General features: G+C 35.4%; 9 protein-coding genes across 17 annotated transcripts; 3 read left to right on the top strand and 6 right to left on the bottom strand.

The window, feature by feature from the left end:
* Positions 1-42,000: 42,000 nt before the first annotated feature.
* Positions 42,001-43,566, bottom strand: LOC106659049. Its single transcript, XM_014381343.2, has one exon. The coding sequence runs from the start codon at positions 43,552-43,554 to the stop codon at positions 42,361-42,363; it is 1,194 nt and encodes a 397-aa protein (XP_014236829.1). The 5' UTR covers positions 43,555-43,566; the 3' UTR covers positions 42,001-42,360.
* Positions 43,567-54,574: 11,008 nt separating this feature from the next.
* On the bottom strand, positions 54,575-56,241 carry LOC106659316 (ubiquitin-related modifier 1 homolog). Its single transcript, XM_014381789.2, has 5 exons — positions 55,599-56,241; positions 55,330-55,397; positions 55,170-55,257; positions 54,724-54,772; positions 54,575-54,643 (listed from the first exon to the last, which is right to left on the bottom strand). Exons 1-5 carry the CDS (start codon positions 55,634-55,636, stop codon positions 54,575-54,577), a joined length of 312 nt encoding a protein of 103 aa, XP_014237275.1. The 5' UTR covers positions 55,637-56,241.
* A 132-nt stretch (positions 56,242-56,373) lies between these two features.
* LOC106659303 (MATH and LRR domain-containing protein PFE0570w-like) lies at positions 56,374-61,333 on the top strand. Of its 2 annotated transcripts, none has more exons than XM_023463613.1 (7): positions 56,374-56,471; positions 56,747-57,228; positions 57,303-57,708; positions 57,785-58,237; positions 58,322-60,573; positions 60,662-60,867; positions 60,953-61,333. In XM_023463613.1, the coding sequence occupies exons 1-7, from the start codon at positions 56,465-56,467 to the stop codon at positions 61,107-61,109; spliced, it is 3,963 nt and encodes a 1,320-aa protein (XP_023319381.1). In that variant the 5' UTR covers positions 56,374-56,464; the 3' UTR covers positions 61,110-61,333. The 2 variants fall into 2 exon arrangements, with proteins under 2 accessions (XP_023319381.1, XP_014237257.1); XM_014381771.2 differs by having other exon boundaries at positions 56,377-56,471; positions 56,743-57,228.
* Positions 61,334-61,579: 246 nt separating this feature from the next.
* LOC106658444 (outer dense fiber protein 2) lies at positions 61,580-65,608 on the bottom strand. The gene is made up of 14 exons (XM_023463614.1): positions 65,484-65,608; positions 65,082-65,242; positions 64,652-65,001; positions 64,397-64,555; positions 63,996-64,240; positions 63,705-63,913; positions 63,538-63,633; positions 63,136-63,451; positions 62,915-63,063; positions 62,737-62,838; positions 62,451-62,660; positions 62,189-62,371; positions 61,973-62,122; positions 61,580-61,887 (listed from the first exon to the last, which is right to left on the bottom strand). The coding sequence occupies exons 1-14, from the start codon at positions 65,554-65,556 to the stop codon at positions 61,645-61,647; spliced, it is 2,646 nt and encodes an 881-aa protein (XP_023319382.1). The 5' UTR covers positions 65,557-65,608; the 3' UTR covers positions 61,580-61,644.
* Positions 65,609-67,580: 1,972 nt separating this feature from the next.
* LOC106659315 (ribosome production factor 2 homolog) lies at positions 67,581-69,717 on the top strand. Its single transcript, XM_014381788.2, has 5 exons — positions 67,581-67,780; positions 67,871-68,003; positions 68,079-68,518; positions 68,589-68,733; positions 68,867-69,717. Exons 1-5 carry the CDS (start codon positions 67,740-67,742, stop codon positions 69,074-69,076), a joined length of 969 nt encoding a protein of 322 aa, XP_014237274.1. The 5' UTR covers positions 67,581-67,739; the 3' UTR covers positions 69,077-69,717.
* Positions 69,718-69,822: 105 nt separating this feature from the next.
* LOC106659313 (probable serine/threonine-protein kinase DDB_G0282963) lies at positions 69,823-77,074 on the bottom strand. 3 transcript variants are annotated; one of them, XM_014381783.2, is made up of 9 exons: positions 76,776-77,074; positions 75,650-75,775; positions 75,366-75,568; positions 74,839-75,296; positions 74,184-74,752; positions 73,235-73,913; positions 72,407-72,842; positions 72,154-72,322; positions 69,823-72,080 (listed from the first exon to the last, which is right to left on the bottom strand). In XM_014381783.2, exons 3-9 carry the CDS (start codon positions 75,507-75,509, stop codon positions 71,683-71,685), a joined length of 2,853 nt encoding a protein of 950 aa, XP_014237269.1. In that variant the 5' UTR covers positions 75,510-75,568; positions 75,650-75,775; positions 76,776-77,074; the 3' UTR covers positions 69,823-71,682. The 3 variants fall into 3 exon arrangements, with proteins under 3 accessions (XP_014237269.1, XP_014237270.1, XP_014237272.1); XM_014381784.2 differs by lacking the exon at positions 76,776-77,074 and adding an exon at positions 75,969-76,421; XM_014381786.2 differs by lacking the exon at positions 76,776-77,074 and adding an exon at positions 75,871-75,921.
* Positions 77,075-79,467: 2,393 nt separating this feature from the next.
* On the top strand, positions 79,468-80,511 carry LOC106659064 (transmembrane protein 258). 2 transcript variants are annotated; one of them, XM_014381368.2, is made up of 3 exons: positions 79,468-79,642; positions 79,724-79,810; positions 79,963-80,511. In XM_014381368.2, the coding sequence occupies exons 2-3, from the start codon at positions 79,805-79,807 to the stop codon at positions 80,200-80,202; spliced, it is 246 nt and encodes an 81-aa protein (XP_014236854.1). In that variant the 5' UTR covers positions 79,468-79,642; positions 79,724-79,804; the 3' UTR covers positions 80,203-80,511. The 2 variants fall into 2 exon arrangements, with proteins under 2 accessions (XP_014236854.1, XP_023319375.1); XM_023463607.1 differs by lacking the exon at positions 79,468-79,642 and having other exon boundaries at positions 79,649-79,810.
* A 462-nt stretch (positions 80,512-80,973) lies between these two features.
* On the bottom strand, positions 80,974-103,252 carry LOC106658599 (bestrophin homolog 22). 5 transcript variants are annotated; one of them, XM_023463608.1, is made up of 12 exons: positions 102,829-103,252; positions 93,948-94,058; positions 93,699-93,870; positions 93,126-93,255; positions 88,607-88,845; positions 86,136-86,270; positions 85,888-85,995; positions 84,933-85,214; positions 84,377-84,659; positions 84,004-84,288; positions 83,495-83,925; positions 80,974-82,591 (listed from the first exon to the last, which is right to left on the bottom strand). In XM_023463608.1, exons 1-12 carry the CDS (start codon positions 102,897-102,899, stop codon positions 82,163-82,165), a joined length of 2,676 nt encoding a protein of 891 aa, XP_023319376.1. In that variant the 5' UTR covers positions 102,900-103,252; the 3' UTR covers positions 80,974-82,162. The 5 variants fall into 5 exon arrangements, with proteins under 5 accessions (XP_023319376.1, XP_014236102.1, XP_023319378.1 ...); XM_014380616.2 differs by having other exon boundaries at positions 84,942-85,214; XM_023463610.1 differs by lacking the exons at positions 93,699-93,870; positions 93,948-94,058 and having other exon boundaries at positions 102,829-102,898.
* A 9,588-nt stretch (positions 103,253-112,840) lies between these two features.
* Positions 112,841-116,238, bottom strand: LOC106658787 (L-lactate dehydrogenase). Its single transcript, XM_014380909.2, has 6 exons — positions 116,091-116,238; positions 114,304-114,439; positions 113,744-114,209; positions 113,431-113,672; positions 113,290-113,310; positions 112,841-113,177 (listed from the first exon to the last, which is right to left on the bottom strand). The coding sequence occupies exons 2-6, from the start codon at positions 114,427-114,429 to the stop codon at positions 113,013-113,015; spliced, it is 1,020 nt and encodes a 339-aa protein (XP_014236395.1). The 5' UTR covers positions 114,430-114,439; positions 116,091-116,238; the 3' UTR covers positions 112,841-113,012.
* Between the last annotated feature and the right edge of the window lie 4,573 nt (positions 116,239-120,811).

Genomic DNA, 120,811 nt, shown 5'->3' with positions numbered 1-120,811 from the left:
TGTAGGCAGTGCACAGGGACAACGCCGCCCCAAGCACATACACTCCCTCCCAAACTGCTATACTGCACTGCCGTATACCATTACTTTATGGGTGGGAGATGGCCAAATGCATATGCCCGGTGAGACGATGCCGCCCTACACGCTTAGCATATAATTGATTGTATACTCATTTTTACCAACACTTCGTATTTTTGTTTGATTTTGCAATTTTAAATTTTCAAAAAAAATTCTCTCGAGATAACTTTAATCATTGAAAAGGAAGGACAAATTTAACTTTAATAACGTGTGCTCTCTTTTGTTTTTTTTTGTTTAAAAAAAAATAATCTCTGAAAAAAAAATGTTGAGTCTCTACAAAAGAATTAATTAGTCCTACACTCAATAATTTTATACCAAACAAGAGGAATTATAAATTAAATGAATTTAGTTTATCTCAGTGTTGGTTCTTATGCTGTACACACTCACAATTTTAACTTATTTACTATTTCGATTCGATAATTCCTCTCTGTGCTCGGAAATTGTATATAAAAGAAAACATGACTCGTAAAAGGAAAAGAAATTAGTGTGTATTGCGTCTGTTACATGTCACTATTCTGTTCATATGTTCTGCGCGCGCCCTTGTGTCTCTATCTCGTGTTTTGCGTGAACCGTCAGTCTCCTTGTCGCGCGTGTGTTTCCGAGAGGGGAAGAGAAGAGGAGAGGAGCCAATGATGGCGTCGTTCGCGCGCGGTCTTGCCGTGACGTCGCACGAGCTTGTCGAGTCGTGTGGTGTTCAAGATGGCGCGCACCTCGAGCACGCAGCGAGAGAAGGAAAGAGACAGAGAACGTCTCGTCTCCTTCACTTGTTTCACATGCTCGCCGTGTCCACCGTGTGTATATCTATATACGCAACACGTGTGTCGTACCGGATGAGACTTGTCAGAGAGAAAAGAATTTGACTATGTCTCCGTGCAGCTCCGAGCGTATGAATTTTGCACGGCAAAGAAAAACAATGGCCGAAGTTGCACGTACCGAGTACTCAGACACACACAAAATGCGCGCGACTCTGTATATAAAGACGAGCGAGAAGGGACGAACGAAAGGATGCAAAAAAAAATTTTACTCTTAATTTGTATTCGGAAGTAGAGGTTTTGCTCGAAGAAAAAAAAACGAAACAAACGTGACTCGTAAATCTCTTTTTATCGGACGCACTCGCGATTCTATTCAGCACTACCGAATATTACACGCGAGGAAGGGAGAACTCTGTATGCGGACCGATAATAATCTTAATGACTTACCGTCGTTGTTTTTCATCTCTGAATTCTTTTCACCGTCACCGTTGTTTTGCTGGGCCTCCATAACCTGTCGTAATATTGTGTGTTGATGGGCAGTGGTCAAAATAAATTTGTGCACAGCACTAGACACTTGCAATTTTAGGCACAGGAGAATAAACTTTCTTTTTATTGTTAAACTAATGAACACTTTTGGTGCACTGCGCACTCTGAACAAAACAACAAAATAAAACACTTCAGATTGAAGTAAATGAAGAGAAGAAATTATTAAGAGTGAAAAATCTAATCAGTTGAGCTGCAATGGCTGCGTATTAACTCGTTGCCGGCTCGTACAAGAGTGAGGCAGGCGCGGCGCACGCATGATAGAGAGAGTCGACTCGTGCGCCATGGAATTCGCCTCATCCACGCCGAATTCCCTCTGTTCAACGCGCGCTCGGCCTGCCACTAGGTGGTGACACCTAGTTGTTGCTAACAATCCTTCCTATCATTTTTTCAAGTAGTGAAAAATATAATTTTTTTTTAAATTTTTGCGAAGTCGAAAAGTTTAGCAAGATTTTCCATCGTATATATTAAGTGTGTGTTAAGTAATGCTACGAATTTTTGTAGAATCCCACATAGGACAATTTTTGAAAAATTTTTTCTGAAATTGTCTATTTTAGCGAATTTTCCTTATTATATTCATTCAACGAAAAATGAACCATTTTTTTTTGTAAAATTCTAGTTTTTCCCTAAAATTCTACAATTTTTTCCACTATACATAGCATTGAACAATTGTTGAATAACTTTGCTTCATGTTAATGATTTTGCCACTGTTACTAGATGGCTTTGCTGGGACTATGGCTTCTTTTGCTTGATGCAACACTTGTAATTAATTGACTTGCATTGCAAGCCTGGTTCTTGTGCACTGAACAAAATTACATCAACTGCAATAGAGGCAGAGAGACGAAAAACAGTTATGTGTATAATAGGAGGTAACAATTGCGCACAGATTTTATTTGGATTTCATGGGGTAATTCTGAGAATAAACCCGGTTAGCAAAATAATGATATTTTATGTAAATTTTAATAAGGAATTTAAACGTATTTCTAAGAATCATATTAATAACCTTTAAGTCCCATAAGAATGGTAAAATAGCATGTACCTTAAACTAGAGAGATGACTCATGCCATGTGGAGGGCATTCGAGTAAGAGCATTGGTTACGCTTCCATTTGAGCTTTTTCGATCGTTCGATTGATCGCTAAAGCTCGCACACTCTGTAAGCTCGCGATTACTTTTTTTTACGTTACGCTTTTTTGGCTATATATTGTAGTTCTTTAGTAGCTGAGCTTTTTATCTTCACAGCTGCTTGTCGCCTATAGAAAGGATTTAGCGATGTCACTAACACTGTGGCAGCAGCAGTGGTTGTGACGCTTACTGCGGCGGCTTCTATGTCTACAAACAAAAATAGCTTCTATTTCTGGTCCAGAACAGTGACGAAAAAGGTCGACGTGGTGCCTCTTCCGAGTTAAATGGATTCCAATTTTTTCTGTTCCATCTGAGAAAGCTTTCAAGGATATGTCCAAATATATTACGTTGTAAATAATATTTAATTTGATATTAAATTGATTGTTCATCTTGAGCTGTAGAAACAACAAAACTCCACCTATCTTACAAAAGATGCAGAATAAACTTTGATGAGTTAACCCATTAACGCGCAAAAGTGCAATTTTGTGCATGAATTTTCCGTTGTAAAAAAATTATAGATAAAGTTAAAATATTTTCTTGAAAATCCATACCCAGGGGTTTTTGGGTATGCTCTTTCAGTATCCGATGTTATTTTTGCGATAAATAAACATTATCATTGTTTATTTTGCAATTAAAAAAAAACGTGATTTTTTGACTTAAAATTTTTTTTCAAAGTCAATTTTCTACTTTGCCCTGCCATCGGAGGGTTCCCATAACACCAGAAATCGTGCACTTTTTCTCTGAATCTTCAAAAAACGCGCTGCCGCGATTTCTATCTAGACCCTATATTTCTAAAATGGCGAATTTATTTCGTGCAGCGATATAAAAATTCCCTCATTTTGTACTCTGAAATTATTAACTTTATAAAAAAAAGTCATACAATGAAAAATGTTTAAATCTGTTCGAAGAATACATGTGAATTTTTTCAGAATTTTTCGGAACATTTTGGATTTTTTCGGCAGGCCGAGAAATGGTCGTATTTTGCAAAATTTTCAGTGGTCTGAAAAATTCTGAAAAAATTCACACGTATTCTCTGAACGATTTCAAATACATTTTTACACTCCAAATAGTACTTTTTAGTTGATATTTAACGCATGTGAAATAGTTTACAAGTAAAAAATGAGGGAATTTTTATATCGCTGCTCGGTATAAATTCGCCATTTTAGAAATATAGGGGCTAGATAAAAATCGCAGCAGCGCGTTTTTTGAAAGTTCAGAGAAAATGTGCACGATTACTTGGGTTAGGGGAACCCTCCGAAGGCAGGGCAAGGTAGAAAATCGACTTGGAAAAAAAATTTTAAGTCAAAAAATCACGTTTTTTTTAATGCAAAATAAACAATGATAATGTTTATTTATCGCCTAAATAACACCGGATTCTGAAAGAGCACTCAAAAACTCCCGGGTATGGATTTTCAAGAAAATATTTTAACTTCATCTATAATTTTTTACAATGGAAAATTCATGCACAAAATTGCACTTTTGCGCGTTAATGGGTTAAGTAGATATATTTAATGAGCTTGTTCTTTATGGAAAAGAGTTTAATTGGTATAAATTAGTAGATTGAAAGTATGTATACTTGTTTAAATGTAGAATCTATAACTATCACTGCCTATAATTGGAGACACTTGTGTGCAGTGCTCAACAATAGATGATGGATCGGATTTCATGCTATAAACGACGTCTTCCTCCAAAAATCAACTTACTTGTAAATTTGTCATTCTAATTCACTTGTTGGGCTCTTGTAAAAATGTTCGAGCAAACATCTATGTAAGATGACTTCACGCAACAATAAAATTTAGTGCAACACGCATTGAATCTGAGTATCGAAGCTAAATAAAAGTCTTAATTTTCGCAATGTATTACATCGTTTAGAAATCAATATCATGACAGACTGACAACATTTACCATAAGCCTGTATTGGTGATTGTAATCCAAAAGTCAGAGAAACTCTTCCGATGTACGGCAAAAGTATCCGTGACACATGTACAGCATCGGAACTGGACACCTATAGGTACATATCCAAAAAGACGCCAAGAATCGCAAGCTGATGCTTAGTTCTCTTTCCCTTACATCGATCTCTCCCACACTATTTCTATGTCCACACAAAGTTCACCGATAACCGCACAACGAGTTTTAGTGAAATTGGAAACTCTCGCTCTTGCACTCTCAACGATTATCACCCTTCTACCCTACGTGCGTTCTCGTCTACGTGCAGTATCTGTTTTCACTTAAGAGCATACAAAGAGAGAGAGAGAGAGAGAGAGAGATCGCAAACAAAAAACTTATTTATTGATACTACTTTTGTATATGGGCTAAGCCATAGTTGGCGTGATGGTCAAAAAAATTTTTTTTTAAATTATGTGCTTTTGAAGAGTACATTGAAAAATGAAAATCCTGAAAGTTTCAGCCCTTTAGGTCCAACCCTATTGGATTTTCAGGGTCTTAAAGTTGAATTTTCTTTTTCTGCTGATATTCTGCTTACAATTCTGATTTTCTAGGGTATCATCTATGAAAAAATTGTTAAATCATGGTTTTTAATGTAAAATTTGATGTAGAATTCAAATTTGTACTTAAAAATCTTATTAACAAGTTGAATCCCCATATAAATGATATTTTCATGCATTAATCATATAACTGTGCAAAAATAAACATGTGCAAAAATAAAAATAAACATTATATGGGGATTTTTAAGTACAAATTTGAATTCTACATCAAATTTTACATTAAAAACCATGATTTAACAATTTTTTCATAGATGATACCCTAGAAAATCAGAATTGTAAGCAGAATATCAGCAGAAAAAAAAATTCAACTTTAAAACCCTGAAAATCCAATAGGTTTGGACCTAGAGGGCTGAAACTTTCAGGATTTTCATTTTTCAATGTACTCTTCACAAGCACATAATTTAAAAAAAAAATTTTATTGACCATCACGCCAACTATGGCTGAGCCCATATATTAAGCAACTTCTGTACGCGGAAATCTGCACTGCGCCTATATAAATGGCCGATTCTCTGTGAAGTCGAATGGCCAAAAATTTTTTTTTCGTGATACCCCAGTAAAAAAAGTTCATTTCTGCTGGGGGATTCATGAAAAATAGTATACGCACCTATGAAGCAAAAAAAACCCTCAAAGCACATGTAAATATAGTCCGAGGCGAAGCTGAGACTGATAAACATGCACTAAAAATAGTCGAAAATAGGCTCAAAATGCCTAAAAGCACCAAAAACATCCATTTTTTGACCTTTTTTGCACGTTTTTTGACACATATTATTGTCTACTTTGCGTTAAACTTTAAGACCCATTACAAAACTTTATCAGGCAATAGGTGACATCTTTAGGAAGCTTTTTACATGGTTTTGGAAAAAAAATTCTGGTTCGAACTTGATTAGATTTCTTGTTTTTTGTTTTTTCCAAGTTGTTTACGCTCTATAACCTCACAGGTTGCTCCAATCACTTTGGAATGATTTTTTTCTGAAAATTTGGAAAATTTCCAACTAAAAGCTCGTGTCGCTTTTACTTTTGAATCATTCTACTCTAATCTAGAAATTATTTGAATATTTGTGATTTTTCATGAATTTCGAAAAAACGCTAAAACGGCCAACTTTGGGTCTCTGAAAAAGTGTCATAAAAGACAACAATTTTTCTAAAATTTTTCTGGGACAAATCCGACATCGAAAACAAGTTTTTCATATTTGAAGAAAAACAATTCTATATAATAATTCGATGTCACCGAATGAGGGGGAGAGGAGATTAAACTATATTCTCAAGAATATATTTTGAGTAATAATAAGCGTAGATGCGGCAGCTTTCTTTTGCAGCAGACACAGCAAATTTTGTCTTGAATCCATTTCTCGTTATTACTGTCTTTTTTGAATTTGATCGCTTTTGCATACTGAATAAAATAGTGATGTATGTAGGTTTAGGGACTCATTAATAAGAACCGAAGAACCGAACCGAATTTACTAAAGAAGGAGAAGAATTGGAATATAATCTATAACTCTCAAAAAGAAAACCTATCAAAGAACTTATCGTCAAAGAACTTAAGTTTGTTCGTTTACATTTAGCTTCTTCAACAAACATGTGTATAAGGGCTATTCCACAACAGGTGTTGCAGGCCTAAAAAATAAAGTTGAAACTAACCATTTACTTTTCAAGAACACATTTAAAAATGAAAATCCTGAACACCACAGCCCCCTAGGTAGGGCTGTACGAGTACTCGAAAAAACTCGACTCGTCGAGTTCGAGTCGAGTACTCGATTTTTTGAGTACTCCAGTTTTTGCGGGTAATCGAGTTTTTTCGAATACTTGCAATATATTTAAGTTTTAAGTAAATAAATGATGAATCAACAGTCTCTAGACCCCTCTCTTTGTGTGTACATGCTTGCAAATGTGATGAGGTGTGGTACTATTAAATTATTTTCTTTTTCCAGTTCTAGTCGCTGCGAATATCACACTTATAAGCATATAGGGTAGTCAGACCAATCAATGACCGGGTACCAGTGAATGACCACTTTAGAAAATATCATATGAAAAACAATTAAAAATATATTTTTATGGACGTGATTCAATTCTTTAGTGAACGATGCATCTTGTTTTCTATGTTTGATCATAATTTAATAAGGAAAAACGATAATTATTGCACATCCAAAAGTGGTCATTTACTGGTCGGAAGCGGTCAATCACTGGTATAAGCACCCTACACACAAAGATAGGAGTCTAGAGACTGTTGATTCACCATTTATTTACTTAAAATTTAAATAAATTGCGAGTACTCGAAAAAAATCGATTACTCGAAAAAATTTGAGTACCCGAAAAAAATCGAGTATTCGAAAAAACTCGAGTACTCGAATTTTCCCGACTCGACTCGAACTCGGCGAGTCGAATTTAAGTCGAGTAAAACTCGAAAAATCGGATACTCGCACAGCCCTACCCCTAGGTCCAACCCTCATGGATCTACAGGGGCTCAAAGTTGTATTTTCATGTTTTGAGGATATTCTGCTTGTTACTCTGCTTTTTTGGGGTGCACGTGAAAAAATTTTTAAACCATGTTTTTTTCATGTAAAATTTGATGTAGAATTCAAATCTGTACTAAGATGAGACACTTATTACCTCAAAACCCCTTAAAATTGAAAAAATAGTGTATAAGACCATCAAAGTCAAAAAATAAATATGTTCTTATGCCTCAAATCAGCCAATATTATAATATAAGTTTGGTAACTGAGTTTCGATTACAGATCATTTTTTAGCTTTCGAAGGCCCAAAAAACATGGTTTCTTCCTCATTTTCGATGTTTTTTGGCTCTTCGCAAGCTAAAAAATGATCTGTAATCGAAACTCAGTTACCAAACTTATATTATAATATTGGCTGATTTGAGGCATAAGAACATATTTATTTTTTGACTTTGATGGTCTTATATCTTATGGTCTTATGGTCTTATATCTTATTCCTCAAACTCCTTGGCTGGTTGAAGTCTGGATGATGGCTGAATCGCGCAGATGCACTTGATCGTGCGGTTACAATATTTTTATTCGCACATCACTCCCCTTGAATACAACAATATTTTATATCTCATTGCTGACTATCTGCCTGAGCAGAAGTACAGCGTTGGATGGTACTTTTCGTTGAAAGACTATGAACGTTTAATCACATTTTCGAAAGATTCAAAATCTAAGAGTCTACAGCAACGAATGGCGACTGACTTTTCGCCTTATAAGAAATCGGAAATGACAGAGCTTGCGCATAATGGCTCGATGCGCGCCTCACAAAATTGGAGGAACCACAGAGCTCACGATACGCAGTGTGCGATTTCGTAGATATGAAGGAGCTCCTGAGACTCTTTTCTCGTAGCTTGCATACACCTAAATTTGCCCCCGCCTTAGCGGTTGCAGCGTATGTAGTCGGCTCGATATGTGTCAATAATTCACACATATCTTACATGCGCGTGTACATTACAAAACCCCGGGTCTTCCCGAAATCGGTGGAGTCGCGGTCACCGCAGTTTTATAGTTTTTCTCCGATATTCATTCATCTCGCGGCGGAGCGTGTACATCTCTTTGTCGTGCGAATTGTATTTTCGCAAGAGTTCTTACAAGCGTTTAATTAACGGAGGCCTAAGAAATAGGTGATGCTCTTAGGCCGCTCAATTCGACATTGTTCACGCGTGTCCGAAATGATGTTATTTTTTACCTGTCGTGTGTGTCATCGAAATTATGCATAGAAGATGCGCGAGATGCATTAAATTGTAATTCATGTGTAGCTGCTCGCTAGCTGCTTCTCAAAGTTTTATTGGTTTCTTTTATAATTATTTTTTATAGTAAAAGGTTGCATCACAGGCTGTAACACTTATAGCATTGCTTATATTAGATGCATCAAAATAGATGTTCCGAATATAATTTTTCAATGTAACAATTAATTATGATTATATATTTTTAAATTTAATAAATTAAGAATATCGATAATTACATTTAAGGAGGCTGTAGCTAAATTGAAAAAATCTTCAGACCGGAGTGAAATTTTAACCACTGATAGTTGATGAAATTACAAGATTTTTGGTAAAAAAAATTGAGGGTTTCCATGCACATTTGGGAAATAATGAAATTCAAAGTTTTGGCCATTTAACATTGAATCAAATGGGAAGTGGCAGTTGTTAGTGTACTGTGAGCTCAAATCTCTTTACAAGTTAATGAAATTAACATATGTTATAGGAAATTTCATTAGCTTTCGAATGATATAATTATAAATGGGTGTTTCCAGGCAAATAAAAAAGATATTAAGAGTCAAACACTTTTTCTCTATGTTCTGCCATGCTAACGCTGTGCGCTGCGTAACATATATGGCCTTGCGCATGTAGCGCTTTAATACAGAACCACCTTGCATCGCTACAGCCTCCTTAAGTACTTAGAAAAGAATTATCATTTGGTTGATTAATTATCATTATAATTTTTTCACTATATTTTAAAAAACTTTAAAACATTAAAAATTACAGTTCCCAATTTTTATTAAATCCTATTTGAGGTGGTCGCTTTTCAGAGATAGACAGAAAATTAAGATAAAACTAATGATATAAAATTAAAATAGTATATTATGATACGTGTGACTTAAGCAGGTAATTATTGCACGGCACGGTCAGCACCCGAGCGCATTGAGCTAAATTCACATTTAGGCCCCATTTGGCGAGATATAAGGTGCTCATAATAGCGTCGCGGTGCAATAATGCGCAGCTTAAGTCACGGCAAAGCGTGCCTTAAACGTGAACTTTAGCCACGCATCCTATCAATACTATTATTATGCAATTACTTCATAATGAATTACAAATGAGTCTTAATAATCAATAACGTATGAAATTGCGGATATTTTTTTCGTTTTTGATGATTTTATCAAAATTTTTGTTAATTCATCTCAATATTTCATCATGCAGTGTCCTTTATTAAATGGTGGTTGTGTCCGCTTTTAAGAGATGCAAGTCCCATAAGAAACAATGTATTTATGCCGAAATTGCAAATTTTGTCCGCTATTGAGAGGTGGCCGCTTTTAACAGGTCGCCGTTAAGGGAGGTTTCACTGTATATAACTAAATGTCCTGCGTGTGAAAAGCATCTTTCAAATGGAGTTTGAGTATTAATAGACGGCCAATATATGTTTTGTGACCCTAGACATCTCACTCAGAAATCTCGCACCGTTTAAACACCACCACGTGAAGGTACACTCTTCATGTATATTAATAATATATACACATGTATACAGGTAATGTGTGAAAGCTCATGTAGATTGTGGTCGTCGAATGATACAGAGCTCATATTTTCGCTCTTTATCGCTCACGAATCCTAACTAGCTTATGGTCGGGACACTCACGCTTTTTCTGTACATATAAACGCAGACAGAGCTGAAATAATATTTTACCAGGCTTTTCGGTCACTGTGCGTTGTATGTCTACTTCTATATGCTTTGCAATTCGAACTAGAGTAAAAGATATAAAACTGATCTCTAACTTGCTATAACGTTTTGACGCTTAATATGCAGAATTTCTAATAATTAAATTTTAGATTTACCGAATTAAATAAGCTCATATCGTAATTTCTAACTCACTAGAGTCTCGTAATCGTTTTTTTTTATATATATACATAGTGTATGGGCTATTCCACGTCAAGCGTGATATGCTAATAAATGTCTTTCAGACTAAGTATGTATTTTTCAAGAGTACATTGAAAAATGAAAATCCTGAAAATTATAGCCCTCTAGATCCATTCATCATGGATTTACAGGCACTCAAAGTTGGATTTCTGATCATGTTCTGATTTTGTTTTTCTTGTTGTTCTGCTTTTCTGGGTCGATTGTAAAAAAAATATTGAATCATGTTTTTTCAAGTGAAATTTTATGTTAAATTAAAATTCGTACTCAAAAATCATGTATATTACCTTAAAAACCCCTTAAAATGATAAAATAGACAACATTTGACGGCACACAACAATCCAAAAAATATGAATATATTATTATATGAAATATGAAAATATGAAAATATGAAAATATGCTGTCAAATGTGTCCATTGATTTCCTCATTATGTCACTAAATAAAAAGTTGTATTTTGATTTCACAAAGAGCATAATTCAATACTGGTCAGTTTGAAGTATACGAATAAATTTTTTTAGACTTGTATGCTGTTTCATGCTATTTTATTATTTTTAAGAGGGTTTGAGGTAATACATCTGATTTTTGAGTACGAATTTTAATTCTGCATCAAATTTAACTTGAAAAAACATGATTTAAATATTTTTCAATATTTAACCCAGAAAAGCAGAACAATATGAAGAACAACATCAGAAAATGATCAGAAATCCAACTTGGAGCCCCTGTAGTTCCATAAGGAATGGATCGAGAAGGCTAAAATGTTCAGGTTCTTTATATTTTTAATGTACTTTTTAAGAGTACATACTTAGTCTGAAAGACATTTTTTGGCATGTCAAGCTTGTAGTGGAATAGCCCATATATCTGTGGTGGAAAGGGAGAACCGACCAACTCCATTTTTGTCGAAATCGAGTTTATGACGTTAAACATCTACATTTAGTGTCAACTTTGATGTGCAAGTGTCTGTATAGCCGAAAATCGCGTCAATCGCTTGGTACAGAACAATGCCAAACCGACCAAGTCCATTTCGTGAAAAACGGTGACCGGCCAAACCGACCAAGTCCACCTGTGCGAGCCCCAAAACGCGATATCGAGTCTACTTTGGTTTTAAAATTATAAAATATGATGTTCGAACACTGTGTGTATTAAGTCTCGCGTCATTGGATGCTATACTGGCCTATCGCATGCGACCGTTGGCCCACTTAACGGTGGCGTCTTTTGTGGTACGGCGCCAACAGTGATGTGCGGTGTCTCGACTCTCCACTCAACACAATCGTACTACTTCGGAGTTTCGCAACTAAATTTCTATTTAAATGGTAAAAGTGCACCAAATCGAGTAATTAAGTAAGAAAAGTTGAGTCTAGTACGTATTACCTATTGTAAATATGGATTTGATAAAGGCTTACGAATCCTCGTCCGCAGCGTCTTCACAAGGTTTGTTGGGTTATGTTTACTTGTGTATGTGTATCTCTTGTACATCAAACCGAAGCAATACAAGTTGTTTTTAATTCTTTTCAGTAACTAATGATTTGATTAGTGAATCTCAAGAGTCATTGGCCAACTTTCACATCAGCCAACCTTTAGATTGTTCTGAATTTCAATTGTGTGAAGTTGATCAGAGTGGTATGTGAATTAAACTTAAAACTTTACACACAAAATTTTTCAAGTAAAATATTCCATGATTTTATTTTTATTCAGCTGCATCAGGAAATCCAAGTGAATCTCAAAATTCACTCTTTGATCTACCACTTAGTCAACGCTGTGATTCTTCAGCTGCATTGGATCTACAGGAAGCAGAAGTTGAGATTGGTATGTAGTTTATATGATACAGTTTTTTATATACACTGTATGTACTGTATGTACTGTATTTATATAAACTCATAGATAAACTTCTAGATATACTAAAATATACACATATTTTATTTTACAGGTGTGAAAAGCGTTCGAGGGCATACTAGTTTAGCCAGGAACAAGGGTCAAGAATACATCAATAGATATGGGAAAAAAACTGCTGCAAGAAAAATGACTCGATTGACAACATGCAAAATGGGCTGTGCTGATCAAGTAGCGTTGGAGGATCAAACTCGAGTCTTCTCTGCATATTGGGCTTTGGGTTCCTATAATTCAAGAGTGGCTTACATAAAAAAAATGATCCAAGTACAACCAAAGAAGAGAGTTCGATCAACGAATCCTACTGTAATCAGAAAATTTTCAGTGATATATTCTTTGAATGTAGAGGCTAAGATGATTCAAGTGTGTAGGAAGTGTTTTTTGGAAACATTCGGTGAAACAACCAGTTTCATCAAAGAAGTTAGTAATAAACTTTGGAATAATATGAACAATGTGGCAAGTGACTTTCGTGGCAAAAGAGTTCCTAAAAATAAAACTTCTCAGCTCAAACTTGATGAAGTCAATCAACACATCAAAATGTTCCCGGCATATGAATCTCACTACTCAAGATCACACACCTCAAAAAAGTATTTGCCAGTGGGCTTAAATTGCACAATTATGCACCGATTATATTCAAGTAGTGTGGAAAATCCAGTGAGTTATAAAATTTATTCAGCCATTTTCAAAAAAACTGGCATGAAATTTAAGCCTCCTCAACTCGATACCTGTCACAAATGTGACCAACTTGCCTCTACATTGAAATATGAAACTGATCCTGAAAAAAAAAAGAACTTGAACTCTCAAAAGAATCACACCTGCTTTTTGCTAGTCAATCATATGAGCAAAAGAAAATTGATAAGCAATTATGCGCTGAATCAGAAGGCCGCCACAAACTACTTACTTTCGACCTCCAGCAGTGCTTGCCAACGCCCAAGTTGGACACTTCAGTATCATTCTACAAAAGGCCATTGTGGACTTTCAACTTAACAGTCAATAGTCCAGGTTTAAACACCAAATGCTTCATGTGGCACGAGTGCATAGCCAATCGAGGTGGGAACGAGATTGCATCTTCTCTGTACAAATATTTTGAAAATATAGATTCAAAAGTAACCCAAATAACAATGTACTCAGACTGCTGTCCTGGACAGAATAAAAATAAAATTGTCTCAGCAATGGTATTAGCATTTATGGCCAATAACAAGAATCTTGAGTATATTGACCATAAGTTCCTCGAGCCTGGTCATAAGCATATGGAGTGCGACTCTGACCATGCACTCATCGAAAGAGCTAAAAAGAAATATGAAGTTAAAATTGAACACCCGAATGACTGGTACAATTTGGTAAGAAATGTTCGATTAACACGCGACAAAGAATATCAAGTTATAGAAATGAATCAGAGTGATTTTATGGATTTCAATGGATTATTTAAAACAATGTTCACAATGAGAACAGTCAATGAGGCCAAAGAAAAGTTTCTATGGAAAGAAGTGAAGTGGATTAGGTATCATAGAAATCAAATTGGTAAAATATTGTATAAAAAAAATTTTGATTTGGAAAAAGAATTTTCAGTTCTTAATTTAAGAAAAAAAGGAAAAATTTGTTACTCTCTGGAGAGTCTTAGTCGATGCTATACTCAGACATTGCCTATAAGTGTGGAGAAAAAGAATGATTTGATGAGTGTATTAAGCCTCATTCGCCCGGATGTGCGCACATTTTATCAGAATTTACCAACAGACACAAGTGCACCAACAGTAGATTTCGATATTATGGATATGGAAGAACAGTTTTTGCTTCCCAGCGATGATATCATACCTGATCCAAATGATGAGTTAAGTTTGATAGAGGCAGAAAATGATGTTAGTATTAATTCATTAAGTTCGACAGTGGTAGAGGATAATATTACTATTAATACAGATGAAAATAATAATTTAAGATCTAAAAGAAGTTCCCGCACAATTAAAAGAGTCTCTAATCCTGATTTTATTTATGAATGAGTCATAAAAATATAATGTAATCAAATTCAATTATTATAAAAATGTAATTCTAATGTGAGAAAAACTAGAATCAATGTGATTTGAATGTAATTTAAGTAACAAAAAATGAAAATATTTTTTTAAATAGATACACTTTGTGTTATTTCAATAATCCTTTTTCTTGTTTTATTTGAAAATCCAGGCATTAATAGCTATTTTTTCAAGTCAAAAGAATAATAACACGTAATCAAGAAAAAACCATGGAGAAATTTGCAACGAAAAACCATGGAGAAAAAATTTTAAAAATCAGTTCCCGCGAAAGTGGACTTGGTCACAAAACGTTTCCCGGACAAACCGACCAAGTCCACTTTTTTTGCTTCGCATGTACGCAGTCAATTTGATAGATACATGGGTCAAAAGATACCTCATACTATGTTAAAATACCATACATACAGACCTCTAGCCACCCGCGTCTAGCTACGAACTCATACGCAACTTTAAACTCGTTTTTCTCGAAAACTTGAAAAATGGAGTTGGTCGGTTCTCCCTTTCCACCACAGATATATTATGGCATCATAAGATTTCATTCAAAAAATAAATATTTAAGCAGTATTGTGCTCAATAATCTGCTTAAGGTTTTTTCGAAAGCTTTACGTGATCGCCTTGAAAGTATTTGTAAAAAAAAACAAGCCTGTAGGAGCGAGAGAAATCAACTGCTGCGTAGCTTTCCGAGTGAACGGCGGTGCGTTGAGGGAGAAAGAATTGTTTTTCGTCGTGGACACGATGCTTCCCAGTGGAACTATCAACAGGACATTTCGCTCGTTCGTTCACTCGCGCACGCGAAAATAGCAATATTCTCAGTGCTGCAGTAGTTTGAAGAGTAAGAAAAAAATTACAAGCTTCGGGAGCGAACAAAAACTGTGTCAAAGTAAAGCATAGATAGAAACTCGTATAGGTGTCGAAAGCTGTTTTATTGTACAACATACATTGTTCAACTTTTAATCATGATAAAAAAATAAGTTGAGAATCTAGCTGTAAAATAAAATTTTAATAATAGAAACAAAAATAAAATTAAGAATACTGTTATTTTGATAACATTCAGCTTCGATACAATTCATCGAGTAGTGTTATTACCTCGCGTGTAGCTGCGTAGCTGTGTTTCAATTCATTTTACGTTTAGTGCAGTTCAATCCCAGGAAAATCAAAAGGAAGCCAGATACGAATGTTAACTACAATGCCCTAATAATGCAAAAGAAAATAACTTTGGGGCTACGTAATAAGGTCACAGCAGGAATGGTCGCTATTGATATTTCTTGACGACCAGCCTGTGTAGTATAAATTATTCGGATTCACGATGAGTTTTTTAAATAATGATCAAAAGTGAATTGAAGCATTTCAATGCTGTAAAACGCTCATAAAATTTTCTATTTTACACTTTTCTTTGTTTTTAGGGATATTTTCTGTCTTTGCCTGTAGTTAGATCGAATACTGATTTGGGAAATTCAATAAAATCAATTCTTTTTTAACTTTTATTGTTGATTTAGCTGTTCGTTCGTATCGAAACTATGCGCAAGGGTGCGAGGTGGAATTAAGCAAAGGTCCTACACCTTTCTGATGGTAGATGCATCTTGTCAAACTCGTATACGAACTTGCTCAGTGGTAATAATTACCTATTAATCACTAATTACCCATCAACCACATTACTGACTAGATATTTCGATATATAACGTATTGTAAGCGCGTACATTGCAAATTTGCATGTAGTGCCAGCTGAATACGCACACGCATGTACACTGACTCATACACATAGGCAATATGAATATGCAGTACCGATACTGATGCTCGACAGAATTTACAATGAGCAATTACATATACAGACATGCGTAAACGCATAAATATATGCACGATAAGCATCGTACGTATAGCAAGTAAACTTGAGACGCGTCAAATTTAATACTTTAAACAGTTGCTAGATTTAGTGTGTAAATGTTTAGCACAAATCAAAGAAAATTATGTGCTAGCGGTTTTTTCAAACTATTGTAAAATAATTAAAGAAAATCATAAGCAAAGAATTGAACTAAATGGACAGTAAGTTGATCGATCATTGTGGACTATAAGCTATTAAGGGAAAATGAGAGATCAAGCGAGACATGGTCTGGAGTAGTGACAACAGTAGTGCTTAAACTGTATGGATTCGATAAAATTCGACAAAAGAATAACAAAGGCTGCATGCGTGCTCACTTTCTCTCTTTTCTCACTCGGTACTGCATCGAGCGTAGGGCCGGAACCGGCTAAATGGTCATAATTAAACGAACCGCAGCCACGACTGTCAATACAAGAGGACAATCCTTTCTCTCTCGCTCTGTCCCTCTCCTCTCGATCTTCCTCAGCATGTTGTCGTGCATACTCGTGAAGGCAGTAGTATATAAAACTTACACGTTGTAGCTATAAAATCGATAACAGTACGTGAACCACGAACAAAGACCATATGCGCAGCTGCTAATCCTTGCAAGCTATATAACGTCTAGCAGTACGCGTGAAAAAGTTTTCGACGAGTTAATCAAATGCGATGGCTCTCTGTCTATCTTTGTGTCTCTCTCTCTCTCTCTCTCTCTCTCTCTCTCTCTCTCTCTCTTTCCTTTTCCTTTCCATACCTTATTCAAACGATCGTTTAGGGCACAAAAATAAAATCACTTATACATAAAAGGAAATTTACTGTATGTACAGTAGTCGATATTCGATGTCAGAAATGTTTCAAAATCTTATTGAAATTTGTAGGATCATCTATCGTCCTTTTCTAGAGGCCTAAAGTTGGCATTTTTCGGGAATTCATAATTATCGCGAATATTAAAATAATTTCTAGCTTAGTATAAAGTGATTCAAACGAAAAAGTGCAGCAGCGATTTTTTGTAAAAAATGTTCAAATTTTCAGAAAATAATTGCCGCAATGTGATCTGAGCACTCTAGTGGCTTGTGTCGATAGAAATGAACCCAAAACTCCAAATCTAATCAAGTATAATCCGGACTTTCATATCCAAGCAATTCACAGAGCTATTTTAGAATTTCAGTCACTACTTACCAAATTTTTGGCAATTTTATGCTTTTAGAGCCTTTTCCGATGTTTTTTTACACATTTTTTACACTCATAGAAATGTGCACAATTTCCAACAAAAAGAATTCCAAAATTAAAATTTAACCGAAGAAAAGGACTCTGAAGTTTCACTCTGAGAAAAAACTTAATTCACGAGTATTGACTCGTGCGTTTGGATTATACCCACGCCGACAAATACACACACTTACTTTATGCATGAGGTGCACATATATAGGTATCATTTGTATTTCGCATACATAACACAAGGATACATGATCTCAGGTATAGCCATATCAGCGATCAAGCTTAGCCAATTAGGCGCAAGCCTGCACGTTTGCTACGATGTAGTCGGATTTACACTAGTATATAGGAAAACGCGAATGTAAATAAATGTATTTGTATTTAAACGAATAATTAATTTAGTTAGTCAATGTCATTTATTAATTATTGTGATCAATCTACTCATAACTACAGTTTCAGGGTATAATTTGCTTAAGGATATACACCGTTTTTTTTCTATGACAATAATATAAAAATTGCAGAATAAATCATCATTTTTTGATTGTTACTATTCATTATAAATCTATAATATTTTAAACCAAAACTAACTACCCTCCAAATTTCAAAAAAATCGTATGAAAATCACTTTTACCGATGTAATACCTTAAATTCAAAATAATATTTGTAGAAGGCCAATGTACTCGAGTAATTGTGGCAATCATGTTATGTTGTCTCAACACATGGCTTAAAACATGATCTTAGACGTAATTTTACCCCTTTTCGTTTTTCTGGGAGCGAACTAATTGAAATCGCATTAACCTAAGCACAGAAATTGAGTGAACAGAAGAGAAAAGTTTTGCTCTGGAAAGTTCAACTTATTGCTCACGAAGCTGAACATATACCGAGCTTCCATGTGACTTTCCATCTGCCGGTAATAATTACGATCAAAATCTGAAGGCCATTGTTATGAAATATTTTAAATTTCCTGTTAACGTCCAAAGGCTTCTTTATCGAGACCCAAACTAGTTATCATGTTAACGGCCTCGGCAAGTTAAAAGATAATTGTTTTTCCTTTCTTGCTCGTGAAGTAGGGTGTTTAAGTATCGGCTCTTACATTTTATGTGGAATATTATAAACAAAAATTGTGTCTCGTATGTGATGGTTCAAATAATTAACAAGATTTAAAATTTTTTCTCTGGGCAAACAAGCTAGCATGTGCAAAAAACTCGTGACCTCGTCATAATTTTTCCGGCAAAAGACTGAGGTCATTAAATAGAAAAGCTCCTTCAAGCATATAAATTATAATCCACGAACTACATATAAATATAGTATACACGTATAGTGCAAATTAAAAAAATGCAAAAGAATACTTTCATGCAGTGCAGTATAGCCTGCAGCAATACCATAATAAGCCCTCACACTCCACTTTTTCACGCTTTCTTCTGCTACCTCTTCACGTCTTCACCCGTCTTCAACACGCTGAAGAGTCGGTCTCTATTGGCTTAATGCAGTGTAAAGTGCAATAATTTTCATCCGATTTTCGCGTTATGGTAGAAGAAAAACACAAGAGAAAGAAACACAGCATCAGAGCTTTTTCGATCCCTACATTGTTGTTCGGTTCTCTCCGAGATATATACATATACCATAGCTTACAGGAACAGCTAGTGAGAGGCACATGATTCGGGTTCGCGTTATAAATACTTTACTACCGATATTCTACAAGACGCCGGCCGGCACGCGATGTAATTTTTTTTTTTGTTTACGCTTGCTAACTTGACTCACGCGTCGTAACATGTCGGCGCGGTGCACCTTCATCTCACGGCTATGGTGTGTGTATGTATGCTCGCAATGTCGAAAAGACTTTGTTATTCGGCGGCTCTGAGCTGCACACAGTACAGTCTAGCTTTGACTACAGTCACGCACTGGCCACATCGAATTTATTCAATTTTTACAAATCTATTCAAATAAAGGGAGGTTTTTTCACAGTTTTTCTTCTTACAATGCGTGTGTTTTATTTTATCACCCTTTTTACACCATAAGTACGAGAACTCAGATTAATTCTGAATTCTCGATGGAACAGTTGTTTAAAAACGTATATTTAAAAACACACGCATTAAATTGTATTCTAACCTTTTTGAGTTTCACATTTTTTTCTCATCTTTCAAAATGTAATAATAAAAATGTAGTAAGATCGTGAAAATATGGGAAATTCGTTATTAATCATAATGAAATTAATTAATACACTAAACTATTATTGTGAATACGTGGAACTGGGTCAATTTCATTTAGTCCTCAACGCTTTTTTAATGAAGGCTATTATATTTTATGCATGATAAGTATGACGGTAAAAAAACTCATTTTAAGTTTTATAAGGAGAAAATAGTGTTGTATAGTTATCAATCGTACACACAGATTAAAATATAAATTCATTTGCATTCTACGTTCATCTTTGGATTATGATTATAAGGACATCACATATAATAAAGTAGTTGAAGTAAAACCACCAGCAATGGGTGCGAGATAGCGGTAATAATTGAACAAGTTTAATAGGTTGTTAGTAAATTTGGTGCCACACTCTTTGCCATTGAAAACCTACTTTTTTCATGGATACAAATCTACTGCTTCCGCTAACAAATGAAAAGGGGAGAGGTGCAGAACATTTTCGAGATTTATGTTGAATGTCTTTCTAGTTTTTTGGTATGATTTAATTGAACTTGTACATTACTCATGGAACTTTTAAGAGGATTTTATCAAAACTGAAAATAAATTATAGAGTTTGTTAATAAAAACAAGTTTACCATTAAACGTATTGTATCATATATTACCTACAAAAGATACCTGATTATTTATTAAAAGATATAGAAATTTTATGGCCCCTGAAGTATACAAAATATCAAAAGTAAAAAAAAAGTATTTATTTATGAGTAGTCAAAAAGTCAATAAAAAAAGGTCATCATTATTCAAAAAAGTTTTTTGAACCAACATTAACATAAGTACCAATAGCAACAGTACGTGAAAGGACATTTCCGCGGGAAATTCAGAAACATGATGAACTTATGTCCAGATTCCTTAAAAATTTTACAAACTTTGTGTTCTGGATCACATTAGGCACTGCGTAATATATAAAATAAAACGATTGCCGGTCTCAGAATTGTATCTCATTATAAATTACGTATTCACGACTATAACTTAACTGCACCAAAAATCGTAAAAAAGTGAAAAAAACGACGTTTTTGAGGTTACAACAGTAATACGAGAGCTCTACGAGTAACTGTAACAATTAAAATTGGTTATTGATCATATCCTATGAGAGTAGTGAGGTTTTTATCGTGAGCAGTTTATAAGCACTGTGATTGGTCGTTCAGTAGCTTGCTATTGTTCAGTTGCGCGCTAATACGAGTGTTGTAGTACACGAGACCAGTGAGCCCGATCGTGACAGAAACTAGATGGCGCTTTACACTGCTTGTATATCTATATTTATAATACCTATAGATATACACAGTGTATAGCGCCATATTGTTTTCTGTCACGATCGGGCTCACTGCACGAGACCCAATCTAATTCTGTCCGGTCCACAGAGTAGTGGAACGTCTATAAGCATAGAAATTTCGGCGTTCCAGTGGACAAAATTAGATTGGGTCTAGTGTAAGTTGAGAAAGTGGAATATTAACCTATTGATAGCTGAAGACTAATTTTGATTGGTTTTCTCGAGAGGGTGCTGAAGTGAAAAGCCGACCGATTCCGTATTTTTACAGTTTATAATATAATCTTCGTTTATTTCATCTTTCTATTTTAAATATTGAAAAATGGCAAAACAATGAGAAAGTCGGGCTAGTGTATTTTATAAAAGGTAGAATCAATTTATGAGTGTCCGATATTTTTTTTTCGTTTATTAGGCTCAAAGTTCGATTTTGAATGAAGAAAAACGAAAACAAACGAAAAACCGAGGTTTCACATTCAGTAGAAAAAATCATTACACAACGTTTGTTGTTTTATTTGTGTAAAAGATTAACTTTGAATGCATATAATTAAGAAGCTATGTGGTATTTTTATCCATGAAAATTTTTAAAAGTAGTTGACAATATACTTAAAAAGCACTAAAAAATTTGAGTACTTTAACAACTTCCTTCTATAAGAAAAAAATCGCAAAAATCACGCCATTTTTGGGAAGCTACATGAGAACCTCGCCTCAAAGAGAAAAGTAATGTAAAAATACATTATACAATTTACAAAATAATAGAAAAACTAATACAGTGAAACCTCTCTTAACGGACACCTCTTAAAAGCGGCCACCTCTCAATAGCGGACAAATTTTGCGATCTCGGCAGAAATACATTGTTTCTTATGGGACTAGCACCCCTTAAAAGCAACCAAAACCACCTCTTAATAGCGGACACCTCTGTTAACGGACACTTTTTTCGTACATTTCAATCATTTTAACGGACACATTATTTGTAATTCATTATGAAGTAATGAATGCACAATAACAGTAATTTTAATTTTATGTCATTAGTTTTATTTTAATTTTCTGTTTACCTCTGAAAAGCAACCACCTCTCAATAGCTAGTGTCCGCTAAAGAGTAAATTTGTGACTGCTATTATCAAACAGCTTATTTTCTATATGTAATTTATTCCTGAATTCCATAAAACTTTTTCTTTATATCCACAGAAAAAAATAATATAACATATATATTTATCGTCGGTGGAATTGTGTATAACGCGTTCATTACTACGGCAGTGGTGCTTTAGATTATCCAAAGTACTTGTAACATAGAATCCTGGCATCGAGCCTTGCACTTGCTATACATACAAATATATTTTTTATACACACTCGCACGCTAACCAATAGTTTAGCATCACGCAATTTGGTGCTCCCTTAATCACCTGAATTATATTCGATATACACAACCACATACACATAGTAAATGCATACCTGCAAAATATGCCGTTATACGTCTAATCGATCTTGGCCTATTTTCAAATATTGTTTGCTGTTACAAGACTTGCTGCACTATCAAAACTTTATGTTGATCGCGCTCACATTATAGACACGTACACGTAGGAGCAGTACTCTTTGAATTTTTGTGGAAGTCATTAATTTGAAAAAGTGTTGCCCATCTGTGAATCAATGTATAATAATTTAATAAAAGACTTTTATCACGCAGAAAATTTACTTGTTGAGTGCTTGATTTTTGAGTAAAAAAAATTACATTAGAATTCTATTGAAAACATAATTAATTTTTTTACTCGAAAACGAAGCACTTAACGAAAAAATGTTATACGTGATTAAAGTCTTGAAATTGTTCAAAAAACATATTTAAATTTTTTATAAATATTTGCTATTGGCGGCATAGCTCTATAGGAAAGGATCAGGTAAGAAATCAGGTCAAAAATCATGCCAAAACTTCAAGTGAGAATTCACCTGATATCTCACCTGGTTTTTGATAAAATGATTGTATTTTAACTATGAGTAATTTCACGTCAATTCTCCTAGCACTGCGTCCGCGCGGCATTATTAAGCGAAACTGCTCGATTTCTAACTCACCAGAAAAGCATCTAAATGCACCTAGAGAAAAAATAAGCCATATGATTTCGATATGAAACTATTTCAGCTTTCCGATGGTGCGGTCAGATTTTCAAAAAAATTTCATTTTAACCGGAAACACTTGACACAGAAGCATTTAATATGAATATATTGATATACTAAACAAAACATCAAGTGAAAAGTCACCTGATTTTTGATAAAAATGATTGTATTTTTATGCGATTTCAACATGAATATATAAGACACAGATATATTCTACATAAAAATATTTATGTATGAAGAACTGATTGAAATTCGCAGCGATGGTATCGACCTAAAGAGATCAATAATAATTATCCGGGACTAGAGTCAGGTGAAGCGGGCCCCCTTGAAGAAAAGTAGCATGGCAGCTGAGCTAAATTACCCACCTGGGGTAGGCTGCCCGTCGCATATAATATGAATGTGCAATGTAACTTATTTATAGTAATTAAATACCAAATGAAAGGAAGAACACAAAAACTGAGGGAAATAGTACTTTATGAAACGGGTATGGGATATGCTTTTTCTGCAAAACGAGGGGTTGCAGCACGAGCCGAAGGCGAGTACATACAATATTTTATAGCTTAAAAGCCTAAAACTAGCAGAAAAGTTGCGATTTTTAGGTTAGAGTGCTACAAAAAACTTTCAAGTAATGGGTAATGTTGCAAATGGACCCGCCGAGTATAAACAATTATCCAAGATACCGAGAGTCAGCAAATTGTTGCAATAGACCCGCTTCAAGCAACTATTTTAATCACTCAACCCTTCAGTAATGGTGATGTGAAATCTAACTTTCCGACCATCGAACTCTACAAGTCGTCCAGCGACCTAGAAGCCAAGCTCCAGGACCGACAACTCTTTGAGTTCCGTGGTGACCTGTGATATCTCGACGACTTGCTCGCTAGAAGCTGTTGTGCATAGTGACGCTACGGTAGGAGAAGCTTGGTTATATGCTCACTTCTTCGCTATGTCACTTACGAGAGCGACGCTTTTGTGCACCCTTGAATAAATTTCCTGTAGGATCCCACGAAATTCCTACAGGAGTCCTATAGGATTCCAGTAGAAATTTCGCGGATCCTACATGAAATTTTTATAAGGACAGGCACCACCTGGCAGCGTTGAACGCAAACAAGTTGATAGTGCGACATAAATTCTTCTAGTGTTCCTAATTATTGTGAACAATGTGCTAGTGAGGTTGTCGATTGTGCCATAAAAGTTCAAACGTAAGCGCTATGGAATCGCTTAATTCATTTGCAATATTAGATGAAAATTCTATGCCAAATGAAATGTCTTCTAGTAAAAATGTTTCAAAATATATTAGAAATGCTTTTAAATATCATAATTTTTTTAAATATCATCCGAAACAAGTGTCAGGCGATCCAGTAATCAGGAAGGCTTTTAACTTTCCCAATAAAACTAACCAATTATGGCTGACACATGATAGCAAAAAAATTGTTATATTGCTAAGTTTGTTCCTTCAATGATGAGTCTTTTTATTGACTGCTTTGATGACCGTAAACACATTCATACAAAAGTAGAAGATCAAAAATGAAAAAAGTAAGAATCATCAAAATAATGTAGAAGCTTATCTCAGGCAAAAAGATCTTGATTTACCAAATATGATGCAAAAGAATTTAAATTCTAAACACCGTGAAGATGTCTCAAATAATATAAATATTATCGAATGTGTTATAGAATCAATAAAATTAATGGTTAATACTAGTTTAAGGGGACCGACCTGTGTTAAAAGCTTAAATTCAGCTTCAGATAAAATTATAGCTATATAAATCGGAATAGTGGGCATTTTTTTTGTTATGGTAAAATATGTTCATTCTACACCAGATTGACCAAAAAAAACTTCTACCCAAGTTCTGAAATGCCAATTACACCTATTTTTTCATAATACTAAATATTATAATAGGATTCACTTACCACGCGATTCTGACGTGAGCTCTTCATCAATATTGATCTATCTCTTTTCGAGTTCGAGTCGAGTCGGGAAAATTCGAGTACTCGAGTTTTTTGAGTACTCGCATTATATTTAAGTTTTAAGTAAATAAATGATGAATTAACAGTCTTTAGACCCCTCCTTTTGTGTGTACGTGCTTATAAGTGTAATGAAGTTCGGTACTATTAAATTATTGTATGCAACACGTGCCCAGCTTTTTGCGCACAATGTGCGCAAAAAACACCCACTCGTGCCGGCATAGCCGGCACTCGTGTCTTTTTCCGCACACTCATGCCCAAAAATGCCTTTTGGGCACTTGTTACATAAAAAACTATTTTGTCGTACTATTGCATACAAAAGTTATGAGTCTAACATAACCCTTATTATCTGGTCATGAGACAAATAAAAATACAATTAAATAACAATCTTACTTCTGCAAAAGTGAACTTGTTTTAACTACTATCTTATAATTACGTTTGGCGTTTGGGGGAAATAAAAGAGTGATTAAAACAAATTTGCACTAAATCATGGCCGGTAGCAAACGGAGAAGCTAATCGACTGTAGGTTAAAACTGAGCTAAGATCACGCACAATAAAAAGATCCAAGCATGACTCGTGAAAATTGCCATCCCTGTACAAAACACGATGAGTTGGCTTAGTGCTTACGATGTGCATGGGAATCGAGTCCAAAACATCCGTTAAGGTGATGCCTTGGCCACAATTTTTACCGACCGAGCACAGAAAATGTATATTTTCGTAACTTTTTTTCCAGGCTGATTTTCGAAAAACGGCTCAGTGGAGCCTTCCGTATTGTTGCTGCGAACAGCTACGACAAATTTCAGCCAATTTCATCGGATAGTTTTCCCGGAAAACAGGATCAAAATTTTTTATTCTGCAAACAGTAATCGAAATTTTAGTGGAAATTTTTTTTTTGTGATAGTAAAATATGTTCATTCTACACCAGATTGACCAAAAACAACTTCTACCCAAGCTCTGAAATACCAATTACATCACTTTTTTCATAAGACGAAATATTGTGTTATAAATCACTTGCCGCATGATCTTGAAAAGAGTTTTTCATCAATATTGATCTATGGGGTCTCAAAATCTTCAGAAAAGTACTCTCGTCCACCTAAGCGGAGCAGAATTTTGAAAAATTGCGTAGAACTTTATATACACGTCAAAATGTGCCAATTTTTGAGAAAATTAGTATTTTATCAACACTAGAAGCCATGTTAAAGCTCTTGGAAGAAAAACAAACTTTTTTTTTCAAATTCTGCTCCGCTTAAGTGGATGAGGGTACTTTTCTGAAGATTTTGAGACCCCATAGATCAATATTGATGAAAAGCTCACGTCAGAATCGCGTGGCAAGTGAATCCTATTATAATATTTAGTATTATGAAAAAACAAGCGTAATTGGCATTTCAGAGCTTGGATAGAAGTTTTTTTTGGTCAATCAGGTGTCTAATAAACATATTTTACGATCACAAAAAAAAAATTTCCACTATTTCGATTTATATAGCTATTTTTTGAATTTAAGCTTTTAACACAGGTCGGTCCCCTTAATCCTCAGCATCTTGCCTTCCGAGCTAAAAGAGATAAAAAATTGTACACAAACCTGAGAGCGAATGTTGCTATAGGCAGAGACTGCGAAGCGAAATGCGATGTGGCTCTGAAAGTTCGCTCCTTTTATACCGGAGCCCCGGCTGAGCTGCAGGGTACGTAGAGGAGGGAGCGAAAGCGAAGCCGGCAGCTGATCAAACCGCTGGCTGCTACACTGCTCTGGAGAAGGGTGGGGGGAGTCTCACGTCGCAAGTATGACCGTTTTTCACGCGACTAAACTTGCTTGTCGAACCACTGACTCGTCTAAAGTAAAACTACTTATCCTTACATGATAAACGTTCGTCGGAAAAACCCATGACAACTCGGCCTATAAGCCCATCATTTACTCCGATCGAACTGGATCTGCATGAGTTCGCCTAAACTTGGACGCGGACCTCGTCGGAACTCCGACTTTACGGCCAACAAGCCTATCGGTAGTGCGGCCACACTTACTCGTTGGTACGAGTAACAGAGACCCTCGTAGTAGTGCCTTACAGGGTCGTCGGGTGTCGCTGTCGGTGGAGGCTAGACTGCGACCGACGTGGGCCTGCGGCAGACCAGTGGGTAGAGGCTCTGCATTCTGCCCGGGAGGACGGGATTCGATTCTCGATGCTGTCTCCTGTAAAACACTAAATACCTGCAAAAAGGAGCCACGAAATTTTCAAGGCCTAATGAAAAAAGAAATAAGAAGACAATTGCGTTCTGGCTGACGAGCTAATAAATAATACAAAAATGTAACGAAATAATGATTGAATGTATACTAACAAGGAGACCACATGAGATGCGGGTCACCAAATGTCCTGATAATTTTTTTCTGGTCTCCTGGTACCTAATAATAAAGCCCCCTATGCTTAGTTTGATCCAATGGGCCTTAGGGCCCATTTTAAAAATCATTTTCTAGTTTATTGAAAAATCTTTGTGATTTTCTAACTCGTAATAGGACATATTAAACGGAAAATTGCACAATGTACAAGTCTTAGAATTAGTCAAAGAATACATTTGAATTTTTTCAGAATTTTTGAAACCTACTATCACTTATTTTCAAAGGCCCAAATTTAACGAGTTTTTACTTTTTTCTTAAGAATTTCAGAGACCTCTGAAAATAAGTGATAGAAGGTTTCAAAAATTCTGAAAAAATTCAAATTTATTCTTTGAATAATTCTAAGACTTGTACATTGTGCAATTTTCCGTTTAATATGTCCTATTACGAGTTAGAAAATTACAAAGATTTTTCCATAAACTAGAAAATGATTTTTAAAATGGGCCTTAAGGCCCATTGGATCAAACTAAGCATAGGGGGCTTTGTTATTAGATACCAGGAGACCAGAAAAACATTTTCAGGACATTTGGTGACCCGCATCTCATGTGGTCTCCTTGTAAGATTTAATAATGATGTTTAAACACTGTGTAATCTCTATTCTTACTCCGACGCACCTCGTCGCTTACGCCTGTCCCTTTGGGCTGGTGGATCCGTCCTGCACGTCCGGGGTCTACCTGTAAGATTCATGCAAAGCGGAAAAGGAAGATTGTTACACACACATTCACATCTAAATTACAACTCTTGATATATTCTATGGAATAATTAATAGTAATGGTTTATTCATGATCATATAACTACAAAGGTCTCGGAGAGAGAGAGAGACCGGAGCCGTCGACGGCTCTCGCGACAGCATAGCTCATGAGAGCGTATTCGAGCGACAAAACAATAAACTCTATATGTAACGGCTCCGCCGTCCTGCTCACCGTCGATGATGTCTCTCCAAAAGATGGTCTGGTGGTCGCCGTTGTTGGTCGCTGTGGTCGGTCCTTGCTTTCTCTGCTCCCTGCAACAAACGGATGTGGTGGCTCCTTGAGTACGGCGCTGGTCACCTCTGCAGCGGTGATCGGGTCGACTCGTTCGGATACAACACACTCACACATACAAACACGTCCTCGAGCTCGCACTCATTTGCTCTCCTCGGATGTGAGGACTTAGGGCTAATTCCCGCGAACACACTCACACCTGCGGCTCGACGTAGATAGTCTCTTGGACTATCTCGTGCTTGCACTCACCCTGGCACACTCGATCACGTGCACACACAGCGCGACTCGCGAGAAAACAATAGCTCCGATAGCCTGTACTCTTTACCGGTCCAACGGTAACTCACTCATGCTTCTTCGACACACGTGCCTTCTACCTCGCTTCTCTGTTCTCCCTCAGTCGTCCGTCGTATTTACATATAACAGAGAAAGGAAAACATCAAGCAGAACCCCATAGCATATTATAATGATTATTGGTCTCGATCGACAATGATTCGTCGAGCGACCCCTTCAAATAATACCGATTCGGCATTACAACTTTAACAGAAAATTGCGTTCTGGAAAAATTACTAACTATGTAAATGCCAATGAATATGAACTAAATTTTTTGCGACCGGCGCAGAGGCCTAGTTCCTCACAGCTCCTTTCTCATAAAAAATTGCGTAACAACAAATTTTAAAACGATTATTCTTCATTAAAACTACTTATAAGCTAATTACAATGTCGCGCAACGGCGCTTAGGAGCTAATAAAAATAAAAGCGCGTGGGGTACATTCATGAGAAGCAGCGCATAACTTAATAATAACATTTTTGAACAGTCAACAGTCGTTGAGTAAACACGTGTTGTCTACAGCTCCACGCTTGATTTTGTGTGTCGCCGTGAACTTCAAGCATAGTCTGGGCTTTTCAATAGTAGAATCACGTTATCAAGAATCTTCTACTGCACTGGACAGTGGCACATTTTTCAATCTATATTATTGTTTTGTTTTGATACTTTTTTCTTCTAAGTATTCTAAGTGAAAAATTAGAAAGAAGTGATTGACTGCTCCCTTTCACAAAATTGATCTGCTTTCTCATTGTTTACGTTTTTGGCCGTTGGTCTATAAGTGTCAGAACCCTCTGCTGTTGTTGTCGTCTTGTCTCTGGACTAATTTCAAATTCAAATTGAGCTGAGAATAATTGCTGTTGTGGTATCGGCTGCTTTCCCGTACAAGTGAAAAGGTGATCATGACAAGTGAGGCAATGTCCTGCAGACATTGCAGACACCAGACCCCTGATCCAGTGTTAGCGTGCCCTTCTTGCAACAAATCCTACCACGTCAAGTGTTTGCCAAAGCTCAGCGCTAGTTCACCTGCCTGCTGCTTGGCTTTCCGGCGAGGACAGGATAGGGACTCTGTGAGTCTTTAGACAGAGGCGCGCAGGGCTGACACGGCTCAGTTGCGCTTGGCGATTCGTGCGGACTCAAGATCTTTTGCCCTTGACGCTCGACGCCAACTCGACCCAGCTATTGACGGCTCGCAGCAGAAGATGTCGAACAAAGGTACTCTTACGTTTGACTCACCTCCTACTTGGTTCGTTGAGTACACCAGGAAATTCGAAGAGCACACCAAGAAATTCGAAAAGCGCGCCGAGGGTGTCACTGAGCTGAAAGGTGTCATCAAGACGGAATTTGCAGTTCTCAACGAACGAGTTACCAGCATCGAGTCGCGCTTGGACGCCCAGGAGGACGTGTCAGCAAGCAATACAGCTGAGATCGCTGACTTGCGTAAAGTATGCAGTGCGGTCAATGATCGACTGGAGCGCGGTTTGGAGGCGATTGGCTCTGCGTCGACTCGGGCGCCGGTCGTGGACGAATGTGAGGTCCTTGTCACTGGAATTCCGCAGGCCGTCCAGCTGTTGGAGGAGCAGATCTTGGAAAAAATCTTTGTGGCCTTGGGCCTCGTGAGATTCTCAAGATTTGTAGCTTATACTAGGCCCTGGATACGGAGAGGTCCGATCGGCTCTGGATCGAGCGCCCCTCATACGAATAAGGCGTTCATTTTTAAGCTTGCGTCTGCGGAGCTGCATGATACACTCATTCCGAAAGCTCCTAAGCTATCGAAGGTGAACGGATTGTAGCTGCTGGGAGCTGGGGAAGAGATGGTAAAGCTTTTGCAGAGATGGTAGCTCTAGGCCAACGACGACCCTGCTGCTCTGGTATCGTCTGCTACCAAATGAGTTAGCCATTCACCTCGACGATGCCGTCACAAGTTTTAACGCCCCTTCAGCTGTGGAGAAAGCTGACCGCATTCATCAACGCCTCAAATTTCTGGATCAACCGATGATTGCAGATAGAAAAAGCTTGAGGACCAAAAAGTCAACTATAAACGAAGATTTGTATGCGTATTAAATTGAAGCGAAAATGCGTCATTCTTCAAATTATCATATCGTAAATGGATCATCAATGATAAAACTATATTTTTATTTTATTGTTCAAATTGTTAATCATTAAAAAATTTAATAAATTTTATTTTTGCACAAAGAAGATTAGGTATTATTGTAAAGTGTTAAGTTATTCAATTTATTAGTATTTATTATAATTAATCAAAAATCAGTGAGTGTCGTGATATACGAATTTTACTTAAATTATTATGGTTTCTTGCAATTTCGTATTTTCATTTATTTGTATTTGGTTTCTAATTTCTTACCTCAAAAGCTATGATTACCATCTGTATAAAATTTAGTTTAACAATTTTCGGTATGAGTTAAGAAGTAATAGAAAATAGTTCCGATATTTTGTCATCCACCGTTATCAACCTATCTATCTATCTATCTATCTCTCCCATATACATCGAAGAGCATTTAGTTACTGACATCAATACACTGCAGCCATCAAGCAAACACACACGGACAAGCAAGCTTAGCTCTTCCTAGCAATCTTGCTCGCGTGCAAATAAATAACAAAAAGTCCACCTGTGGGCTCATCGGCTCGCACCTCCGAGTGCATTAATCTTTACAAAAAAGCTGCAGCTCTATTTCCCTTCGTTTGCACATTAGATACACTCATGTGTTATATTTCTGCTTGAGGGGGTCGAAGGGTACACGGTGTAAGAAAAAAAAATCGCAAAAGAATAGCGAAAAGAAGAAAACTTCTTGTGCGTTGTATATCTCGTGCATCGAAGCAAACGAACGAACAAGTGAGTAAGTTTCGAAAGTAAAGGTAAATTAAAGTATCTACAGTCTGTACTGAAGAGCGAGAAGCGCGATCTATCCAGTGCCTTTACCTACGGCCTGAAGGGCTCCACGAATGGACTATAGTATTCGGCATGGCACGTTAATTAAACTTTAACTCATTCGTTCGTTTTGATATGTGTGTGAGTATATGTCTGAGCGTGTGTGCTTGCATATACACATACGTATACCAGTGTTCTCGTTCATATTATTACAGAAAGACTGGCTTCGAAAAGAGTTCATAGCAATACAACTTTAAACTCAAGCTTTCTCTATCTCTTTTTTTCCACATAATAACCCCTGATCCTATGAATATACAAACAAATAGGGTCATGCTTGTAGAAAGGAAAGGTAATTGTCAAAAGTATTATACGCTCACTTAAATAGACTTTTTATTATTCAGAATTGCGTTGATTGCTGTAATTATGATGATCAAATATCAATAGAATGCGAGATTGCTCTCGCCTTGACTTTTTGAATGTATCGCACAAATGTTATAATCTTACTTTTCTGAACTTTGCAATGTATGTTGCAAGTGTGTCTGTACTTGTTAAGCTCGACAAAGTCTTTAAGGCTATATTGGCTATACAATCTGTACAAAAAGTTAAAGATTATCTTATAATACTAGTATTTCAAGAAATCCGACTTTTCCCGACTATCAGAGATATGTACTATCATTTTTGAAAGCGTTTTCTATGACCCTGAATAAGATTTTTAATGTTAAATTTGATTTCTAAAGTAATCTTAACATTTTATGATTTAACTTTTTGTCGAAATTGTACCCCTCGATCAACGAGATCCCATAAGAGCACATGTTAATAAGACAGTTAAATATTTTCAAAACTAAGCTCCTAATCGATCTAAAAATTCATGGGAGATATCTTTGTGATATCACAAACATTTGTGCAAAGTTTTACAAAATTCTCACTTTTTTTTAATACCACCATAACAACCTTAATATCGTCGCCCCAGCGCAGGAAGGTATCTATTTCCAAGCTGTAGCAAGAAGGATACTTACTCGCGCGCAGGGGCAAAAAGGTATCTAACTCGAGCGCAGCGGCAAAAAGGTATCTAATTCGAGCGAGAAGCAAAAAAGTAGCTTATTCAAAGGAAGTGGCAAGAAAGTTTTGACGCGCTGAATTTAGGTTGGCAACGCAGCCGTAAATGATAAAATTTTGTTTCAACATTCAACATTCAACATTTAATTCAAAGTTATGTAAAGCCGATAACTTCTACTTTCCTCTCAGAACATAGAAAGTTCTCCATAAGTGGCAAATTGAGTCGAAATCATGGTGAGATTGATTTGTTTGCTCGCATTACAAATGGATGAAAATCATTACACTAGCTCAAATGTTTTTCCTCTTTTTTGCTCTAATACGAAACAAAATTTTATCATTTATGGCTCCGTTGCCAACCTAAATTCAGCGCGTCAAAACTTTCTTGCCACTTCCTTTGAATAAGCTACTTTTTTGCTTCTCGCTCGAATTAGATACCTTTTTGCCGCTGCGCTCGAGTTAGATACCTTTTTGCCTCTGCGCGCGAGTAAGTATCCTTCTTGCTACAGCTTGGAAATAGATACCTTCCTGCGCTGGGGCGACGATATGCAATAGTCTCATTGCAACTGGGAAACTTTTAAATGCTGTCGTTGTTTAGCTGATACATCAGGATATACAAGGAATCTATAGACATTTTTCGTAGTACAGCATCAAAATCATATTATTAAATCGTTCATACTTTTAAAGAAAAAAGAAATTCAAAGTTTTTGTTTGATTGAGAATTAATATTATTTTAACATTTTTATTGTTAAAACAAAATATGACAATGTAGTCATTTGAATGTATATAGGGCATATCCTAAAAGAGTTATTAGTTGAAAAAAATTCAATAGAAACTGATTATGTACTTTTGAAGAGTACATTGAACATTTTTCATGTAAAATTGTACCGGGAATTCAGATTTGTTGTCAAAAATCATATTTGCAATCTAAAAACCCATTCAATATCAAAAATAGCATAAATGTCAAAAAATAAAAATCTTCATCTCCATCGATTAGGCCAAAATTGTAATATGTTCATCGACAAAACAAAATACAACTTTTGTTAAATTTTGATCACAAGTTGACTATCAAAGATAATTTAACAGCTGTCGAAGGATAAAAAACGTGGCTTTTTATGCATTTTACAAATATAAAAGAGATCTGTGAAAAAATAATTCCCCAAAAAAGATCTATGACGCAGAGATGAAAAGCTCTCCTTACGCATATAATGTAGGGGTGATAATTTGTCAAATTCGATATTAGCGAGTACTGAATAATTTATTTATTTTCAACGTTTTGACAAGGAATTTTTTTTGCCTTTTTCTTGACGAAACGTTTATGATAAATGAATTATCCAGTACCAAGTTCGAAATTGGAAAAATTATCACCCTTACAATAACTTTTTGATAAATTTTGGAAAAGCGGCCCCTTAGTATCATTAACGGAGCCCCCATATTTTTACTGTGAATAGTTGTACTAAATTTTGTCTCATTTCATTTAGTAGTTTATTCGGAAAATTGCATTGAAATTTTCGATTACAGTTTCAGGATTAACGAGTTCAATCCCTGTTTTCCAAGAAAACTACCAGATGGAATTGGATGACCGGTTTGGTACCGTTGTTCACAGCAATAATGCAGAGAACCTCACAGAGCCATTTTTGGAAAATCCATCTAAAAAAAAGTTATACACATGTTATACACAATAAAATTATTGAGGAGCGCGCTTCGCGCTCCCTCTGGCAAGTAAGGCAGAGAGAGCTGCAGCTTACGCTTCCTCATATAATCGCAATTTAGTTTTTCGCATCCCACCAAAACTATTTTTCACTCTCATTTAAATTTTACAATAGAATAGATATATCCTAATTCGGCCGCGTAAGTAGAGTCATGAGTAAGATTTTTTCATACAATTAATAATTTTACATGATCACTATTAAATCATTCTACTCAAGCTTAGTGTGTTATCGTTAAAAAAAAAAGTTTCAGTTTGTCTGAATAGTTGTTGGAATATATTTGATTTCATTACTATCATAGCTGAGTAATAATTCAATCGCAAATTGAGATTGAACCTTTCCGAAATGAGAAAAAAAAGTATTTTAGAGGTAAACTCAAATTACAAGACTTACTGTCATACTTGCACTCATCTTATCTTTTTAAAAAAAGTATTACTACGATTTTGAATTCGTCTATATTAAAGTTTTGGTTGTAATTACAGTTTGAAAAAGGAAAATTATATTTTACAGCTCGAGCAATAACATTCGAGGCCGAGGAATCACCTCTGTTGTTATTTTAACATTGGTAATTCTTTTTTATTCTGTCTCGTTCATAAATCGCAAATGCACACAATATACATCGAACATTCGTTGAGAGATAAATGCGGAGCAACTACGTAAATTCCTTATTTGCCAAATTGGATGCGCACGCATTATGTAAACACCGTCCATGCGAATGGCACATTGCAGCATGAAATCAAAGCTTAGAGGTTTAAATCAAAGCGGTGCGCAACAATAATATAAAATCGTATTTATTATAAATTGTGTAAATGAAGGGCATCGTATTATATTTATCAAAGTTCTTTAGGCAAAAAAATGTATGTAAACATAGCGGGTATATGTTATTTCTTGGGATTTTTCGACGCTTATTCTGGTAGTGTCATTTACTAGTTAATTTGTGTTCACAGGGCAAGTATCAATGCAAGTAATTTATTGCTAGCGGCTTATAAGTTTGCGTGTGCTTGAAGTTTATGCATAGGATTGCAATGTATTATTAAGTCCGCTGGAAAAATTATTTTATTCATAAACACTCTTAATATTATACTTACATAAATCTCTCTCTCTTCCAGGTAGTCAACAGCTCTTGTAAGTGCCGGTTGGGTTTACGTGTGCTCTGGTGTAAAGTCTCTAAAAAATCGACTAAATCAGTTTTTATCATTCTTCGTTTCCAACTGTTTGGAAGCTCTCTGTTGCAGGCCAGCTTTGGACCTTTCTGGCTTACGCTATCACGCTAACTCCTGTCGGTGTTTTAGTATAGTGCCACTCCTACACTGAGAGACCTTTTACAACGCATGACTATCCACGTATGAGTACAGCGCCACATCACAAATATTGCGGTGAGCGAACGCAAAAATATTGGGCTCAGGCGCTTTTATTTCGTGAAGGCGCTGAGCCCTAACACGAAGAAGGCGAGTAATCGCATGAAAAAATGTATCGTACATGATGACATATCGTCACAGAGGTTTTTTTCTTCTTGTTCTGATGTATGTCAGAGATAGTAATAGGGCTAAATTTACTACCTACTGGTCTGTTTACCTACCTTTACTGGTTATTTTTATTGATAATTATATCATATTTGAGCATAAATAAAGGAAAAATAGATTTAAATGACATGTAAAATGTTTTAAATTTTATTGAAAATAAATGTTGGTCAAAACGCCAAAATAATTGTTATGTAATTGTACATAAATTATACTATAAGTATAAATTATAGTCCGTAGGGTGCAACAATGTAGTGAATATTTTCCTCTTCCACTGATATAACAGATGAAATATTCGGTAAAAATGTACATAAAATAGTTATATAACCGAGATTCGATTTTTTTCAAGTTGTAAGCTCTAGCTTCTTTGTCGATTGCTATTCGACAAATTTAAGGAGCATTACAAGTTCGCTACAAGGCCCACGAAACGCACGGCGAACTCGGGTCGACTCGATGAGCTGTTCTCGTGAAATAAAGCGCTGCTTCAATTTTTTTCAAGTTGTAAGCTCTAGCTTTTTTGTTGATCATTATTCGACAAATTTTAGGAGCATTACACGATCGCTACGAGGCCCACGATACGAGCTTCGACGTACGGATCAACTATCGGTCTTATTTCGTAGATAAAAGTGTGTTAGATTTTTCTTATTTGATATTTTTCTATTTTCGACTTGTAAACTTTTTGTCTAATTAGATTCGACAAATTCGAGGGGATTCAACTGCTCATCTATAGGCATGCAACGCTGGCAGTTACATGTTTTATTCCTCGGTCAACTTGTCAAGCATAACCTGACTCATTTTGCCTCCATTGCGGCTGTTGATTGTCCTAGGATCTTCGCAATAGCAATCGACAGATTTGCGTATAAAAATTAGATAATTTTATTTGATAAATTAATTAAAATTGATCAAATTGCTTTTTCTTTCGAATTGCGTAGGTTAAAGCGGTTGAAGCATGTTATTTTCGATCATATGAGTTTGGCATAGAAACAATGAATCGAACGTACGTGACGTCATTTCTGAGGACCGAAAGTTGGTATTTTCAATTAATGATAACTTTACAACCATACATTTTTGAGACTTTTGTCATAAGAGTTTTTCTGTCGATTGACCTCCTCTATCTGATCCTCGGAGGGACTACATTCCTTCTGAATCACCCTGCATACCAAGGGCGAGAAGCGGAGTGGATGCGGTCGAGAAGATTGTTTGGCAGTGGCAGTGGCAATCAGCGCCACGACCGTGCAGCGGCCAAGGCAACTTAATTAAGATGATTATCTTAAGTAACTTACTATGGTTTTCTTTCTTACGGTAGTAATTTTCAAAGTGTATAGTTCCGTTGAATAAGCCTTGTTCTGTCATTTTTATTTCATTTTGTTCATATGCATTTTTTTTAAAGATTCAAGTAAGTCTGTGTACGGAGTATTGTGGATCGTTTCCTTGCTCGTTTCCTTCTATACTTATGTAAGATGGTACCCAGAATAGTTTGACCGCTTGATTTTTTGTTAAATGCAGAATACATTTTTTTGATTTTTAGTATGTAAGAGTTTGTTTTAAGACTGATTTTGGTGTATGGTTAGGTTTGAAGTGTGCTAAGACAGACTGAAAAAATATAGATGTTTTGTTCTGGGTAATTTGAGGCTAAGCTTTATGTATCGCCATATGCATTCGGCTGTGTAAACAGAAGCTTCTTTTTCGATAGAGAGCGTTTCGTGAATTTCCACTTCTCGAAATACTGCGCTTCCAAAGCAGTTTGTGTAAGCTATTTTGCTGCCATCAGTGTAGAAGGACAGAGCATTATTTTGAATTTCATAATTTTATTATTCATAATATTCGACGAATTTTGTCGAATATTATGAAAATTATACAGACTCAAAATGAAAAGTTGTACTTTTGTTTTCTCATAGAGTTAGATATTGATGTATGCAATGTACTCTCTGCAACCCTCTTTTTATTATCTTCAACTGAAGATTTATAATTAATTCATCAATAATAAAACTTTAGTTAATTTATATTAAGAATCAATGTAAAAAAAACAACAAAGGAATTGACAGCGGGTTTTGATTGTATCTTTTAGTACTAGTTGCCTGTCGGTCCAAGGAGACTTGAGCATAATTGAACCCGCCCAAATCATACATACTTCTAAATATACTTATATCAAGTAAGAAAGGTGAAGGAAAGCTAAGTTTCTTGCGCATTAAAGCCGGTGAGCACGTTGGGTAATGGGAAAAATACATATACAGTGGTAGTCTCCGCTGAGTTATTGGATTGCTGGTGGAGCTTTGCCAAGATAATATCGAACTTCAAAGCCTTTACTCTTTCCACTACAGAACTCGAGCAGCTCGTGCGCGCGCTAGCACGTATGTATATTCAAAAGCTCGACATTCGACGTTTGCACGTACAATGGTCTTTGCACCGTCACACTTACGCGTGAATTACGACTAAGCGATTTGTAAGAAATCTATGAATTAAGTTAAGTTAAACAAAACAAATTAAATTCTGCATTGATCTATAAATTCAGGCCTTTAAAGAGATTCTTTTACAATATAAGATATAAAATAATTTTATATATTGTTTTATTTATTTATTTATTTTTTTTTTTTATAATATGAAATCTAAAAAATATTACTTTTTCAATGCCCATCCGCACGTGTAAAAGCAATTTGAATTATCCAATTTATATTACTAATTTATATTACCTAAACAAAAACCAGTTTATATTACACAAAAAAAATTTTCAAGGCCAAGATCGTTCGTAAGCAAGAGAATTGATACGGATGTCTACTTCCATTTGATACCCATTCTAAAGTCAACTTTTCGCCATACATTGTTATCTACATTGCGTTAAACTTTAAGACCCATTACAAAACTTCATCAAGCAGTAGTTGACATCTTTGGGAAGCTTTTTACATAGTTTAGGAAATGAAAGTCAGGTTCGAACTCGATTAGATTTCTTGTTTTTTGTTTTTTTTTTTCAAGTCTTTTCCACTCTATACGTCTTCAGGTGGCTCCAATCACTTTGGCATACTTTTTTTCTGAAAATTTGGACAATTTCCAACAAAAAAGTTGCTGGGCACTTTTACTTTTGAATCATTCTACTTTAATGTAGGAATTATTTGAATATTTGTGATTTTTCATGAATTTCGAAAAAACGCTAAAATGGCCAACTTTGGGCCTCTGAAAAAGTGTCATAGAAGGTCCCAATTTTTCTAAAATTTTTTTGGGACATATCTGACATTAAATATAACAAGTTTTTCATATTTGCAGAAAAAAATTTTTTTGGCCATTCGACTTCACAGAGAATCGGCCATAAATATATAGACAAAAGATACAAGTCTCGAGGCTAAATCTGAATTTGGAACAGTGGTTTTCGTTAGTCTTTCACGCGCGTGTATGCGACTTTCCAGCAAGATGTCACACACGCATATTGTAACAGTTGCAAAAGCACAAGAGTTTTCGAATTAACGATCTCGTTCACTTGCTCGCTGCTCACCTGCGTACTACACTGACCTGGTCGTATTAAAACAGTGCAATTTGACTGCAACCTTTTCCACTGCTAAAGGTGTTGTTCTGCATAATGGCCGTCAGATTCACAGGAACTATAGAAATAGATGTGCTTTCACCAACTTTCTAATGGCTCTCTGCGGGCGATGAGCGAATTGCTTCGTTAAATATAATATCCCGAGGACTGCGGAAACAAGGATAGCCTCTAGGTCCATAGTGTTTTTTTCACCTTGTAAAACATCACTGGTCTTTTTTTTTTAATTGATTCTCATCGTTTCTTTTTGTTCATTATTTGCCCACCCTTGAGCTGCTAATAATGTGATATTAATTTTACTCAACGTTTCAGCTTTCATAGGTATTGTCGAAGAATTTGACCGATCATTTCAAACAAGCTAAGGGCGTTAATTTTATTTTAAGAATTACATATATAAATGCTGCACCAAAACGTTTTTTCAAACTTATAATTATAGGTACACACTTAAATTGCACCCACTGATGCATTATTCGCTTTAATCCAGCATTATATTACTTTTGAGATTTTCATAATTTAAGTAAAATTTTCGATAAAAATGTCAATACAGAAAGTCCAATTCCTACAGAAGTAAATTCGATGAAGCCGAAGATTTCCTCGAGGAATTCAAAAATTCAGCTTATTAAATAGCCCACTTTATACATGTACACTGGATTAAGATCAATTCTATGCCGGAATTTCCTATGCTTAAACACGTTCTACCACGATTGTTTTTAGCCATGTTTCCGCTAAGGAATCACGATGTAAACATAATCAGAGGTGATCACGACCATCAAAGTATCTCAGGGAATTTTTATGGAATTTTCGAACCACTTTTCAAATTTTTGTTTAGTGCACTTTTTCTTTAAGCTCAATAGTTTTCGAGGGAAAATCAGCTATTTTTTGTTTGAAGGAGGGGTTCGAAAATTCCATAAAAATTCCCTGAGATACTTTAATGGTCGTGATCACCTTTGATCATGTTTATATCGTGATTCCTTAGCGGTAACATGGCTAAGAAAATTGAGAAATTGATTTTTCGCAAGAACTTTTACGTTTTTTTTTGTTTAAATAGCTGGTTGATTGTCACGGAAAGCTTGTTTTTGATGTCCCGGCCCGTACGCAGTTGAAAATCGTGAATCGACGCTACTGGAATATGCAGAATAGTTAGATATCAATTATTTCTAACTTTTACATATATTATTGGACATATAAAAATCATATTATTATGCAACTTAAAAACAGTCGAAAATGTCTTTGTCGTCATGCGTCCAATTTTAAGAAACAATCAAACATTGTACCATAAAACTGAATTTTTGCATCGGCTTGTCATTATAAGTATGGATATTTACACTTAAATATAAGTACTTTTGATATTTCCATGTCTAGCAGTGATAAAAATTATTTCGCGGTCATTATAGCAGTTTAAATAATGTCCATGGAAAATGTTCGATTTTGAGACCTAATATTAGCATGCGCGTGCGCAACTCGTCCGCTGTCCAAAGTGTATATTTTCAAACTATGGTATGTTGACACCTTTTTGCGTGGTTTTCCGAACTTCGTTAACATCGTGAACCGATTTTTACAGCGTAAGAACGAATTAAAACGACTTTTGTGTAAATAAAATGTCTTAGGTCGTCACGCAGTAAAAAGTGAATAAAAAGTGAAATAAATATTTCATTCGCATCCTAAATTTCAATGAAAAATGTACTTTTTTTACGCGTGAAAAATTAAAAAATTGAAATTCCAAAAAAGACTACGCATGAAAATGAGTAACGGGCCTATTTTAAATTAATATTTTTCACAAATAATAAGAAAAATTCATTTCTAACAGGGTGTACCCAAATCGTTGTGTCAGTTTTTTTAAAGCTCTTATTTTAAAAGTATAGAGGAACTACTCATATACTTGTAAATTAATTTCAAAAGTAAAAGACGGAAAAATATATGAAAGCTATATACGAACTTGAGTACGCTGAAAACGAAGCAAAATAAGATTGAAGAAGGGCGGAAAAGGTTCTCTACCTCTTTTTCATTCTGACTCTTGGATTTTTTGTTATCTTTAAATTAAAGAGTTAACACGCGCAATAGCAGCAGTAGTGCATTAGATCCACGTGCTTTTTGCTCGTTATATAGTAGCGAGTGAGATTCACTTTAAAAAGCTCTGCAAGAGAAGATTATACATACGCACCAATAAGGAGCTCACCTTCCACCGAGAGCGCGAAAAAAAATCAACGTAGATTGTACATTTCAGTTCTTTTACATTGAATTACAAAACTAAATATTATCGTGCATTTTTTTGTTTCCAATGAAATTTTTTATATGCTTCCATCTCCGTCAATTTCGATCAGATCGAGACTAGTGTTTTATTTTTTTTTTTTTTTTGAAATTTTCTCTGGTTTAAATATTTAGAAAAGTTTTAAAGGGACCACCTGGTGCTTCGAGCTAAAATTCAAAAATAGCCATATAATTGGAAATAGTAAAAATTTATTTTTTATCATTGTAAAATTTGTTCATACTACACCGATTGATCAAAAACTCTCACATAAGTTCTGAATTTACTTGTAATTAACTAATTTCAAATAATTAATTGCTATTATATATTCCATACCAGTTGAAAATTCTTATGTTATCAATTAATATTTAAAAAAATTTTAAAGCAAAGGTTGGAATGAATTTGAAATTTTGCTGGAGGTATTTCAATTCAAATATTTCGAATATTTTAAAATTTTCCAGCATCTATACACTTGCAATAAATGAAGTTTTCAAGATTATATTTATAAAAATCTATGTAAAATATTCAATACTCTTTGCTGTTTCAATTATCACAATTTAATCATAAACATTATATGTGGAATTTTAAAATTAGTTATGTTAAAAGTAGTTTATGCATTCTCGATGATTTCTCCAATAAGCTCAAGGACCATATCCTTGTAATGTGGATGCTTATCCATGAGTTTCATCACCAACTTATCTCGTCTACCAAAGATAATGTTCATGCAGCCATCGGAACTATCAACATCATCGGAGTTATTATCAATATCAAGGATTTGAGTAATTGGCCTATCGACCACTGCGTGAACCATACCAATGGTTTTCATATCTTCGTATTCTTCCATTATATACGCAAAGGTCGGTAGCTTCATCGTTCGATCATTTTCTAACAAAGCACTGCACAACTCTTCATGGTAGTGACGTAATAAATCTTTTTCAATTTTTTTCCTTTCATCTTTCCTGGTTGCTAAAAATAGCAAAGTAGCCACATCTGAGGTTGGAGGCGCGTAACGAACCATTTGAAAATCTACAAGTGCGCACCGTGGTTGAGGACTTGCATCATCGAACATGCAATTATAGGCCCAAGTATCACCGTGACAAACGACGTTCGTCCATTTTTTCGACGGAGCTGCCTTTTGGAACACCGCACTGCAAACTTTGGGTATGCAAGTGTAATCCAATCCAAATTTCTTTGCTACTGACACAGCTGCATCGACTCCATATCTGTACCAATCATAAAATTTTGTTTGTTTTGTCCAAACAGCTTCTTGAAAAATTTCCGGGTAAACCTCGAGAAAAGATTGGCCCAATTTTTTTTCAGCGATCATAGCCGAAGCATGCATTAAAGCCAACGTTTTTAAAGCTGATTTCATGTATGTTTCGCACAAACTCATTCCTTTTAATTCGAAATGTTTGTCCTTCATATTATCAAGAATTATAACATTTTCTTTAGACAGATAACACAGAGCACTCCAATATTTGTTTTTGACACTTGTCATCAATTTTGGTAAAATCGATTCATAAAATTTTGACTCCTTAAAAAACAATTTACAATTTTTTATCATGGCCACTTGTACTGGTACATCGTACGGAAAAGTTTTCATAAAAAAACAAAGAGCTAATTTTTTACCATTTTTTATCACTTCTACATTTAAAAATTGATGTGAGCCAGCGAATCCAACTTTATCGCCAGATAAAGATTTAAAATTATAATCGACTAAGTGAGCATCTAATCCAATTGCATTACGCACAGCTTTCTGCACATCTTCAAAAATTAAGACGGTTTTTTCTTCACTTTTACTCATGTTGAAATTAATTTTTCAGATTCTGTCAACCCAAGAGTTTCAAACACACTAAAATTTTTCTCTGTAAATGAATTCTATTTATGACAACAGATAGATAAGATAAGGATAGAAAATTATTATTTATTGGTGCACGAGCACTCAAACATACGAGTCTGTCTCGATGATTTCGTCGAGGAAATACAAACACTTCAAATTATTTATTGTTTACAATTGTAAAAAAATGCAAAGAAATACACTTGAAAAAAATATTCATCTGCTTAATTATATGTAGACTCCATAATAAAAAAGTGAGTTGTATAAGATTATAACTCGTAAAAACTATGCATGCGTATAAATTGTTATGTTTGTTCATTTATGATCACGAGAACAAGATAGACTCTGACTAGAGATTATTGCGCAGTATAATAACATATAGAAACTTATCAGTTCTGTCTTGTTTAGCAGTTCAAATAGAGATGGCGCATTAAACAGTTCTAGCGAGATTTTTTGAATAAATTTAATAAATAATTGAGTAATTGCTGTAACAAGAAGTACACATTTTATTGAAACAATTCTGACATTAACTATTTGCACGTAGGTATGTACAATCATATACCTGTAACAAGAAGAAACGACAATTGAATTCTATTATAGTATGTTATGATACGTATGACTTAAGCAGGCCATTATTGCACGGTACGGTTAGCTAGTGCCACGGTAAGAATGGGCTACTTGAGTCATAAGTATCGTAAACTTTTTTATAGCACTGTGCTAAATTCACGTTTAGGCCCCCTTTGGCGAGATATAAGGTGCTCATAATAGCGTCGTGGTGCAATAATGAGCAGCTTAAGTCACGACAAAGCGTGTCTTAACCCGTCCAATACTAAGAAACCCTAATTTTGACTTATTTTTCAACGCGTTATTTTTCTATGAAACCATTGTCAAGTTAATGTAAAAATACCATACACGATGGGATTTTTATCGCTCTTTTCAAATCTGGTGTCAGATTTTCGATTTATGCAACCGTTTTCAATATATATTTGTTTAAACAAACAAAAATCGTCGTTTTTGAACATTTGTCTTCAAAATGGTCGTATTTTTCACCACGATTACGCACGCATTCGGATCTGATTAAAATCTGAATTCCGATTAAAATCTGAAAAATCTGAATCTGGTGGCATACAAGCCTATACTAAAACTTAGCGGCGTTGGTTCATCCAGATTCAAGATGGCAGCCATCAAAACAGCTGATTGTAGCCGAAAATGTAAAAAAGAGCTTTGGTATTTTTATAAAGCTCTATAACATGTGCCATGTCGTCTTGATAGACGATAATGCTTTGAGATTTTTTACTCGCTAACAATGGACTCTACGAAAAAATTTTATGGAACAAAAAGTGCTTATAATTTATCAAATAACACTCGTAAATTTTTTCAGAATTTTCTGAATGATTTTGGAAATGTTTATAAAATTATTATAAATATATATAAATATTATGAAACACTGAGCCGAAGTAACAAATCGTTCCATAAATATGGATACAGGATTGACCAGTTTTAAACGCGTATAAAAAAATATTTTGATAATCTTTAAACATAAGTAATGCATATAAAGTGTTTTAAAAACTTCATTTAGTTGTGATTCGCTTACAAAGTCAAATAAACAGTTTTTTTACTTTATCTTCAACAAAATTCAACGTATATTCTCTGAGCAGACCATTAAAAAAATGTTTAAAAATGAGACATTTTGTTTTATGACTGTATCTTAAGTAATATTTAGTAACATTTTTTCATTTTTTACATTTGTGTAGGTAGATGTAACTTATAAAATAAAGAGTGCTTGCATTTTTTGGAAATCGTTTATCATTTTATCACCCCTCTCACCTCACTCACCTGGGCCTACGTTGGCCTGTTTTTTTATGAATCACCGACCCCCCGGTTAACCCAGCGCACTTCGTCAGAGGACATTATCGGCGTACAGCAACGTGACCAACACCCTGCCGGCGCACACGCCACACATGTCCGAGTAAAGCAGAGCTCCTCGCTTGACACATCACCCGCAAAATCTCACCAAACAACCACTTGAACGCCTCACGCACCCGACTCGGAAGCCCAAGTTAAATAAAATATAATAATTATACATAATAAGGTACTTCAAAGAAAATTGTATCTCGTTCGAGCCAATTTGAATGTGCAAAGATGCTCAGAAACATATAAATCAACTAGATCATAATTTTCGAATCCAATTTCATTTAAAAGAAAAGTAAAAAATAAATTGAACGCGTTAATGGAAGAAACAACGATCGATCACTGAGTGGCAGGGCACAATCAAGCTAATCGATGGGGACTTGAACGATATCAATTTGTTCTCTCGACAACGGGAACGAACTGATTGCAAATGAGCTTCATCTCTAACTGCAGTTGACGACGCGACCCCATATATTACGCATCCCTATACAGCAGCTATGCCAACAAGTATTCATTCGTATTGGAATATAATAGTACAGAGCAAGCGGTGGAATTGTAGGCGGAGGTAGGTAGGTATACGAGATTCGGACTAGCAGCTGGCGTCGCCGAGGGATCCGCTCATTGGCTCTCTACGCGATTCGCTGAACGGGTAGTGGACGACTACTTAAGATTCGACTCGCAGCGGTGGCAGCAAGCCTCTGGTCCTGCCAGGATCCTTTTTCGTTGGGCACTGGAAGAAAGGCAGCTTGACGCAAGCGAGCTTTTGACTACACTGGTGCCAGCTTTTGGACAAATGATCCCTCTCGTAAATATAGACACGCGCGAGCGTGTGCATAAATATATGTCTATGCTCTGTCTGTATATACATGTATGTACACGGCAGATCGGCCTGGTAATAGCCGCCGTCTACGCGCTCGGTATTCCCGATGGAGGTGATGGCGAAATCTCGCTCCCTCTCTGTCGCGCGCGCACGCGAGAAGAGAGAGAAAGCACCGGCAGAGCCCACCAGGGGCCGTTCTGTAGCGAGCTTGAAGCTCTCGTGCAGTGTACAGCTCGCTTCCAATTTACTAGACTCATGCATCCGGAGAGCGATATTCGAATGAAATTCCCAACTGAGACTTTGCCTCGCGTTGGACTATATACCTATACCAACTGCACGAGCACTGACTCCCATCTCCGACTCGAGCTCTGCCGACCTACGCCACTGATTCTCTTTCAGTAAGTTTGCTTCCTATTTTCATTTTGCATTTTGTTTTATTTCCTTCGTTATTTCTGATATGCCTCGGTTCTTTTTCATTTGCTCAACATTGAGCGACCTTCTATATCCTATTCAGCTACTCTGACGGCAAATACCCTTCCATCTGTATATATCTATTTCTATTATATGTATACGCACTTCCAACTTCAACATTTGCACTCAATATTTCGATTTACAATTTTCATGCGACTTCTCAGTCTTTTTTTTTTCATATCCATTGCAAGTTATACATTTCAGCGTATTTCCCCTTCATTTAGAGTAGGTAAAAGGTTTGCTTTTTATGTAAATCTTTCCTAGTGAATTTTTCCGTGTGTTGTTAAGACGAGGAAAACAAATCAAATTTAAATTGGAAAAAAAAAATTCCAATTTATTTGACGATTACTTATACTTTGACAAATTGATATGTATATTGATAAGATCGACACCACGTACGTCTTGTTTAGGGTGCTCTGTGCATCGCCATCGCGACGACAAAATAAAGCGCACAGTGGAAATCCTACACAGCCTTTATAGGGCATCACGCGCGTCCTATGTGATATACATTTTAGGCGGGAAAAATTCTCAAGCTGAAGATATGAGCAGGCCGTTTCTCAAACTCGTAAATTTTCTCGCTTGTGTGCGAATGAGCTTGCAGCCATCGCAGATAGCAGTTGCTATATGGTAGTGCACGACATGTACACGTCGTTTTTGCTGCAAGAAGGAAGAGAGCACAAAAAGGGCGGAGAAAAGGTAGGCTGTAGCTCTTTTATAGGCGAAATTAAGCGTCTCGGGTTCGAGTGAGCTATACGTCTGTGCCGAGATCTTCCTGTTTATGATGCCAAATTTTATACGTATAATGTGCACAGCACACGAAAAAATTTAGATGCTTTCAAATATTGATCTGCAAATTTTATATTTCGTGTTTTGATGATTCTTTTGGGAGTGTGGATAATTATGAAAATAAAAAAAAAAAAATTTTCACAATTATGAAAATGATTTTTAAGGGCTCAAATTCATCTTCCAAAAGGGAAAACAGTTAAGGGCCATAAAAAAAAGAAACCACACCAGAAAAAATTAAACATTGACTCCAACAACCGAATCTCATTGAGAAATAATTACATTAAAAAAGCAGCAAAAATGTCCGCAGCCAATCTGAACTTTGGAAAGCTATCAATGGAAAACTATTCATGATTTTTTAAAGAGAGGATTGGATATGTATTGAATTGGGACAATGTGCATGTACACCTGTACTATAGGCACCCTATAAGACGCACCGCCTTATTTTTCGAGTTTTATTTTTTTCTTCAGGCGACATCTCAACATCAGAAAACTATGCTCAGATTAGTATAAAATCTTTTAAGAAAAGGTCTAACCCGTGCCACAAGTACAAAATCGTCATTTCGGGATAAAAATCTAATTTTTCGATCAAGCTATAACTTCATCTGTATTGTACTTTTACCGGAATAAAAAGACAATTTTGTATTCATGACGTATACTTCAGTTTTCATCAATCACCGTAACAATCAGAAAAACAATGCAACATATAAGACGTAGCATATAATGAAAAAAATCCGTGGAGCTCCATTTGATTTCTCCTAGCGAGGTTTGCACGCTGCAGTGATATAATAGCTCGCAGTGGCACGATGTATCGCACTAGAGCAAGAAGGGAAGACGCATTCAAAGATGTAATGCAAAGACGTCTCTACATGGCTCATAAAACTCGACGTTTTATGCTGATGGCTTGCTCAGTTCGTCTCTCTATGTGTGTGCATTGATGTACATATAACGTAGATATACATTCTATACATGTACATTCACATAGACGCGATATAAGGTCTGTTCTCTGTGAAATCGAATGACCAAAATATTTTTTTTGATGGCATGAAATATTTATATTTGTTGTCATCGGATTCTCAAATTTTATTTGAATTTTTTGAATCGGTTATCACTCTTTTTTCAGAAGTCCAAACAGACGTTTTCCTCAAATCTATGATTAAAAAAATTACTCCAAAAGGTTCTTTATAATTTCTTAATTAACACCTCTCAAATTTTTCTAATGTTTTGATCATTTTTATGGCCGGGTAAAATCAAAGTGTATAAAAACTGGAAAAAACGTTAAAAAGGTCGAAACAGCAAAAAAATAGCAAAAATATGCTTTTCTCAGATTTTTTGATACTAGGCTGTATAAAAGGGCTATATTTTAAGAGAGACATACACCGCCTTTGTGTACGTATACACGTATTTTGTAATAAATGTTTGCGTCAGTAGCGTGAATATGTGATATTTATGAGTTTTTAAAAAAAAGAGTGACAAATTACTTATGATGCAACAGATCGTGTTCCGCAATAAGTAAATACTTCATATTGGTCAAAGAATGAGGAAAATTTTTTGAAAATTTTCGGATTGAAATTTCCGACTCTTATGGTCAAATTTTTGTCTGTAGACTTTAGAGCCCTGTTTAAAAAAATTTGAAAATTATTTTTGCTAAAAAAGAGGATTTCGGCGGAAGGCTTCAGTTCCCTCTCTAAAAAAATCTGAAAAAATTTGAAGAAATTTATTTCGATGCCAAAAGTAAATGAAACATTTTTCAGGCTTTGTTTTACGTAGTTGCGCCGTAAATTCATTTTTTTATATTTTCAATTATTTCTTCTGAAGTCTTGAAGCATTTAAAAATTCTGAAAAAATTCGAGATGTGTGCATTATAGAAATGTACCTTCATGATTTTTTTTAGATTTTTCAAGTCAAGAACGGCTACAGACTCGATAAAATAAAGAAAAGAGAGGTCTAATCGGAGTATGGAGAATGCAACAACCTATGAATCTAGAATCTCGTATTCAGGTCCCTTTTCAATGAATTAATATAATGTATTTAACATACCCAAAGAGCGTCCAAATCCGAGGACCCTTGGCGCACGATTATGTGAAAGATTCTGAACCTTACTCGTATTAAAAAAGCATTAAAACACATTAAAATAAAGAGAAGGAAGAGAAAGGGTGAGTGGGGAGAAATAAAACCGAATTTCTTGCTATTGCTAGTTGTGTTAGAAAATTTTTGCATTTACAGCATTCGTATATATATACCACTTATTATCAAGAGGTTTTTGAATGTACAATCTAGTCACATTTTACATAGCACACATAGTAGTAGTACAAAAACTACAACAGTTGGGAAGAAAAGAAGGGCAAAAGAGGCAAAAAGAATTGCGTTAAGTGCGCAAAGTGGCCACGTACACCCCTCTTCTCGGCGCTCCTATATGAACGGGTTCCCTTACTTATAAAACTCTTGGGGGTGCTGCTTGCGGAGCAGCTTTCCGAGTCTCAAACCAGTATCAGAGAAACTAGGCCCGTTAAAAGTTGGACGATGACGACGCTGAAAACGACGACGTAGACGACGCGTTAGCGGCGCGCAAAACAATCTGGGCGTAATAGGCAAAGTTCTTCAGCAGCCGCGTGTGCGGTGCAAGCTGCACAATGCCCGTAGCCGTATACACACGCAGCAATAGCAGCAGAAACGGCTATACTCCGCACTTAGACTTCCTTGCTGCACCTTTTATTATTTTATATTTGCACGTGTGTCTCTGGCAGCCATATATACATTTCTATCTATCTCTCTCTCTCTCTCTTTTTCTTTTAAACGACTAGGTGAAGATAAGAGAAATTATACAGAAGTGAAACAGCTACGTTAGAAAAACGTCGCTAGGCAAAACTTTAACTTTTGCAGCTCCCTTATTGCTGTGTAAGACTATACTACTCTGAGGTACGACAATTACACGTACTTATATTTGACATGTATTATATATTAAGCCTTGTAGTCAGTCAAGTAATGGACAAAGCCCAGGCCCTGCATGGAGCAAGTTCTTTGATAGAAACGCCTTACATAAAAAAGTAGAGCAGATTTTTAGTCGAACATATGGATAGGATTATAGAAAAAAAGCTATGATAATAAGAAAAACGATAGAACTCGTTAGGTAGGACAGAATTAGATTCGAAAGTGATACTGGCATAGATAGATTTAAATAAACGAGCAATAACTGACGTTGGGCGCAAGCAGCCATGATTGGACTGTACTTGTTCAGTGTGCAGACTCGTAGCTCGAAGCTGGAAGAGGGAGAGGAGAGGCGGCTAGATTTGTCAAAACGCGAGAGCGAGTCCAGCCCAGTAATTAATTGTATCAGAGTCCATGATTACATGTCGCTTTGCGCGCGTCCGTGCAGCAACAGCAGCGGGATTCGTGGGAGCGCGCATGCATGTGCACATAGGACAAGCGGCTGGTCTCGCACAGGATTATACGGGACGTTCGCGCCGTATCCAGCAGCACATATAGCTGGGCTTGCCGAGGCTCGAGCCCCACTCGGTAGATGCGCGTGTGCGCATCCCACGCACGTTCGCGTTGGTACGCTACGTGACACGCACACGAGTGTGTGCTTATATATAGTCAACGACACAAGCCTTGCCTCCACTTCGCTCAGCTGCAGTCGACAGTTGTAACGGGCGATTCGCTCGGAAAGCTTGCCCGTATATATGTGCATGTATGCGTTCACCTAACTAAATAGATGGACCAACTCTTATGAACAGATGCACTCTGATGGAGCTTTGGGCTCCACTGCTACTACTGCCTGGCTGCAGCCATGTAAAATTCCACGCTCATTCACTCCGATATATAGTTATGTAACAGTGCGAATCGCATGCAACTATTGTCGGGGCGTTCGAATCAACGTTCAAGTCATTTGCAATAAGCCCGTTACGTAAGTGTATATGCAGTGACGTCAACATGGAAAATGGACAAAATAATCAATCTCTTTCGAAATTTAATTAAAATCGCTTGGCTCGCTTCGCGCCTAAGCTGTACCGTATACCTGTAAACTACCGCGGCCGCTGCTTGCGATCTTAGCTCTGGCCCGTAATAAAGCCGTAGATCGTATATATTGCGAGGAAAAAAGCTTATACATAATAAGTTGCAGCCGAGAAAAAGCTAATTAATTTTCACTTAGCAACTTGAGTATACGTACAGCGAAGCGAGCGCGTGGCTCTACCTTCTTACGTCCAGCTCGAACTTGTAAAACATTTCTTGCAACGAAAAAAATCGCACAACCCTATCGACGAGATCAATTCTTGAAGAAGGTATAATAAGAAAAGTTTATGTATTTCACCTTCAAATATTCATTTTATAATATGTAATAGATCGTTCATACATCTTATCGACTATTTTGTTACAAAAAAGTAAAGTGTACGTATGTCATGAATAAGGATAAACAACAGTGTTTATAAGACAAGGTGTTTAAAAACTCGCTTCACTTTGACCGAGTTTTAAAGATCCAAACCTAATAAATCATTTTTACACTACCAGGCACGCGAGAAGTTAACGTTACTTATATACAATAATGATCATCTTCAGCGAATATTTCCAAGTATTGTAAACGAGCTGTCGAATAGTCGACAACAGTCATGGAACTATAAACGCACACAAATGCATTTTTAGCTGATTAGTTTTTTTCCTCGTTGCAGAGCTTTTTTCACCCTTTCAGCTTTATACATTACTGCGCGATTCCGTAAGATTTACCGGTGGAAAGTTTTCTCGTTCGTTGAATCAGCGTGCTGAAGCGCGCGCTTTTAAACAATTCATTCATGCGTACACATAATGCGCGGACTAAATTAAGCAGCGTCCAAAGTGTAAATGTATAAATCGAAATGAGAGCAAGCTTTTTATAAATACGTATACGGCGTGCCAAAGGAATAAAAGTTGAGAAAAGTAGCCGTGGCTGGATTTCGTTCAAGAACTCGAGAGCAAGCACGTAATAAGCTGCTATATATACAAGGGATACTTTAATCGTCGTGGATTTTAGCAATTGTATAATTTATTCATGGACACTTTTGTCAAAGATCGCAGTTCTTCAAGCTGTTGAAAATATTTCGGTGATAGATGATTTCATTGAATCGTAGCCGTGAAATTCAATTAAAGCTCAGGACTTTATTTACAATCCAGTGTGCATAGTAGGGCACGTAGGTGGCAACTTCGCTAATGCCGTAGATAGCGTATTCACCGCATCCGGCTGCCCAGCTGACCACACCAACTTGATAACCCGCGTCGTCGACGTAGGGACCTCCGGAATCACCCTGCGTGCAGACAGAAACGGCCGCATGCCCCCCGCCGTCGATATCGTTAATTATATATACGCCGCATAGGCCAAATTCGCTCTTATCACGAATTTCGAACGGTTAGGCTGCGTTAAAGTACAAGGTATACATAATCCTTACCGTGCAGGTGCCACCGGTCGCTACGTTCAGCGGTCTCAAGCACATCGTGCTCCGGTCCATCCTGGGCGGACTTCGCGAGTCGCTCAGAAACACGTCGGCAATGAGGCGCCGGCATCGATCGAAATCGTCGATCCTCATGCGGATGGCGTTGAGATGCGTTCGATCAGGAATACCCTGACGGCCCCAGCCGCTCAGCGTCAGAGCCAAGCCATTACGGTACGGGTAATCGACGGTGGCTAGTCTGACGGGCTGTATCCTATCGTTGAAAATCATATCCCTTGTTAGCCAAATCAAAGCTATGTCGGCGTAATTGACGTTCTCGATATCCTGCTCGAGTGCGAGTAAAATTAATCATTGGAATATTCTCGAGGAAAAATTACTTCGTCAAAGTAAACACAACTACACGGTGAACCGAGCTTTATTATACCATCTGCATATTTTATTTATCATGCCGTCGCATAACGCGGTACCCGGCAACAACAAAGACTTTGACACAATGAGAATAATCGCGTCCGATATTGTGTTTACAGGTGCTTCGGCAGTAATGGAAATTTCGACAGATTCAATTTTACTCACTGTGAAATTTTCGTGCATGATGAATAATTCCGCTTGATAATAAACGGCATCGATACCACCCAATTTGTTGCTGCCCGCTACGATTTCCACGCTCGATGCTTCCTCTCTTTGGATTAAAAAATTATTTATCGTGAATACGGTGACTGCCGGCTCGCACTTGGAACCAGCAACATATAAGAATATAACATAACTTACGCATTGACGCAGTGGCCCGCTGTGAGAACAAAACGTGGGTGTATTATCGAACCTCCACAGTAAAAACCATCTTCGATATTGTTTAACGCATTTTTGTGTCTGAGATATACTTGGTAAGGATATCTTCCGTTTTCCGCTTCAAATCCATTTTTTATTCTCAGCTTTTCTGTTGCGTTACAATTACGAAATTATTGATTGCACGTGAAATAAAATTGATGCTTCAACTCACCAGCGTAAGTATTTACCAGAATAACAATTAAGAACAGTAAACCCGTTCGAGAAAACATTATGATAAATAAAACAAGTAGTGCCCCGAGGAATTATATTCGACAGCAATTGTTCGACTGCTTACTAGCAAATGCAGAGGTATTTCTTTAGCGTAGTAGAATTGTCACGTTTCGCCGATCAATATTTGACACAAAAATCATAAAGTAAATATGATTCAAATTATCTGGTCATAATAATAAATTTCGAAATTTGGTTTATGATTCGTTTAATTTTGATACGTGGATGTTTTGAGGACAATCGTTTATCATGATAAATGTTAATTTTTACGACCATTTAAAATCGTTAAATGTTATCACAGCTATTAATTTATACTTCTATAATTAAAAAACAATAGCATAGTTTTCTTCAACAGCCTAATAAAATAACTTTCCTACTACATTATTATAGAATTTTTGAAATTTTTAAATTGATATATTGAAAGATTGCTTGGGTAAATCAAACAAACAATTTTTCATTCAATTATATTTAAAAAAAATTGTTTAATATGTACAATAAAAATATTTGAGATATCTACAATTAATTGTGACTATCCGCCATGCAATGTCGATATAAAAAGAACGTTGTCATTTGGTTGCAATTTATAATTGCCTTCATCCTGAAAAAAATACGTGGCCTTATTATCTTACTAAAAAAATTAAAAAGCTCAAAGCTTTTTTCGATTTGCATAATATTTACCAATAATTCCCAATCTGTTTCGTTTACCAATACGAGAATTCCAGGTCGTCTATAAAATAAAATAAAATTTTTTTATAATTCAAAGATTATAAATATGTTTAAATGAAATTTGAAAATTTTTTGGGAGATTTATATGCATAGCTAAAATTAATCAATTTTTTTAAATTCGTTTTATTGGCCTTTGTTTTATACATATCAGCCTAAAAATTAATCAATTCCAAACTGCACTTGTAGCTCTATCTGTATCGAGATTGTCCAACTATCAGCTTCAATCACGAACTAACTGATTTTCTACTTTATCGGTTGAAACGTTTTTCCATTCGCAAAGTGTTAATTATATCAATCATGTATATGCACTTGATTCATATGTAGGTCATTTTTTATTTTCAAAATTTTTTAAGAATTTATTTCTACCGGAGAGACTGAAAAATTAATATAGTACTCACATTGTTTCATCTTGGACAAAGAGATCTTCTCTTTCTTTATCTTGCAGCATATTATCACGCATCCAAAGGATTAATTCACCAAGCGTCCCTATTCAAAAGTTAAAAGTAGATGATTAACACAATAAAAGATTGTTTTAATTCAGTACAGACAAGTACTTACATTGTGGTTTTGCAGGCAAAACAATATTGTGTTTAGTTTTATTGTCAAACAAGTACTCCGCACCACCTCTGTATAAAAAAATATTTTTACTCATCAATGCATAAATACATTAAATAAAAAAAATTAATATGAAAAATGATTAGTTGAGTCGGACTTAAAAATAAATTCGTTTATAAAAGTATTCATATAAAAATGACCAAATTGTGAAAATTATTTTCTATAAGGTTAGATGTACCGACAAGATTAGATATAAAAATAAGAATAATTACCCAAACTCAATAACAATGGGCAAGTCTGTTTGATTCATGATTCTTTTATAACAAAAAACTTTAAAATTTCTCACTGTTTAATTTAAAAATCAAAAACCATCAAACAATTGAATTACAAACACAGAGTATGTGCATGGTGCAGCAATTTGTCTCAGACATTCTGTTTACATTGAAACCTCGTGGCTTTTCAAAAGAACGATCATTCCAATGCCGCATTCGCCGGTCCACACTGTGCACTGTGCAGGTTGTCGCACTGACGTACACAGACACTTATTAGGCGCATGAGTAAACATTCTTTGTGTAATAGGCTTCGGTGTATGTTAAAAAATTTTTTATTGTCTTGGCAGTCATCAAAAGTGACGTAAATTATGTGAAAAAAATTAGACCTATTTGTGAAAATTTGTAGCACGAACACGGAGTTTTACACCAAATATCAATAATAACATGGAGGTCATTCTGACGTTGTCCGTTGAAATATTTTCATACGTTAATGTTATGAATTCGCACTTGTAAATTATGATAAGCTCGACCTAGACGCGAAAACGCGGGGAAAAGCTGCACAAAGAAATAGCCTGACCCACCAATGCGTGAAACGCGCTCATTGCTTATCGCTGTTTCGCTTATTCTCAAATCTCACCTATACACGCGTTCCGCGTTCCCTCTTTGTGTTGGCAATCCTACAAGAAACTCGAGACTGATAAAACGGATTCTACAATACAAGTTTTGCGTTTTACGTTTACCATAATATATCCAGAACGTTCCTACGCCAACATCAACTAGCCCTAAGCCCACTGCTGCGTTCTTGGCTCTTCTTGCGTTAGACGTAGATTATTTTTCCGGCGCGGCCGCCCTTTTCTCGTCAGTGTATGCGTGGTAGGTACTCGCAGAGACATAACAGCTCTCGGTCAGATCGTTGTTTTGGTCAATTATCGAACACAGCTTCTTGGAATTTATCGCTTATCCCGCGTGATTGAACCGGAGTGTTGCTAGTATTTCACCGGTATGGCGTCGCGCCATAGCCGTATACATTTTTCAGCGCATCTTGTGAGATAAAACAGCGTGCATTCAGTATCACCCCAGGCTATTGATATTTCGTTGAACTTGAAAAAAATACCATTGACTATTAGCTGCTTATCTTATCCAGTCAGTTTCAGAATCTCTTATCAATAAGATCGTCATGTCAGGATCTCAAGACTCGGCCGAGACCGTAACCTCGACTGAGGTGCAACAGCCCGAACCAGATCCTGAACCCGAAACTGAACAACCTCCATGCATCGAGTCCGAGGAGCCCAAAGTAGACGAAAGCGAACTTTTGCGCGATATAGCACAACTGGACGAAAAATTAGAGGAAGAGATTGAAGAAAAAGAGCATCATGATGAAGTTGAAGCTTCTGAAAAAACAGAGGATCATAAGGAAGCTGCTGAAGAACATAATGAACAACAAGTACAAGAAAAAGAAGATGAACCTCAACAGGAGTCTCCAATGAGTCCTACTGGCAATACTTCTGATCCTTTGCAAGAATCTGATCCTCTGCATCAAGAAACTAATGATGACAAAGAAGATGAAGAAAAAGAATTGGCTACTACCGACGAGGGCAAACCACTTGAATATGAACCCGAACAATTTGTGGTTAGTTAGCAAATATTTACTTTTTTATTTTATTTTTAATTTAAAACTAACAGCATATTCTATAATACTTTTAGAGTAAAGCACAAATTGAGACAAAACTTCAAGAGGTAGAAATGCCTACTAAATCAATTGAAGAAGAAGAAATGCCTTCTTTGATGGAGACAAATATGTCTAAACTTGATGCATCAGTTGCAAGTTCAAACAATGAAAAATCAACTTTAAATCTCAATAATGACATTCCTGAAAGTACATCTCATAAAGATGCAGATGACGACAGTGATGACAGTGTCTGTGTTATTGATGATGACGATGACGATGATGAAGTACCAGTTAAGCGCACAGCTTCATCTAACGATGATAGAAGTTCTACAATTGATGATGATGATGACGACGATGATGATGAAGAAGAAGAAGAGGAAGAATTTGATGATGATGATCGCAGTGAAGACATTAGATACAATCGTCACAGAGACAAGAGTGGTTAGTCTAGTTTCTTTTTTCATTTGTTTAACTTTTTTACCTATTGAAAAGTATTATTTAATCATTATTTTCACAGTAAACAACAGAGGACCAAGTAATTATAGAAGAGTTGAACGCTATGAGGATGATGAAGATGAAATAGAAGAGGAAGAAGAAGAAGAAGAGGAAGAGGAAGAAGAAGAAGAGGAAGAAGATTTTGAAGCAGAAGAATTTGATGGAGGTCGGTCAGATGATGCAATTTTAAGGCACAGTAATGGATTCACTAAACAAAATATAGAGCGCAGTACATCATTGCAAGACTTGACCCTTATGTCTCCAAAAACGAAACATGTTAACCCGTATAATCAAAGGGAAAGAATTCAACAAGCTATGGGCCCACGATCTCAGCATGGATCAGCAAAACAATTTGCACATGTGCAGAGTAAAGTAAAAAAATATATTATGGAAATGACAGAACAAAGGCGGATGTCTAATGACAAACGAAAAAAAGCCTTAGATGAGGCAAGGTACAAGAATGAAAATATAAGAGGTAACCCCTTGGATCACTGAATATTGAAATTTTTATTCATCTTAAAACTAAATAAGTTGTTAATATTAAATTTTTATTTTGTAGAAAATCCCATGCATGGAAGTGATAAATTTTCTAATGCTAAAAATATCAAACAATATGGCGAGAAAGTTTTACAAGAAGTACAAGAAATTGAGCTAAATGGCGAATCTGAATTCAGATCAGAAATCACAGAAAATGGTGAGATTAATTATGTAAGTTATGACTTAGATAATAGACAACAAATAATTCAAGAAGAAATGGAAGTTGATCCAATGAATACTGAATCTCATCATGACAATATTGGTCACAATGATGCAATAAATGGTGCAGTTAATCAGAATAACTACATGCTAGACAGAAGAAACATCCAAAGACATGATATTCAATCTTACCCTAAACACACTTCTAATGGAGAAGATCCAATGCGTTCAAATTGTGATGTACGTACACTTAGTTATGATGAATATATGAAAGGCCCAAGTAATACTGTACTTAATCAAGATGATAACTCCGTAAGAACAAATAATTTAGATAAACATAGAGGCATGCAGGATTGTGGACTAAAAATAGAAAAAGTATTGACGTATGCCCATCAAGATGAAGATGATATACATGGCCGAGAAACCCCACCCGCTTCAATGGTACATCAGAATAAAGTTTTACACTACGCAACACCAGAAATTCAAAATTTAAAGGAACAACTGAAGGAAAAAACTATGCAATTTGAAAATTTATACGATGCATATCAAAGGTCTATGAATGAAAATGCATCAATGAAAAATGAATTAGATAGTTTGAGGCAAAAGATTTTCTATCTTCAAGATCAGCAACAAAAAAAGAAATCTCAAGAAAAAGGAATGCAAACTGAAAAAACTGTCAACATAAATGCTTCAAACAAAATGGATGATATTAAGTCACAAACTATAATTTCGGGTGCAACTTCAAATTGGTCTGATACTATAGGAAGTGTTGCTATATCTATAAATCAGCCTCCTAATGTTACACATGCTTTAAATTCTGATGAGAGTGCGGAACAAAATAAATCTCCTAAGCAAAAAAGTGCTTTTTCCAAAGCTTTCATGACATCTACGCGAATCTTGCATACTCTTACAAATCTCACTAATTTGAATAGCAAAAAAAGTGATAAATCTAGTAAACGTTCAAAAACACCAGAAAAAACAGAAGCTGAAGCTGTGTTTGTTGAACCAGCAGCACCAGGTGCCTCGAGAAAACGAAAAGCCACAGATACTTTAGAGTTGTCCAGTTCAGCTCAACCTTTCAAAATTCCTCACACCATTAAAAGTGACGTTGATAAAGGTTCTCTTTCAGAATCTCGAACCAATGATGATCATTCAGAAAACGGAAAAAATTCAGAATCTGCTCCGGAACGCACATTCGAATTACACGAAATTGATGATGATGTCAAAGTGTTCATTTACCCAGAAGATGACGGTGATCAAAGTTTCCTTATTCAAGCTAAAGAAACAGGTCTTCAACCAAAACCAGGTGTACGCGAATGTGGTCCTTACGTCTTAGGTAATGTAGAAGTTTACATGACTGAATTGAATGGTACTATAAGTATATGGGGTAAAGAACTCAGTAAAAATTCAAATCAAATTCAAAATGATGAAATGGAAGCCTCTATGAGATCCAAAGATGGGTTCATGCCAGTAAAACCTCTAAACTTCCGTCATCAAAGCACACCTCGTGTATGCAGCAATAATATTCCTTGCTCATCTGGAAAAAAATCCAAAATTGTGTCTCGATTTTCACACAGAGCTCACTCGCATGAGTGCTTAGACTGTAGTAATATTAATCATCGAGTTTCTTGGCAATCTTGCAATCAGAGCCTCCATGATCACAGCCATCATGGTTGCTGTCCACCAACTATAAGAGTTGAGGATTCTCACTGCGGATACTCTTACAAACCACCTGTACCTCCAACTTGTTGCCAACAGAAATACGTTGAAACCAGAAGATGTTCATTGCCAAATGCGTGCATTGATAATTATTGTAGTTCACAACTTCACAATGCACCTATGCATCATCCCGGTCATCATCTTCACTCTCAGCAAGCATACGTAAGGAAGCATTCATTCAAATCTGACGAAGATGAAGATGATGATGATGATGAAGACATGGAAGATGATGAAAGCACATCCAAACACTATCATTCTGCTAGGGAAAACTCACCATATACTTGTAGTTCTAATAAACTAGTCCCCCCTGTATCAAAAAAAAGGTGTTCCGATCCAGATTGTCAAATTGATCATGAACAAATGCATGCACAAAAAACTGTGCAAGAGGAATCTGATGTAAGTGATTATTTTTAATTTAAATATATTGGTATTTTTAATTGAAACATTTTAAAAATTCTCTAAATGTTTACTGATGTGTCAACAGTGTAACCTGAAAAAAAGAAGAATGAGCGGTAGAAAAATCAGAGATATGATGATGGACTTACTAAAAGGTTGCGGCGATTGCCGAAGTACTAATCCTTTGAGTAAAACAAACTTGGATCGTAATGCATCAGTTTATGAACCTACTACTTCAGCTCAACATAATAAGACGGCGTTCAATGAGAAACATAATTCTTATAATTATGAAAAGTAAGTATTTTAATTTATCTAGGTACCTTTGATTTACCGAATTTTTTTGTTTGGTAATAATAAAAATTTGAATTATATTTTCTAGGTGCTCCAGTAATCAAGCTCGAGGCAGTAATGCTAAACAAAGTGAAAAAGAAGAACAGCTAGGACTTTTAAAGAAAAAGTTTGATCAAATACAAGTTGAATCAACGTCCATACGTGATTTATTAACAATGCTCCATAACGCCCATGAAGATAATTGATGAAAAAACTAAAATATTTATTTCTATAACTATACTTTTTTAAATGTCGATATTCTATGTATATAGCTATCACACTAAAGTATTTCTTTTTTATTTATAAAAAATGTGCTACTTCGACTTCTAACATTCGAAGCAATTCTGTAGATTGATATTTAGATTGCTGTTGTACAATGTTCCTTCCTTCTGTTTTGCCTCTTTTTTATAAATTCAATTAAAAATTAAAAGCTGGGCGTTTATTACTTGATTTAAAAGTTTTATCGAGTAATGTATAATGTAGAGTGGGTAGTAATTTAAAATATTCTGGAACACCATGTGTTGCCATGATTAAGTGACATTCATTTTTTAAGTATATCAAAATATAGGTATACCTATCTTATAAAATTATTATTTAAAAATGTAATAAAACAATATTCAAATGAATCTGTTGTATTTTTCTATTTATTGTTAGTAACTGGCTTGCTCATACAATGAATACTTAGTGAAGAATGGCGCACAAGAGATTTTTTTATAATTTTGTCAAGTTTTGTCTCTAATGTTAGTATGAACAATCACAAGTGTCGTAGCCGGCTGATGGGTCATCTGTTGGTCCACAATCTGGTTGCTGCTGTTGATCATTTTGGCCACACCCAGGCTGATCGGATGGATCGTTATCTCCGAAAACATTACTGTACGAGACTTTGAGAAAATCGACGTGGCCTTGCAGAGATCTGATTCTGCCCTGAGCTTGTTGTAAGGCATCATTAAGGTTGCAGATTTGCCCTTGCATCTTCTTGCGTATCTATTTTTTGATTGAAAACATAATTAGATTTAGATTTTTAACAGATAAAGCGATCGGGGGAGATGAGAAAGAATTCGACACGTGCCTCGTCCCTTTCATTTTGAGCCGTTTTTGCAGCAGCTCTGCACTGAGCAAGCTGCACCTCGAAGTCACTTATCTGCCCTTGCATGCTCTTTTTTATGGCTTCGCATCGCTCTTTAGTCCTTGCCACTTGTCTAGCCGAATCCTCACGAACCTAAAAGAAGTATATTTAATTTTTCTGAAATTCAACGACTAAAAAGGTCACGTTAGTTTTCATCACCTGTTCCAACATGGATGTGAGTTGGGTGACTTCGTGGGTTTTTTCGTCGAGTCGCTTTTGCAAAGTTTTGTTTTGCTCCTCCAAGCGACACACATTATTCTTCTGCCTTTCATTTTCCGTCCTCAACTGGCCGTTCTTCACCTCCAATTGCTCAATTATACCACCTCCGTCGTTCTTCTCTTCCTACGTGGATCGTTGTAATTCGATGCTTCGTTCAGTGTTTCAAGTTTTCGGGCATAGTAATAGGTGTTGTCATGCTTACCTGTAATTCTTTGTTGGCTTCTAAGGCACTATTTAGTTTGTTCTGAAGATCGACGATGGTATCTTGGGTTGCGTGAAGATCACGAGACAAATCTTCGCAATTGTGCTCGGCAACTAATCTGTATTGTTGAGTTTCTTGAAGTTTAATCTGAGTTTGCTTGAGTATTTCGGGTAGCGGGGCCAGTTCAGCGAGTTTTTCTTGAAATTGATTCTGAGGGGGTTGCAACGAATGGGATCGATAAATACTGGAGAAAAACGTTGAAGAGTCCACTTGGACGAATACTCACTTTGACCCGATTTATTTCCAGAGTTACGTTTTCGTTCATTCGAGCGTTATCCATCTCCATGAGGTCAAGCTGTCGGCGCTGTTCTTCGACCTGCTGCTGGGCCTGCAAACAAGACGCGCGAAGCGCTTAGGAATTAAATGCTTTTCAGTTGGCTTTATTTTTTCGCGGCATCACTAACGTGCAGATATTTGCTTCTGTAATCGTCGAGTTGCTGCGCTTGATCGCGAATCATCGTCCGCAACTCCTCGAGCTCGTCCTGCGTCTCGCGGAAACGTTGCCTCGCAATTATCAGCGCCTGCTCTTGCTCGATCATTTGCTCGTTGCAGCCTAACGTCATCGTTAACATTAAAAAGGAGTTTCAAAGACGGAGCTCGAAAAGGCTCGCAAGCGTCGACTCACCGAGCAGTCGGTCGCGCTCGGCCTCTATGTTGCGAATGCGCTCGAGAGCGTCGCAGAGCTGAACCTCGAGGCGGTCGCGCTCCTCGCGGGCCTCGCGCGCGTTCCGCTTCAGATCGTCCGTGTTGGATCGCAGCTGCGACACCTCGCACAATTTGCTCTTGTAATCGTCCTGCAGTCTCTTGTATTGCTCCTTTAACTCGCTCAGGTTGCTCTCGCAGCAGTCGGCTTGCGGAGCTTTCGGGCACGGCGGCGGGGGACAAGGCCGGGCCGATTTCTTAGGCGCCGCCGGTGTACACGACTGGTCCTCGCAATTTACCTGTTTAACGAATCGCCGCGCTCACGTTTTACGATTGCTCGACTCGAACGATGCCGAAAACATTATATTGTCAGAGTTGGTCGAACCTTGCAGGGCGTTTGGTCCTGCTGAGAGTTTTGTTTGCACGTAAGCTCGTCCTGCATCATGCGCACTTCGCACTCGATATTCGACAGCTGCTCGCACTATGTATTTTAAAAAAACGAAAATATATGACTGATCTAATGAAATTCCAGAAAAGCTCGGGTTAATTTACCAAATTTTGTACGTGATCTTCGATGTTATTTCCTCGCTCGTGGCCCTTATTACGACCGTGGGATTTGCTTTGTGGACCACATCCTCCGCCGCCGCCGCCGCAACATGCCGACGCACCGCCGTGTAGACGCAGTGCCTCGTACATGTCGTTGCCGCCTCCACAGCAACGAGACTTTTGCTGCGTTGGTTGGCCGCAACCCGACATCGGTGCTTTTCAAAGTACTCGAATTTAGCGAGGAAAGGCTTTTTCAAGGAGCTACGTTTTATTCGCAATATACCGAGAGGCACTAACTTTGAGCGCAGGACTTTTTCGGAGGCAAGCAAGGAGATCTGGAAGGTGGAGCGGCAGGACACGACGGTGCTTTTGGACAAGGCGAAGGGGGTGGAGGTTTGTTTTTCACCAGACAATCAACGGTAGTGCTTAGGTCGGTGTTCATTTTCTGAACCGCTCGCATCTCGGCCTGGAGACTGCAGACTTTTCGCTGTAGTCTTTGTAATTCTTCATCTTTCTCCAATAATTTTCGCTCAAGCTGAAATCTTGACGAAGGAAAAAAGTGCGTGAAAAAATGAGGTTACGAACTGACGCGAAAGTAACAGTTCGTAGTCAACTATGTGAAATTGCCCACAAACGATCACGATCGACCTCGGCGCTTGTCAAATTTTTCCTCATATATATACTACGAGCTAACGCACTTGCTACTCTCGAGCTCGGTATTTTCCTTTGCGAGCTGGCACACGGACTCCTGTGTCTTTTTTACTGGACAAGTTTCACGGCTATGCGGACGACTGTCGGCAACGACGATTTTCGGAAAGTCCTCCTCGGTATTACCGCAAACGATGAGCCTCGGCAGTCTGCGCGAGCGAGAACGATCGATGTTTTTTAGCCGAGTTCTTTATACCGATTATTAGCAAATTCATGGTACGTCGAGAGAAAACGATATATCTTACTTATCTTCCGGATAGTCGATCTCGGGGAAAATGAATCTATCGCAGCCGCCCTTGCGTGGCTCGGTGTCGCAAGACTCCTTGTCGCACTGGAGCAAATCCTCGTTGCAGGCGCTGGCGCAAGACTGCGTATCGCACGGCTTCTTCTTTTTCGGGCAGTCGACGCAAGTCACTGTGTCGTGCGGGAACGGCTTCATGTCGAACATTTTAGCGAACGTTTCGGTACCGGGATCGACCAAACCCATCAGCCGCTCCAATTTTCGCGTTATGGAATTCATTTTGCAGAGTTTTTCGGCCAGTTCTCCTTGCACGGTGCTGAGTTCGGAGGTCATTTCTTTCGTCAAACAGTCGTTCTATACGTGGACGGACGAGCGATTACATTCATTGAGCCCGGCGATCATGTCTCGTTCGGACTCGATCGAAAAGTACTTACTTGATTGATTCTCTGTATAATAGCTTTTAAATTTTGAATTTCTTCTTTGAGGCGTCTCGCCTCTTCTTGAAACTGGGATATTTCGTTCATTACCGCGGTATCTTCGAAAGGCAAACATTCTACGAGTGAGGTGCTGCTATGACCTTGGCCAACCGGAACTCCTTTGATTTTCATAGACAATTGGATCATTTTTATAATTATTAATAAATAAGATTCAGTTATGAAAAGCGACACCCAATATGGCCTTTGATGCAATTTATCTCGCACACATTAATGAAGCAATGAAAACAAGCCATATTGGGTTGAGAGAAGACAAAATAATTTTTATGAGCTTTCATTCAGCCTAGTTTCGATACTTTTCAAAGGCCATATTGGGTTTCATAAATCATGGGACAGACTCACCTAATGCTAAACAACAAAACAGTAAAAAAACAGGAGTAACGTTATGGCGAATCATAGCGAAATGAAAGTTCATTGTTGATAATCAGAAAAATTAAATACGCGCATCATGTAGTTCAAGTATCTTATCGTTTGAGCTGTAAGATTTTTTAAGAAAATTTCAAAACATTTTTTTTATTAATGCTCAAGTCCAGCTTTTTTCATACCTTGACCCAAAGCCCCGGGGACTGGATAGTCTGGTGGAGCGTACGAGTTCTTCTCAGTCATTTCCCTAGTGAAAATAGTTATAATAGTTTACAGGTGAGCCTATAGTTTGTATCGATGTTCTATTATGACAGAAAAAAACGAATACTTGAGTTTAAGGTCCTCCTCGTCTAAATCGGAACCGTCAGAGTTGGTTTGTGAAAAAATCGGTTGACTCTCGATAGCTGGCACGAGCTCGTCCGCGTCCTTTATTAACTTTTCTGCTTTGTTCTCTTCAGTCTGAGTTTGCTGCAAAAAAGCATATTTAAAATATCTTGAACATGTTTGACTTTCAAAAAACAGAATTACTAACCAAGAGCGGAAAATTTGGATCTGATTTGGTGAAGTCTGGTATAAAATCTTTCAAAAAGTTCAAGTCAGGGCGATCTTGGACATCGCCGTCTTCGCCGCGAGCTTTGACAAATGGCTTGTCACCCGCAGGACAGGAAAGCGGCGATTGATGTTGAGATTGGCGCGGTGATTCGGCAGATAACAGCAAAGACTGAAAATCTTCTAGGCCAAAATCCAGAGGTCTGTGAACATCGAACAAAGACTCGATCGACTTGAGCGGCTTACAATCGGACTCGATCGGAGCTAGCGGATTCTGTGATTTGACTTTATTTGCGTTTAGTTGCTGCTGCTGTCGTCGCTGATTTATTTGCGTTGGTTTGCGGCGCAAATGCTCCTCTTCGGGTTCGCGATTCAAGTGTTGACTTGACGAGCGAGCTCGAGTCAGACTCGGACCATGATTACTTTGACTCAACGTACAAGACTTTTGCTTCTATGAAAAAAATTAATGTGATCTCCAGATGCTCTTGAAAGCTTGGGTTAAAGAAACTCATTTTTTGGAGGATATACCTTCATGCTTTTTACCTTCGAAACGAAACGAAGAGGCGATGAGCTTTCGATAGTGTAGGAGAAAGTAGGTTGGAAATGTTTCCTCTTCACACGTTTACGATCACAGAGTTATGAACTATGCCCACATTTCGCGTCTAAAGTAATTTTGAATACTTCATTGTCATCTAGATTGTATACCCTCAAAAAACTTTCGAAATGATAATTTTGAATGATTTACCTGAGAATCGAGAATTAATAATTTATTCCGAAAGGTAAAAAGCAATCTTCGAGATGGACAGTCGAGATCTGACTTATCCTTCGAAAGATCTGAATGTTGCAGAAATTTTCGATTGTTTCACACTTCAAATAGCTATTTAGTCAATTTTCAATGTTCTTTTTTACATTTTTCAAAACTTTTCACATGTTAAAAAAACGCGTAATGTTTTTTTTATTAATCGCAATTATATATCACTAAAAATTCAATTAAACCATTGTCATGTGTAATTTCTTCTATTAGTCATTTAAATATTATTACCAATTCAAATATTTTTTATAAAAGTGGAACTGACTCGCTGAACAATTTTCATGCATCGTATTACAATGAAGTGATTCGGTAATTTCAAGAAATAAATTTTAAATATTAAAAAATGTGACAAGTATTATTTATTTTGATTTTTAAAAATTCTTCCGATCAGATAGGATAAAAACGCAGATTTCTCGATACATTTCTTTAAAAATTCATTGAAGAATTACAGCGTAATTATTCATTTGATGAAAAAAGTACTTAAAAAATTACGTTCACTCTTCCAATTTGTAAAAAAAGTTATTACTTAAAGTCGAAGAATATTTACATTTGACAGTTCATATTTGATCATTTTTATCATGTTGTGACGTCTGATCTGACTCTGTATATATATAAATGATCAAGTCACCTAATTGAAATTAGTACGTTTTTCCGCCGTGGCACTTGCATCATACGAGCTCGGCAGTCGGCGCTCAGAAGTTCAGACTCTGATTCGTTGGCGCGTCAATCCTTAAATCTGAAACCACATGGTAGTCGATACTCGACATTCGAAACACATAGACTGCTGTTACCGTGTACAATTTGGTGCAGTTTACTATTGATTGTAGGTTAGAAGTTTATTTGATTTTCCATCAATTTCAATTAAATTAAATAACATGCCTGCAGGAGTCGGTTCTTCAGTCCTTCAGAGGGTTACGTACGTATTACTTATATTCAAAATATCATAAATGTATCATGCATTTTTTAACCCTTAATTATTTAATGGAAATTGGAATTTTTATTTTAGGAAACCCAAAACCCATAAAGGAAAGAAGGTTCTTCTAGATAGAGAACCCAAAGTTATTGAAAATACAAAACAAATATTTTTCGTTAAAGGTGCCAAAACTACTCCAGAGTTGCAAGAATGTTTAAAAGATATTGTGAGTTTTTTTAATTACACTTTCAAATACATTCATTTGTGTATAAATATTATAAAAATCTTATTCTTCTCATAGTACACATTAAAAAAACCAGATGCCAAAATTTTACGAAATCGCAATCATATAACACCGTTTGAAGATGCTACACCTTTAGAAGGTTTTGGAAAAAAGTTCAATGCAAATCATTTCATGATGATAAGCAACAACAAAAAGAGGCCTAATAACCTTGTTATAGGTCGATTATTTGAACACACATTGATGGATATGGTTGAATTTGGAGTAGAAAATTATATGAGTTTAAATAGTTTTAAAAATGAAAAAATTGCTACTGGGATCAAACCAATGCTTGTTTTTCAAGGAGAGTTATTTGAAAATAATTCAGAGTTTGGACGAATTAAAAATTTACTTGTAGATATGTTTCACAGAGAAGATGTTGAACAAATAAGGCTACAAGGTCTGGAACATGTATTAAGTTTTACAGCTCATGACAACTGTATACTTTTCAGAAGTTACAAGTAAGTTAATTAATAATTATAAAATTAGAGATTTTTGGAAAAGAAAACTAATGGATTTTTTTCATAATAGGACATTGCTAAAAAAGTCTGGAACCAGAATCCCACGAATTGAATTACAAGAAATAGGACCAAGAATGGACTTGAGAATCAGGAGAATTAAACTTGCTACAGATGATCTTTTCAAACAAGCTTGTAAAAAACCCAAAGTTCTTAAGGTAATATTTTTATGCCATTAAATTAATGGATTTATCATTTAATAATCTCTAAAATTAGCTGCAAAAAAAAGATTAAAATTTTTGTAATTCAATTATGTTGTGCATACAATTTTTAATTTTAATATTATTTTAGGAAAAGAAAAAGAAGAATATTACTGAAGATACTTTTGGCAGTACACTAGCAAGAGTACATTTGGGAGTTCAGAAACTAGACACAATTCAAACTAGAAAAATGAAAGGTTTGAAAAAAACTAAAGCAGAAAAGAAAAGGAAGGCTGCTGAAGACTTAGATAACAGTCCAAAAAAGGCTAAAGTTAGCAATGTAACTACTACTGAAGCGTAATTCATAAAATTACTATGTATAAATAATAAATGTTTGTATTTACATAACAGAAAAAAAATATTATAATTTAATATCATTTTTATGACTTTAATACTTTAACAACAAAAAAATTATTTTTTTAAGTATTTCATTCTTACTTTGCAGAGATTTGACTTTAGTGTGCTTATGTTTTTAGGCTCGTGGTTCACTCCATGCTCAAGTCAAAATTTAGTTTACTTTTTAATTTTATGGGATATTGATCATTACAATTTTTCAAACTTGGTAAAGAAATAAATACAACTGAATACCGACGGAATTTTTTATTTATTAAATGAAATCACAATGCCCGCGCAAAATCAGTTTTGCGTATCACGTATATTAAGTCTTGGAATGGTCTTAACTTTTTATTATTCCTTTTTTCGCGTATTTTTATGTTAAATGCTTATTGTAACATGATTCATTTTTACTAGCCAAATTGTTATACTATTGTTACATTTATACTGTTCTATCATTGCTCGCGGTAATAAATTAATACATTTCATGTAAAACAAGGCAATGAATTCTCATGGCACATAAATATGCAGATTCCAAAAAATGTTACCAGTTACAGTTGCTGTATATAAGTTATAGAACAGTTTCCTCACATACTTGGAGTATCTTTTCTGTAACACTTATGAAATTCCATGAATGCTAGACAAAAATCAACTTATTCAAACTTATTATTAGTGCTAATGCATGATGTGATGAAAAAACGTGTTTAGTGCAAATAAGTCTTGAACGTGTAATTATTTATTATGTGCATTTCATTGTTTCTTTTCATAATAGCAACATGTATTTATGAGAATGAAGCAATGTGTATAAGTATTTAGAGCACCGACGCAAGATGATAATTTACATGAGATGTGCACAGGTCTGTTTGGGCTACTTCAAAATGATCACAATAATGTTTGAATAAACTTCTTTGAGATATATAATTTTTACATTAAATAATAAAATAATTTTTAAATAATATGAAAATTGTATGATTCGTTTTTTTGGTTTAGAAACTTACTAATTATACATAGTAAAAAATGACTAAATAATTAACTTATAACATATACATACAATTGTTTAAAATAACATAAGCATCGTTAGTTGTAAAAAACGAGATATAACTATAAGATACTAAAAATGGCAATTTACAATTCTTAGTAACACGATTACGAATTTGTGAAGGACTATAAAAAGTTGTCACACATTCGCGTTACGTTACTTCATTTCATTCTCTCACTGATCGAGTGAAAAACAATCACTGATCCACTATGAATGATTATATATTGTGCTAATTTGTTTAAATCACTTTTTATAACGTTTTACATGGTTAGTCTCTTATGTATTGTGAATTCGTACGTACATTTCTGGTCTTGATGATAAATTTAAAAAAAATTGTATGGTTTGATAAAAACTTTCTTTTCATCATACAGTAAGTTACATTATTCTTTATATCAACTTACTTTAATACTGTAATTTGTATTTAAATAGATGCACTACGTATAGTGTTAATTATGGATCGTATGTACCCCTGAATTACACCAAAGATTTACACTTTTCTTGTTCTTTATAATCCTTAATTCATTAGTTTTTCTGTATCCATTATAGTTTCAATAATTATTAATATATAATTATATATACGAGTATAAAAAGATTTTTCTGGTACCTCCAGAAGTTGACTTATAATAATTAAAACACAGCTTTTCTTATCGTTTACATCTAATGTTCATAAGATGACAACAATACAAATTATTTCGAAAGAAAATTCATTCGAATACATGAGTCACAACTCTACGCTTAGAGAATAATAACATGTAACTAACAATTGATGATAATTAGACAACAATAGTATTTATTCAATTTATACTTTTTATAAATTAAAACCACATATTTTGTTGCAAATAACAATCCATTATAACCATGTAAATAAATAGTATAAAATCTTGCAAGAGACAAAAATCAACATTAAAATACAAAACTATGATGAGTATAATATACATGTTTACAAATCGAAAAATTAACGCAGATAGTTATTTTTTCATAAATTAAATTTAGCGTTGCATTTCACACGTAAAATAGCTCGGCAAGATGTACCATATTACGCTTATATACAGATTGAGAGCTTACTCTTAACTAATATGGTTCTGATTGAATAAGTTTTCGATTGCAAGCTAATATGAGTATAATAACAATTTTTGATGGTTAATAACGTAAACAAATATCACAGTAAAGATAAATTATCTTAAAGCTAATTAGCATCGAACTTTGAGTAAAAAAGATAATAATCGTTGAAATAATTCGTTGTAATAAAGCGAGAGATAAATAAAATAAAAAGTAGACATTTAAGGGAATGAAATGTTTAAAAACATAACATTGCAGATTCTGGAAATTCGATAACGAATTTTAACATTCGGGTATATCCATTTACTCATGCAAAGATGTACGTACGTTCGAATATTCACAATGAAAACATCACGAATCCCCACAAATTCGAACACAGAATCAACAGTTATACAAATGTGTCATCGAGATCCATGGGGGCCGTTGAATAATAATGCACGTCGTGGTTCCGATAAAGCTGGTGAAAATAGCAGCGCTCACGACAAGCCCTGTGGTGTAAAACAAATTTTTTCTAATTCACCAGTAGAAGAGCTAACTGGGGACTCAACACGTTCCTCCTGCTCGCAAGCCAACTGCTCGCTATAGTAATGCGGCGCACTTAAATAATCGATAAGTCTTCGGGGTAATGGTAAAGTCGGTATCAAATCTTTCCGCACCATTTTAAGTATTACAAAACGACACGTATGCTGCAAACTTTGTACTTGTTTAAAGCGAGATACTGGATGCAGCAATTGAACGCGCATAGGTCCAAGCACTGGTCGACGATGAAGGAAGAACAGGTATCTACCACTTCGTGAATGTTCCACGGCATTTTCAATGAAATCAACAATTGTGTGAGATTTAAATTTGGTACAACTACCAAAACTGAAGTTACCTAAAAAACATCATTCAATTATGTTAGATATTGAATCATTTTTCACAATATGATGCCAAAACATTTTAAGTACCTTGATCATGTTCTATCCTAACGTGCCGAACGCAATTATTTAATTTGAAAGATAAAGAAAATATGTAGTGATCGTCACTACTATCTCGAACAATAAAAGATCCATCAGGTTCATTAGATAAAATTTTTTCTGCTGCTTCCCCACTTATGGGTCCCCAGTACCAACCGTACTGAAAATATAGAAAAGTTTAATAATAATTATACAAAAAAATTTTAATTAACATGCTTCAAAGCAGATAAAAGCAATAACTTACATCCTTCACTTTTTCAATGCTAGCAGCAAAATCCATACTAGTGTCCTCGTTGCTTACTCGTTCATCCGACTCTTGTCTGTCTTGACTAAGTCCTTGGATTGAATTGGCCGGTGAGTGACTTGCCGAGTCACTGCAAACATTTACCATGCTGGCGTCTGTGGAAGCAGCTTGCAAATCAGCGCTGATGTTTGCATGCCCGTTGTTTTTGGGAAGAGGTGGAAGAGCTCGCTTGAAAAATGGTAATTTACTCCCCGCTGAAGGCGGCATTTCTGCGTCATCGGGTTCGCCGTTCACTGAGCTCCCATTATGATGACCGTTGATGGTTGGATGTTGATCATAGTCGGTGACTAATTCGTCATCATCCTGAACTATTACTTCCGAAATGTGATTGCGTTTCATGGTCAATTGATGTTCTGGGGAACCGATTTTTTTGAACCTAGGAAAAAGACGTATAAATATTTAAGAAATGAAAGAGAAAAAATTCATTTTTCATGTTAGGATATTAGATTCAATATAGTGTCAAATTGACAGTAATTAGTTTTGTGTTGTAACAGTTAAAAATGCGAAAATGTCATAACAAAGAAAGTAAATATTTCAATGTAAATTTGGCTCAGGATCACATATTATTTTGGAGTCATGCTTTTACTCTACTGAAGTCTGTACTCCATAATTTTATTCGTGTTTTCATATGATTTGAGTAAAAACATAATTTATTCAGTTAAAATGAATCAGTTGCTTAATCATGTAACGAATATTACTTTTAAAATTCATTTTTGCATATGTACATTATATTCAAGTCAAGCAAATTTATAATTCAGTAGCACATACCTGAATATATTGCATAAAGTTTGCTTAAGATTAAGCGAAAAATTTCGTTGGCTTTTCTTCATCTTTTCGCGATTCACAGTGCCAGTACTTTGATCGTTGCCATCTACTGACTTTAAGTCATCCGCTCTTTGCTCGTCCTTGTTCTTTTTGTATTTCAGCGTCGATAGTGTATTCTTCTTATGTTTTTTACTTATGGTTGTGGAATTGTAATTATTGTTACAGTTGTTGATGTTGTTGTTGTTGTGCTGTTGTACAGTAGCGAGACCGTTGCTTCCAGTCTTGTTGGATGGGACCGTATTTGTATTCAACGACAATGTATCGTGCGGGTTACTATACTTATTGTTATTGTTTAAATTAATCATCTTGGGCACATGAGCCAAATGAATCGAAGGATGTTGTTGACACCATATTTTTTTGTCTCGCTTTAGCCTTGGCTCCGTTTGGCACCCGTCACCTGAACCCCCAGATGAGTATAGAGTTTGAAGATATTGACGCACTTCGTGAAGCGTCATGTGAATCGGTTCACCGGTATTTCGAACTTGACTTTTTGACTGTCGCTGATGCGTGTGATGCACGTGTAGCTGCTGCTGTTGCTGCTGCTGTTGGTGTCTATGTGCTGCTGCTGCTGCAACTGCCGCTGACGACGTACCCGGTACACTGTGGCGTTTGCCCGTGTTACCTAAAGCCAAACAAGTATAGGTATATATAATGGTCATTGATGAATTCTCTGCTTTGTTAATGACTGTTCGAATTGTTGTTCGATTAGAAAATTAATGCATACTTCTTCATTAATAAGAAACCATAGTTAAAAAGCTTGTTTAAATTTTAAAAATAATTAAGATAATGTTTTTTTTCCAGGAAGTTATTTCATAATAAATTACTAATATAATATATTAAAGCAAAGAAATATTCAAGAAAATACTTAAAGTAGAAAGTCATTAATACTCACAACAAGCTCCATTCACTGTCGCGGAGGCTCCTACATCGTTGCAGCAAGTGTCTGCCAATATTTTTTGGGACTTAACATGTGTTAGTTTAGTTTTCGTAGTACCACCACAATAATGTCTTTCTCTTGTCAAATGCGAACAAAATTCAAACTCGCTTTGAGAGCTGCTGGTGTTTCTACGTCTTTTTCGGTGATGTTTGTGCCTTTTTGGCCTTTGCGGTGTTCGAATAATAGCAATGTCGTGATGAAAAGGTCGTACAACATCAATTGGAACAGTGTAGATATCCGAATCAAAGGGAACATTGTACATATCACTTATTTGAGGACCGGTAAGTACATCATGTGACATCGCTGATGTGATGAAACTGCTGTCATCAGCTTTGTTACTCAAACCAGTAGTATTTAGGGAATTGTGAGAACTAGAGAGTCGAGATGATGCCAAAGACGATCGGGATGCAGGACGATTAAGAGTACTGAAAGGTGTAATCGTAATGGCACCATTGTAACCTGGTCCAGCTAATGCTCCAGAAGAAGATGTAAGATAATCGGATGAAGCATAAAAACGCATTGTACTGAAAATTTATGATTATTTTGATTCAATTTTTATGATAAAAAAATTTAATTTGTATAAAATTCACAAAATATTCAGAAGACTTACTTTTTATTTGATCTACTGCAATTGGTATGTAAATTTTCTGTATTGGGCCTATGCTTGTAAGGCTTAAGAGTTATTTTGCCTTCAGGCCATAATATTTTACAAGATGTGGCTAATGCTTCTTCCACAATTGTTTCAACTAAACTCTCAGCAAACTCTATTATGTAACAACTTACATTTATCGTAGTATCTAAAACTGTACGAGTGTCACTAGTAAGGGGTTCTAGCGAGGAAGATGATGTATCTGGTGGTGATGGGCTATCTTGAAATTCAGGAGGTGGTTTAATTGCAACATCAACAACTTCATGTTTCCTTTGTTCAGCCACTTTGTTTGCAGCAGCTGACAGAATATCTGTCCAAGGTCCTTTTTTCAAAGTGTTGAAATTCTCACTATTAATTCCATCAGAGTAATCAAAAGAATCTTGGGACAAAGATTTGCTCTCCATATCGCTTTCTTGTAACTACAATAAAAATGTTTTTAAAATAATAACATTTATCCATAGAATAAGTTAAAGTTGTACAATAAGTACCTCAGTAGTAGCAAAGTGTGCTCTAACAGAATCACTCGATATGGAGCCTCCTATCCCACTGCTTCCTATTTCACTCAATGGACCAGTCACACTCAGGGAGTATGATGGTGGTGAATCCATATTAATACCATGTAAGTATCGCATTTGTTTTGCATCAATATTACATTAAAAACATGTTAAGCTATAGTATTGTATAGATTTCTCTGTAAAATAGAAAAAAAATATATGGAAATAAAGCACGTTAAAAAATTTTTATATTTCAATAAGCTAATCGAATAACTCACTAGAGAAAATAAAATGTTGGAAGTGCAAAAAATGAAGTTCACATCCTGTTCAGTCATTTTTACATTGGCACTTTTTGGCACAGTGAGTAGTTAGTCCGTTTCAAGTAAGCTCAAGTTGACAGTGATCTGTAAGCAAGAACAAATAGTGATTTTTAATGAATTTTGCATGGTAAAAAAAAAAATTATGATCAATAACCCGTATCGTCGATGTATCTACGCACAAGCACTATCTACGGTTCGACACGATCGATTTGATTATGAAAAGATCATGAGGTATTCAGAAAATGAAAAATATTCATTAGGATGTTTGCTAACGAACCCACGTATCTACGCACAGATTACGACGGTCAGGCTGCCTCGTACGGTGGATCATCAGTCATATCGTTCTCGAATCTTTGTCATATTATGGATTGCGAGAGAGTGGTATATATGTATAAGTGCAAGGTGTAAGGGTTCTACATTCTATGCACTATGCATGCGAGAGTATGCGATGTGTATGTGTATACGTCAGGCACACTTACACATAGAAACGTCAGCGAACTGTCTACGTATGAGCGCGCATATGCGCAAGTATTTGTGATAAGTACGAAGAAAAGAGAAAAATTATGGATAACAGGGTAGACATATAAATAATATATAACTTATCGTCTCTGGTTTATAATGCATGCAAATATAATTTTTTTCATTACTTTCTGATGTGCGTGTAGCATAAAAGCGTGTTCGCGAATGAGGAAAGCTGAAGCTGTTGAAGTGTAAGGCTTGCGGGAAAATCGAGCGAGTAAGAGAAAGAGAGAGAGAGAGAGAGTGCGGGTGGGAGGTACGGACGGAGTAGATGAAAAAAGTAGTAGGCAGCCTTGGACATTATACAGTAAGTTGCATGTTCGATTTGCAAAGGATTTAGGAGCTACAATCGTTGCACTTTTGATGAAAATGTTTAAGAAAATGTTTAATCAATGAACATTTTACAATAGGTAAACAAAATCATAAGATCGACGGTATAAGCTATGTAGGCAATTTCGATGTGCAAACGCAATCACGTGTAAAATGCTGCTGCTACAGCAGCACCTATATACACTCAAAGAAAGAGCCAAAAGGCCCGTTTACTTAAAATGTGGAGAGACTGTACCAACTGCGATTTTAGTTGCACACGATGTAACTGCAGCTCATTATATGCTCAGAGAGCTGATCTGTTAGCACTAGAGTCAATAGATGCGATAGATGTACTATACACTAGCACAAACAAAGTAAGTCTGGTCGATTGTCTCACTCCGTCGCGCGCTGTCTGGTCGTAGTACGCGAAGAGCGTAAAATGTACACGCTACGCATCGCGCACTATGATATCCGTGGCATGTGTATGTGTATAGCATGTACTTGTATGCAGTGCACATGTACAGAGCACACACACACCGCACACGGCATCAGCACACACGAGTCAACGAGTGTCGCTGTCTAAGTCGCCTCTAGCATTGTACGTTCTACTGGTATGACTTTAGTCTATTGCAATGTGTAAGTGAATGCACACACACATGCAGCTGCACACTTATACTAGTATCAGAAAGTATACGAACGAGAACTCGGCGCGAGTGACGTCTATATGTATAGCGACTAGCGAGCGCTGACTCCCGAGCGGGATAGAAGCAAAACAGCGACTTTACTACTAAGCTACCTGAATCGTAGTACTGAAAACGTATACCCGATTGTCCCATACATGCGTGTTTTATCTGTGTTTATTTAAACTAATACAACTACACGACTACAATTCTCTTTTAGTATCTGAATAAAATATAGCAAACGAATGTAGTTTTGCACACACTTACAATACAGCTGTAACTTTTTCGCTCCCGCCTATCTTAATTGTTATAGACTTATAAAGAGTACTCGCAAACACCTAATTCACTAACATTCGCAGATACAAAAACTTTTCTTTATAAAATATAATGGTGCAGCGAAAACCTTCTATAACTCCGACTCTTTTCTAAAAGTACATGTGTTTTAAGTAAAATGGCACTTTATTTGGCAATTAAAAACGATTGATGGGTACCTTAAAGATGAACTTATTCCTGGGCTATCGTGAATATTTAAATAAACAAAAATACGAATTAAATTTTGACGCAAAACATTTTTATACTTTTATTAATATAATTCTCTGAGAAAAAATTGATAATAGTTAAATATTTTTTTTTACGATTTATAACTCTATCCTAGTCCATAAATTGGTTATCTGGTAAAATTTTCCATCCATTTTTGGGCTGCCTATAGTAAACTTTAGTAATATTTATTTAAACTTTTTTATTTAATTTTTAAGAATGACCGAGGCTGCTTCATAAATTTCGAACCACATATATTCATTATTAATGCTTTGAGTCCTCGAAAATAAAAATGCAAACGAGTTAGCTAAGTTCAAGGTCATTGACTTAGATGGGCCGACTATAACTAGTTGGCATTTTTTAGCTTTAATCATTTCTCGAGAAACATTACTAGCTTTTTTATCAAGTATAAGTATTCATTTGGAAGAGCTTTTTTGCTATAAAAAGATGTTTTTAGACATTTTTTTAATGTTATGCGCAATTTAAGGTGAGCAAAGGGAAAAATTTTCGTTAGTGGCTCATAACTGGCCAATTTACCCAATTGGTCTCGAGTCGATATTTTGAACAGTTTCGTACTAGTTTTCAGAACAGTACCAAGCATAAGAAAAACGAAATTTCAATATTTTTTCTTTTGTAAACTAAAGACTTTAACTAGAAACTGTTTCGATAATTCGAGGATTTCTGTTTTATTTAGATATTTATATATATTTTTTTTCACGCAAAGTACCGGATAACATGCACGCTTTGTTATACTGTCAAATCAGCTGTTCGGTAAAATGACAACTTCGTGACAACTCAAAAACACCCTATAAACTTATGCTTTCGAAATGAATGCTAGGACAATCATTTGTTTTAAAAATTGAAATTAATTTCATTTTATTTTAGAAAGAACAGTTGGGCGAAGGGTGGTTGCACCAGTAACTGGCCACAATCTAATGATTGCTCAATTTTATTCTAGTCATAAAAACGTTAGACCCGTTTTAAAATTATTTTTAATCAAATTAATTATTATTTAATAAGAGTTTTTTATATTTTACAAATTGCTTTTTCAAATAAATTAAAGGAAATATATGGTATTTTTACAAAGAAAAATGTTTTTTTGGCTTTTACACTTGTTATAAGTATCATCTGAAAAAATTCTGGGAAAATTTGAGGTCGTGTATTTCAAGACCAAAAATAATTGAAATAATTTTGAAGCTTTGTATGAAAATTTTGATCGCCAGGTATACATTTTTGAAATTTTCAATTTTTTTTTTTTTTCTTAAGCCCTGGACATTAAAAAAATCGGCAAAAATTTAGGATATTTTGGACTGTTGAAAAGTACCTCTGTGGATTTTTTTCAAATTTTTCAAGTCAAAAAGGACTTCAAAATCGATTTCAATAGAAAACGGGTGTGCATATATATTTTGACATAGTCCACATATATAAGGGCTTACGTTCATGTCTGTATAATGAGTACACGTATGTATGAACGTTGCACAATGCATCAGGACATTCTGTACTTGCAGGCATCTCTAACTGCGATTTCATCGCAATAACGACGCTTATTCATTTATCATAAGCAGAGTGAAAATATATCATTCAAATAAATAAAAAATGAATTAAAAATAAATATTCAATTTATATAGACAGAAGGTTGATAAGCCCTTACTTAACTCTAATAATTTATCAACCCCGAAATAATTGTATTATCATCACATATTAGAAAATATATGCACTTCCATTTACGCTTTAATTTAGTATGATCTATTTACATATTCCCCATCGATCTGTAAAACTTCTTCGGTGTTCAGTGCATACACTTTTAGGCGTTTTAGTTGTATTCTTGTATCCCACCGTAACTGACGCCGGCAGAGCCACACGTTTTATATTACACATAAGCTTCGTGTCTATAACTCTCAATAAGGTTTCAAACTTTCAAATCGTGCCGTCAAGTACTAAATAGTTTATCAAAGTTACTCATAGGTAATAATTTCAAATTTTGCAGTATTACGGTGTCAACAGATATACAACTATCGCAGTGTTAGGTTAACTCTCAAGCCACGTCAACGATAATAAATTCACAACAATGACGGTAAAGACTTTTTTTGCAAAATTTTCATTTATTTAATTTTTCTGAATATTGTTTTATCAAAATAGTGACTTAACTTTATTATTTAACTTGCTTGAATAAAAACAAACCACTTCCTGAAGTTCAAAATAATCATATAATTTATCTTTTTACAGCTAGAAATTGAATCAATGTCTAGGTACATCTCTCCCATCAATCCATCAGCATTTCCAGTATTATCTCTTGTTTTACTTTTCATTGGAATCTTTTTCACAGCTTGGTTTTTTGTCTATGAAGTAACAAGCACAAAGTTCACAAGAGATTTGTTCAAAGAACTTCTTATTTCTTTAGTAGCTGCTATATTTTCAGGTTTTGGAGTATTATTCCTTATGTTATGGGTAGGAATATATGTGTAGATTTAATTAAAATGTTTATATAGTACACAGACTTTGCATATTTTTACAAAATAATTTCATTTAGACATATGTACGCAAAGTGATGAATTTGATTTGAAAAGAAAAAAAAGCAATACAATTGTAAATTTTGATAAAGTTATGCTTTTATCTGTTGTATTTGTCATACAATATTAAAAAAATTCATTTAAAAATGTTAATCAATTTTCACTTTTTAATTTTATGCAACAGTCTTTAATGAACTGTTAGCTCTTACCATTGAGTGTCAATCAATAACTGTGAAATAATAAATATGAATCTTTATCAACGAAATTGTTCTGATTTATACTTTAAAGTAAGCCTATTACTTATATTACAACACATAATGTATTAATTGAAGTTTCAATACCAAATAATTTTAAAGAAATAAATAAAATAAAAAACATTCAATCTTAATAATCTTCAACAAAAAGAACAATTAATTCATATTCCACTACTTGGATGAAATTGAATCAAAGAATTGTTTTCTCCTTCAACCCCCCCCCCCCAAATTTTATTTGATTAATAACATTTTTGAATGGCTAAAGTGTGAGAAAATAAGTAGTTACAAATTTAATTTTCATTTTTTTTATTCTGAAATATTATTAAAAAATAGATTGTAATACAGAAAATATAGTTTTTTTATTGAAATTTCAACAATTTTACAAATTTAAAAATTGTATTTTATTGCAACATTTATGAATATATATAGTTATTGAAAATCACTTTTAAAATTACATTTTATTCATACCTACTATGTTTTGATGCACTTGGAAATAAAATAATTTGTTCCTACAAGTATCATTTAACAGGTAACGGTTAGCAAACAATTTTCATAACTAATATCTACAAAAGTTCATTTTTTTTCTTATTGGACATAAAAATTTTATTTTCAGCACATATTCAAAGCAATTAAATTATCATCACTCATCAATATGGTAGCTTTAATTGAGCCCAATATTTTTTGAACTAATAAACTGACAAAGTAACTTATTTTATATATTTTCTTGTATTTAATCGCAATTGAAAGAAGTCATTAACTACATGATAGAAGTAATACAAAAAATATATAATTATACATTTTGGGAATTTAGAACTAAAATGGCCAGTAAAACCTTATGTGAATACTAATTAACTTAATGATAATTTGAATATGTAAAAAATTCAGCTTCTACTTAATACTATATTAGTTTAAATTATGGCAATACTTTAAGAATAATAATATTATTGTTTATATAAATCAATTTTCATTTCTAATTAAAAAGAAAAAATATATTTACAATCAACCAAGTTGAACACTTAGTCAATACATAGATTAATAGTTTTTCAACAAAATGCATAGAATGTTATAACTGGTCATGCCACAATTCATCAATAAAAAATAACTGAATTATGGATGGACAAACATCACAATTTTATATTATAACTTAAATTAAAATATTTAAGAAATTCGTTAATAGTAAAACTTCATTGTGTATATCCAGAGTAAAGTTTTAAAATTGATATACCTATTCATGCACTACCAGAATATTTGTATATTACTCGTACAAAACCGATAAAATTTTCAGTTGATGCTTCAAAAGATTTGATTTTATATATTTGAGATTCACACTTTGATTTGTATCTACATCTGTACACATTCAATAACATTTACAACAATGATATTGCACTATCATTTTTAATAAACCACAATCAATTTATCAAAACATTTACAGTTAAACGCTATTCTCATTTTTGTGGTCATCAAAAAAGTATACAAACATAATTTATATTTACAAAAATAGAAATCCTCGGTAGAGAAAATCGTCTCATTTTTAACTTATTAGCTAATAAGTGAGGCACTTGTCGAATAAATATCGATAATTGTGCGTATGTATCATTATAATGTTCGATAGTTAAGCCTAGGATCGAACCACAACATCGATTGAACGAAATCAAACAATGGTCAGACGTAGACTTCGCTGCGCTGATCGGTCGGTCCATTGGTAGACTTGTCTAAGAAATTGAGACGATCATTTAAACTGATCTTTCTAGCATTTTCCTCGACGATTTTCGGCGTTGTTGTAGGCTGATTGAAACTACCGCTTCGCTGTCGAGGCTCGTCATCAGTGTCGGTTGGTTTTAGCAGCGTCGACGCAAATGGCGGTGGTTGCGTCAACTCTACATCGGCTGTGGTTGAGACTTTTTCGGATGGTGGTGAGACAATCGTGTGAGGCAATGACATGCTGCGATCTTCGCGAATTTGATCAACCATTGAGGTAGATGTTGCGCCCGGCAAAGAAGTTGATCGTCGAGCTTTGCTATGCGAGTTGGACTCGACTGTTTTGGACTTTTTTGTCGGTGACATCGGTATCAGCTTGTAATTTTGCACGTGCTATAAATTTCAAAATAAATAATAGTTTAGTAGTGATAACTTTATAATTATGTGTTAATGTTTTTTTAGCTATGACAATAACGTTAATTTAAATACTTTATGGTTTATTGGAGACATTAATTTCTAACGTTTCGGTTGATTTATTTTTACAAAATGTTTACATTAAAATGTTCATTCAAGACAATAAAATTAAAATGATTTTATATGACTTTACATCCTGTTGCACTTATATAAGATAATATAAAATACATAAAATTACGTTGAAATATTAAGGCATTAACGTCGTTAATTAGAAAAATTAGGATTGTGCAATTGGAAATAAACTAACAAGGAGACCACCCCAGCTCCGGGTCATGGATTTGTTCCAAAAATTTTTTGGGGTCTCCTGGTACCCAATACTGATGCTCCCTGTGCTTAGTTTGATCTCATGGGTCTTGGGGCCCATTTTTTAGAGGATTTTCCACATTATAAAAAAATCTTTGTTATTTTCTAAATCGATATAGAAGTACTTAAACGAAAAAATGCAACGATCAAAAGTTTTAAAAACATCTCATGCGTAATTGATTAATTGCGCGTTATCGAGCCTCAATTGCCAGAGCGGTACGTTGTAATAAGTATGGTGACCACTTCAAGAACACGCTTAACAAAAAAAATGATGTAAAAAATTTGAATATAATTTATAGGGAAATTTTTCACATTTAAAATGTCTCAAGCTAATTATTATTTTGACACTCTATTGATATTTGCTATTGTTTTATCTGATCTCATAAAACTACATATTGCAACGTGTAAAAAATAATGAGGAGTTTTAATTGTTGTATATAAGTGGGCGGTAACTCTTGTTATCTGTCAACAAGTATAACGTGAAGGGCGTTAATGATCATAAGAAAAAGAATGTCTCACCCAATCGGATTGGGCCACAGTATTGAGTTTTTGCGGATCGACGATGATGGGCGAGCAACTGGTGTAGTCAGCAGTCTCGGGCAGTTTGTCGGCTGGTTTTACGGAGCTGGCGTTGTTGGGCTGGGACTCGTCGTCGGTGCCGCTGCTCGCGTTACTGCTCAATTCGGTGATGGTGGCCGTCACCTGTTGGCCCGGACTTCCGAACTGCGACGGGGCAATCGTGTTGATGCAGGCCTGCCGATGACGATTGGCGAAGGACAAGCTGTCGGGGCTCGAGACCAACTGGCTCAACGCGCTCAGGGTCACGGGTATCGCAGCCACTTGCGCGGTCACGCTCGCGCCGGACTTGAGACTCTGCGGCAGCACCGAGTGAGCCAGATGCTGCGCCGCCGATTGACGCGCGCCCACGGGTGTTCCCAGCTCGGTTTTTTCTGCAAATTAATTTCGGTCGATTGGCGCAACTTTGTTCGCTGGCCCAGCTGCGGCTCGACGGAACCCCAGTGAATTACCTTGAATCGGTGATAGCTGTACGATGTTGGCCGGACTGTTGACGAGTAGAACGGCTTGGCCTTGGAGCACCGACACGTCGCTACTGACGCTGCTCGCGGGGTTGTGGTAGGAGGTGGCGTGCGCGGCGGGCATCCCGACGATGCCGGCACCGATGCTGGCCACGTTGCTGGCCGATACAGCCAGTCTCTGCTCGCGGTCGATTACCTCCTTCGTCACGTCCGGGGTGGGTATCCTGGGCCGATTTTTCAGCGACGTCGGTATCGAGTTCAACTTTGTCAGAGTACCTGAGAAGCAGCAGCGTTTCACGTATATCGGTCTATTCGAGTGCGTCGCTGTTTTGCACGAAGAAATGACAATTGGAACTGGTCGAACCTTGTCGTCTCATTCCACGGCCCTGCATACTTTTGCGCCTGAGCCGTTCGTAAAACGACTGCTTGGCACTCGGCGGCCCCGGGATACCGGCCTCGGCGTTCTGTAGGGGATTTTCCGGACTGCTGTAAACGCTGTTGTGTCGATTGCGCGTGAAAAAGTTGCCACCCGCCGGGCCGCCGCTGCTGTACGTTGTCGAGCTACTGCGAACCGATCCCATTCGCGTGATCGTGCGCTGCAGCCAGTTCTTCGATTTCCGCTCCACCAAGGGCGTATCGACGCTTTCCTGTGCGGCCACGAGTGAAAACTCTTTGATAATTCAACGAAGCTATTGACCAATTGCTATTTATATCGATATTTTTTTTCATCTTTGCCCGACAAGCTAATTGTATTTGAATATTATTTCAAAATTATTTTTGTACTTGTTTCTTTCTCTGTGATTTCCATCCAGGTTTTCCGTAAAAATATTTATCTCGATTTAATTATTATAGCCGACCGATGAGTATTTCGATTGTCTTTGTAAGTTTGCGGAAGCGATCGTCGCTTGTGGGTTGCTTACAATACTCACATAATCGGCGTAAACATCGTCCTGCATATGAGACTGCTTATTGCTGCGATTGGCCGGGCCTCCGTGTACGTGCGTACCCATGAACACGTTGGCGTAGAGGGCGTCGCTGCTTTTCACCTTGTAATGCTCAGCCGAGCCCTTGGGCTCCTCCTTGCGGTACTGCTCGCTGGCCACGGTGTACGGCAGGTCTTTTGGCACGACCTCGTCCCAGTACTGATCTTTCAATAGTTCCGGATGTTCCTCGTGCATCTCGTCCACTATCATGTAGCCAGCCTGTAGAGATCGTCGTATTATTATTATTTTTTTCTTTTTTTTTCTCAACAAAAAAACATATTGTAATAGTATATTTCTACCCTAGGCCGTGAAAAAAAGAAAAATCTCAGGGCATGTGCAATTAGTTTTGCAGCTTAGGCCTGTACACTATTTTCCATACCCAATGGTCTGAAAATTGCTTTTTCCCGACATTGCATACTTCTTTACTACATTCGCGAGATTGCATTACCCATGTGAATATAACGACGAATAACAATATGAAAATATGTCATTTAGTTCGCGACAATTGTAAGATCATTATTTTACATTTTTTCTCATGACATATCGATTTCATATGTGCCAATTAATATGTTGACTCGTATTGTTGTTTTTATATTATAAGTTGCTAACTAATTAATCCCTGAAATTTGTGATGTAGGACTTTTTACAGTCGTACATTTCTCCTCTTCGATTGCTCAAGCTCTTAAATAGCGTTGCACGGCGCGATAATTTTCATCAATTGCATACGCTCGCGGTGCAGTGAATCGCGGTCACTCGTTGCTTTAATGGATTGACACTAACAGATCGATTTTGCCTCATAATTTTTTCTTCAGATGATAAAAAGCCCCGAAGCTACATAGAGTGAAGCAATTTTAGGCAAGGACAATCGTAAAAGGTTGAGCAGTCTGCGTACCTTAATGTGTCGATCGATCAGCCAATTGAGCTCGATGTCGTCGTCGTCCTCGCCGAAAGGATTGATCAAAACTTCGGCGACTTTTAACCAGCCAACGTAGAAGCAAAACTGTAATAATATGGCGTACAATAAAAACAACATATATGTATAGCGTATAATATACTCCAAGTACGGAGATCTGAATTGTATGTTACGCAAACATTTCCGAGACATTGGAGTCTGAAATCTTGTCGGTACTCGCCACTCACCTGTAAAGCCGTAAAGAATGGAAAATACATGTCTGGGACTTCGTATTTTCCGCTGACTGACGAATCTGAGTGGGATATGAATTGTCTGCCCAGTAGAGCCGAGAAAAAGTACGCGTATAGAGATAGCGTTACAACCTGAAATATAAAAATCGTTGTGAGGCTTTCATAGAATGTAAATGTTTAGGAGCTTCCTAACGACTTCATTTTAATATAATATTATTGAAAAAGACAAATAAACCGTACCAATATACTATACTATGCTCATGAGTTTGTAATTGAACATGTTAATATATCCATTCTTTATGTGACAAAATATCAAAAATGAAATCTCCCTGAAAACAAATACACAGCGAGCTATTCTCTGTGTTTTTGGTGTATATATGCATAATATATATCTATATGAATATATTTTGTTTATATCTGGGACATTTATGTATATTATAGGTATACAAAAACACAGAAAACAGCTAGCGGTGCATCTGCCTTCTAGCGAATTTCATTTTTGACAGATTGTCTCGTAGTAGCCCGTGAAGCGTACTTGCGCATCCTATTTTTTTGCAATGAACGTTCTTTAATATTAATGTATTGGGAGTATATGAACAACTTTGATGAGAGATTTTTATCTTATTATTTGTTTTTGATTTGACATTTGGATTTACAAAATTACTCGTTTAAAATTTCGTTTGAATACTGCTTCAAAGTATCCTTAAAAGGGTCCGATAACATTGAGAAATAGAAAATTCAAACTCAAGCTTGTATAGATATAGGATAAATCGACCTATAGAAGGCCCAAATTTAAGGGTTTTTCCATTTCAAATGAATTCTGTAAGAGAATATGCGTGGCTTATGCTCTACTTTTATTATCATTGCACTTCACGTGATATAGTTCAATATACATGCATAGATTCACTTTACGTAACGATATTACGTAAGAATAATTGATTCATCTTGGCGTTAGATATGCCACCACAAACTTTACCAGTATATCCGGAAAATATACCATACTACAAACTCATAAAAAAACGCACGCTATACCTGTGCGTATGCCCCAGTGCATCTTCAAAGTGAATCTTTTTTCTTGCTCAATTCCCACATCGATACTCAAATTTTGAAGATGTTTTCTTTTAAATAAAATAGAACTATACAGAGATAAAGATTATACCGTGATAAATTTAAATTTTCGCAAGTTTTAATTTTTTTTTTTTCAGTAAAAGTCATAAAAGTTGAGATGCAGAAATATTTGCAGTATATTACGATTTTAACGTGCAAAATGTCGTTGCTAATTTATATTCTATCGACAGGAAGTAGTTATGTGTGAGCGCGTATGTGTGCACGTGTTCGTGTATTTGTATAATTTATCAATGTTTTTTCTTAGTGTAATTAAGTATTATATATTCGACAGCTTTGCTCGCACACGAGAACCATCACAATCGCTAGAGCTCGCGTGAGTCATATATTTTCTGATGTGCAACAAAGAAGCAATTTACACATATTACATTAGACATACTAACGCAGCATGAATTATATACAAAAATTATAATTTCGCTGCCTGCGTAGCAGTCTATCTATCTTCCTCTCGTGGGTCACATATGTGACTATCAATCACGCACGGATCTTGCCGACTTACGTCATCAGGATCTAGTAAAATTTAGCCCAAACTTCAAATCAGCAGTATCGAGCTGCCAGAGATCAAGTCGAGCTTTCAAATTAGTGAACGGTGAGCTTGGCAGCAGCAGAAGTCGTAAACAAAGACTAAAGTAATGTAAACCCGAATACATTCTAAGCCATTCCTAGCTTATTGACGTCTACCATTGCAATAGCGTGGCCTATTCCACGTCAAGCATAACATGCCAAAAAATATTGTTAAAACTAAGTATGTAGTCTTAAAGAGTAAATAGAAAAATAAAAATAAAAAAACTTCAGCCTTCTTGGTCCAACTTTCATGGATCTGCAGGAACTCAAAGTTATGTTTTTTTTCACGCGGTGATTTGATGAGGTGTGTTTTTTACATAACCGACAATTCATCCCTTGCACAGATATTACCGATGCGCACTCGAGAAATTATAGCAATATCTTTATAAGCCAATTTGCCAAGTTGAAAAAATTGCATGGATATCCACGTGGATCAGATATCGATACCACTTAAATCAGACATGGTTTCCAAAGTAGGCAAGCATGGTGGGCAAATTTAAAAATGATTATGAGAACAAATTAAATTTACATTCACAATCGATAAACAACTATTTAAGAACAATAGTCGAAACTAAAACATCACCAAAATCCCGAAATAAAACTGAAATCCTAGCAAGTTAACAATTTAGTTTAAAAAATATATAAAATATCAAATATAGTTGAATGAAAAGGCAAACAATGAATTCAAGAAGACAGACGTAAAACTTTCCGAATCCTTATTCTTTTATGCTTATGAAAAACAGGAAAGCGAAGATAAAAAACATGCAATTGACTTTTACCTGCGTGTAGACGAGTGGCACACAAACGGTATCGTAACCAATCAGACCACCGAGTTTTTTGCGGATGTCACTGAGCTCAACCAGGAGAGTTTGTACTACATGGTCGCTTGTGATCAACTGCTCCTTACGCGCCCTGTTGATAATGTTCGTTGCCCAGACGAGTGGCATCCAGTATTTCGACATCCCAGCTTTCTTGTTCATCATTTCAAATATCTTCTTTTCCGACTCCATCATCAAACCTGACGTAAATTAATTTATCATTATAAAGTATTATATACGTGATTTTTTATTCGAATTGATTAAATATTATATACGTGATTTTTTATTCGAATTGATTAAACATAGGGTACTTATACCAGTGATTGACCACTTTCGACCAGTAAATGACCACTTTTGGATGTGCAATAATTATCGTTTTTCCTTGTTAAATTATGATCGAACATAGAAAACAAGATGCATCGTTCACTAAAGAATTGAATTCCGTCCATACAAATATATTTTTAATCGTTTTTCATATGATATTTTCCAAAATGGTCATTCACTGGTACCCGGTCATTGATTGATCTGGCTACCCTAGGTTTTTTTTCTCTACGAAAGATGCTCTCTGTGTGTAATATTTGCTATAGCATTATCTTAAGAACGGAATATAAAATCGTATCTAAATGAACTAAATTTATTGAAATTAATTTATTGAAAATTGTTAAGTAATATACTAATTGATTTTTTTAAATTCTTTCGCTCAATTCCACGGGTTTATTCTGAAAGTAAATCCAATTTTTTGAATTTAGTATAATCTACATTTGAAATTAACAGCGATCATCCTGGAATAGGGAGAAAACGATTATTAGCCTCGGTAAATTATACATTCAAATTGATAAAAAATCCAGTTTCATCCTTAAAAACAATAAATTTTTAATTTGTACGCGCAATCTGATCATTGAGCATTGTTTTGGGCTACTGGTAACAAGAAAAATATGCAAAAATTCACGTTATAGTTACAAGACGCAAAGGGTGAAAATACTATTTTACGTACATTATTTTATAACACTGTGCTAAGTTCACATTTATGCCCCCTTTTCTGGGTCGCTGCGCTCGGGCCCTAAACTACGCCGTGCCAAAAAGTGTTACTTATGCCACTTGTATCGTAAATTACTAATATAAAAGTGGACCCAACAGAGCACACGTATTATGTACTTTAAAAATCACTTTTATTTTTTACTCTGATTTGTTTAAAACAAGAATTGCTTAGTATTAGTCAAAAAATTAGCGTGAAATTTTCCAGAATTAAAAAAAAATACCGTTGATATTTGGCATTTGAAGCAGATTTTGTAAAATCTAAAACATTTGAAAGAAAAGTCTTTTTTCCTCGATTAGATGTACCTATGCGTACATTACATTGTGTTCAATTAACAACAGACTGACTCGTGTCCGTGTGCGTACGATATATTTTATCTGTATATAAGCGTCGGTCGATGGTCATATAATGCAAACTCACTTTCACTTCTATATCACCGCACATGTATTATGCGAGACGCGCGATATTTACTTATATTATAAAGTACGCGTAAAAACGAGTAAAATAATTGTGCTGCAATGTCGATAAAGCCGTGAAATACCACAGTGCATGAATACGATTTTCACCTCACTAAATTTGGAATTCGCGGCAATGCACGTGCTAAATTGCGACAAAAACTTTCATCCCAATTATCGTGCACGTGAGAAAATGAAGGACTACTATCCCTCTCCTCTTCGGCTGTGACTTCAATTTTAATCCTATTAAAATATGTATTTTGGATAATCCTGCAACTTCTTGAGATACTGTATAAAATATATCACAAGTTGGAGGCGAGTTGTATATCACACGTAGAATATATGAGAGATATTAGAGAGAAAATCCGAGGTTCTGGTATATGCAGGGACAAGGTCACACTTTTAGCATCCCACTGGCCAAGCCGCTCATCCCTGTGCGCACAGGAGACATTCACAAGCAAAAACGAGTTTCGTACATATAAGCTTCCTAAGACTAAAAATACCAGTGCTGTTAGCACGCAAGGCAATGCACGAGGATATCAGGTACGTCGACCTTGAGCAGCAGCAGGGATCGGTGGGATGGAACACCCGTTGCTGGTTAATGCACTCCTTGGCTCTTATCAACCTGACTGTTGCTACTCGCCTTTTTCAAGTTTATATTTTAACAGTCCTGTGAGCATCTGCAAACTCAATTTCCTTTTCATCTTGCATTAAGAAAACGTTTTCTTCCAAGAACAGTTCAAACACGAAGAAAGCTGGGAAACGTGCCAAATTTCGCGCGAGGCTTCACGTTCACGCATTTTAATAAATTTTTATGATGCGTCGATTACCATCTAAAAATGAAGCTCACCCAGTTTATCGACGTAGTAGTTTTATTTTCTTTCTCTAAATATTTTTTACACGATTTTTGACTAATCGATTTTGCATATACTAGAGTAAATAATTATTTTCACAGCAAAAACGGTGATAGCTTTCTGAATTCTCGGTTCTAATTAATACATCCGACTGACAAACTAGTTTTTCACGTGTATAAAATCACCAACATTATTATTATAATCTTCAAACAAAGGTTTCATCAAAGTTCACGAGCGAATTAGCATTTCAAATATTACGAAATCGAGTTTTCTTCGGCAGACTTGAGCACATAAACTGAAATATATGTCATATGCGAGCGCGGAATCGCGAAATATTAAATATTTTTTCAGATAACCCAGAGGCTTATTTGCGGGACAATTCCTTTTCTTTTGAGATGAGATGATTTCAGAGTTTTTGGATTCTCCCATGCGAAGCTTCTTATTTGACAAAAAGAGCACTCCGCTCAAGCTGCTGCACGTTTAACATAAATTCGCGTGAAAAATGTATGTGATAAATCGGTGTGCGTACGGTACACGATGTGTGTATTGGAATGCTTTTGAAGCTTTTGATGCCCTCGATGCGCTGACTCGAGATAAATAAGGAAAAAGCTTTCTTTCTTGCCCAGCCGTTTATATTGTTAATGTGTAATGTGTCGAGAGCTGATAATTTTCGCTTTATTTTTCATATTAGTTCTTTCTTATGACTTTGAATTTTGCAGAGATTTTTCTCCAGTGGGTTCAAGATTAGCAACAGGTATTCTCGCGTGTAATACCCGATCGGTGGCATTTTTATAGTAATTAACTATTGAGATCATCTGGATTTGTTGCGGTAGTAGCAGGAACTCAAGCTGAAAAGTACCGTGAGTGCAAAAGGCGCCAGCTAAAATTAAACCTCGTACGCGTCGTCGCTCTGATTTTTCTCTCTCTTTTTTTCTGTTGCATTCAATCGAGCGTTAAACTTATTTTTTGCTTACGCACTTTCTCATCAAGGAACACAAAAAGTCCAGACAGAGCCTAAACGACGTTTATTTTTGGTTCTCTATCTTGAATTTGGTGCCTCCATATCTAATTATACTTTACTAATCTATATCATAATTTTACCAATGAATTCTGAATTCTTTTACTAGTAAATCAATGTTTTTATTGATTCAATATGTACACTTCGCAACAAAATTATTGCAACAACAATTTAAAATTATGTCAATTTTCAAATGCTTGAATCTCCGTTAATTTTGATCGTATCGAGACGATCTCTCTAAAGTTTCTTGGGAATTTTTAGTAGTTTAAAGTCGTATATTTTATTATATTTGAGTCAATTTAGAGTTTCCACAGTCGCTTTAAAGCGTAAAACCTAAAATGACAGAAAAATTCAATTATTTAAATGTGTATCTGGACTGTAGTAATTTGTTTATCAAAATCTAACATGCACCATCGTAAAGTTCTCTTTTCAATGAGTAATCAATAAAAAGGTTCCCTGATATTTTCTTTGCTCTCTGCATGCCCAGAGTGCTTGGTGCAGCTGAAATCGACTCGATTTGAGGCATTTTGCGTACGCAAATGGTACCTTCAAAATTGCCTAAAAAACTTTACGATGGTGTGTGTTAAATTTTGTATACTGGTACACGTTTGAACAATCAAATTTTTTCAATAATTTTTAGTATCGCGCTCAAATACTACTAGTAACTCAATATTGACTCGAACCTATTCAAAGGTTTGAATCAAAAAAATTCGTCTTGATACGATGAAAATAGACGAAGATAGAAGCATTTGAAAATTGACAAAATTTCAATGTTGTTGCTATAATTTTGATGCGGAGTGAATAATTATTCATTTTAACATAGAAACATCGCCACGCGGATTCCCGTTGAAAATAGAGGATACCATAAGCTGATAAATAATTGGTAAGTATATCCGACATGATTAAAGTGATATAAACGCACAGGCAATCCACCCTGATTACATTTAATAAATGTTAACATTAATAAACATTTAATAAAAATGCTCAAAGAACATTGCAGTTAATGCTATCGCACAGCATATATTATATATGCATGCATAAGCCAGGCGCTCGACTTTAAGTCCAACGCGAGCGTTGATAACGTGGCAAATGAAATTGACCAATAAAACTCACTGACCAACGTCGACGATGTGCTGAAGACTGGGAAATCGCCGCTTAACACGCAGCGAAATTCTTTGGAGCGTTATGACGTACGCAAGCACTGCATACCGAACGATATTTCGGCGCATCAGTCGACCTCGTTCGTCCTGAAAATGAGAAAACATAAAAAAACATGTCATAATTAATCATCGGGCAGTTTTAATGCTTGCAAATATCCTTCGAATGCATAAATTACGCAAGCTCCTGCCCGGCATAATGCGTACGTTTGGGATAACAAATTATTTATGTTTCACGCGATGACGCGTTTGAAGAGTGAAACACGGTATTGGAATATCCCATGATTTTTTTCTGAAGTTTTGATAATATTTCAGAGATAAAGTAAAATTTAAATATTAATATTCGATAAAACCATTTTAATGAAAATCTCATTTTCGCGTTCGAGGCCATCAAGCTGGTGGTTATCAAAAAAATTGTTAACGTTTGAGGTAGTAAAATTTTTCTCGCTAGATCGACATTTACAGTTTTGTTATTTTAAGATTATAGCCACCGACGCGATCAGCAAAGAAAAAGACGAATTGTTAAGATTTACGTTTCCAGGTATAGCGGCGCTGATAAACAATGCGAGGTTGTCCGGCCAAGGTAACAATTTGTACTGCTCCCACCACCTCTTGACCACCAGACTGACGTAGAAGCCCAGCACGAACGACATAGGTATCGACTCGCTCGAGTTACCAAAGTAGTATCGTATCTTCTCAAATATTCTGCCAAATATTATTGGGTTGAGTAATTTTTTATGGTCATTTTTCATTCTAGCAAGTATGTAAGTAAGAAAAAGTACCTTTGCTGTTCTTCGTTAAGAGCATACCGATAAATAAAATTAATAAAATAGTAAGCAAACAGGTAGACCAACAGCTCTCGCCAAATCAGTTTATAGACAGAACCTCGCCACCTGTAAAACAATGCGTGGAATTAGTTTCTATGGGAGACGTCATTGAGCAATTGTCGAAGCTTGTATATTTCAAAACATTTTTTAATTGGCATTTTACTGCGTGACCAATAATTTCTCTTCAGCTTACTATCGAGCATCCAATCATCTTATGTATTCATTTATTTTTCCGATTACATATTAAATATATTGATGTTATTCAGCATCATATTATTACGTTTTCTGTACATTTAAAAAAATATCAATAATGTTGTGATTAACGTGAAAGTATTGTGATTTTAACACAGCATCTACATTGATGAGCAAAAATCATCGAAATCTATCGAATTAGATAAATCATATAGAAGAGTCAAAGAAACGCGGGGAATATTCGAATGATGCATCTGATATAATTACAAATGCTGCACGCTGATTAAATCATTTGAAGTCAAAGACGGCATCGAGTTCGACACTAGATGTAATTATTCATTAAATATTTCCGCGTGTTCGAAGAGAATCGAGCTAACTTAATGGTAAATAATTGACTCCAAAATACGAGACGATGTCGTTTCGCTGCCGCAAGTATATGCAGCTTATTATAAATCGACAATAGATGCAGCACGCGTTATTTCTTTCTAGCTATTATAAAAAAAAAATCATCTTCGCAAATCGACATCACCGTCTAATATTACGGTATGATTTAACCGAGGCAGCTGGACTCTTACTCATGTATACAAATATTCTTGCATAACTAGTTGAGCAATTCGTCACAGAAGAAAAACTGTACTTACAGCTCAATGAATCTTTGCATAAAAAGCGAGAACGAACCAAATAGATTTGGAAAGCACATCGTAGCAATTTTCGATCCAATTTTTCTCACTGAACAGTATCAATGGTCATGCGAATGACTTCGTTTTCAAAGAAATTCAAAATTCAAGCGACGTAAAAATTAACAACATAACAATTTTCTATGTCAGTGGGTTAGCAGGTAGTGCATTCGCCGTCGCCACGACGACTTCGAGTCATGAGAGTAAGAAAGAGAAAGATAAAACACAAAAGCAATACTTGTATACTGACTATTGTGAGCTGCTCGATGAACTCAGTGTTTTATTTTTTAATTAATATCGCTATTATTATAATATATTTTTTTAATAAAAAAAAATTATTTGTTAATATTCAAGTATGTCCTTCGCCCTTGTATATGGAATGAATGTGTGCCAAGGGAGCCGGGAAAAATAATTCCAACCGTAGTTGCTAAGTATATTTCACGTGACTTGATTGTACAGTTTGGAGAATACTTTAATGTGCTAATGAATGCACAGAGATGAATTATATTTAAAATCTGCAGAAAAGCATAGTTTAATAAGCATTTTCTGTGACATTACAAAGTATAATAATTGTTTATAAGAATACTTTCATTGTTGACAGTGGAAAATTTCATAAAGATGCTGCAGCGAAAATAACGGTTTAATAAAGCCAACTGCAATTAGCAAGCTTCCATTATGATTCCAACTTTGTATTAGTAACATTATTGCTAACTGATCATGATTTGGTGTCTACATTGCCTTCATCTCAAACAGTGGTCATCCGCCATATGAGTGTACGTTTGACTGCTTTTAAATGATTTGCATTCAGCCTAAAATAGAAAATTTTCATCGATTTACATAGAAAAAAACTGCACAATTAGACAGTTTATAACCTTTCGCCCGTTGTACTTATATAATCTATGTATCGCAAATATCAAATTCATTATCATAAATATCGCGAGTATTTTACGTTTTATCTTTTTTAATAATCAATTGGACTATTCACTCATGCGCGACAATCGGCATGACAATAATTATTGTCAATAAATCAATGATATCCGCAGTCTAAGTAGAGGCAGCTTACGTAGAACTAGTTATTGTTTCTAGTGTACTGACGTTTCCGAAGAAAATTCCGTAGCGCTAGATGAACGCGTGACATCAAATAAACGTGGATACGTTCAGTAAAAAATGAAAACTTTCGTTGACGCCGGCTAAAAATATCCTTATCAAAAATAGTTTAACAATGACAAAATTTAATGACTACTTTATGTTCCTTACATAGAATATGTCGACGCTGATGGAAAAGATGCGTTCTTTGCACTACCTGCAGAACTGCAATGTTACCTCATGTGTAGTATATGTAACGGTACACGAAAACGACCGGTTAAAGAGAACGTCTGCCGTCTTTATTTGTGCTTATATGATACTATCATCGTGCTGTGCAAACTCGCAAGTATACTTGCATGTGTGACGTTTGCTCTAGTGATCTAGTGTCCCGAATTATTGGGGTTATTAAGCTCGTGTCTGGGATAACCAAGCTTCAAGAGCATTACGAAAACAGGCTCACATGCGTATAATAGCTTTGACGTAAATTTAAGAAAGCTTCGAATCCCCACAATTATGAGCCACTTCGATCCTTAAGCCTCATCGCAATGTGTATACGTCCACTCAATTTTTGAGCTTCAATAAACGAGATCTACATCTTACAGCGCCTGTTGACAAAATTACAAAATATCCATATTCATAAGTTTGATCAATGCTTATACATCTATTGTTCGTAGGAATGCCCCCTAGCTCTTCGCGTCTTACTCACTTTGTTATTATAAGTTTACTATATATGAGTATATTCTAATGAATAGGTATCTTTAAATATACTAATCAATTCAATTTCACCATTGAACGAGAAACTTTTAGACCGCTCGAATAGTTTTGGTCGAATACTTTTTGAATACGTTTGTTTGTTTTTTTATTTCAATATTACGGGTTTACCCACAACTTAAGATGACAATTTTGCTTCTCCTATAATCCACTGGTCTCATCTTAATATGAAAACAGTTTTTGATTCAAATCAGGTATTACGAACACAAATCCGAAATTAAGAACGAGTATTGCCCGTCATCCATCGATCCAAATTGATGAAAAGTTCATTTAGTGAGACTCAAATGATGCTTTTCACTGATAGCGAACTTTCTATGCAGCGTCAATGTAATAAGCCTCACGACTCAGTCCATCTGCGCTAGACATATTGAGCTATCGTCAAAATTGTACTGATTTCGGAGAAGATTCGACTCCGTACTTAATGTGTAACTATTTATATTTGCATTTGTATTTATACGAGAAAAACTGACAGGTAATATGAAGCTTACCTCTTTTTTCTTACATAAATGACCATTTTATGGCAGATGATCGACAAAGATAAAGAAAACAAACGCAAAAAAATAAGATCGTCAAACAAAAGTGATTCGAAAATGCATGGCTTTGAAAAGAAACCAACTGGCCGCTTGTTGCATGGTACCAACTCAACTGAAATTATTTCACATTTGTAATTACAACTTGCTCTCGATTATTCGTCATGTTTCATCGCGAGAGTCTGCTTAACAGATCAATGGCACGAGACCGTGTTTCGAATGTTTATTCAAATTTACTTGTTTCATTTCTAGAATCGCTCTCTTACTCGACCATACACAAGTTACTTAAAAACGATCGAGTTTTTTTTTTGATCACCGAGAAATCTGCTAAAAAAAGTTTAATTGCTATCTCTTTGCGGTAATGCGTGGATAATTCGAGCCGCATTTATAGCTTAGATTACGAAAACGAATCGGCGCAAGGCTACTCATTACAAATTTAATAATGAGCGCACCAACAAGGCCAACAACCGGCTTTGCTTTAAGCGAAGAGGAACCACTACGTCCTTCGATTGCAATCTCTTGATGCACGGAAGCATATACCACTCTCAATTTGTATATTATTTACCCATGTGGGATCAATGTATTTCTTATTGTTACAGGCAAACAGTGATAATTGTGACAGCTTTTGTTCTTTAATTACAAAGAGAAGATAAATTTCGACTGTGGCTAAACGAAGACGATCGCGTCTGCACGTCAGATCTAATTATTCAGTCTAATCTCCAACGATGTATGCGAGTAAGAGGCATTTTTATAAATGTGAAAGAGCAATCGTGACAATGTCAGAGCTCCAATGCAAGGTATGACCGATAGGCTAACAAATCATTTACAATGCGTCATATTGACGTTATTTGTGTCGAGAAGCGCGTACAAGCTGCGTGCACAATCGGAAACGAACCATGCGACAGAAACTTTTCTGCTTTATACTTGGGTGGAATTCAGCACGTAATATAATAACAAATAGTCTGTACGTTGTTTATGCGATGGGCGATTGAGAGATCAGAGAGAGAGAGAAAATGGAAATTATTTACAAACATCCCATGAGTAGGTACGCATAGCTATCATTACCGTTTAAAAACTATACTTGATGTGCTGCATGTGTGCCGAGACAAGGTCGTTCGCATAGGTGTATGGACTATATAACGATAGGTACGTTGCATAACGGTCACGCTTGACGAGATCCTCGACAAGTAGCATGCACACAGAGACAACGAGCTGCAAAGAACTGGAGCTTCTGCGCGATCAATCCGCATCTTCGGGACTTGATTCTTCGCGTGCTGAACTATCGAGAAACGATACAATACGAAAACCGAGTCCTTGTCGGGCGATGCAGGCTCACAATGAAGAGACAAGAATAATTATCATTGTGAATCTTTTCACGTGCGAAAATCACGGAGCGGCTTGATTAAATTTCAAAGCAGTGGTCCTCGCGAGGGACACAACGATGCCATGAGTCGAAGTATCGAACAACTTTCCATTTCGAGGTGTAAATATGCGTGGCAAAGAATCGAGCCACGCAATTAGTTATGCATGACAATATTATCAATTATTAGAGCCATTGACGATTGCGTACCTGTGTGACGCGTGAGCCACCGAGCCCGCAGTTCAGTGCAATTTATGTGTGCAAGGCAAAATCTAGGCCCTGTAGCTTCCAATGATCCAGCCTCAAACAAGGATCGTGCATGAAGATAAAAAGTTTAAAGCATCTCGCAACTTTAACTTAACGTTTACATATTGGGAACTTTTTCAATGACAAACAAGCATAAATCAGTATAATCGTTAAAAAGAGAGTATTGCTTGATACTCGCAGGCTCAGTGGGGAAAGAGGAGGATTTCCATTTATACTAAATACATGTAGAGCTTTGAAACCATTGCCTGGACTAAACGAAATCATAGAGCACGAATAGCTGGTATGTACTTATCTTGTGACCAGCGGCTAAAATCCGTCTCTATTTTCTTCACGCGAGCTTTTTATCCTTGACCACTATGATTTATCTCGATTGAATATATAATCCTCCAATTCAGAAATATCCGTTATTGAGGCTTACGTGCGGGGATTCAAAAAGATCAGTAATAAGCGATCCTGCTAAATCCTGTCGGCGAGGACCAGTAAAATGGCTTCGGGCTGGGAAAATACAGTGGATTTTCTATTTCTGGAAACGCACCATTGCGCCATGATGAGAGATGTTATTAGGAATGTAAGGCGAGCTTCCTTCTTTTACGTACTTTATGAGTGCATGCAGATAGTAAATATGTATATCGCCATTGATAGGAAAGTGAAGTTCAAACTTACTCTCGCTGAAGCAGTAGTAACAACAGCAACGGCAGCAGCGTCAGTGCACGTGAAAGTGCGGCCGTGAGTTTGGAAGAAAGTTAAAAGTCTGGCGCATTCTGGACTTCTTTATGTTCATGTATATACGCATAAATCGGCTTGATAAATAATCGATTTACCTAGACTATTTGTATCTTTGACCAACCGCTCGTCCAACAGACGCGAGCATGAGCAAGATCGAGCAACATTATGTAGCGTAGCACTTACATATTAAGACGTTCCAACGTTTTAAGTATAGGTCGATGGTTGCACGGCAATTATGAGAAAGAGAAATGACAGAGGTGAAAATATAAATCGAATCATGATGAAGTAAAATAACGATTAATTCATAATCTAGATTTATCTTTAGACAGTGGTAGACTTTTATACTATTCTGAACTTGGGGTCATTTTTTAAGTTTTACTAGCTTTCTTAAAAAAAAAAAGAATGATAATAATTATTGCACGCAGAAGCTCAATATGTATATCATAAGTTCGAGTACGCTTCTGAGCTTTCATCACGCGTTATGACAAACTTTGTTTCTTTCATTCTCTCTTTCACTGGTGTGAAAAATCGCCTTCGTTTCGTGAGCTCGTTCGATATGGTTACCATGAGTATCCTGGAACTTGTACTTGAACCTCAAAAAAGTGCCTGCACAAGCGAAGTGGATGTACCACGAAGCGATCATAGAAAATTTCAGCTCGCTCTTTTCTCATGCATGAGGTCTGGCACATTGCAAGAGACTTGGCTCGGTCGATGAAAAGTCTTGCGACGTGCTTTCAGTTGTACACATTATCGCGATCCTGGCAGCGATGCTTCGTCATGCATTAAACGTGTCTTCTCGGTAATTGTATATTTTCTTCTTTTTTTCCTTGATACCGATGTATCTTTCTCTCACTACTTCTTAGCATTTATACCTACGTATACATAATTTGACATTCCAAAGCTCGTACGAAATATAATTGCAGCTAAATCGATAATGTGCACTAGATTTGCTCAAGAAGCGTAACAATATGTTCAATAAATAAATTAAACAAAACAACAACAACAACAACAGCAACAACAAAGAAATAAACTACAAATTTTTTTCTATAAAAAAAATCTTATTGCTTTGTTGAACATTTTATTTTATCAAACGATAAAAGTGAAGTTTTGGTATAAAGAAAAAAAATATAGCGCAGACAAAGAGTAATACAGAAATAAGTATCGCACTTTTATACGGGTATTGAAATCATCCTGAACAATTGATAACATCGACTCTCACGTTTACGAGAGTTTATAAAACAAAGCACGAGAAGTGCTCACTTTTCGAATAAATTGGATTTGCTCGATGTTCAACGTGAATGAGCGATTGGAAAATCTATCGCCAGTTTTTATGCGACCAGAAATTTGAGAAAATGCTTTTCGATGTATGACCGATGAACGTTTACTATCAATGTACGCAATTACTTGAATAACGCTAGATTCAAAATAATGAACTACTTAATTTTGTAATTGATTGAAATAGTTAGGCAGGATTTTCTCTTAATGTTTCAAGGTCAAACTCTGCAGGCACAAATGTGCATAGATGCATAATGAATACATATGACGTACACTTTGCTTACGGAGTCGTGACATTTAACAATGTAATGTGTAACCTGCAAAAGTGTGTAAATTGATCTGTATGTATGGGTTTGAGTAGAGGCATGTTATATGCATACATGTATACGTGCACTACTCACGCGAAAGTAACTCTCCTAAGTTTTCTGTTGGCTCGCAATGTGTTGTGCAACGAGTATAAGCAGCAATGCCAGCCACGATAGTTCGGGCGTATCGCAACTTGTAGGCTAGCACCACGCATACATAATGATTTTTTATCGACATTTTACACTACGTTTAGCCTATGCGTTATAATGTATGCGAAAATTGCGAATTTATTATGATCTCCATTTCATCTCTATTTCTGCATCTTTGAGAAAACGATCAAAGGTGTCCATCGGCCGTCAAAATTGCAGCTTATTTGAACAAACGCTGCGATGCTCAAAGCACGTGCTTTGGCTTTGCAAAATTTCAGTCTTGGATAAAAAAAAAAATTGAAATCGTCGTACTGTAGAACATAATAGTTTATTCTTTTTTTTCTTTCGCTTCATAATGCAGGCCTTACGTCATCCGAGCGCGAGCGCGAACGCGTTAAGAAGCAGAAGACAAAACACGATCGTAATGCTTTTCCACGTGTCACGACGATTCTTCGCTTTTGTAATGCGATATTACATGCACTTTGTTATTTTTCCATTTTTCTTTTCATTTATTTATTTCTTTTATTATATCTTATCTAACGCGTATACCAAGAGAAGCTCGATTTTGTAACAAGCAAAACGGGGAAAAACAAAAATACAAAAGATCAAGAATCAAAATAGAAAAATCAAAAAGGCTCGTTACGTCGACGCCCCAAGAAAGAGAGATCGAGAGAAACAACCCTAGACCGAATGAGCCTAGGGAAGAGAAAGAGGAGAATAAACAGTGTACCGTACAAGGATCACTATTATGAAGACCGCACCTGTATCGAATAGGCGACGTAGAGTCACCTATCACAGGTATAAAGGTGCATAGTTGTGACGCCAAATGCCGAACTCGTACATATACATGTGCCTAACTCGGCACAAGCAAGGAGCACTCTTGGTATTAAAGTCTATTATATACACATAGCTCGGTAGTGATAAAGCAGTGGCAGCGGCAGCAGTGGAAGTTGTAATAGCAGCATCAGCAAAAAAAAACTCGCTGCATCGTGTCGTTCTGCAGAGAAAACTGGTTTTCAAGTCCTGTGCACAAACTCGGTGCAGTTTTAAGAGACTATACTTTGGTTTTATGCGCGCGTATATATGTGAAATAATATAGGGTATCGGTTGCTTTGTATCGTGGTAGGTGCAATCTGCTATTATCGAGCTTATACACTCATTCGAGCGCATATACGCACAAGCTCGACTTGGGACAAATCGTGAAAAAGGCGAAAATAATGAGATTCAGCTCGTACGTCCATGAAGAGAGAGAGAGAGAGAGAGAGAGAGAGAGAGAGAGAGAGAGCGAGAGAGAGAGCAACTAAAAAACAGCTGAGCTGCAGCGGACCAGCTGTTGTAATAACTCGCTTCGAATATACTAACACCGTGCACGATCGGTATGGGTGCAGTGTCACTGAGTGAATAATGCATTTGTACTACGTTGTCATGCTTTGTAAATTTTCCATCGGATCATTCAGAACTTTTTCATTGTTCAACGTACGAGTATTTTATACTCACTTTATAAGTATCCTCCAGAAGCAGCCAAAAGCCGAGCCGTTCGGCACTTCACTCGCGTACGATATCGTCATGTTGCAGTGGCCACTCGGATCTTACGGGGTATAAGCAGCAGCAGCGGCGGCGATAAGCAGCCAGTTTCTTTCTTAGATAGTTAATTGGTTATTTTTCATCAGCGATTGTTTATATCACCTCACAACTTGACATTCTGTCGCGACTTTTTCCAGCTTCTTTCTGAGCGAACTACAAATTCGATGCGAATCGAAGAACAATAAGAACTATTGATACCGATAACTACACACGCACACCTGCAATTAAACCGATGCACGATTTTTTATTTGCTGTTCTCTCACGTATACTTTATGTATACTGTCAACACTCTCACGCGCGCACAAGCTCGGTCAGCGCGGTACAGTGGTAACGAGCCTCTCGTTCTACGCTGGGACTGAAACCATACTAAGCCAGTTGTTGCTGCTGTTGCTGCGGGGTCCCGCATCGACAAACAGTGAGTGTGTGTGTGTGTGTGTGTATGTGTGTGCATGTGCGTGTGCGTGTATGAGAGAGAGAGAGAGAGAAAAAGAGAGAGAAACTCCTACTACCACGGCTAGTAATGCGTACAGAGATACACACACCTTTCCACCTGTTCCAAAGATCGGCCACAAAGCCAAAAGTCCCCCCGCTCGTCTCATCGAAGCGCAGCCGCTAGCGTTTATATGTATGGAATGCTTTTGCGAATATGTACATATTTTTATGTATTCGATAAATTTCTCGTTGCACACGTGGAGAATCCTTGTAGGGGCTAAATGATCGAGCTTGCAAGACCCCACAATCGCAATTGTAACAAAGCGCTCGCGACCACGATGTAACAACTACACGTCCCGCGCCTGATTATGTTGCTTTTTTGTATTCAATTGCCATATGTTTACCAATTCAAGACGAATATTATAATACGTGCAAGCGTTACATGAATTTGCACATATGAAAAATATAATATTTTTAGATAGTTAAAAAATCCCAGAGAAAATATATTGTCAAAATCTTTTGGTAAATTTTCTTTAAGAATGAGACGAACTAGAATCTAGAAAAAAATTTACTTTTCGTTCAAAATATTTTTTGTTTTTAGAAATTGTTTTGTTTATAGCAAAATTCAGCTGACTATTTGGCGCAAACCCACTCAAATTATTCCTCTTAAGTTGAAATTACAAGGAAATTTTGTAGTTGAGGATTTAATGACTTTACCTGAAGTAGGTGTAAAAGTTCCTAGACAGCCAGAATACTTCTTTCACTTTTTAGGGCAGATTTTACTCTATAAAACGTTCTCATAGTTAATTGTCCAAAATCCTCTATTGCGAATCTTCAAAGATTTATATATATCAATATTTGTACATTAGATTAATTAAAAAAAAAGGTTTTCAAAACCTTGACTATATATTATCTTAATGTCTTTAAAATAACTTAAAATGTATCTCCTGCAAACTTCAGCTTTTATTATTAAGGGTTACTAAATGAGTATTTTGATTTCCCATGCGTGCACTATTTCGTATGTTACTAGCAATTTTGTCCCTAAAAACGTTGTTTTTGCGTACTTCGGGAAAAGTGTATTCATTTCTTCAAATAACAGCTTATTATGCTATTGAACATTTTAAAAGTTTTTTTATTTTGTTGAAATAGAGTTGTTTTTGTGAAATGCATTTTCGTAGCTTAAAATTCGGTACTTCTGCTTCAAGTTCTCAAAAAAATACCAATATCCTCACTTTTTATTATATTCTGAGAAATCTATTGTTTTTACTGAGTCGAAATGTTGTGAAAGTTATTCCAAAATTTACAAAAAACCGAAAAAAATTTTTTTTTGAAATTTAAAAATAAATACATTTTTTTCAAAATTTTTTTTCTCTGTTAATTAAAAAAAATTGTATAGGCTTCGTCCTTGATACATTCGACAATAAATGCAATTTAATTCAACATGATTCACCGTACCGTTTTCTAGATAATGCTCTACACACGTTACACACACACATACATACACACACCCACACACACAAATATGTAACCCCGCGAAGTAATGCCTAACAGTGGTCCCGCGGGGAATAAACAAAGGCAGACGAAGAGGATGGGTTTTAGTCGGTATTAATAGAGAGGCACACTATACGCCCACACAACACCTGTACACACACAGCATTACACTACTTGAGTCCGACATATCCATGCGACAAACACCTTGTCGCATGTTGAATCCGTAAATAGGATTTCCCTCCTCTCCCCCCCCNCCCCCCCCCCCCCAAAAAAAATATGTAAAAAAATATGTAAAAAAATATGTAAAAAAAATATGTAAATATGTAAACACAAATATGTAAACCAAATTGTCCTACGAGGTCTGGTTTAAAAACTCATATCCGAACCCATCACATAGCTTCCTCTATGGAGGAAACAAAAATCCTTGACAAATCGTACATTGACTGTTAAAATGCCATCTATCAACAGTTACAATAGTGTCGATTCGATTTTTAAACATATTTTGAATCCGTTTCTATTTTAATTAAATTTCTTAATTTTTAAAATTTTAATAAATGTGACTAGATACAACCTTTAATAATTAATTAGAAGTTATTTAATTTGAAAATTTAGAAGTTCGTAAGACTAGAAAAATAGAAGAAAAATTCATAATAAGAGAAAATACCCAACATTTACAGAAGAATTGCTTATAATTAAAATTTTTGATAGCAGTTTTAATCAGAAAAATAAGTAAAGTAAAATTACCAGTATTGGACAAATTTTCGACTCCCCAAAAAAATTGATTCGGGTTGAAAATAACTTTAAATTACATTTTTTAACTCCCAAAGAGGTTCTGTTTTAATAATATGACTCTTATGAGTCCAAGTTAGCCAATATCTCGAGAAAATTTGCATCAAAGTTTAAACAAATAACACGGGTTTATATGGAAACACATACAAAATTAAGTTATTTATACAGTTTACCAAAAAAAAATCAAAGTTTTCTCACAGATAATTAAATACAAATGAAAGATAAAGTTTTCTTCTTTCTGACGGTATGTCTCAAAAGTCAGGTAATCAGTCATTTTCTCAATATTTTTGGGATGAAAGAGGCTATGATGCAAAACAAAGCCTAAACATTTTTTATTAATTTTTGTTATCATAATAAATAATCCCAAATTTTTTCAGATTTTTTCATAGAAAGCGTAACAGTCTAGAGCCGAAAAGCTATATTTTAGTCACAGAAGCCAGAGCTTCGAATGAAAAGTTTTTAAACAATATTATTCGAATTTTTTGTCAAATTTTGAAACTTTAATTTTCTAGGCATTTTTTTCGTTGAAAGCTTTCCTCTCTAATCTAGAGTATGGAAAAAATCAAAAACCATTTTAATCGTCTCTTAATTGTTCTTCAAATGTCTTCAGAATTTCATTTTTCAATATAAATGTTTATTGATTTTTTCTGAAGGCCTGAAATTTAAAAAATCTGAAAAAATTCAAGGTTGTTTAGATTGTTGAAAAGTACCTTCATTAATTTTTCAGATTTTTTAAGTAAACAATGGCTTCGGAATAGATATAGATAGAAAATATACCTTCTTCCGGAGGGTGAAGTTTAATATTTTGGTTTTGGAACTCTTTTACTGTGCACAACTATATAATATGACAAAAGTGCATCAAGATCGATGACACACGTGTACACAATTATTTGGGAAATTCGGAGCCTTACCCTCATATATTACGCGTTGTAAAAATCTTGTAAAAATCTAGCTGCTTCAAAGTTTTAGAAAGTCGATTTCTAAAAAAAAATAAATCTCACAACAAAATCTTGTTTATTTATATTATATATGAGCGCGTCCAGCATAAGTCGGCCACCCCGCGCGATTACGGCATTTTTGGCCGAAAGTGTCGTATGTTTAGCTCGCTCGGAAACGTTTAGCAAGAGTCAAAAAAATAATCCAAACCCATAGATCGATAGATTTTTTCCTCTTCTTTCTAGTGGTGTAACTCAAAAAATTCTTAAAAATTGATTTTGAGGTTAAAACTCGACTTGAATGTTTAAGTCCATTTTCCCAAAAAATGTATCCTCCGATTGCAATTTAAACCGCACCAATCGAAAGAGGAGGCAAAAATCTATCGAAAACGATGTTTTCCAGGATGGAGAAATGATAAGAACTATTAAAGATATCGAGATGAATAGCGCGGGACGGCGCGCGCGGGCCTGTTTTCCTGCCTATGTCTTTTCGACTCGCTAAAAAAATGCTGAAAAAATAATTTAAACACGTAAATCGATAGATTTTTTCCTCTTCTTTCGATTGGTAATGTTAATTTTGAGGTCAAAATTGAAATACTAGAAGAAATATTGACTTAAAAATTCAAGTCAAGTTTTGACTATGAAAAAAATTTTTGGGAATTTTTTCAATAACACCATCAGAAAGAGGAGGAAAAAATCTATCGATTTACGTGTTAACATTATTTTTCCAGCCCTTTTTAAGCGATTACGAGGGAGTCGAAAAGACAAAGACACGGCGCCGTGTGTGTGCCGCCGCTGGCGCACGAAAAACAGGTCCGCGCGCGCCGTCCCGCGCTATTCATCTCGATATCTTTAATAGTTCTTATCATTTCTCCATCCTGGAAAACATGGTTTTCGATAGATTTTTGCCTCCTCTTTCGATTGGTGCAGTTTAAATTGCAATCGGAGGATACATTTTTTGGGAAAATGGACTTAAACATTCAAGTCGAGTTTTAACCTCAAAATCAATTTTTAAGAATTTTTTGAGTTACACCACTAGAAAGAGGAGGAAAAAATCTATCGATCCATGGGTTTGGATTTTTTTTCTGACCCTTGGTAAACGTTTCCGAGCGAGCTAAACATACGACACTTTCGGCCAAAAATGCCGTAATCGCGCGGGGTGGCCGACTTATGCTGGACGCGCTCATATATGTGGCTAAATAAAACTTTTTTACCAAACCGTGCGTATGTATGTCACCGATCTTGACGCGGTATGCTATGAGTTATATAGAAAAAGAGTCCCAAAGTCAAAATTCTAGACCCCTATAGTCGCTTGCACTCTCCTGACTCGACATGCACGTCTTTTATCTATTTCCACCTATTCTGAAACTGTATTTGACCCTAAAAATCTGAAAACATTCTGAAAGTATATTTCAATCGTGCAAGCAACCTTGAATTTTTTCAGATTTATTAGATGTTGTAGGATTTCAAAAAAAGTTAGGGAAGTTTAATACTAGAGAAGCCATTAGTGCAAAAAAGTCGGGGCAGTGCGTTTTCGTTAAATTTATTATAAAGTCTTTGTTTATTTCATTTTTTTAAATTGAACTTTTAAAAATAGCAAAACTGCTAAACACAAGAAGGAGTGCGCAGCGCGTTGAAAGTAGGGCTTATTTTTTTTTAAATTCGATGCTTTCTTAAACATTTAACCATTACCTACAAACCGAGCGAGCGGTAGTGAGCGAAGAAGGCCGCTAGTTACTATTACTTATTGCAAATATCGATCAAATTAACGCATTTGTATTTTCTTTACTTATTCAAATAATTTATTATTTTTGAGTGTCAAACTGCAGTTCTGTATTTTATTGTTGTCCAAGTAAAGGGCGTTTTCTCTTGATAGTGTCATCCCCAATGTACATAGTACGAACACGAGTAGTACAGCTAAAATTTACAGACAATATAGGTACAAAATAGTTATTTATGTAACAAGTGCCCAAAAGGCGTTTTTGGGCACGAGTGTGCGGAAAAAGACACGAGTGCCGGCTATGCCGGCACGAGTGGGTGTTTTTTCCGCACACTGTGCGCAAAAAGCTGGGCACGTGTTGCATACAAAATTTTATGCAATAGGAGACGAAAAATACTTTCATTTAAATGAGGCGTTTTACCGCACACCCGTGTCCAAAATGAGGCATTTTACCGCACACGAGTGTCCAAAAACGCTTTTTGCGCACTAAAAAATGTGCGAAAAAAGACATTTTTCGTCATACTATTGCATAAAATTATTTTGCAGAACAAATATTAATCAAATATTAATAATAATTTACATATTATATTATGTAAATTATCAAACGAGACAAAAGTGAGGTTTTTGAGTCCTGCAATTGAAAATAACATTTTTGTTTTTGCTGGATTGCCGAAAATGTTACTTTCAGTTTTGGTATCAAGAACACATTACGAATAATCTTGAATGGCAGCGCGCACATCATGTTAGGTGGAATACTTCATTGGTCTTTTACTACGAATAGAACGATAAAATTGTAATTGCATATTCGTTTATGATGTAATTACGGTGAACGCACAAGCTTGTTTTCTTTTTTATATTCGATTACAAACCTGTCAGTCATCATCCTTCAAAAAATATAAATGAAATGTTTCTTTGTCGTTTACATTTCAGTTTTTTAAAAAATAATAATATAATTAACACTTTTTTTACTCTTATTTTTTACGATGAAAAAATAGCTGCCGTGAAAAAGAATACAGGTGTTGCTTATAGGGTAAATATGCCAGTTTACGGACACTTGAAGAATTTTTTTACTTTGTCCGATTGAGCTCACTGCGTATTGAATTCAAGATATTTTTTCAAAATACCATTCGATTGAAAATTTTGTCAGCTTTGAAACGAGTGGTATATCGTAATATGGTATACGAATGCCCAATTCATGTAGCAGAGTGATTTTTTGAAAAAAAAAAACTAAAATATTCAGTTTCCAGACACTACAATAGTGGTTTTTAAAATTGTCAAAATCGATAAATTACCATCGAAAATTTAAATTTCACAAAATACGTGTTCTTGCAGTCAAATTTTACTTTAATCCAATTTTTGAACCCTTCATTATTTTTATGCGAATTAAAAATGTGTATAAATAACCTTCAAGTACAATGCAATTGATGATACCACGATTAGTTTAGTTAACTACTTTTTTGTTCATCGAAATGCCGAATTTCATTATTTTTCATCTCGAAAACTATTGTGTTCAGAGAAAACATTCATAGAAAAAAAATATCTTTGGAATGATTAAAGAACATCCTTAAATTTATTTTGACTAACCGCATCGTATTTTTGGCAAATGTAGACCTCGAGGTTACGATCTGTATGCATTTTCACCTCATAAAAAAATTATAAAGGGTTCAAAAATTGGATTAATAAAAAGGTTACCTTAAAAACATATTTTTTTTAGATACAATTACAATTTTTGATGGTAACTTGTCGATTTAGGCAATTTTAAATGCCACCATTGAATACAGCACCCTAAAAAATATAGTAGTCATAGTAAATATATGGTAGTTTTCACCATTTTTCCCGTTCCAATTTAGTCGGCGTAATAGCTCAAAATTGCATGTCTTCTGAGCATTAATCGGTTAAACAGCTTAAACATGTATAAAATACAAGAGAAGAAAGATAAAATAGTTTATCTGGTTATTATAAAATGTATGAGAATTATTCAAAATCTAGTTTCCGGAAACTAGAACTCTGACATCCAGAATAACCAGTAACCAAATGTTTAAATATTCAATGCTAAAACGTACGTTTCAGGTCAGAAATTTATTTTTTAGTTATCAATTGATAATGTTAGATTTTTTTTTTACTAAAAGTTGAAAATTTTTATATTTCATTATTCTTTTCTGAAGTCTAGCTAATGATTTTTTTCAAAAATAAGTAATATTGAAATACGGGCTTACAACAATTGAAAATATATAATATATTCGAGTCAAATTAATTATTTATTTACATAAATTCATTTCACGATGCAGAAGGAAATATTTTTAAAAACTATTGAACTATGAAATCAACTACAAGCAAAAAATCGTTGCCGATAAATATCACCCATGTGTAGGTTATATTACGTCAATTGTGACCACTCAAAAATAGTATATTTCTCAACGGGTGCACTTATGGTTTTTAAGCAAAACGAGGGATTATAGCACGAGCCGAAGGCGAGTGCTGTAACGAGTTTTGTTAAAAATCATATATTCATAATTTAAAAACCGTTTCAGTTAATGACTCAGCCATTACTGTTACCGACCGAGTCTAGACAATGTAACTTTGAATAACTTTTTTATCTTAAAGTCCCAGTTAATCATAATTGTTATTCCATGTGGCACACTGTAAGGCTATTGATACAAATGATTTTAATAGTTGTTAATTCAATTATTTTCTTGGGTAACCTAGAGGTATTATCAAATCGAAAGTTGGATAATACTTTTTCCTTGTGTCAGTGAAATCGTGTATGTCCTCGTTGGTAATTTACTTTGTACCAACATAATTAACATAACAATTATGGGGTTCTCTGATGAAAAAAGTCTGTTATAAACGTTTAAGAACTTTTAAAACTCTTGTCAGTTCAAATACAAAGCATGATTTGAGACCGCCTTTATAAAAGTTTATAAAAGTTATCATTTTTAAGAGGTTTCGTATTTTTTCAAACAACATTATTTGAAAATGAATAAATAAATAAATGAATAAATAAATAAATAAATAAATAAACTATGAAAGTTAAAATATGTTTATAAAAATTCAAACGTTTATAAGAATAAATAAAAGATTAACAACGTTTGTAAAAGAAAATTTTCAGGGGTATTAACTAGGCAACAGTGAGACATTCTCTACAATTTTGACAGCTGTAATGGTAATTTTTTATTTTTCCGATAGTCTTAATTGTATACATGTTATCTTTTGATTTCCAGTCTAGATTCCAATTAATTATTTAGAATTTTATGTTATTGTGAAATTCGTGTAGCTGTACAATTCAAATCATATGATAAAAATGGCATTGGTACAACTGGTATCTACCATACCTACATTAACAAAAGTGCCGAAATTTTTTTCCATGTTTTGGACCTTGAAAAGACTTCGCATATATATATATGATTTTATGTAAAATTTAATGCTCTTTCAGAATTTGGGCTCAAACTTTTTTTTTAATTTGATGCTTCGTTAAAAAGTTGTGATTGTTAAAACAAAAAAAAATGTAAAAAGTAGTGCGAAAAATTGACTTTCAAAATTTTTTGAGATCATTTTTGAAAATTGGACTTAACGAATTTTCTGGAAAATCGCACTCCAAAAATTCTGAAAAAATTTGAAAGTGTTCCTTCATCAATCTTGAGACTTTTTTGTTCGATAAACTTTTTTCATAAACTACCTTTTTTCATATGATTACCTCTGATTATATTTATAACTTGAGTTTTTCACCGCATTAGTTCGCACAAATTTTTACGTATATTTTTTTGTTTAAACAGTTATAACTTTTTAACGAAGCATTAAATTAAAAAAAAAATTTAAGCCCAAATTCTGAAAGGGAATTAAATTTTACATAAAATCATTGAATACAAACCTTGAATACATGCGAAGTCTATTCAAGGTCAAAAACATGGAAAAAAATCGCATCGATTTGGGCTTTAATGGGGTATGCATGTTTCATTCAGCACGCCTTTTACTAATTCAACAAGTTTGTAAAAAAAGTTCAATACGCATGAATAATTTATTTGCTCAATATCGTAATAAATTAATTGTTTTTTATTCAATTGAAAAATTTTTTTATGTTTATCTGAGACATGTTCAATTTTAAGTTAAAGTATCTGCATGAGAAATAATATTCATTGTATAACTTTAGATATTTAAATCACAGATGATGATTAATTCCAATTTCTCGTGTTTCTATGCTTTCACCATTGCGTATTTTGGCGAGGATCTCAAATTTTCTCTAATGTCAGATGTTTGCACCTAAACTTCAATATGGCTACGTATCATTGGTAAACATTTTCTATAATTAGAACGAGAGATGATAAACTTTGTGCACTAATTATAGACAGAGAAAATCTTTGAAGCTCTCCCGCATTTTTGGACTATAATTATAAAATATTGTAAAAATTTAGAGTATGAAATCAAGATCGATAATATAAATTTAATATGAAATTATTTTGAGGTTTTGATCATTTTTAGGATGAGATTAGATTGTACATTTAAAATAACATTCAGAAACGTGTAATAGCTAACTCAAATTTATTTATATTAGTTTATTCAAGGCTGAAAATACTACATTGTGTAATTCTTCAACACTATTGTATTATTAATTAATCACTTAAAATACGTTTCAGTGTAAATATAGTGTCTTGCAAATTTGCGAGATGTATGAGTTTGTGCAACACCATAAATACTAGTGAAAAGTTACAAAATTAAATTTAAATAATTTCAGATCATATTTTCAGATTCTTTATTGAGTTTGCCATTGTATTAGCAGAGGTATGAAGCATTTGGCGCTCTTCACAAGTTAATGATTGTTCAACAACAGAGGCTATTCCGTCTATGCATAAGGAACAGGGAAGTGATAAGAATACTTCATGTTCGATGCCATGAAAACCCTGTTTAAAAAAAAAAAAATTAAGAAAAATTAGTTAATATAATGAATACTCTAATTTTATAACTATCAATTCAAGAAATATATTTTTTTTACGTAAGAAAAAAGATACTCACTTGATTTTGAACCTTTTTTTCCTGAGTTATTTATGAGTTAGGTTGTAAAAATCAGTGGATACAATGCAAAAAAAAATACATTCAAAATAAACTTTGTATTCAAAATTGTATAAAGATAAATGATTGATTGAAATAACTTACGCAAACGAGAGTAGAAACTGCATGAATTTGGTTTGAGTTACGAAGAATAGCTGAAGTGAGATTAGCACATGCAAGTCCAATAGCCCAAGATGTATATCCCTTAAGTTTGATAACTTCGTAAGCACTTGAAATTACTTGTTTATGAATTTCATTCCATTTCTCTTGGTCGCATTCTGTGCCAACGGTCGGGTCGATATCACGCAACCGTACCCCGGCTATGTTAACACCAGACCATACGGGTACTGCATCAAAGGAAGTCAATTATTCCGAGTTGATCGGTTATAATCTACGATGTATAGTATTTACCACTTACCACTTGTATCACCGTGTTCTCCAATAATCCAGCTGTGAACAGAGGTAGGTGCGATGTTGAATTTTTGCGCTATCAAAAATCGAAATCGGGCCGAATCCAAATGCGTGCCACTACCGATCACCCGATTTTTGGGCAAACCAGATAACTTCCAAGCCACGTATGTGAGAATGTCAACTGGATTTGAAACGATCAATAAAATAGTGTTTGGGCTGTGCTGAACAAGTTTCGGTATGATGCCTTTAAAAATTTCCGTGTTACGTTGCACCAGATCAAGCCTTGTTTCTCCTTCGCGCTGACGCGCACCGGCTGTTACGATGCATATCTTTGATCCAGCTGATGCTTCAAAATCAGTACTTGCATTGACTTTCGCGTTTTCCAAAAAACAACTGCCATGTTGGAGATCCAGCATTTCGCCTTTCAGTTTGTCCTTCATCACATCGATTAAAACCACATCGCTTGAAATTTTCTAAAATTTCATTGCATCAAAAATTATTATTCATTCATGAATTAATGATTCGTAATTTGTCGTGAAGTCTGAAGTAACATTTTTCTACATCTACCTTAGATAAAATACTGAAGGCACATGCCAATCCAACTTGACCAACACCCACCACAGTGACTTTATCATTGCCTGCATTTGTTGACTCAATAATTGAAGTAAACAATTTCTCTTTTATCGTAGACATTTTTCGATACCTGTTTAGGATGATCATAAAACCATAATACAAATAATTAAAGATTTATTATGAAATTATTGATATTATATTATAGATCATTACTGAAGGAGATTTATAAGATTGATGAGAAACTCCTTGCATAAATCTTCACCAAATTCATTTAAGTGATAAATGACATACGATGGTATTTTTTATTTTATATCGATTTCAAAATCTTTTTTGATTTTCCGCTTTGAAAATTTTTAGATTTTGTAAAGGCTTGAATTCCTTTTGAAGCCAAAACCCCCTTTTTTTGACGAAAATAATTTTATTAGGACGATACGGAGCCTTGAAAAATATGGAAAAATTTTTTTCTTGCTTTTTTCATCAAAATGCATAACCTCAAATTTTTTCAGTATTTAAATGAAGGCGATAGCTTATATAGTCGAAAAATGCTATTTTTAACAAAAGAAAGTTCCTAGAACCCGATGGTTCTAGTAAAAAAATTTAAAAATATTTTTTTTTAATTCGTTGTCAAATTTTAATAAATTTTGATCCTTTCAAGTTTCCGATTGAAGCTTCATAGCTCAATCTAGAGCATCAAAATAGTTTTATCATTCTTTAAAGTCTTCAGATACGTCTTCAGAATTTTGCATTAATCTTTGTGATTGTATGATAAGTAAACATGATTTTATTTCAACAATTTTGAACTTGAAAAGCAAGTAATTTATGAAAACAAGTTTTTTAAAAAAGAGTTTAGAATCGATCGATCAATAGAATTTTAATGGAAAATTTTTAATTATTTTTGACTTTTGTAGTCCACCATTTTTTTCAAATTAGACATGTTCTTTGATAAATATCGAGCACAACTTTTTCAAGTCTGTTAATAGTTCAATTTATTCGAAAAATTTGCTATTTTTCAATTAGAAAATGAAGCGATTCACAAAAAAGTAATGGATAAAAAAATGATTGTTATTGATCATAGAGTACTACTGTATTTTTTCAGAATTTTTTAAATTTATTTTGGAATAATGAAAAAATAAATTTTTAATAATAATTCAACTGAAAATTTTTTAAATATAGTGATACTAATCAAAGGAGAGGGGAGTAAAAAACTGAAAAAATTTCCAGTAAATGAATGTATACTCTATTAATAAAAAAAATGTAATAATATAATATTATAGATTCAAAATTGTTAACATATCTTCGTAATTTTACGTCTGTATGTTATAAATACATAATAAAACATTTTTTTTGAAAGAATGAATATAAATCATTTTAACATATGATTAAAAACTAAAAATTGATATTATATGCTTTATGCACACGTAAATTTTATTACTGGCATTTTTACGGTCTAAGAAAAAACAGAAATTTGAAGGTTAATAATTGTTTGACAAATCGTGCAGTATTTTTATGTTCGAATGAAGTGTTTTAATAGTAAGAGTTTTTATAGAGAATATTTTAATTGAAGTAATGCGATAAATAACACGAATTTCACATTTTTTAGTCAAGATTTTCATGTTTTATTGATGACGTATGCAGCATTATTTACAATTTTAATTTAATATAATAATTATATTTTAATAACAAAATTATTCGAATCTATGATAAAAGTAACGTTATTGCATCATAAAATAAATTTGAAAAAAAAATTCATTCGTGAAAGTTATTTAGGTAAAAAGACTCACTTTTTATATAAATGGAGATTTAAACTTGACTATTGTTTTATTGTTGATCTTGTGTGCCGAACACTCTACTTTGGTCGAAGACCCGACTCAATTGGTTGGCATCTATAGTGATGAAAGTACGTAGCACAGCGTACTCCTTCCAACTCGACATACGTGTGCAGACTGATAGACTACACTATCGTAGAAGCGTAGCTCGCACTCCGAAGGGCAAGTACGGTAGACGTGTTGTAGAGCACGTGCTCACAAATTCTGTGTATAGAGGGCTATTTGCGGCATGAAATGAATCAGAGAAGCTATTGTTTATTTTCATACATCGTTTATTATTTCAAAATACATATGTTCTTAAGATTTTGGGTATTGGAGCTTCTAATAATATTTTTAATGAATTATTCAAGTTTGTAACACGCGAAAAAATGAATTGTACAGAAAATTTCTTTTTTCTTTCGAGGATGATGACATTTCGAATAGAAATTCATAAAGCAGCTAGTGGATATCTACCGGTAAACGCATGCGTTAAATCAAGGGCGATTGATTTTTTTTCCTTTGCGGTAAAGTAACAATTATGAATCATAGTTTGTGAATAAGTGATACATATAAGATAATAAAAAATCCAAGGCCGTCCAATGATCTCTGATATTAAACCATTGAATGAAATAAATTATGAAAAAATTCACTCTGCAATCGAATCAAACGTTTATGAAAAAGCCACTGAAAATTCATTATCACAGAGCTTCTTCTTGTAAAGTGGAAAAAAATGTTTTTTGGTGACAATATTATCCCATTATATGACCGATGCTCGTACACTATGTATAAAACGATTCGTTTCCTAACGGAAAACGTAAACAAAGCCTTATGAGGGCCGTCTGTGTGTATAACTTCTTTGTTCTGCTCACGTTTTCTGCTGGGAAACAAATCGTTTATACACATAATGTACATAAGATGTAAATCGATTCGATTTCAAGCAACGTATACAGAGCGAGTAAGGGGCTCTGCATATGCTATCCTGTATACTATTATTATTGGTGTTGTGTATGTCATATCACCCACTTCACTGAAGTTCGGTTTTCTACTTGAAATCGACTCGATTAATATCTAGTGTTCACACAAAATTTTATATAGATATGTACAGGTGAGTTATTTTTGCTACTAAGTTATCGCTCAAGTAATAAGTCCCAAATTTTTTCTGATATCTTCAATACACACTTGTCATACTTTCACGTCTAAAGGATCCAGCTTCATTTTTATTTCAGTGTAAGCCTTTTTTTAAGCATGAAAACCTAAATTAAAAATTTCAGTTGTTCACAGCATTATTACGGAGGGCTCCACAGAGCCGTTTTTAGAAAATCGGCCTAGTATAAAAATTATTTGAATTTATACTTATAATGCTCGGTCGGTCAAAATCGGGGCTTCGGCATCACCTTAAAGGCGGAAAGAGGATCTTTACAGGATTTCAGAAACAATAAAATTAATTTTTTCGCATATAGTGAATTGAATTTATTTTTAAATTGTGTAATTATAATAAATAGTTATTATAAAAAAATTCGGTAAACACTGTAACTCAAAATCTACTTGATCAATCCTTTTCAAAATTGAATACATGCAATATGAGAGCATGGCGTCCAAATGATCTTGTGTATGATCGTTTTTATTATTATTATTATAAATTTTACAACAACAAAAAAGATGCTTTTTCTTCAATATTTTTTAAAATTCACCTAAGAATTTGTAATGTATGAAAATGAGTAATGAGTAGGGAGCCGTGGGTTATGCTTTATATGGGTCAGATTCAGAATTTTTCAAATAAACCTGCGGGCGAGGTTCACGGATTTTCCTGAAATTTTGGTTTGTTATAGTACATCATAAAAGGGTCCCATGACCAAAATTTTAGACACCCTCCTCCCTCCTACCCTCCACCCCCGCTATAAACGTTTACTATCTATTTATATTTATTCTGAAGCCCTGAAGTAATTAAAAAATCTGAAACAATTCATGAAGGTACTTTTCAACAATCTAAACAATCTTGAATTTTTTCAGATTTTTTGAGTGCTTCAGGCCTTCAGAAAAAATCATTGAAAATTACACTTGTTTTATTTTCGGTGAAATGGTTCGATGTACCAAAACGGAGTATTTTTTTTCTTAATTCTGACACCAAAAAACAATTCCTTGAATTTTTTCAGGACGATACGGAGCCTCGAAAAATCTGGAAAAATTTTTTTATTGGTTTTTTCATCAAAATACATTGCCGAGAATTTTTCAGATTTTTTAATTGAAGGCGATAGCGTCTGGAGCCGAAAAACGTTATTTTTAACAAAAAAGGTTCCTGGAACCCGATGGTTCTGTTAAAAAAAATTTGAAAATTTTTTTTTTGAATTCCTGGTCAAATTTTAATAAATTTAGACCGTTTCAAGTTTTCGATTGAAGCTTCCTAGCTCATTCTAGAACATAACAAAGATTAATGCGAAATTCTGAAGACGTTCATCATACTTGCATTATTTTTCAAATGTCTTCAAAATTTCGCATTAATCTTTGTTATGCTCTACAATAAGCTTCAATCAAAAACTTGAAACGGTCAAAATTTATTAAAATTTGACAAGGAATTCAAAAAAAATTTTTTCAATTATTTTTACTGGAACCATCGGGTTCCAAGAACCTTTTTCGTTGAAAATAACGTTTTTTGGCTTTAGATGCTATCGCCTTCAATTAAAAAATCTGAAAAAATTTGAGACTATGTATTTTGATGAACAAAAGAAGAAAAAAATTTTTCAGATTTTTTAAAGCTTCGTACCACCCTAAAAAAATTATTTTCGTGAAAAAAGCGGGTTTTCAGCTCTAGGCTCCATCGGCATGAATGAAAAATTCTGAAAAAATTCAAGGAATCGTTTTTTGGTGTCAGAATTAAGAAAAAAATGCTCCCGTCTTGTATATCGAACCATTTCACCGAAAATAAAATAGTTCAAATTTTCAATGATTTTTTCTGAAGGCCTGAAGCACTCGAAAAATCTGAAAAAATTTAGGGTTATATGGATCGTTGAAAAGTACCTTCATGAATTTTCTCAGAATTTTTAATTACTTCAGGGATTCAAAATAAATATGAATATAAAATAGACGCTTTTTGCGGGGGTGGGGGGTAGGAGGGGGTAGGGGGTCTAAAATTTTGGCTTTAGGACTCTTTTATGATGTACTATAACATATCAAAATTTCAGGAAAATCCGTGGACCTCGCCCGCAGGTTTGTTTAAAAAATTCTGAATCTGACCCATAATATGTTTACTGAGTCTACAGTGTGCTCCTTGAGCTGGCTAGCTTGTATCTGAGCCGGCACCGCGTGGGCCGTAGTGAGCGAAGCGAGGTGTCGTTATCTCGCTAGATAAGCGTACACGCACAAGTCGCATAGATATGCGCACGCATATATTACAGAATTTTTAATAAATTTGCTACAGTCGAAATTCTTTTCAATTATTTCAATTCATAGTAACGTTATATTTATGCAGTACGCAAAGTAATGCGCATGTGCCATGTTGTAGAATAATACGACTAGTGTTTTTAAAATCTCACGAATCTCGCAAAACTGCGTAAAACTGATTCTGTAGTAATCTATAGTCTGCGTATTGAGTCGTGTCGGCAAGGTAGGTGTTTGGTGGGTTTGATTCCCGATTCTATATTAAATAATAACAATAATAATANTATAAAATCTTGCAGTTGTGATTAGATCAGAGTCGAACTATTAGTCGGACGCTGGCAGGGTTTTCGTAAAAATTTCGAACTCTACGGTGTTTCTATATGGGTCATTTTCCTACTTTTTTAAAAAAGTGTGTGCGGCGGTATTTCAAAAAAATCTCAAAAAAATATATGTTATTAAACAACATAAAAAAAGACTTTTCCTAAAGTTTGAGCCCGGAAAAAACTTTTTGGAGGTGCCAAATGAGTGTCGAAAAACGTGGTTTTTTTCGCTGTTTTTTGACGACTTTTGGAAAATTCTACAAAGCGAAGTTTTGACTCGTCAGAGACGTAGTTGGTCTCATTTTTTTCGTCTAAAAAAGTATTTTTTGAAAAAAAAATCGACCCCGAGGTTTACGATGATAGCCACATCTCGAGCTTAATTCAAGTAAATAGCTAATTTTGTGGATTTTCAACAATATTCAAACGGCTCTACAGCAGTCAATTTTGAAACAATTGAACTTTTGAAACCGGCAAATTAAAGGTATTTTTAAGATCTTTAATTTGCCTTTTCAGAATTTCGATTGCTTCAAAATTGACCGATATAGCACCCTAGCTCCGTATAGCGGCATTCGAAATATTCAATTTTTTCCGATTTTCTTTACTTTTACACGAAAAAAAAGGTCAGTAAACGGTGCGAAAACGTTAGTTATAATAACGAAATTCGTATTTGTTACCACAACCGAAATATTTTAGTTATGACAACAAAATGGACTTTTGTTATCCTAACCGAGAAAATAGTTGTCGTAACTAAAAAATTTTGGTTGTGGTAACAAAAACGAATTTTGTCCTTGCAACTATCATATTGAGTTACCACTCTTGCAGAAGTAACAAGAGTAATCGCGCGAACACCGAAGAGCACTGTCAACATTTTAAATCGAGTTCTAAATGCAAAATTTAGACTCGTAACTTACTATCGCGCTACACAACACATGATGTACGCCGAACACCTACACGAGCTCGAGCAGTTGGCGGCTGCTTCGATGCACACGCACACACACACAC

This window comes from Trichogramma pretiosum, unplaced genomic scaffold (assembly GCF_000599845.2).
Source record: "Trichogramma pretiosum strain Unisexual culture from Peru unplaced genomic scaffold, Tpre_2.0 scaffold171, whole genome shotgun sequence".
Lineage (NCBI taxonomy): Eukaryota > Metazoa > Arthropoda > Insecta > Hymenoptera > Trichogrammatidae > Trichogramma > Trichogramma pretiosum.
This window is presented reverse-complemented; position numbering and strand designations above follow the sequence as displayed.

Coding starts and splice junctions, on each gene's coding strand:
- LOC106659049 (XM_014381343.2), bottom strand. CDS start 43,554: ATGAGTAAAAGTGAAGAAAAAACCGTCTTAATTTTTGAAGATGTGCAG.
- LOC106659316 (XM_014381789.2), bottom strand. CDS start 55,636: ATGAATCAAACAGACTTGCCCATTGTTATTGAGTTTGG. Junction 55,258..55,329: donor TTTGCCTGCAAAACCACAAT/GTAAGTACTTGT, acceptor ACTTTTGAATAG/GGACGCTTGGTGAATTAATC. Junction 54,644..54,723: donor AAACAGATTGGGAATTATTG/GTAAATATTATG, acceptor TATTTTTTTCAG/GATGAAGGCAATTATAAATT.
- LOC106659303 (XM_023463613.1), top strand. Junction 57,709..57,784: donor TCGTCACAGAGACAAGAGTG/GTTAGTCTAGTT, acceptor TTATTTTCACAG/TAAACAACAGAGGACCAAGT. Junction 58,238..58,321: donor CAAGAATGAAAATATAAGAG/GTAACCCCTTGG, acceptor TTTATTTTGTAG/AAAATCCCATGCATGGAAGT.
- LOC106658444 (XM_023463614.1), bottom strand. CDS start 65,556: ATGAACTTTCATTTCGCTATGATTCGCCATAACGTTACTCCTGTTTTT. Junction 62,372..62,450: donor AAGCCAACAAAGAATTACAG/GTAAGCATGACA, acceptor CGATCCACGTAG/GAAGAGAAGAACGACGGAGG. Junction 62,123..62,188: donor TCACATCCATGTTGGAACAG/GTGATGAAAACT, acceptor TACTTCTTTTAG/GTTCGTGAGGATTCGGCTAG.
- LOC106659315 (XM_014381788.2), top strand. CDS start 67,740: ATGCCTGCAGGAGTCGGTTCTTCAGTCCTTCAGAGGGTTAC. Junction 68,004..68,078: donor AAGAATGTTTAAAAGATATT/GTGAGTTTTTTT, acceptor TTCTTCTCATAG/TACACATTAAAAAAACCAGA. Junction 68,519..68,588: donor ATACTTTTCAGAAGTTACAA/GTAAGTTAATTA, acceptor TTTTCATAATAG/GACATTGCTAAAAAAGTCTG.
- LOC106659313 (XM_014381783.2), bottom strand. CDS start 75,509: ATGCGATACTTACATGGTATTAATATGGATTCACCACCATCATACTCC. Junction 75,297..75,365: donor CACACTTTGCTACTACTGAG/GTACTTATTGTA, acceptor TTTTTATTGTAG/TTACAAGAAAGCGATATGGA. Junction 72,843..73,234: donor ACTTTATGCAATATATTCAG/GTATGTGCTACT, acceptor TCTTTTTCCTAG/GTTCAAAAAAATCGGTTCCC.
- LOC106658599 (XM_023463608.1), bottom strand. CDS start 102,899: ATGACGATATCGTACGCGAGTGAAGTGCCGAACGGCTCGGCTTTTGGC. Junction 93,256..93,698: donor GCGCCGCTATACCTGGAAAC/GTAAATCTTAAC, acceptor TCTCATTTTCAG/GACGAACGAGGTCGACTGAT. Junction 85,215..85,887: donor TGATCGATCGACACATTAAG/GTACGCAGACTG, acceptor CGATCTCTACAG/GCTGGCTACATGATAGTGGA.
- LOC106658787 (XM_014380909.2), bottom strand. CDS start 114,429: ATGTCTACGATAAAAGAGAAATTGTTTACTTCAATTATTGAGTCAACA. Junction 114,210..114,303: donor CCTTCAGTATTTTATCTAAG/GTAGATGTAGAA, acceptor ATGAAATTTTAG/AAAATTTCAAGCGATGTGGT. Junction 113,673..113,743: donor AGAACACGGTGATACAAGTG/GTAAGTGGTAAA, acceptor CCTTTGATGCAG/TACCCGTATGGTCTGGTGTT.